The sequence below is a fragment of the Myotis daubentonii genome, chromosome 3, assembly GCF_963259705.1.
Source record: "Myotis daubentonii chromosome 3, mMyoDau2.1, whole genome shotgun sequence".
In the NCBI taxonomy this organism is placed as follows: domain Eukaryota; kingdom Metazoa; phylum Chordata; class Mammalia; order Chiroptera; family Vespertilionidae; genus Myotis; species Myotis daubentonii.
Window position 1 is genome coordinate 49399182 of NC_081842.1, and position 144179 is coordinate 49543360.

A 144179-nucleotide genomic window follows, 5' to 3' on the forward strand; every position below is an offset into this window, starting at 1 on the left:
GGAAGAAAGGAAAAGAAAATGTGATGTCAACACTTCATATTTTATGCCATTAAGTGTCTTAGCTCAAATGAAAAATAAGAAAATTATGCAATTTTCCTTAGACAATACCAAAGTAGTTTTTCCATGATTACATCTTTATTAAAGTAGGAAATTATAATAGAATAGAGTTTTGCTCATCTTTTAGAAGAGTCTGTCTTCATGGTTGAAAGGAAAATCAGTGCTATTGCTAAAATAACTTCATGACATTAAAGAACCGAATTCTGAGTGGAAAATCATTCATATTCTTTTTTATGTAAGTGACTACTTTTATGAAACTTGAGTTACTTTTCATTTTGGTTTGATTGATCATTTCAGCTAGTTCTCAGAAATCTCTCTCTCTCTCTCTCTCTCTCTCTCTCTCTCTCTCTCTCTCTCTCGTCTCTATATATTTGCCAGATGTTGTAAAATAAAGAGTTTGCATTTTTGTACAGTATTTAAAATATTCTATATACTTATATAAACATAGAAATTATATGAAAAACCTACCTTCTTAGAGAAGGTTAATAGAGAACCTTAAATTAGCTCCTCTCATTAGGCAATAAGAAATTGTGTTTGGCTACCTCCTTTGGACCACCCTCCTGTCTCAAGGTCTTGAATGGTCCTGTCAAGGCCAAACTGCTATGTCTCTAAGGTTCTCCCTAGACTATGCCCAGGCATATCTTTTTCTGGACAAAATATACATGTAAAGTGACATAGAGATTAAATTTCAGTGACTCCTCAAAATAAAAAAAGTAAAACAGAAATTGTCTATTAGGAAAAAAAGTTGACAATTCTAACAAGTATATTGAAAGATTACAATACTTGCTGAATATATCTAAGATTTTTATTTTCCATTTAAGGAAAACAGTATCTATACTAGATTATTAATTTGTGTTTTATAAAGATAAAATGCATATTCTGAATATTTTTTCTAAAACAAGGGACTTCAGGCAGGAATATTGTATTTGAGTCCTTAAATATATAAAGGATATTTATTGAATAATATCTTCAGCCTTGTTTTAATTTGTTTATTCACACTCCCTTTAATGTTGTCTTACTACCATTTTGCATCTGACCTCCAAATTATTAGCAATGTAAAAATGTTGAAGCCAATAGAATGAGGAAATAGTCGTCATTCAAAGCTTTCAACTCTGCCTTTACAAAGACTATATATCTGAAAAGAAAGACCTATCACCAAGGAAATATAAAGGCACCGAGATTTCTATTTCCCAGAACATACCTGCAAGCAGGTACCCACCTTTCAGGTTTGGTTACAAAATAAACTATTGACATTTAGTCATGCAGGCTTTTCTTTCAGACATTGAGTTGGGTCAATATTCACTATTTCTATTTCTATTTCATTTTTTAAAATTTCCCTCAAGAAATAAATAAGAAGTACATGGATTGAATGAATGATGATTTTTCTTATCTTTCTATTTGTAGCAATCCAAGTATTCATTCATCCACAGCATGAGGTTTCTATTATATCAAGAACACTTGCTGCAATCATATTAATTACCCAGGGCCGACAACATAATTTTGATGTTGAGTGCAAAATGAAAATGTGTTTTACAGAAACAGGGTAAAGTGATATTAAACTTATTAGCATTTTTCTTTCTGCCACAGTTTTTCTCTTGTCTCATTGTGGTGTTTTTTATTTGATATTATGTCATTCTAAGTAAAGAAAATTATTTTTTTAATTTGTATGCCTTTTATTGTACATCTTTACATTGTGCATTGCCAACTCTAATGCAAAATAATAGTATTTAAATTGTATGCAGAATTACTGAATGTACACAATTTGTAGTTAATAGTTTGTGCGTGCATAAGTATCTTATTCTTTCCAGAATAGTGAAATGCTATACAAAGCTAACTCAACTGTTTTTACTTTACTTCTTGCTACTTGCTGAATCCCATCTTCTCCAATGCATTGGACAATCAGACTTCCTGAGGTAGAAGATATTGGCGAAAACTTGTCTATGATGGACATTTAATCAAAAACTGTAGTTGGTTTTGCCAGTCTTGAGCAGCACAAATTTAGAAACTATTGACAGCTATAAGAAATTTGAGGCTAAATTTAATAATGAATAACTAAAAGTTTATGAATATGCCCAATATACTTGGATATTAATTAATTTTTTGGTCATTTGATGGCATGAAGAATTTAAGGCAGTGTTTAGATTTATGAATTAAGCTTTTTTTTAAAATTTTGTTTTATTGCTTAATGTATTACAAAGAGTATTACATATGTCTCCTTTTTTTTTCCCCTTGACCTTCCCCTGGCCTGATGTCCAACATTTTGAGACATTTATTACTTTGCTAGATGAATATCCTCCTAAAGAAATTAGAATAAGCACGTGTACTAGCAGCCCATGGCATGGAGTTAGAATTATTCAAATTGGAATAGCTGAAATTGAACTCATTTGAAGTAATTCTAAAATGTGGTTAGCTCTTTAAGTCAGTAAACATAATATTTACTGAAAATATATTACTTGACTATTTAAAACAGTAAATGTAATGTTTAGGTAAACTTAAATGTATGGAGAATACAATGAATATAATGAGGTTGGTGAAAATGAAAATAAAGGATTCTTGAGGTTCTAGTTATAGGTAGAAAGAAGTTAAAAGCATTTATTAATCATAAACTTTAATAATATATGCTGTAACCTCAAGGAAAATCCCAAAACAAGAAGAGTGCAGATGTAACATCCAATCAGAAAGAGAGAAAACATTTTAAAGTATGTAATCATTTTAGAGAGGGCAAAAATTAAAGAAAACTGAATTCAGAGAAAGTAGAAACTTATAAAATAGTATATGTAAATAAAAATAGAATAATTTTATTACATGCAAAGGACTAATTGCCCCCTTCTCCACAAAAAGAGTGTTAAAACTGGATAGAAAACTAAGCCTACTGTAAATCTGTGCTGCTTTGAAGAGAGTAATCATTAAGCAGCATGGCATAAAAAAGGCCAGTTATAATGCTTAGCACATATAGACAATGCCTGTTGTTGAATAATAGAATGGAAGCTTCGAAAGTGACAACTCCATTTCCCCATTTGATTGAAACCTTCAGAGCTTTGGCTGCCAGGGAATGTCAGGTTATCTTCCGAACCATGGGTCAGAGTTGGGCATTTTAGAACATTGGTTATGTGACTTGGAGACACACATCAATGTAGCGCTCTATCTCATTTTAATCATCGGCTTTCAAGAGATATTCTTTCTTCCTTCCATACCATAGAACTAATCATGTTACATATACTTTTCACAAGAGTGTTCACAAGGTTGACATCCTTTTTTGAAAACTTTGACATCTTATTTATCAATAAGCCTAATTTAAGTCAACTATTCACAGCATCAGTCTGCACATAGAAGCAACATATCCGGAGTCTTAGATAAGAGTCCTTTCTATTAGGCACAACTCAGAAAGTACATCTTCAGTTCTGAGCATCACTGTCCTACATTGTCTGCACAGGTGTCTTGAGCAAAGAAAATTAGATTTTTAAAATATTGTTAAACATCCTTCCCTAGCATCACTGGGTTGATATAAGGACACAATCTGATAATTTTCTAGTGATAAGATGCCAGATAAGACCATAGGCTGTGTTAGTATCCAATGACTCTGCTCAAGTATAGTGGGGGGCACCCGTAGGAGCAGATTGTAGGACATATCAACCAGTTTTAAGGCCCCTGGTTTTTAGTCCTGGGATTGTCAGAAAACCCTTCTTTCTCCTTGTCTTTGCAGATAGTATGACTATTTTTTGGTATTTTAAAGAGAAAAATAATTTAATATTAATTAGATTTCAATTAAATTGGCATTATATCAGTGATTACTAGTTGTCAGGTGTCATTGTAGGGGGTTTTGCATCTGTTTATTAAATGCTTATAACATCCCATAAAGATATTATTTTCAAAATTTTGCAATTACTCAGTGACTGAAAACATTATATTGTTGAATGGAAAAAATACAAAATAATATGAGTAGTATGTTACCAAGCATGGAAAATAGAGATTCTCCACTACTACATACTTGCGCATATAAGCTACACATACCTACATCACACACACAGAAAAATAGAATGATACATACTAAAATGATCATTGTGGCTACAACTGGGCTATTAATTATGATAGCTCCTTAATTTCTTTTATGAACTCTTATGATTTTCTAAATTATCCTCAATGATAAGCATTACTTTCCTATTCAGAAAACAATTACTATAATAATATTTACATAGCTATTAAGAAAAATATGTAACTCAGATGACATAGAGACTAAGTTGCAGAATTTGGCAATGTTTCCTGATGTAGATACAGTTGAGAAAAGGTGAAATTTTGAGATTTTGTTTGTCCCACTTTTTTTCCAAGCCAGTTTCACTGCCATTGATTAGATGATAGGAGAAAGAAGAATGGCCATTCGCTCACTGATGACAAATAGCAGCTTTGGTCCTTACCTGAGAGGCTGTGGTAACCTGGGTCTGCCTTTTGTGTATGCCCACGGGTGGCAAGCAGGAATTCAGCCTGGTAGCTGGAACCTGGCTGGGCTCCAATTTGGCGTGTGTCTAACATTGTCTGGGGAACACTTTGTGCCCGCGGGGGCACACTCCTCTCCCAGGGACTGAAGCTAAGAAAACAAAAGCTCCTGGTGCCAAGACTATGAGCTTTATCTGTAAATCACTTATTCTTTTTTTCTTGTCTTCTCAAGGGTGCTCTGACCTTAGCTCAGAGCTTGAGCAGGCACAACTCATCAATTCTTTACTGACAAGTTAGGAGACCAAATGAATTTAGCTTCCCTGATTGCTGAAACTGTGTCAGGTCTCAAATGAAGGTTTATTTTTAATTTATTGCTGACTAATACTACCAAGAATATGCACATGTGTATGTGTATGTACATGTGCATATGTATTTAAAACTAGATATGAATAATCATTAAAATTATAAATGTCTATGAAAATTAATTTTACTTCTTGTTTGTTCAGAAATTATAGATGATTTAATCCTTTCTATGAGACTGCATATAAGGGTGCAGATTTTAAAATGTGAGAAAAGAGGACAATAGACTTTTGTTTCTAATTTTAGTTTTTAGTAGAGAGGGCCATTTGTGATTGTCTAGTTCCACTTGCATGTTTATCGAAGTAAAATGCAAACTAGAGAGTCTTGAGAACATCTCTTGAGGTCAAAAAGCTAGTTCACTGCAGAATTAGACTAAAGACTGAACCTTCCCACTTTACGTCAGTACTTTTTTTTACACCAAACCTCTCAAGGATAACTATCTTGTGTCCACAAAGCAGTTGGAAAATAAAATGTCTGTATCTATCATTATTATAACAATAATTATCATAGGAAAAATGACTGGAAATGTTAACAGGGTGGCATGAGCTTCTTGGTGATTTTATTATCTTTGATGTTATTTAAAATTTTTAAAACTTCCACTGAAATTATTATTAGCCACTGTGTTCTGAAAGTTCTGGGCACTTCACAAATCAATTTTGTCATTTCATTCTCTCTCTCCTCTCTCTCTTGTTTTGGTTTGTTAATCCTCACCTGAGGATATTTTTCTATTGATTTTTTTAAGAGAATGGAAATGAGGGATAGAGACAGAGAGAAACATCGATGTGAGAGAGACACATTGATTGGTTGCTTCCTGCACCTGTCCTGATCAGGGCCAGGGATCAAGCCGGCAACCCAGGTACATGTCCTTGACCAGAATCAAACCTGGGACCCATCAGTCCAAGGGCCAACACTCTCACCACTGAGCCAAACTGGCTAGGGCAATTTTGTCATTTCATTCTCATAGTCCATCTTGATAATAGTTTCTTATAAATGTGTGTTGAATGCAATATAATCCAAAAATAGCAGTGTCAACAGGTTATTCTAAAAAGGCAGTCTTTTCCCTCCTACCACACTTCTTAAGATGCCTGCCTGACTTCACGGCCAGTATTATCCTAGGAATAGTGAGTGATTCCAGAGAGTCTCCAACTGTAATGTTTTCCTAAGGAGCCATGGAACAATCTGAAGAGGAAGGTTTCTATTGTGAATGAGTCTAGACTGCTGCCAGGTCACTGACCAGGAACATTTATCCCACAGGGTCAACAGACAAACAGCGGAGTTGGTTGCTTTTAAAATCTTTGCAAATAAACAAGGTCTTAAAATTATCAATTATATCTGCGCTCATTAAATATTAAACATTAAAGACTCCAAAATAAATAGCTGAAACAGGAGTTTTGTAGTATGCTTCAGGCCTCCTTTTATTCATGAAGACACCCCCATCCTCCTTGGCTTGCTGTCTGACACAGGGCCCAAGGTTGAAGTTTAAACAACAGAAGAAATTAACTGTGCTTTGAGGGGCCCAGAGCGTGCTGCCTGTGTTAATAACTAACTATGCAGACAGAACATCATTCATCAATATCTTTAGAAGTAAGTGTCTCAGTTTCATCTAGGATAGGAAAGGTCAGGACCCCCTGTGGTTGGTCCTACTCAGCTCCCTGCTTAGCAGTGGGGACTTAGGTGTTCAGCAACAGATGTGTCTTACTTGTTTCCTTTTAGTAAGATCCAGATATCATTGTTGAATTCCAATTTGGTAGTGGATAAGATTTAAGGCATTGGTGGGGAACGTCCAGCCCACAAGCCATATAAGGCTCCCAAAATCATTTTGTCTGGCCCTGCCAAGGCATTAAGGGTGAGTTAATTAAATGTTTGACCAAATGTAGCAGGCTAATTTTTAAGTTGATAATTTTTATGGCCTGAAAATTACGTCATAAATATCCAAATGGCCCTTGGCAGAAAGAAGGTTCTCCATCCCTGATTTCCTTTCTGCCTCACTACCTGTTATCACATGCGGCTAGGCTTATCCTCCTTGGCTGCCCTCTCCGGTGGACGTCCAAGTAGGCACCCTTTCCGTTCCACCGCTGATGGAACTTCTGATCCACATTTGTGAGCTGTGTTTGCAAGCCACGGAGTAGTGATTAGGCCATCAGACGCTATCTTAGTAAGAGGTCGACATTCAATAATCAGAATCATTTTTGGAGTAGAGATCAAGAAAATCTTCAAAGCTAGGACAACACCCGGTACTCTCAAACGAAACAACTACACACTTGTTGGGGATTCAATATATTTGGGTCTCTGTCCAGTCCCGTTGTGATGTCAAAAGGAAATGTTCGTTTTCTCTATTCTGGTCATCAGTTTTCTCATCTATAAAAGAAAGCAGTTGGACTTACTGTGCTCTAGAGTTCTAAGTACAACTGGCCCCAAACCCTTCTTTTTAAAAAGGCAAAATGTGCATTAGCAGGTGATCTCAAGTGAGAAAATGGGCCTCAAAGCAAAGTGTACAAATGTGTCCCAGGAGATTGGGTCAGGAATCACCATCAACCTGTCCTGTGGGTCCTTTCTTTATGGACATCAGGTGAAGGCAGAGGATGAAACTATACTGATCGTGTGCGTGGATTCACACCGGAAGTGTCTGACCACTCTGTGGTGAAACCACCTCTTTCCAGGTAGGATAGGCTGCTTCTCTGACTCACCAATTAGCCCATGATGATGTGATAGTCAGAGGAATAGGAATATTTTCCCTGGAGGGATGAACCACAAGGAAACGTATAGATAATTTTATAACCCATATTTAGCAACTCAGCAAGACATCCACGTCATAATCCTGCTTGGAACAGAATCAGAGCTTAGATTTCATTGTCATGAAAGGTATAATCCAATTTCACTAGCGAAGCAGGACTCCCACCTGTCCCCAGTTTCACTTTTCACTGATATTTTCACATCTATTATCTCATTTTATTTCCAGAGTAGCACTTCAGAGCAGGTGGGAGAGGTTATCATTTAATTGATGAGAAACCAGACTCGAAAAAGTGACAGTACTTGCTCAAGTTCACACAGCTAAAATCTAGATTTTCGGACTCCAGAGGAGTGCTTTTTCTTCATTCTCAAATATGGAGATATTTTATGTTATCCCTGATGTCAGAGTGCTATCAGTACCCAGTGTATATTGACCATCTATTGTAAATCCATGCATTATAGCCCATTACATATTTCTACTGCCACACACAAAAGCAAGGATATCTCCCGGCTTCCCACTCTTACAGTCCAAGTCACTCAGGTGTATCTCCAATAAACGGGACGGCTCCTCACGGTGGCTTTGGCCACAGTTGCCTAGTACCACTGTGTGGGAAACATGGGTACATAGCGAGGGTGAAACAAGTCTTTCCCCAGGAAACAAGCCTCAACCTTTGTGCGAGTCTGCTGTTGGTTCCCAATTATAGCCAGCAGATGGCGCTGTGCATCAGCAAACAACCTGTTTGGGAAAGTATCGCTTAAGAGAAAGGTGAATGAGACATCTGAGAAAAAGGTGTGAAAAGTTGATGCAGGGAAAAAAAGCACATTTGTGTGAATTAGGTAAAGGGATACAAAATTGTGAGTTAACCCTTTAATCAGGCACTTGAAAGAACTCCTATTTAGCTTTTAACTATTGGAATTCTGCTGGTGAGTCAAATCAAATAGATACTCTCTTCACCCCAACGGATAGAGACACTGACTAATACAGGGAAATATTTGTACCCTGTTGAAATCATCCTGACTCTAAAAATGTTAAATAGTTTTCCAGGTATTTATCAACATGAGAACTTCTCTGCCCCTCATTCTTCCCTATTCCTCAAGTTCAGAGAACTCTCTTCTACAACCTGTATTTCTTTTATTCAAGGACCGCTTCCCTCTCTATAGACCAAGTCACTCAGGTATATCATATTTTTCTTGAAATACCTTTGACAGGAGTGGGAGTTGAGAAGATTCTGTGTGTTTTATCTCAACATTCCTAACACTTGGCTTTTGCTCAATAAATGTTTGGTGCATGTTGAATAATTAATTAGTGAATAACCCAGTGGTCCAGTGATAGTTTTCAGTATAAATATTCTGTCATTTGTTTTCAAATTATATTTATTGGAGGCTCTTGGTCACAGAGCTTATCATCTAGGGGAGGAAATAAAGGGAATAAAACAAATAAAATGTAATGTGATAGGTATATGCTAGTGACAGAGTCAGTGGGTATGAAAGGATGGAGGAGAGTTACTGACTTCAAGTTGGTATTAAAGGTTAGGAGAGAATTCCTAAGAGAAATTAAGTCTAATTTTGTATCTGAGTGAGGGATTTCTATTTATTTAGAATATTCCAGGAAAAGAGGATAACCTTTGAAAAAAACAGAGGTCAGAAAATATACCACTGGATGTATGAGTAACTTTAAGAAGTTCATTTTACCTGAAAAATATGATGTGATGGGGAATATCAAAAGATAAGATTGCAAGTATATGTTCTGACAGGTCTTGAAATCATGTCTAAGAGGGAAAAAATAATATGATAATTTATGCCAAAGAGTGATATGATCAGATTTGCATCTTTCAAAGATTGTGTAGCTGAAGTTAAGCTTGGTGTGGTGCGAGGGAAAGAAGCATGGTGCAATACTGGGAGCAGAGACCAGTTGGGGAATGGTGGCAAAACTCCAAGTGTGAAATGTTGTGGCTATGATAAAGATAGTGGACAGAACTGGATAAAGGGGTGAGACAGCAAGAACGTTTACTGGGGAATGCAAACCTTAAAAGGTAAATAAAACATCACCAGCATAATTAAACATTGTTGGAAATGTAAGAAACTGAAGAAATTTATAATTATCAAAGTTTCTCCCTGGGAGAAAGCAATATGTCTTTGGAAGGAACATTTTGATAGGCAGATTAGGGTGATGAGAGAACATTAAGCAGCAAACTCAACTGACCACAGGTAAAAATAAACCTGCCATTTTAGGATAAGTCTTGTCATTTGCTAAGGTTTTGTTTCAGATCTTACATTTAAGTATTTTTATCCATTTTGAGTTTATTCTTGTGTATGGTGTAAGTTGGTGGTATAGTTTCATTTTTTTTTTTTGCATGTACCTGTTCAATTTTCGCAACACCATTTATTGAAGAACTGTCTTTATTCCATGGTATGCTCTTGAATCTTTTGTCAAATATTAATTGACTATAAAGAAGTGGGTTGATTTCTGGGTTCTTTATTCTGTTCCATTGATCTATATGCCTGTTCTTATGCCAGAACCTAGCTATTTTGATTACAGTGGCTTTGTAGTATAACTTGATATATGGTTACTGAGATCCCTCCAACCTTGTTCTTCTTTCTCAAGATTGCTGTGGCTATTTGGAGTCTTTTTGATTCCATACAAATTTTTGGAGTGTTTGTGCTAGATCTGTGAAATATGCCATTGGTGTTTTAATAGGGATTGCATTGAATCTATAGATTGCTTTGGGTGGTATGGACATTTTAATGATGTTGATCCTACCAATCCATGAACATAGTATATTCTTCAACTTGTTTATATCTTCTTCTATCTCTTTTGTCAATGTCCTGTAGTTTTCTGAGTATAGGTCTTTTACTCCCTTGGTTAAGTTTATCCCTATGTATCTTAATTGTTGATTTTTTGTTTTGTTTTGTTTTGTTTCTCAGTCTGAGAGTACATTATTGGTGTATAACACTGATTTTCTGGGTGTTAATTTTGTTTCCTGCTACATTGCCAAATTCATTTATTAAAGCAAGTACTTTTTTGGTGGAGTCTTTAGGGTTCCACTCATATGTGGAATCTAATGAATAAAATAAACTGATGAACAAAATAGATCCAGAGACATAGAAGCATGGAAAAGACTGACAAATCTCAGAGGGATGGCAGGGGTGTGGGTGGGAGGGTGGGGAGAGGTTAACCAGGGAATTTATATGCATACATGGATAGCCCATGGGCACAGATAATAGTGTAGGGAAGGCCTGCAGGGGACAAGCGCAGGGTGGGGGTCAATGAGGAAAAAGTGGGGGGCACTCTAATACTTTCAACAATAAAGATAAATTTTAAAAAATAAACAAAAAATAAGTAATAATATTTTTAAAATGATTGTAATGAATGTGGATTTGCTTTAGTGGATATTATATTTATGGCTATAAAAATTACTATAAAGAAATTTAACATTGGTAAGTAATGAGAAATCTAGTAGAACAGTGTGGATAATTTTGAATAGGCAATAATAGAAGTATAAATGTAATATCTAAAAAATAAGTAGAACAAATTATTGAATAAATGCTGAATTATTCAATAAAGACTTCAGCAAAATTGTTATAACAATGCTTAGCTTTTACACATTTTATTTTCATACAAACATTTATTCAAATGCCCTATTATTTTACAATACCCCAAACTGCTTTTCATAGACAGAATATGGTTTCTCATATTTTAAGTAATATAAGTTTTAGAGCTACTGCTTAATGGTATGATTTTGAGAATAATGATCTTGTTTATATGGAAAAAAAGATGAAAATATTATTTTAAACTTTTGAGTGAGGTCTTCTCATCCCCAAAATTTGAAACTAATATTATATTTTATATATCATCCATATTAAACTCATAGAGAACTCTGTATCTATTACTTTATATATATAAGCCTAAGTGACCATTATGATGGACCGACCAGAACAACTGGTTGCTATGACATGCACTGACCACCAGGGGGCAGATGCTCAGCGCAGGAGCTGCCCCAGACTCCAGGCCCCGATTGCCAGATGGGGGCTGTTGGCCAACTTCCCGGTCTCTCTCCCCCCTGGCTAGCAGGCCCCCATCACCTGATCGGGGTCAGGCTCCAGGCTGGGACAGGGAACTGGGGGTGAGTGGTGGTGACCAACCTCCCCCAGTACCTGGGCAGGGGGCTGCGACCTCTCACCAGCTACCTGGGGGTAGGGGTGATGGGGACAGAGGTGCAGTGAGAATGCGGGTGTCTGCGGAGCTTGCTCTCACTCCCCCTGAGATGCCAGGGCTCACAAGCTGGGGAAGCCTCCTCACTCAGGTGCCAGGCACTTGCAAGGAGCCTGTCCCGCACCCATGCGGCCTCTTCCAGTGAGCCGGGCCACAGCCGCCGGAACCGCAGGGGCCAGTTGGGCTCCCCATGGGTTCGCGCTGGAGCCAGTCTGTGAAGCTGGCCCGGAGAGAGCATGCTGTCCACCTGGCTTCTGTGTGGCACCACTGGGTGGCCCAGAGGCCCATGCTGCTCCCTGGCCCGCGGCGTCCAGCCGTGCTCACCACATCTCCACATGGGGACTCGGGTGCCATGACTCAGGTAGAGGGGGGTATGTGGAGACCCAGCAGCCCAGGTGCTGCCCATGGTCCAGAGGTCAGCTGGGACCTTCCTTTCCATGCCAGATGCTCACACTTTGATCGCCAGGCAGGCCTAGGGAGCTCATCTGTGCACAAATTTTGTGCACCGGGCCTCTAGTCTACACTAATAAAAGAGAAAGATGCAAATTGATTGTACCTTTGTGACTCCCACCAGCCAATCAGGAGTGAGTATGCAAATTAACCCAACAAAGATGGTGGGTTAATTTGCGTATGCAGGTGCCAAGCATTCCACCCCGCCCAGCTACTCCGGGCCTCTGGGCAGCATGGGAAGGCAGATAGGTGGCTCCAGCCAGAGTGAAGGCAATGCCGGTAGCCAGGGAAGGAAGGCCCATTCTTGCACAAATATTAGTGCATCGGGCCTCTAGTCTAACTACATAAGGATATTTCAACATCACATTTTTTTATGATTTTTTATATATACACATTAGCAGCATTTAAGCCAGCAGTTCTCAACCTGTGGGTTGCAACCCCTTTGGGGGTCAAACGACCCTTTCACAGGGGTCACCTAAGTCCATCAGAAAACACATATATAATTACATATTGTTTTTGTGATTAATCACTATGCTTTCATTATGTTCAATTTGTAACAATGAAAATACATCCTGCATATCAGATATTTACATTACAATTCATAACAGTATCAAAATTACAGTTATGAAGTAGCAACAAAAATAATTTTATGGTTGGGAGTCACCAAAACATGAGGAACTGTATTAAAGGGTCACGGCATTAGGAAGGTTGAGAACCACTGATTTAAGCATAGAAAAAAATAAAATTATGAGCTTTTGGAAGAAGAAATTGAAACGTTATTAATGGCATTTAAATAGTCTGTGTCGGGATCCTGCTGTCCCTCATCAAAGGTCAAGGACTTTAGCATATTAATATGTGTGTTCAAGGGTTTGTCTTTATCCATTTTCTCTTTTAAATGATCTTATTCGGAGCTAAATTCCAAGTGTAAAGATTAGTAATACAGCCTTCAAGTGGGCACTCAGTTTCATTCTGAGACTCCTGGGAGACAAGCGAAGTAGCCATAGAGAAGTTTCACATGTAAACTTAAGTGATTCAGGGATAGATACTTGCACATGTAGACATTACCTGCACTATCCTGAACTTCTGGAAAATAAATCAAAATAAAGAGTTTTACAACTGTTATTTATGGCCGCCTGAATGGGAAAGCGTTTCTGTCCCTCTTCCTTGGAGCCTCTTTTCATGCTGCTCTCTCCCTTTCTTCGTGGTTTTGTGATAACTTCTTTAGTCTTAAATTCCTCTGTATGAAAGAGAAGGAAAACTCACCTAGGATTGAGGAGACCTAGATTCTCCAATCCCCACTGCTTTTCTATATAACATTGTCTTTCCCCTCTCAGACACTGCCTACCCCTATATTCAGGAACTTAAGTAAATTCTATCTAAAAGCATTATAATTTCCAGATTCTGTAAGTAAAGGGAAAAACTTTAAAAAAACATAGTTTACATTGAGCAGGAGTATGGCATAAAGCTGCGCCTCCTTGGCATGACACATCAAAGTTAGAAAGAATAATTTGCACATATCAAAGCATGGGATGTGCACAGTCCTTCTCTCCAGTATCCCTAGAAGCACTTGCTTTCTGAGGTCTATTACCACCCTGTCATTCCATATTTCTCAGATTCGTTTCCATGTATCCACTCACCCTGCCCACCAAGCCATGTTTGCCTGTTCCCATTACGGTCTGCTCTGGATGACAGCCTATGCAGAGAAGCTGTTATACCCAGCATTTAAAAAGACAGAATCTGCAGTTTGATTTCCTAGTTCAAATCCTGGGACAGTCCTTTCCCAGCTGTGAAGTTTTGGGCAGTTTATTTAGTCTCTCTGTGTCCCACTTTCTCATCTGTAATGGGGTATAGAAGTAGTGCCTGCTTTATAGTGTGGGTGTGTGATTACATTCGTTAATATGTGTAAAACTTTGGGACCGGCGACTCATCTATAGTAATGCAATTAATAAAGTGTTGCTGCTCTTCATGTTTATTTTAAATCAATTTGGAATTGATATAGATAGATACTTTATGCAATTTTGTGTGGGTTCTCCCCTTCTTTCTTTTCTGACTCCCTTTCTTTCTTTTCCCCTCCCTCCTCCTCCTCTCTCTTTTTTCTTTCTCCCCCCCCCCTTTTTTTTTCACCTGTGTCTGCTCCTACTTTTCTAGATGGATATTTTAGGAAGCATTTACTTGCCAAGTACCTTGGGTCAATTTGGCTTGATCAAGCAGGCATGGTCCAAGGGCTTGCTAAGCCTCACTGGTGTCCAGCCATGCTCATTGTTAGCATCATCGAGCTGTGAAGGGTGCCAGAAACAGACTTCATTAATCCTACCATCAGTAGATCTACATTCGTTGCAACTAGTACAATACCTGTTTCTCTAACTATGCCAACATTTTCTTGACACCGTGTATGACCTCCTGTTATTTCTCAACAAAAGCTGGCAAGCACGACCCAGTGGTGAAGTGAAACAGCACTGCAGGCCACAAACTGCTGAGTGCATCCATGCTGAAATGAACAGCACATTCCAAAGAGATCCACAGAAGTTCAGAAGAAAAAAAAGAAAGAGAAGAAGAATGCAGAATCGCTTAGAGGAGCGAGTCATCCCCTCGGCCACCAGACTTCCATGGCTATCTCCCCTACACTGAAAACAGGGTGACTGCTACCCTGAAATCCTTGACAATTCCGATTCTAGTACCATGTTTTGAGATGCCACCCCTAACTGTCCCATCAGATGTGATCCTCACAAAAAGAATCACTTATGTCCTCAGGATGGGTCAACTCTTTCAAATCTTTGAGGCTTCTGCTAGCGACACCAAAAGAGAAAGGAGCATGCCCTGTGTATGAGTGGGTTTTGTTATAGCTCAGCTGTGGGATGAAATCAGACTCCACAGATCTCCACATGCACAAGACAATATGCGAGGAAAGGTGGAGATTGTTTAGTTTCAAAGGCTTTGGCTTTTCCTTCATGATTTTGGGGGAAAACAGGTATATGAAACTAATTCTCCTGTTCTGTATTTAACTCTGATGAGCACAAGGTAGAGTTTTTATTTTCTGGCTAAAATGCTTGATAATAAAAGGGAGAGTGCTGGGACAAATACTTTGGATAGTCTAAACAGTTATTCAACACAGTAATTGAACAACAGTATATCCAGTTATTGTCATAGGATCTGGGCCAAAAAAAAAAAAAAAAAAGGAAAGGAATATTGCGGAGTTAATATATTCCCTTAAAGACTCACACTGTAGTGAGGGTGACAGACATTAAGTAAATTAATAATTACAAAATATAGAAATTGTCATAAAAAATGTTCAGAGTTCTGGGGGGTGGAGGGAATCAGATAATGGTTTCATTTGATCAGCATAGAAACAGGCTTGTCAGAAGCAATCTGTAGAAAAATATAAGCGAGCCTAAAAACTAAAACTGCCATGTAGAATTATTAATAAACTTATCAATGATAACATTCTTATTTTTTTTCAAATAAACTAGCTGAAAAGGAGAAGTAGTTTAATGGTGTTTAGCATCTCATCCTCTCAAGGATCAGAAGCATTTCTTTCTGTTTATTGAACTAACAAAGAATAACTACTATATTCTTCAAATCTCCAGAGACCAGGGTTTTATTCTAAAATTTAATTCCTCCTGTATTTAACATAGAATGCTATATAGAGTAGGTACTAACAAATATCTCAAAGAGAACTAGTTAGAAAGGCTTATGCAAAGCTAGGAAATTAAATTAAATGTAGTAACAGACATATGTTGGCTCAGAAGGAAAAGGAATAGCATATATATATGCCTAATATGCTAAGTGTCTGACCATTTGGTCAGCTGCTTGACCAGTTGCTATGATGTGCACTGACCACAAGGGGGCAGATGCTCCAACCAGTAGGTTAGCTTTCTTTTGGGATCTGATCTGGACTGGGCGAGATGGCCCCGATTGGCCCCAATCACCGGCCAGGCTGAGGGATCCCACCCATGCATGAATTTGTGCACTGGGCCTCTAGTAAATTGGTAATAGGGTTTGGAGAGGAAGTTTTCTTTGGAACTAATTGTTCAATCTGACCATTCACATTCACCTGTACTTATGATACACTCTTAATCAGTGCAGGAAAATCTAGATATATAGTCCTTATTACTTTCATAAGTACAAATGTCTGTAATGATCATTAAAAGATGAGAATTTGAGACCTTGAATGAAATGTTATAATATGATGTTCATAACAAATATCTTCACTGAGGGATAATGGTCTTATCAGTTTAGGAATACTATATGTCATAAGGAGTTTATAAGAATAATAAAGATTATAAATAATGGTATTTATGTAACCTACATCTGGGAAGCTGGATTTATAGCTGTGGACTTTGATCAAGTTGAAGATTGTTGATCTCTAATTAGAACTTATAGCACTTGATGGTTTTTATATACATCACTTTTTTTACATGCAATCTCTCACTTAATTCTTGCAGAAACACTTATGATAGAGGTCTTATCAATCTTATTTACAGGTGTGTAAATTAAGACTCAAATTGTTGTTCAAAGTTATATTAAACAGAAAAAATTACAGAAATAAAACTCACACTCAAACCTTTTTTCTTCTCATTTTATGCATATCCTCTGAGTATCAAATTATAGTAATTATATTAATCATATTGTGGGTTACAACAGTACCATTTATTTATAATTACATTGTATGTATATTTGAAAGTGTTTAATAAATGGTATGGTGTTTCATACATATGAGATACTATGTGATCACTAAAGAACACATCAATTAATTAATGTTTTTACTCTCTCATTTTTAACAAACCCTTTATAAATTCCTATTAAATGTTTTCATCACTGTTCTAGACACTGGAGGAATATGAGGAACTATTTAATGATCTAGATTTACTGACATTATTTGGCTGATATTTCTTTGTTATATATTGGCACTCTGATCTAGAAAATAATAATTTGCCAGACAATCACTCTAGAATGATTACTTATATTATCTGCTGCAGCACAGAAGGACATTAGTAATCCCAGATACTGGGCTCTAGCCACTGAAGTCATTTAGTTATTGGCCTTAGAAGTGTTTCATTTCACTGTTATTTTCGATTTTACCCACTGGAATAAAAGCAGATCACTGTACACTGGTATGCGCTGACCTAGTTAAATATACAAATAAATGACAGATTTTTTTTTTAATGGAGAGGTTTTAAGATAAGCAGTAAATACTTATATTCCTTTAAGTATTGTTCTAAAAATGGCAGCAATGATTCACAAAAATAAGGAGGCTACCTGAGTTAGAGATTTGCTTCATTACTAGGGACTATAAGTTACTATCACTTCACCATCTAATACATTTTGGAATGCTACAGAGTCTATTGAAAGTCTCAAATGGAAGCTTTTAACTTTTATATGCAGAGGAAAGCTTTCTCATTTAATAAAATCTGACACAGAGTTTTTAAGTAGCAAGCACATTGTTGGCTAGGTTGGCATTTCCTTAGACTAACCTCCAAAGTTTATTTAATGGTTACAAATTGTATGAATTGGCTGTCATTTTTTAAATTAAACAGCATTATTTTATGACAAAGGCAAGCATTCTCAGAAAATAAATACTAATTTCAATTATATGGTACCAGTGCTTGCTCTTTGCTTAGTTTGTTTACCAGCTTAATTCACTAAGCACTTTTACATGTTTTTTCCCATTAAAGTACATTACAGATGCCTATTTAGGTAGATTAAATTATATGAGATTTCCGTATTAGACTATATTCGTCCTATAGAAATGAAAGTTTGAATGGTTGAACTTAATATATGGTTTTGCTGAGGAATAGTCTTAGTTATGCCAGCCTCCCTATATCTTTCTCATACACTTTTTCCTCTAATGGAGCTATTTAAGATGAAATTAAAGAGACTTAAAAATCACTCTTTCCTTTTCTCCATGTAATAAAATCAGTATTCCTTTATTTTCAAGTGTCTTATCAAACCTCTATAAAGACTAATTCTTCTAACCAAACCATGCAATTTTATTTTTTTGTGGGAGATTTATGCTGAGGAGACATTTTTATTTCCTCACAATGTAGAGATGGGGAAAGGCATAGCCAGAAGAATATAACCTATATTATTAATATGGTAGATAAAATGCCAAATTATAAAAAACAAAGTAATGTAACCAAACTCTGATAATTACAAAAAAAATACATTTAGAATTTCTCAGCAGAGATTATCAATTAGCATTATTTGGTTTTGTATTTGAGGTTTAAATACCTAGTCACAATAAATTTTACTTATTTCATATTTGAAAGCTGTTTTAAAACTGGCAACATTTCTCATTTCTGTAATAATAATTACTTTTCTCTTATGACTGTATGACTATATGATGCTCTAACTTGGCCTCAGTAAATTAAGTTCCAAAGAGTTCCAATCCTGAATTGGCAATTTCTCTGTCTTCCTCCATCCACCTATTTCTGGCAGCATAGACTGTTTCATGTTAGGTAAGCCAGGCCTTATATAATGGGGAATGTTTATGAACTGAAATGGAAGGTAATGGACCAGTGCTGGAAATGGTGATCCATGACCAGATTGTTCTGATCTTTCATCACACTGTCTGCTGACCTACTTGGCAAGTTGAATTCACTCTTCTTATTCATGCATAACTGGGGCCACTTAAACATTAAAGGGTTGGACCTTCTCTCCCTCTCATCACTTGACCTAGGTTAAGCCTGCTGTTCCTCTTTGGTCCAGCATGAGGGTATATACACATGTGTGAGTGAGTGTGTGTGTGTGTGTGTGTGTGTGTGTGTGTGTGTGTGTATGCCTAAAGTTAGAAGTGTGGACCTATTGAAAAAAATGGGGTCAAGGTCCATGCTTCCTGTGTCCACATTCTAAAAGGACATATGTAACTGGGAAATATCAAGTTAACTTAGAATGCCAATAGGCTTACATTAAGTCTTAATAGATAATTATCAATTATAAACAATCTTTCTATGCTTGGAATGTCTCCCTTCCTTTTTAAAAATATACATAAGGACATTTTGTGTATTTGTAGTGAAATGGATCTTTAAAGTGTTGGATAAAATAGGAGCAGAAAATTCATAAGGACAAGTCATACAAAATTTATACATTAGGAAGAACCTTGAAATATGTCACTGGAAAAAGGAAGCTTGAAAAAAATGATGGCTCACACCTAAGTGGAGTAGAAATCCAGAAATACTAAGGCAGATGGTTAAGAAATGTTTAGAAAACTGGTCATTCTAGATTGTATTTAGTAAGTGAGACCAGAAAACACAACAGTTGATTATGTTACAAAGAAGACCCCCATGACTGCTGACTAAGTAATTAACAACGCACTGAAGAGAGAGGTTCTCTATGATTGATTTTTTTAAAAGGATGCTTATCAAGGTAAAGCTGCCTGAAGACTTTAGTGCATACTTATAGAATTATTACAGCTGGTTACTTTATCCCTTTGCCAACCACTTTTGCATATATATTTATTGGTATGGAGAAAAAGTGATTGTCCCGCGGAATCCAAGGTGTACAAATGTACAAAAATGTTCTTCATCCCGTTGCTCTGACCAAGGTGCTGAAACTGGCCCCTGATATTGCATCCCAATTGTTAAGAAGCATAAGAAAATGGTAATTGTTTTTCATTATGTTGCTAATCACATTCAAATGAAATATATAGCAAGGCACTAAAAAATTATCCCACCCCCCAAAAAAGCTGGTTACTATAACCATCATTATTTTTAAGAATTAAGATTAAAGCCATGCTATAACCCATTAAATAATATTGAATGTCTGGAAAACAAGCAAACTTATATGACACATCAATTGGTTGTCTCCCCCACAAGCCCTGACCCCAGCTGGGGATCAAACCTGCAACCAGGTACATGCCCTTGACTTGGAATCAAACCTGGAACCCTTCGGTTCACAGACGGAAACTCTAACCACTGAGCACACCAGCCAGAGTGACAAAAGTCCTTGCTTTATCCATAATATCACTGCACTGTAGGGAATGGAGGTATTTTGTATTTTGATTTACTGACATGAATAAATCCTAATAATTATGATAGATAATAAACAATCTTCTAGAAGTCCATGCCAATGTCATTCAAAGAATGTTTTGTTTTTACATTCATCAAAGGGCTATTCTAGGTCTCCAGACCTTTTGTTTTTCTAACAGAATGGCTCACAAGAAAATTAATGCATCCTCTGTAATTTCAAAAGAAAGCAGATTATTAATTAAAACTATTGAAGACATTTGGAGTAAGGAAAATAGAATGGGCTAGATGGATTACTTATGAACCTTAAGATCAGAAGGAAAGACTACTAGTACACCTCTGATAATATGGTGCTCTCCTCTCAAAGGAGGCTGAGATTCCTGGGATACACACACAGGATGGATGGATGGGCCTACGGGCTGCCCTGTGCAGCAGCCAGTTCCAGGTTATGCCCACAGTGACTCCCCTGTGGGCCAGGAAGGAAGAAGAATGATGCTAGCTCCTGTGAGGTGGCAAGTCTCAGGAGTCCAAAATGAAGGGAGGGTGTGTTTTGACCTTTTGTCTGATTATAAGGAGAGGTTCTGATTTCTTACTGCACACTCATTAAAGGGCATATTCTGCCCTCAGCTACTGGAGGGCCCTGAGGGAGCATTATCTTTAGAAGATTCTGCTTATGAACCAGAGATCTTTGGCCTCATCCCAAAGGAATCAGCCATTGGACATTAAGGACTCTTGAAATGAGAAATTACCTGCAACACCTTTCTATGCCTTATTTTTTCAGACTAAGAAACCTGGAAAAGATATGAGAAAGCAAATCTGCTGTATCACTTCAAAGATATCATATTTAACCCCCGATTTCCAAAATAAAAGGATAGAATGCTCCCCATGTGTTAGAAGGAGTGGGCCAAGAATTATTAATATCCTTCAAATATTTTAATTTCCCTTCAAGTTATGCTTACAAAGATTGATAGAAAAGGAAAGGAAATAATGCCATTACTTGAACAGGTATAAAATCTATGTCCTGTATGAAAGGAAGAAGAGATTTCATGAGCATTGTTTATCAATTGCTACTTCAGGCCTTTCTTTACATTACTAGCAGAAATTGGGAGAGGGATTTATTTCTCTTTTAACTTACCTAACCTTTTCTTTTTATTTAAGAAGCATATCAATACTTTTGCCCATGTGTGGTCTACCTTTTCCATACTACATTTTTGTCCCTAATTTCTGCAATGTTTTTCAATGTAAGTACTTCTCTTTTAAAAAAAAATGATAGAAAATGAATTAGGTCTATTGTGAACAATCCCTTTTAGCAATGATGGGGTTAAAAGAGGCTTACACTCCAGAATAGTCCACTGATGAATTAAAGAAAAAATTTAAGTTCCCTCCATACTTTCAGGCTCCAAGGTCTGAGGCCTAAAATAATATGTGACGAACTGCCATCCCAAACATCACCAACGTGTGATATAGTAGAAAGAGAACTGGATCGAAAGTCAGTGCCAAGCTTACCTTGGGCCTCAATGTCTTATTATAATATGGTCCATATAACACTTAGATTCACTTTTCTCATCGCACAATGGGAATCAAGATACCTATCTCATTCTGATGTTTCCAATAACCTGTTCTGATGACATCCAGGCTTAAGGACCATTTAGCGTGAGTGAGTTTTAGATGTAGTTTTCTCCGGGGCCGGGGGGGGGGGGGGGAAGAAGTCAAATATCTCTGTAAGGAAGCTAAATAAAATTCAGGTGATCCATAAATGGTAATAAGAGAATCTCCAGATGGCAAGGGTTTACTGGCCTGATCCCAAGTCTCAAACTATTTTTCTCTTGATATTAACCATTCCCTTAAGCAGTGGTTCTCAACCTTCTGGCTCTTTAAATAAAGTTCCTCATGTTGTGACCCAACCATAAAATTATTTTCATTGTTACTTCATAACTGTAATGTTGCTACTGTTATAAATCATAATGTAAATATCTGATACGCAAGATGGTCTTAGGCGACCCCTGTTGAAGGGTCGTTCGATCGCCAAAGGGGTCATGACCCACAGGTTGAGAACCGCTGCCCTTAAGGCTATTTGCCCTATATAGTGGCCTCAGGGAAAATCTACTCACAATTTTCATTTGCAGACATCCCAATATTTTCATAATTCATCATGGTATATCTGAGACCAGTCTGAAAAATATAATTGAGGCTTTATTTATTTAGGGGAATATTATAAAATATGAAGGGCAAGGAGAATGTCACAAAACTAGATAATGTCTTATAGGCTGTAGTTTGCTGCTCTTCAAGCTCACATTGCTTATCCCATCCTGATTTCTGTCATGCTTTTGTGCAGTGAGTACTATCTTAATACCATTCTGGAATTCATTCCTGATCATCGTCTTTTTTAGATCACAAATCAGATTCCTGACTACATTGCTTGAGCAGCTAGATGCAGCCATATATAAAGCACAAATTTTTCAATTATGGGAGCTAATTATTTCCTTGTTTTAATTAAGCATGTTTGAAATTATGTTTCTCTCTTTTATAACCAAGTTAGTCTGAGCATATATTTCATCTTTATATCTTCTGCAGAATCTGGCAGAAGTTCTATTATCTGTTGAATAAGTGCCTCAATGATTAACCATACCACTATTAGGAAATTAAAATACATAATCTATGCCAAAACTTATGGCAGAAATAAGTACAGAAAACATTTTAGTCTGTTGTTCCATTCACTGAAAATCATTTCTAAAATAAGGTCCAAAGATAAGATTTAAAAGTTTTGTCATTTATTTATTAGACATAAATTTATTACAAACCAACTTGCAAATATTTAAAAGATACTTTAATCACAAACAAATCATAATCCTTTAAAATATTAAGTGTTAAATTATATTTTACATTTATAGAATATCTAATGTAAGAATTAGATAGAACTGGAAGTCTGGTTATGTTCATGCAACAAAATGTACCTCAAATTGTGACAAATATGTTAAGTAACATACATAGAACATATAACTTGTAAACCAATTTTATTTGGTTTCATGAAAAGTAGAGAAAATGGTGAATTTAATATTTAGTATGAATATTTTGGTAAACTGAAGCAAATGTAAAATTTGTATCATGATTTTATAGGCAAGAGGTTACCTCACTCAGTTGGTTGGGGAATCATCTTGTACACCAAAAGGTTGTGGTTTTCATTCCTGATCAGGGTACATACCTAGATTTCACATGTTTGATCTCTGGTCAACCAATCTATGTTTCTTTCTCACATGGATGTTTCTCTCTCTCTCTCTCTCTCTCTCTCTCTCTCTCTCTCTCTCTCTCTCTCTCTCTCCCTCTTTCATCAATAAAGCACCCTTAAATGAGGATTTAAAAAAGTTATCAATGGATGTATTAATTTTATACATTCCTCTGTATTTGTGATGCAGGTAATTTGTTGAAATTTATTTGTCATAATTTAAAATTTCTGTTTTCTTGAAATACAGAGGTGGGCAAAAGTGGGTTTACAGTCATTCCTATGGAAAAAGACATGCAGGTTTTGATTATTACAATAGCATTATTAACTCAAAAGAATGTCACAATGCAACTGTAAACCTCCTTTTCCAACCCTTGTATATCAATAGAGCACTTTTTGATTTCAGAGAGAGGAGAGGGAAAGAGAGGAATATCAATGATGAGAAACATCAGTTGGCTGCCTCCTACATGCCCCCTACTGAGGAATAAACCTGCAACCAGGGCATGTGCCCGAACCTGGAATTGAACCCTGACCTCCTAGTTCATGGGTCAATGCTCAACCACTGAGCCACACTGTCTGAGCAATAGAGCAATTATTTCTATTGATTCACATAGTTTCTTTTCTTCTAATTTTTCAAAATTATAGCTTAGCATCACTGCAGTTTTAAATAATCTCATTCATGAAATGATACCTTAAGTGAGACTTTCCAATTGCCCTTATTTTCCAGATACTTGTGAGATACAAGTATAATTTATTTACAGATAATCAGAGAACTCTGGAAATACTATCAAATGTTAAAAATTGATCCTGAATTATAATTTTTATAAGAGGTTAGTTAAGAGTGTGCTATACTCACAAGCACTTAATTCTTTAAGCCACTTAACATCTGAAAGCCTCATTAATGAATCATGAATAAAGGTAAAAACCTTTAACCCTGAATGTTGAGGACATTGGTCTGGCCATATACATCATAAAAAGAGATGCAAACCAACAAGATTACAGTTAAAATAATAAGAAGAAAATCCATTATTAGAAAATCTTATCCTATATAATAAAAGGATAATATGCAAATAGACTGAATGGCAGAACAACCAATCAAAGCATAATATGCTAATGATATGCTAAGGCTGCTCAACTGCTTGCTATGACATGCATTGACCACCAGAGGGCAGATAGTCAGCTGGTTAACCAGTTGCTATGACATGCACTGACCACCAGGGGGAAGATGCTCCAACTTGTAAGTTAGCTTGCTGCTGGGGTCCTGCCAATTGGGACTGAGCAAGATGGACCGGACATGCCTTGGAGCCCTCTCACGGTCCCTCCCTGGACCAATCGTGCACTGGTGAGGTCCCTCAGCCTGGCCTGTGCCCTCTTGCAACCCAGGACCCCTCAGGGGATGTCGGAGAGCCGGTTTCAGCCCATTCTGCAGGCCACTCCCCTTGGAAGGGCGTCAGACACAAGGCTCATAGCTGGCGAGTGCTGCTGGGGCAGTGTGAGCCTCTCCTGATCAGGAGTGATTAGGTGCGAGCAGAATGAGCAGAAGCGGCAGATAGGAGCTGCAGGCAACATTGGACTGCGGGTTTTGGCCCTAAACCTGCAGGCCACCCAGAGGGACCCCGCCCACACACAAATTCATGCACCAGGCCTCTAATATACAATATAAAAATATTCATCATGATCATAAACATATTTAGGTTTTATTTCTCACTTTATATTAGTAAAATATTAACTGTGGCTTACTGGAGGACCATAGTAAAAATCATAAAAATTAGATACTCAGTTGAAAGAAATTTCCAATTTTTCAAACATCAACAAAATAATTTCTATCCATAATTCAAACAAATATAAGATGTGTAGATATGATTTTAATTAGATGTCATTTTCTTCCCTGCTACTACCCATGATATAAGCAGAGCAAGTTATCATAATTTACTATAAGTTCACTGTAATATCTTTAAACCAGTCTTAAACCAAGTTTCATTAAGAGCTATTTCATTTCATGTGCCTTATATTTATATCACAAATGCATTGTGCTAAGACTGGATGTTTCCTCATGGTACATAACACATGATAAGACATATAAAATGCAAAATAAATATTTGTTGACTGACCAATTTTGTTTTACAACTTGATCATTTAGAATTCTGAAATAGTGTGTTGTTTTCTTGATTCCTAGTGCATTAGAGTGCAATCAATCAATTCTAATTCTTAAGTTTATTATTTTAAAAAGATACAGATTTCAGCCACAAGTGGCACAGATACTAGAGTTTGAAAGGCAGTTTTTTGTTTTGTTTTTTAAATAGAATGTGTTATGTCTCTTTGTAAGTCATTAAAATATGATGGAGAATAATATTAGTTGAAATCTTGAATTCCACTTCGTTAAATTTAAAGAAAACTAGGTGGTAACAATACTTTATAAAATAGGCTATTTGCTAAGCAAATAGGTCAGCAAAACAAAGCCAAAAACAAACAGCAACAAGAACAAAAGACATGTCTTAGTTACAAATAATTCCAAATAGCTGACTTATGCTTCCAGGCCCTGATTATACAAGGTAACTTATTGAGAAGTGGAAAACAGAAAAATGCGGGAAAGGCTCAACATGGTGGATTTTATCATTAATTGAAATTTGATCCAAAAAAGCAGAAGCGCACATCGATACTGTGTAAATGATTCCGAGAAGCACGGTAGCTTGGGGGATTGGAAAGAAGAACTAACATGAGCACTAAGAATTCATTCTTTTATGTAGAGAAAGAGACATCTTTGATGTCAACATTTGTATTAAATCTATGCACACATTTAAAAATCAATGCCTCTATTTGTTAGATGCAAGTAATTCTCACTAAAGACTGAGAATTAACCTGCAAAATGGGCTCACACCAGAAAAAAAAATACTACAATCAGAGCAATGATTCCAGACTTAACTACAAATGGCTCACGTTTCTTTTTAATTAAATGTAAAGTTCACCCAACATGTCTGCAGTGCCTATTAAACCTACAGAGAGCAGTGACCTGGGATGGCAGTGTTGGAGTGAAGCTCCTGCAACCCGGCCTCAATTCACAGAATGCGGGTGGCTATTTATTCAACTCCTGTACACTCTGCAGCGGGGAAGACTGAATCCTCACACCCGGGAAGCAGCTTTCTCGAGGCCACAGCAGATGTGTGGCTCTAAGTCTCATGAGGGTGGCCATGGTGTCTAACTTGCTCATATTTTATTATCACCTCATACACAGTACAGTGCTTGCTATATGGTGGGTGTTCTAGAAATATTTTGGGTGGAGCAGTGAATGAAAAAAATGAATACATGAATGAATGAATACATGAATAAATGAATGAATGATACATAGGCAGAACCAGGGTAGCCTATGTTTTCAGGAATAAATGTTGGTCAGCATCTGGGTAATTAGGATGATAATTTGATTTGTGATCACAAGTCCCTCAAAAATATTCTTGTTTGGGCCATTATTCATTTAAGAGGCAATGCCAGGTGCCTATAGAGACGGATACCCCTTGGGCCATTTTGAGGTAATTTTAATTCTCTTTAATTTTTTAACGTATCTGTGGTAGTGCTTATCAGCAGAGATACAGCTGTTTAAAGAGACCTTGTCAGCTCCACCCTGGGACACACAACTTACTGAACTGCACTACACATAACATTATTCACATCTGCATATGTCTTCAGGCCATGGTGATGCGCAAAGACACTTGTTTCTACCCTACCCCCCCCCCCCCCCGCTACTTGAACACTCAGTAACAGGTACTTAGAGTAACAATAGTACTCCTTCTAAAGGCAGTTTTCAGAAATGAAGAGGAGCAGGAGAGTGATACAAGTGAGAGTGTGGAAGCTGTGAACATTTAAACTGCTGATGCAAGAAGAAAATCTGTTAAATTTGTTATAATTGGAACAGCAAATGTAGGTCTCAATGGAATATACAGGCAATTGAAAAATACCTTCTTCAAGTGCTGAGAGGAAGTCAACAGCAGGTGTTGGTGTGTAAGTAAGTCAAATTTAGGTGAAAGAAGAGCAGACATGTTTCATGATAGAATCTTGCAAGCCATTCCCTGAAGATTTAAGTGGGCAATTGAGAGTGACATTTAAAGTGGCAGGAGGCACTCTGAGAAGTAGCTTCTGCATTCCACATAGTCAGGTTCAAGTGCAAGAGAGGTCTTTGTAAACAGAGTTCAGGGCAGTCCTTTGTGATAGGAGAGGAGTCACTAAGACTGTTTAGGAACCCAGGTAAACTTCCAGCCCCCCTCTTCATCTCGACGAACAAAGGCTTGTCCCTGGTGGAAGGAATGAGTTTTCACATTACAGTGAGGGCTCAGGGATGTGGAAAAGGCCATCTCAGTCTTATTGGGTGACACATCAGAAGCATAGTAAGGATGAGTTTGCAGCCCTCCTGGGGGATTTGAAAGTTGAGAAAGGAAGTGAAAATCCTCCCCAGGGCTGGCAGTGCCACAGGAAGGAGTGGTGCTTTCACCTCCATAGTCAATTCGCAGATCCTCCGTGGGGGCCTTTTCATAATCAACTGCATCCTCCAGAAACTGGGGAAATGTGCTGGTGATTCTCCTGGGAGGAGAGGCGAGGGCACTGTAGTTAGCTGATACGGTATCATCAATGGTGTTGAGATCTTTTAACCCAAGCGTTTGAAGGACCCAGGGGTCCACAGGGGGCCCAGGTTGCTCTTCACAGTTAGCGAATTCACTAGAGAGGTCCCTCTTGACATTTTTGCGATGGGGGATCTCAGGAGGAGAGTATCTTTGCTCCTTGGGTTTCCTCTTCCCCTTTCTGAGTTTTCCATATGCTTTGGAGACATCATCTGATGATAGCAATTTCTGGGGAAATAACATTTGATTACACAGTCAGGAAATCAAGCAACATCATTTTCTTTACTGTTGTGTAATCACACCTACTTCAAACAGTAACTAGCCTCCTTACGTCCTTAGAAAACTTGATTAAACTTCTATTTTCACACACGCGCACACACACACACACACACATACACACACACGCACAAGTAAAACTGGTTGCATTAGCTTCTGTTTCTAAGTTTAAATCTATGATGAGAATTTACCACCTAGAAATTCCAATTTATACTTTTTACTAATCATTTAAAAGTTGAAAGGAGTAAATTATGTCTTTAAATTTTTTTATCCAGGGAAGTAATTATTATTATAATGGAAAATAATAGCAACTATCATGTAATTGACATTGGTTACATGCGTGATCTCATTTTATTTAAGCACTGTTAAAATTTCCTTTAATAAAGAGACTAAGGCACAGGCATAGTAATGGCTTGTTGAAATCACTGAGCCTTGATTTCCATCTAAAGCATCTGAATCCAGACAGAACTAGGGGAGGGGGGTTGGAGGACTTGGTGAACAAGGTGAAGAGGTTGAGCAAAAATAAATAAACAATGCATAGACACACACACAAAATAATAAAACATTTTTTTTGGTTTTAAGTTAGTATGATATACCAATGATGTATCTTTTCACAATCAAATAATTGTGAAGTAATACATAATTTTAAATGTTTGTATTTTTACCTAAAAAATAATTAAAATTAGTTTATTCAACATAGCACTGGAAGTCCTACCCACAGCAGACTAGAAAAAGGCATAGGAATCCAAATTGGGAAGGAGGAAGTAAAATTGTCATTATTTGGAGATGACATGATATTGTACATAGAAAACCCTAAAAAATCCTCACCAAACAAACAAACAAATAAACAAACAAAACCTACTAGATTAATAAATAAATTTGGCAAAGTAGCAGGATACAAAATTAACAACAAAAAATTGATGGCGTTTTTATATACCAACTAGAGGCCTGGTGCATGGATTCATGCACTGGTGGGGTCCCTCAGACTGACCTGCCAGGATTGGGCCAAAACAGGCTCTCCAACATCCCCCAAGGGGTCCCAGATTGCAAGAGGGCATAGGTCAGGCCAAGGGACCCCACCAGATGTGCAATTGGGGCCCGGGAGGGACCATGGGAGGTCTCCAGAGCATGTCAACCTGTCTTGCCCAGTCCTGATTGGCAGGAACCCAGCAGCAAGCTAACCTACTGGTCATAGTGTCTGCCCTCTGGTGGTCAGTATATGTCACAGTGGGCATCATAGTGACTAGTCGAACAGTTGAATGGTCTGACACTTAGCATATTAGGCTTTTATTATAAAGGGTAATGAACTCTCAGAAAGAGAAATTAGAAACACAATCCCATTTATCATTGCAACAATAAAAAATAAGATAACTAGGAATAAAATTAACCAAGGAGGTAGTAGACCTGTACACAGAAAACTTTAGGACATTGAAAAAAGAAATAGAGGAAGATATAGTAAGTGAAAGCATATACTATGTTCATGGGTTGGAAGAACTAACATCATCAGAATGTCCATACTACCCAAAGCAATCTATAGATTCACTGTAATTCCTATCAAAACACCAATGGCATATTTCACAGATCTAGAACAAATATTCCAAAAGAATTTATGGAGCCCAAAAGGACCCCAAGTAAACACAGCAATCTTGAGAAAGAAGAACAAAGTTGGAGGGATCACAATACCATATATCAAGTCATACTACAAAGCCACTGTAATCAAAACAGCCTGGTACTGGCACAAGAAGAGGCATATAGATCAATGTTACAGAACAGAGAACCCAGAAATAGACCCAAGCCATTATGCTCAATTAATATTTAACAAAGGAGGCAAGAGCATACAATGAAGTAAAGATGGTCACATCAATAAATGGTGTTGGGAAAATTAGACAGGTATATGCAAAAATATTGGATCACCAACTTACACCATACATAAGAATAAACTCAAAGTGGATAAAATATATATGTAAGTCACAAAACCATAAAGATCCTAGAAGAAAATATGCCAGTAAAATCTCAGACATTTCTCATAATAATATTTTTGCTAATATATCTCCAAAGGCAAGGGAAACAAAGGAAAAAAAATAAACAAATGGACTACATCAAACTAAAAAGCTCTGCACAGCAAAAGAAACCATTAACAAAATTAAAAGGGAGCCTACTGTATGGGAGAACTTATTTACCAATGATATATCTGATAAAGGGTTAATATATAAAATATATAAGGAACTCATGCAACTTAACAAAAGGAAGATGAATAATCCAGTTAAAAATGGGCAAAGGACCTCAAGAGACATAAAGATCGCCAAAAAACATATGAAAAAATGCTCAAAGTGACTAATCATCAGGGAGACGTAAACTAAAACTACAATGAGTATCACCTCATGCTTGTCAGATTGGTTATTATTAATAAATCAACAAACAGCTAGTGCAGGTAAGGATGCGGACTGTTGCACTGTTGGTTGGAATACATACTGGTGCAGCCACTGTGGAAAACAGTATGGAGTTTCCTCAAAAAATTAAAAATGGAACTGCCTTTGTACCTAGTGATTCTAGTTTGGGGAATATATCCTAAGAATCCTGAATCATTAATTCAAAAGTATATACTAGTATGTAGCCCTATGATCATTGCAGGAGATGAGTGGATTAAAAAGTTGTGGGCCCTGGCTGGGTTGCTCAGGTGATTGGAGCATCATCCGGTACACCAAAAAGATTGTTGATTAGACTTCTGGGCAGGCACATACCTACGTTGTGGGTTAGATCGCTAGTCAGGGTGCATATGGGAGGAAGCCAATTGATGTTTATCTCCTCTCTCTCTCTCTCTCTCTCTCTCTCTCTCTCACACACACACACACACACACACACACACACACACACACACACATCAATAAACATATATCCTCAGGTGAGGATAAAAAAAAAAGAGAAAGTAGCAAGTGGTATTCTATTTAAGTTTATATTAATAATTAGAGTCCCTAATGGGGGGATGAGAACACATTTTTAATACCTTAACCAATAAAGAAATTTAAAAAATAAATAAATAATTGAGGAGAAAATGGTGGAGGTATATCGGACGTGTCCTGTGCCTTGTCCTGGAGCAGATAAGGGTGAGCAGCTGAAATGGGTAACATGCAGCCCGAATAGGCAGAGGATTTTCAGCTGAGAGACTGTCTGCAGCTGGGAAAGACCGAGAACCCCCAGGAAAAAAAGGACTGTTGGAGACTGCGGCTGAAACCTCTCTCGGTGCGCCAGCTCAGCAGTGGAGGCTGAGCCATCTTGGGTGGCTGTTGCCGGCATCCAGAGACCAGCTACTAACCTGGAAACAAGGGATCTCAAGCAGCGTGACTGCATGAACTCAGACGAGCATGGAAAGGTTAGACTTCCCCTAAAGGTACAGTTTGCAATTCGGGTTGGAGAGAGGACCTAGCTCGCGCGGGGCGAAATCTGCGCCCCACAGAGTCCGCAGCCATTGGGACCAGTGTGACCCGTGAGTGGGGAAGGGGCCCAACAGGGCTGCTGGCAGAAGGGAACGCGAAAAATAAGCCCATAGCTGGACTGGATGTAAAAAAGCAGCCTTGGACTTTGCCAGTGTGCCGGCTGCTTGGTGCCAGGGGCGAGTGGGCGCGCGGAGACTGCGCGCAGACCTGGAAGGTGGAGGCTTGCGAATTCGCACAACGTATCAGGCTCTTGTTACAGTTCCCCTTAGATCCGTGCATTTGATTATTAAACCCAGTGCATGGGATTCCCCAGTTGGGGTCATTCGCAGAGCCTGTAGGGGAAAGTTCTTTTTGGGGAGCCTGGGAAACAGAGCGGGCAGTAAGGATTAAAGAACCAGCTCTGGGCAGTGGACTTTCCCAAATCAGTTTCAAGTACCATAGAGAAAAAAAAAAACCCTACTGATAGAGAGGACTTATAACCTCGGAGGTCAATCCAGACACACTGCCACCCAGAGGCAGAGCCATGAACTGTCTCTTCTGTGATCACAAATAAAGGCAGTCTGGTAAACAAATACAACCTGCCTTAAAATCAGGACTGTGGTTTACGGCAGGGAGGGACAGTGTATCACAGGGAAATTCAACACTCTCCTGAATGCCTGGCAGGACTAAGGCGTGCCAAAAAGAAGAGTAGAAGATCTGAAGCACCTTCACTACTGCATATTTTTATATTTTTCTTTATTCTTTTTTCACCATTTCATTAAGAACCTATTTTATTATTTTTTATTATTTTTTTTCATCACTTGATTTTACCTTTTTAATTACTACATTTTTTAACCAGTATTATTGCTATCATTTTACCATTTTTTCAAGTGTCATTTTATGTTTTTATTTTTCTTTATTTTATTTTGGGATTAGTGTTCTACACTCTATTTTCATCGTTTCTTTAGCATCATTTCTCTCTATCTCACATTTACCCTTAAGCCAAAACTCTCTTGCTCACTTTTCCCCTTTTGTTGTCCTGTTTCTCTTACCCTATTCCTGCTTTAGAATTTCCCTATTCCTTCTTTTTACCCACTTTCTAAATTTCACCCTACTTATATATCTAATTTCCAATCCCTTGCTCTAAATCCATATACACCTCTCTCTTATCTTTCTTCACTATCCAATTTTTTTTTCTCTCTCTCTGTCGTTTTGCTAGTGTTTGCTTGATTTTGAGTATATTGGTTTTTTTTATGCTTGTTTGGGAGGTTGTTTTGTTTTTCATTTTCATTTTTCTGTTTTGCTTATTTTTTCTTTCTCTAGTTATTTTTGTGCTTCTGTTTTCCCTTGCCTTGCTTGATATTAGTGGTTGTTTGTAGTTTGCATTAATCTCCATGGATCTGCTGCTGGAATTCATTGAGATTAGTTGTGGTTCTATTAGAGTTTTTTCCCCGTACAAATAGCCTCTTCCCCACCTCTATTTCATTCTCTCTCTTACATTTTTTTTTGTCTGTTTGTTTTTTTCTTCTCTCCCTTTTCCCAATCTCATTTTGGCACTCCTTTTTGTTTTTTCTTTTTCTCTTTAATCTTTTTCTCTTTTTTTCTTCTTTATCCCCTAATTCTCTTCGCTTGGGTGGTCACCTTTATTTGGGGTTATTAATATCATGAATACATTTTGTTCAGTGCCTTGTACGTTGTGCCTTGTTGTGTTGTATTTTGTGCCTTTAAATCAATGCAGCAGAGAGAGAACTACATAACCAAACACCTGGAGAAGAGAGATCATGGTGAAACAAAGAACCAACCCACATATGAAAGAAAAACAGGCATCATCAGAAAAGGAAGTAAACGAAATGGAGGCAATGGAGGCAAGCAACCTGTCAGAGAAAGAATTCAGAGAAATGGCCATAAGGTGGATGAAAAGAATGGAAGACAAATTCAACAATATATGTAGGAACCAAGAGGAAATGAAGAAGAACCAAGAGGAAATGAAGAGAAACCAAGAAGAAATGAAAAATGACATCACTACTATAAAGAACTCAATAGAAAGCATCAACAGTAGACTAGAAGAAGCAGAGGACCACATCAGCGAGCTAGAAGACAAGAGCCCACTGAAACAAAAATAAATAAATAAATAAATAAATAAATAAATAAATAATAATTTTTTTAAAAAAAGCTCTGGTACCTTTACACAATGGAATACTACATGGCTGTAAAAAGGAAGGAAATCTTACATTTTGTGACAGCTTAGATGGACCTGGAGATTATTAGGCTAAGTGAAATAAGACAAATACCATATGATCTCACTTATATGTGGAGTCTAATGAACAAAATAAGCTGACAAACAAAATAGAACCAGAGACATGGATACATGGAACAGACTGACAGTTGTCAGAGGGGATGGGAGAAGGGGAGACTGGATGAAAGAAGGTGAAGGGATTACCAAAAAAATATATGCATAACCCATAGACACAAATGACAGTGTGGTGATGGCCAGAGGGAAGAGGAGGCAGGGCTGGGTGGAGGTGGGCAAAGGGGGGGAAAGGGGAATATCTGTAGTAGTGTCAACAATAAACATAAATTAAAAAAAATAAAATAGGGACACCTGTAATACTTTCAACAATAAAAATAAATTTAAAAAAATAAAAATAATAAATTAGTTGAAATTACTGTCCAAAAAGAAAAAAGAAACACTATGTAACACTGCTTCCTCTTATTTCATTAACTTTCATAGCACTCCCATGTGATATGTATTATAGTATTCTAAATCTTGCAAAATTGAGAATAAGAGAAAAAACTGCCTAATTAATATCATGCACTAATTTGATAACTGTTCTTTTTCTGGAGTTAAGGCTAATAATGAGAAGAGCTGAATTGTAAAGGAATCAAAAATAGTGTGCCCTTTTTTCTCTGAACTGTTATGTCCAGTAAGAGTAGTAAAAAAAATCATCAATTTAGATTAAATCATTTCAAATAATGTGGCTTGTCTAGAAGAAAGTAAAGATTGATAAAATCAATAATAATAACAGAATGGCAAAAAGATAACAAAAAATACAAAACCCAAAGCAATGAAGAAGAACAAAAAGGGGCTATGGGCAAGCTATTTACCCTTGAGTTAGAATAATTCATTTTAAAAGTGTAAGAAAAATGCTTATTAAAAGATAATGTAGCCCTGGCCAATGTGGCTCTGTTGGTTGGGCATCATCCTGTGCACTGAAAGGTTGATGGTTTGATTTCTGGTCAGGGCACTTGCTTGGGTTTTGGGCTGGATCCTTGGTAGGGCCTGTGCAGGAAACAGCCAATCAATGTTGCTCTCACATTGATGTTTCTGTCTCTCTCCCTCTCCCTCTCTCTAAAACTCAATTACAAAATAAAGATAATGTAATTAGCAATCTCTAATGGGCAGTCAAGAGATCTGGGCTTCAGTCACATTCATGACAATTCAGAGCTGGGAAGATTCTTAAAAGATCTTTTAGCCCATTCATTTGCAGATGAAGGTAACTGAGGCCCTAAGTGACAGCGATTCACGGAAAGTCAAACAGATAATGAAAAAAACCCAGCATTCCTCAGATCTGATTCCCTCTCCAATGTTCCATCTAACTAAGTCTGTCTTTTGATTAAGTTCTGTGGTCTCAGCAACTCCCTTGGCTGGCTTGTGATCCTTAAGCAACTTCTTTTGTAATATATGACTAAAATATATAATCTGGTTGCTTCCAAGAAATGATAAATAAAAAATTCTTCTGAAAGTGCTTTATTTTGATTAGAAAAATCTATCCATCCTATAAATGCATTTGAAAGCATGTTTGGTACACTTCCTCCATTTAATCAAGGAGTTTTATCCAAATGCTCTCCTTTCTCAAATAGACTTATATCCACTCTGTCCGTATAGAGGGGAGAGGTACATACCTTGGCTTTTTCCTCAAGACATTTAACCAAAGCAGAATTCAGGTATTGTCTGAGGTGATTATTCTCTTCATGTAACCTAGCAAGTTCTTCTTCCTTCTGCACCAGAGTATCTTGGAGCTGCAAAAAGTAGACAATGGTGAAGGCTGCTCTACTATATTGACTTTGTAACCATGTAATAGTGCCACTGATCCTTAACCTGCTTAAGCCTGATTGTTATTTTGTTTGTTTTAAGAACTCTACCTCAGGGAGCCCTCCTCCTCAGAGGCCTAAATTCAGTCTACACCCACCTACCACCTGATTGTTCAGTTTTGTGCCCTGATTTTTTTTTCATTGCCAAGTGTTTGAAGAGATTATATGACTTTTAAAATTGTAACCACAAGGGAAGGTATGTAGGAAAATGAACTGCATGCAACTGTTTAAATATAGAAAAAGGTGTTTGGAAAAGTTTTGCTGGACTCCTACCTTGTACTTTACAAAAAAAAAAAAAGAAGAAGAAGAAAAAAAAGTGGGTTGGCTTCCCTCAGCCTCAGATTGATTGGCTTATGTGTCCACTTGATTAAATTACTCTCTCTGGAACAGCTATAAGCAAATTATGGAATGTGAAGCAATCTTTGTAAAAAACTTACAACCATTATTCCTTCTCCAAGTGATGAACTATGATTTTAAAATATTATCACATTCATTATATCATTTGATCTTTCCAACAGCTCACAGAGGAAGGTAGCCAAAATATTTCAATTTCACAGATAAGGAAATAAGGATTCAAGAGGGCATACAGCTAATATATGTGCAGAGCCAGGGCTTGGCTTTGATCTTCCTAGTGGGTTTTGGTTGCTATTGGTGGTTGTGGTGGTGTTTTTTGTTTGTTTTCTGGGGATTGTTTATTTGTTTTTTCTTTGGTGTTATCACCTAAATTTTATCACTCTATAGACTTATAGTCACTTTGGTCATAAACTGAACGTTAACATATGAATTTAAAAGGGAAAGGAAGCAGTGTGACATTGAGGAACAACCTTAAGAATGGACTGCATGGAGCATGGCCGGTCCGGTATTCTGATCTTCTGCACATACCTGCTTGTTTCTGTAGAGCTGAGAGGAAAGCTGAGCCTCTTCCCATGAACAAGAGTTAGGAAAAGGGAAATTCGAGTCACTGGATGATTCTATGTGGAAACACCAAATAGGTAACTGAGAAAACACACTTGCAGTTTTGGATTAATAAAGAATTTACAAAAAGATTTGAGAATGTTTAATAGGTTCAATTTCCATTCCAAAAATAACATTGCCTCCACACAGGAAAACAAAATATTTAATGCTTTAGGAAGGGGCCAGGATGCCATAGAAGACAAATATTTATAGACTATATGCCCGAATAGCTACAGAGGTGCATTTTTAAGAGCTAGCAAGTCACATCCCTCCCTACTATATGTGTTCCTGCTGGCTAAATTTATAAAGACTGTCCCATCTGCATTATTAATTCATTCAACTATTTACTGCTCCACCCCCCACTAGGCATAACATTGTAATTCCACTATGTTTTTATCCTATTTTCTAAGCTTTATTGCTTGAAAATGTAGGCCCTAGAATCAAATTCTATTTTTGATGCTACCATTTTCCCCAGATGAAAATTTCTGCCTGTCTGCCTATCAGTTAACTCTGATGGAGAATATTTATGCAGAATTCTATGTGGTAGCAATTTCTACTTTAAAATAATTTGTACCTTACTTTTCTGAAGACATTGGTGAAATCTCAAAATGATAACTCATGTCTTTCAAATACCATTCTCTGTACGTTTTACAGGCTTTTACAAATGGGTGTTTTGTTTTGTTTTCATATTTGACAATAAGCTGTACCTACCAAGAAAAAGATGGTTGGGCATACTAAATTGGTTTACTTTTACCTTCTTTTCCTCACCTAGAACAGTTCTGACTCTTGCCTTTCTGTATTTAAACAGAAATACGACTGGAATATTTTTAGTTAAAGTAGAATAATGGATAAGGAGACAAGAATAACATTTTATAAACTGTTTTGTTTCATAGTCTTGGACATTCTGTTGCTTGTGGTAGAAGATAAAAACTGAAAAAATTTCTTCCTGATATGTGTGTGTTTTGATAGTTTGGAGCTTTTTGTGCCTTTTCTCAAATTAAAAAAAATTATGTGGCAGAATCAATAGTGCAGATATTTAATTCTAAAGTGTCTCAGAGTTCTTTCAGAAACTTGAATGTTAACACAAACATTTATTTAATATTTATAAATACTGTTGACTAAGCTCTAAGTTAAAATCAATATGCAATTTTCCATCAATGATATACTTCCCTCCAAAATTGAAGTCTTCTTGGGGCAAAAAAAGAATCATTTTTTTCTACTTACAAGACATTGTTCATAGAATTTTCTCTATGAAATAAAATATTAAGTTAGTATTTCCCCTTGTTTTTCTATCATACCCAGGGAACTCCCAAAGAAATGTTCTAACTGGTATCTTGATTCCAAAAGCATCCCACTAGTATTGTTTATAAAACTTTGTCCCAGACCCAAACTCTCTCAGTGATTAGAAATCTCCAAGTACTGAAAGGTATAGGGAGAAATACCAACTGTCCAGCAGGCAAGGGGAAGAATCTTGTTTTCACTATTTGGCAAGCACAAAAGAATGGATTATTTAGCTTGTATAGTGCAGGAGTCTTTGGGCTTTCTTAAACTTTTCATACCATCCCTTCTTCTACAGAGTTCTAGCCCATGATGCTTTGCAACTATGGGTGCTGGAGAAAGGGCTTCAGATCTACCAGGAAAGTGGAAGAGCAGAACTTACCCTGTGCCTGTGGTGCTTGTTGGGGCTCTCTGTTGTCCAGGAGACCAGCAGCCCAGAAAGAGACCCAAGTCTCCGTGGAAACGTCAACACTAGATTCTGACGTTGTAGTGGAATACGGGCAATTATAGCTCTGGCCTCCTACAAAGTGCTGGTCTTGGCAAGGCAGAACGGTGTTCTGTGAAAATCAGTATGAAGGGTAGAGGGGTTCCCAGCAGATGGGGTGTGATGGGGATTTGGAGAGAGGAAAGGAAGGGTGGGAGAAAGATGCCGAAATTACACCCAATGAATCAAAAACAGTAAAGGTGCTAAGTATAGATCCCAGGTTAATTTTGAGTGGTCAAAATATAAATAGTAGAAGGGTCAGGTCCTTGACTTACCCAGTACTTTCCTAAGACCCTCTCAGCAAAGAACAAGCTAGTATTGGATGCTCCAAATTGGTACATATCCAGGAGTATTCTTTATTGCCATGTCTGAGTCATCTAACAGGCTACCCATGATCTAAGTAAAAGGAATTTTACTTAATGATTCAAAGCCATAAGAACTATTTGACTCTTTCTAGCAAATATCTTAGTTATATTTCCAATAGCCTTGAAAGACAAATCATACTAAGGCTGAAATAAACAGAACAACAAAATATAATCTAACCTCCTTATTTTAGTTTTGTACTTTCTGAATTCTACAGGTGCCCCATTCCTCTGGCTTCCAATGCTACTGGGTCCTGTGGTATCTGAGTGGTTTAAAACAGATACATAGATATATTCCAGAGATAATGAAATACATATTGCCCCTCACTCCTCACTCTAAGCTCAAGAGCATAAAATCACTCCAAGTAAATATAGAAGCAGAGCTGAACTAAATTAATCAGTAGAGACAGCAAGCTCTAGTCTCTCCATCACCAGGTCTCAGTGCCCTTGCAAAGTTATCTTGCCACTCCTAACTTCCTGGCAGGTATTCTCCACTGTGTTCTGAGCCAGTGAGCACCCTCCTCCCAGGAATCCTCAAACACAGTCTTTCCAGATGTCCAGGCAGGGGCAGGTATGCAGCAGCCTTCCTGGGTTAATTTGTACAACCACCCATTTCTAATTATTTGTCAATGTTTAATCAGGTAAAAGCCATTCATTTCAGCGGAGTGCAGATTTGGACAAACTCTTTTGACCACTATAACTCCTTGTTGACTTGAGGACTTTCTTGGGCATAACATAAACAAAGGAAACAAATAAGAGAGGAAAAAAAATCACATGTTCCTGGTAAATTAAGTTTTGAAAAAGCCCATTTTGAAGCAAGTCCAGCTTGGGCAGTGCAGACTAAAGAAATTCAGCCAAAGTTTAGCAAGTGCTATTTTCTTTTATTCTAAAAGCATGTTTGTAGGCTCTCTCCCTGACGTTATTACTGGAATTAGAGCTGAGCTATTATGCAATTGACACCTGAGAAGAAAACAAACCCCAAATAGCCCTAGACTAGGTTAAGTCCAAGTGTTTGCTGATATGTGCATAATCTACAGAAAGATGTGGAATGAAAAGTGAGTGCAGGTGTACGGGGAAAGTTGGGAGACAGAAATAACAGAGAAGGTAAAGGATGAGAGAGATGGGGAATGAGAAAGCGAGATGGGCAGCAAAGAACCCGTCTTAATTGACAGGTAGCAAAGAAATCTTCCTTCCAAGGTGGGAGAGATTCTACATGCAAAGATTACTAGCTCTCAGCACCCCCAGGCTTCACCAGGGAGCTAGCAAAAGCCCGCTCCTCACTCACCATCTTGCAGTGGAAGAAGGCGCTGCAGAAACTGAGTCCACTCTTAATTTTTCGGAGTTTTAAATGGGACTGAGGGGAGGAGCTAGGAGAGGCGAGTTCTAATCTGCAGGAGCCGCGGGGGACGCCCGGGGCTCCCGGTGCGCGCCGCCTCTGATTTGGTGCGAGGCTGTCAAACTGGTGACGTGGCTCAGGAGTCATTCAGCCAAAGCCAAAAGCACTAGCACTCGGGGCGACCGCCTGCTGGGACCTGAAACCTTCGAAACCCGCGCCTGTGCAGGCTCGTTGCCCGCGTCGGGGGTGGAGGAGACCGCGCACCCGGGGCAGACTTGGCGAACTCCTGCTCCCGCCCTCGTGGTGCGCAGGACCGGGCTGGGCGGGGCGGACTGGTTGGCAGGTGCCAGGGCACAGGGTCAGCCCAAACCCGCATCTCGGGGATCAGGCCAGCACTAGGGGAAGCCCATGCAACAGGATCCAGTCAGTACTGCTCCTGTGTATTTTCCCGGTCACGTGATAAATAGCAACTTGCTGTATGCCATTGTGAATTGATTGGCTTTTTCCCCCCTATCAGCGGTTCTCAACCTGTGGGTCGCGATCCTCGAAAATACATCCTGCATATCAGATATTTACATTACGATTCATAACAGTAGCAAACTTACAGTTATGAAGTAGCAACGAAAATAATTTTATGGTTGGGGGTCACCACAATATGAGGAACTGTATTAAAGGGTCGCGGCATTAGGAAGGTTGAGAACCACTGTGGCTCATTTTCCCCCACTCCTAAAGTGGGTGTTAGATGTGGTGGTGATCTATCTCCATCTGGAATGTAAGCTTCCGGAGAATAGAGGGTTCTATCTGTTTTGTTCACTGCTTTCTCCAAAGGGCCTGGGACAATTTGTAGCATGTGATGGGGTGCTCAATAAAGAATGAATTAGGATACAAATTTAAGAATCTAAAGTGTGTGTCTCTGTGTTGGTCCTATCCTCACAACTACTATTATAGAAGTAAATGATTACAATTAAGAAAAATCAGTGTGTCAATACTTCTCAATTAAAAAGTTTAATTTCCACCATCTTCTCTCTTGCATTTTATTCTCATGATTCCTGTGATTTCATATCCAGAGGGGAAAGAGGCATAATAGCATCTTTAAAACTTTTCATATACATAAGTTGAAATAGCCAACTTATTTCAAATGGCAATAACCTAGGAGGTAGGTGTTCTTCTTGTCCCTGTTTTAAAGGATGGCAACTGATGCACCAAAGTTAAGAAACTTGACCAGTGTTTTCACAGTTAGGTCCTGGCAGACTCAGGATGTGACCCTCTGGCTCCAGCATCCATGCTTCTAACCACTATAATTTTTTTTTTTCTTGAATCTCTTGACTTCTTTCTACTGCAAGTTATAGCCATCTATGCAATGGCCATTTTCATGCACTGAATTGTGTTCCATCAAAATGTATATCTTTTATCCCTAACCCTCAATATGACTATATTTGGAGATAGGGACTCTAAAGAGGTAATCAAGGTTAAGACGGTATAAGGATGGTACTGGAAGCAAAGAAACTGGTGTCCTTATAAGAAGAGAAAGAGACACAGGGATGGCAAGTGAGGAGAAAAGGAAACAGCCAGGAGGCGGACATTTGCAATTCAAGGAGAGGGGCCTGGGAGAAACTGATAACACAGTAGACTCCTTGATTTTGGACTTCCAGCCTCCAGAACAGTGAGAAAATAAATTTTTGTTGTTTAAGCCACCCAGTCTGTGGTTCTTGTTATTGAAGCCCCAGACAACTAATACAGGCATGGCGTAGGAATTGAGAAAACTTCTGATTCTGGCTTTTATAGTCTTTTCTTTAAACCAGTTTTGACCTTTATTTATTCTGCCTTGCCTTGTGCATATCAACCATAACACTTAGCAGTGACTAGCAGACAGCGGATGCTCATTAAGGGTTCTGTACCAAAATTAAAAAAAAAGAAAAGAATGCAAGAGGAAGAGGAGGAAGGCTCCGGACTTCATAGACTCCTCTTCTCCTGTTCTAATTCTGTTTATTCACAAGCATTTTTAAGTGGACAATACCAGGTTTGGAGATTACTGCCTGGAAATTACTGCCTGGATTACTCCACATGAGTGGTCCCCTCTCTACTCTCACTGCTTAAAGGAAAGAATGCCCTGGCAATATGACCCTGAAGTAATGGAGGAAAACAGATCAAAATCCATTCAGGTAGTAAGAATCAATGATCTTGTTCAGGGTGAAGAACACCAATAGTAGATAAAGGAGGACTGAGTTTTGTTTTTTGTGGGTTTTTGTTTTTTTGTTTTTTGTTTTTCTGAAAACTGTCAGAAATGAGACCTGTGAGCCTGTGGAAGGTATTACTTCTTGACCCCAAAAGTGACTCAAAATGGGCAATTGTGTAAACATGGCATAAAAATAAAGGGCATAGGCGTTGGATACAAACATATACCTGGGTTGAAATTCCAGCTCTACTCTGAGACTGAATCACCTGGGGCTATATTATGTTCTCTAAGTCTTCAGTAGGCTTCTCTGGTAAATTAAGAAAGAAATACCTATTTGAGAGGTTAAAAAACTGACCACTAATGCTTGAATATTCCTAATTCACTATCCACAATATGGATAGTAGCTATTATTATTGTTTGATGTAGAAGACTTTGCTTATTGAACCCATGTGCTGCTGTGTCTTGCTTGTTAAAAATAAGTGAAAATGAAAGTTACATTTAAAAAACATGGTGTTTTTTTTTAGGGCTAGAAATATATTTTTTTAAATTGTCAATGGGTTTTAGGTACACAAATGTGTCATAAATCATTAACAACTTTAGTGTAGTGGAAGTGGGAGTATTTAGGGTGGTAGAGAATCCCTCAAGTTAAACAGTAAAGGGCTATTGACAATGGAACATAAATCTAAAGATAAAGCTCTCCTGAAATCATAAACTGATGGAAAATTTTCAAAATTCTTAAGGTCTGATTTAAGCATATCTTTTTATTTTAAATCTATTGCTTAGGTATAAGTCTTATGTTTTTTGGTTGGTTGTTTGATGGTGTTTGTTTGTTTGTTTGAAAAATGAGTAAAGTAAGCAATAATGTAAAGTCTTTTGGTCATTTTTAATTTATATATTTGAAAGAAAGAGGGGCAATTTTCTTAGTGATTGTAACACATGTAGATTTTTTTTCCATCTATGAATAAGATTTGTTAAAAACTGCCTTTTGTACTGTAGCTGAAGTGATGGTGTTAAGGGGGCGGGGGTGGCTAATAACAGCCCAATTGTTGAATCAGGGCTCTGCCTCCTGCCAGGGCAAAGATATAACAAAATAGGAGGTAATTTGACCTACACACAAACCAAACCTACAGACAGAAATGAGTAGAGTATGATCAGAGGTGGGCCAAGGAGATAAATAGTTTGGCATATGGAATGTTCTTTTATTTCACCCCTGGAGGACACTTTATTCAATTGCCTTATTAGTGAATTCAGTAGCATATATAACAAAAGAACAATTTTAAATTCTCTTTACAAGCATAGCTTTTTTCCATAGCTTCAACAGCTGAATCTCCAGGCAATAAAAAGATAGTATTTCTGCTTTCATATGAAGGTAAAGAAAAGCGTAATCCTTAGAGAAAATTCAGTACAGTAGTAATTTGCCTTGGGCGATTTAACATCTGAATATTTTATTTCAGCCTATCTGGAGAATGATTACACATTTAGTTTGATAAGACATAGCTCTGACTTCATCTCTCCAGAATGATGTGTAGAAATCATGTTTATACAGATGGGATATTGCCTATTCCCTACCACCTATAAATCAGCATGGCTTCTAGCAACCCTCATATATGCAATAATGTATGAATATATGAAAAAAAGAACAGTTTGGTAACTCTTAATTCTGGCAACAAAATAAATTTAATATTTGAGAAAATGATATCAGGTTATTAGCCAGAAAAGAGAAAGGCCTTGGATAAATTAAAGAATAATGTTCGATTCAATCCTGACTCAGATTAGCACTCGATAGAAGAGTTTGGTGTGGCCAACGTGCTCAGTGGTTGAGCATTGACTATTAACCAGTAGGTCATGATTCAATTCTGTGGTCAGGGCCCATGCCTGGGTTGCATGCTGGATCCCTGATCAATGATTCTCTCATCATTGATGTTTTTATCTCTCTCTCCCTCTCCCTTCCTCTCTGAAATCAATAAACATATTTTTTTAAACCTCTGTGTGAGAGGGAGGAGAACAGATATTTATGACACTATTTTATTGGGTGTTTGAGCCAGAACTTATTTAAAAAGCATCATAATACACTTTTGCCCTTTATTGGCTTATTAAATGATTGCCTGATTTTTCAGTTATATTTTATTGCATTATATTAAAGGAAATCATATATTATTGCTTCATTAGCAAATTTGAAGATTATCAAGTATAAGGGTATATTTTTCAAATATAAGTGGTTTACTTCATATTGAGGGGTAGCTAGCAAATAGATATAGGTCTATATTTGAGGTAAACTTGTTCTGTAGTCTGTAGCATGGCTTTCTGGCTTTTCTCATAAGATAACACTTAAAAATAAGGGGGTAGGTGTGGAATGAAGGGGGTAAGTGGGGGGAAAGGGGACATCTGTAATACTTTCAACAATAAAGATAAATTTAAAAAAATGTTTGTGGGTAAGCTGGAATAAATAGTTGAGGCTTATCCTAACTGCTGAGAGGCATGGGGGCTCCCATTTCTCCCAGGCCCTATCAAAGCTGTAACTCTGTGACTTGGTGCACTTGTTGGGAAACTCTGTTTGTGATAACCTATCTGGCCAATTCGGAATGCAGTCGTCTCAATACTACTACAAAATCACATACAAAACAGTGAAATTAACAGCATTGCCACAAGGTTAGAGATGTGAAATCCCAAACCAAACAAAATAAATACAACTCTGCTCCCTACTGTTTTACTCCTACCACATTAGAAAATAATTAAAATAGTGAGTTATTATGATAACCATATGTCAGAGATATGCTAATTCAATCATAATTTGAAATGAAGTGAATTTATGCTTCAGGAGCCTCAGTATTTTCATAAAGTAGGCTCCAGTGCATTCATTGCTCCTGAAATCACCCGCAGAAATTATTGATAGATTCATGGGTGGATTGCTGACTAGACATTAAAGACCTGAAAAGTGAATTGTCACTGACCAAGGCATCCAATTTTACCCTGAAGATAGTGGAAATAAAGACAACCCTATGGTTTCTTCAAAAAATGTAGCCCATGGTGTAATAGCAAAATAGGCCAACTGAGACCTGATTCCATTTAGCCCGGGAATTATCAGAGAACCTGAAATAATGTGGCCTTTTCATGAAAAGAAGACAAATAAATATATTTAGATATAAGATGTTAAGCTACAATTAAGTTATAATTCCATATTTTATAATCTATACATGTGCTGCTGAAGCAAGTACATATTTTGTAATCTATAACATGTTAACTGAATTCTTATTAACCCAATGATTTGTGGCAAAATTATCTTATTTATCATCAAATAAAAGAAATTTACTTGAAATTTGTAACAATGAAATTTGGGTATTTCTACTCAATCTCTGTTTTCCACTTTTGTTTTTCATAAAATGAAAGCATAATGACAACCTCTAGGCCAGTAGAAGCTTTTATACATTCAAAACCAACCTGAGAAAAATACAGAGAATTATAATTTCTATGATATTAGTAATGCTGAATGACATTAGAATGAATGAACAGAAGCATTAAAATTTTGAATAAAACACCAATTCAGTAATAAAGGAAAACTTCAAAAGTGTCTATAAATGTTAGAAAAAGAGGGCTATGGTGAGAACAGTGCAGACATTTTTTTTTTTCTTTATCCAACCAGAGGTGTTCCTTCCTCTGAAATAGCTGTATTAGCACTGGATGACCAAATCATTGCCAATAATCTTAAACACACAAATAAATTTCAAAGGCTTCATTTATAGGTAGGAGGGCACCAAAGCCAAGCAAGCAAATTAAAAATGGTTTATTACCCTAGAACACAATAGGTAAAAATTCAAGTAGCATATTGCAGAACTTGCATATTTTTAAAAAATTTTAAGAGCAATTATTTGTGTATTCTTTAGTATCTATCAACCTGGATGTGCATAACTGTAATGTTTATATATTTGCATATATACATATGTATGTACAGGGAGGAATTCAGGAAACACTGCCTTGAAATACTTGCAGTGGAAGTGCAAAGATGTTGGGAAACAAAGACTTACTCTCCACTTCTCATTTTTCTATACAGGGGCAACTGTTAGCCAAGGGAACAGATTTTTTTGATTGATGAAATTGGAAGAAGGGAAAATAACGTTTTCCCAGCCTCTGTCCCGTTTAGAGTTGTGTGTGGCTGTCCCTGTCACCTGTGATAGGGCAAGTCAGTCTATATTATTCAGCAGTGCATTTTAGGAAGCCTATTAAAACTAAACATATAAAACATGTTGGACAGTCAAGCTTCTTTTTATAAAGTGATAAAGGTAACTATTTTCATTCACCCATCTATGTGTCTATTACTTATTTCTTAGCTCAGGAGAGAAAGGAATATTATTTATTGTCGTGTGTGTGTGTGTGTGTGTTTGTGTGTGAAAAAGTAATTGTATGCTATGTATTAAAACAAGCAATCAAGGAATATCTATATATAAAATTCAGCTATATGCAAATATATTTCTAGAACTTTAAAATTTCCATATATTCTAACTCAGCAAAAACAAAAATCGATTTATGAAGATAATACATTTGATTAAAAATAAGGTACAACTTTGTTCATTATATCAGTTTAACAAATATTTGTAAAAACTTTCTAAATATCTAATAATAAGAGACTTTTTCAATAAGTTATACTATGTCCATAGCATGATTATGTATCCATAGAAAATATTTTTAGAAAACGTTAAAAACATGGGCAAACTACATTATGTTAATTATTTCAAAGTGCATAAAAGTATATTCACATGAGTGAAAAAAACAGGGGAAAATATACTAGCATGTTAGTGGTATTTATCATTTCTTAAGATAAGTGTTGTGATTATGATTCTACTTTTCATCCTCCTGTATGGCCCCAAAATTTTACAAGGAACATGTTTTGCTTTCATAATCAGAAAAATTGTATCAAAATATATATGAAATCATAATGTAAAAGTGATACATTTTATAGAATAGCTTCATACTTAAAATTAAAGCAACATGAACAGTAGTGATAGATATCTGTGGATATATTGATTAAAACAAATATTCCATATGTTTCTATTTTTATACAAATTTTGAGGTGAAGTGGAAATAAACGGTGATAGAAGGAGAATTGACTTGTGGTGGTGAACACATAATATAATATATAGATGATTTATTGTAATTCAGAATTGAACACCTGAAACCTATATAATTTTATTAACTAACTAGAGGCCCGAATCACAAAATCCATGCCAGAGTAGGCCTTCTCAGCTGCGGTGGCTGCAGCCCTCCCCTCTGACAGCTGTCAGTCTGTTCTCTGTATCTATGAATCTGTTTCTATTTTGTTTGTTAGTTTATTTTGTTCATTAAATTCCACATATAAGTGAAATCATATGGTACTTGTCTTTTTCTGACTGGGTTATTTTACTTAGCATAATTCTCTCCAGATTCATGCATGCTGCCACAAAAGGTAAGATTGTCTTCCTTTTCATAGGCACGTAGTATTCCACTGTGTAAATGTACCACAGCTTTTTTATTCACTTTTCTACTGATGGGCACTTGGCTGCTTCCAAAGCTTGGCTATTGTAAATAATGCTGCAAAGAACATACAGGGTGCATATATTCTTTTGAATTAGTATTTCGGGTTTCTTCCAATATATCCCCAGAAATGGAATCTCTGGGTCAAAAGGCAGATACGTTTTTAACTTTTTGAGTAAAATTTTCTTTTATCTATTAGCCATCTGTGTACATGTCCTCTTCAGAAAAATAACCAATGTCACCCCAATAATGCCAATACAAATTTTTAAAAATTAAAATTAAAAATAAAGGTCATGAAGTTGAACTTTCCTCTCACATGATGCTTTGATTATGCTTGTGGGAAATTCAGATTGTTAGCAGACCAGAATTTTCAAAAAATTAAAAATACACAGGTAAATGGATGACAGAGCTTGAATGAAATGTCAAATTTAATTAACAAATCAAAAGAACATGAGAAAATGGGCCAAAAAGTGGACAATCAGAAGAGAATAATGTGAAAATTGGTTCTCTGAACCTTTTGGTTTTTTGAGGCTAATAAGCCACAAGTTAAGTATTTTCCTTTTGCTCTTTGTGAACAAAGTTGGGCCTCTCATCTTTTACTCTTCTTCAGTTAGCAATGCACCTGCAGGCATGAGCTTGCACTATTCCTTTTAAACTGGGAATGTGCCTCTGTTCTAGTTGAAAATGTATGTATGAAGCAGAGAAATTCCTATATATTTGATGACTCTCAAGATGACATATTTCATATAAAGTCAGAGGGCGAAACAAAAAACGAGATAAAAATTAAAGGAACACAGATTTATGTTCAATAGTTGAAGGTACTTTTAATAGAGTTGTCAAAAAAAGAAATGATTTTCCTTAAGCAGTAGAGGATTCTTCATCCTTAGAGGTACTCAGAGGTATTCCATCAAAAGCCAGAAAGCTTTTTTTGCTTTTTGATTAATTAGTGAATGCAAGCAGGTGTTCATTCAGAATAAGTGAGCTCCTTTTCCATTGTATGCTGCATTATATAATTACTGGGGCTAACTCATTGAATAAAACAGATACCCTTTCTGTCTTAATGGTGTTTATACTCTAGGAGGATATATTGCACACATACTTATGGAAATTCAAATTGTGACAAGTGCAATAAAGAAGGAATTGCAGTGTGCTGTGAGAGTGTTGAACCCATTGTCCCTAACTCATTGAACTGGGTGAAGAAAGCTTGGAGTAGACTGAGGTCAAGTATATTTTCCTGAGGAAATGACCTCTTAGCAAAGACTCAAAGAAAGAGTCTGAGTTCAACAGATGGAGAAGAAAAGGAAAATATGTAACAGGAAACACAAAGGAGCACATGCAAAGACCTCCAAAACACACACCAGAAACAGAAAAGAGTGGTGAGTAATGAGGCTGGAGAGATAGGTTGTGAACAGGTCATGCTGGCAAAATGCTCTATCCTAAAAGCAGTGGGCAGTTATTGAAGGGCTTTACTTACCTGAGTGTAGTCAGTAATGTTTCCAAAGCATTAAATACTGGATAGAATTTGGCCTTCCCAATTTGACAGTTTACCTAGTAATTGAGGCACTATCTCCAACCAGTGTGCCTTGGGCAATGCAGTCCCCCATACCCTTGTGCAGAACTAGCTCCTATTTAAAGATAAAACAAAATAATGTATATATCTTTTTCATTGATCCTCTGTAATGTCTGAGGTTTTAGATCTGTGGATTCATAATTTGTAGAATAGAAGGGGGCTTTAAACATCAGCCCTGTGATTTCCTCACATCCTATCTAATAATAGACAAGCATGGTAATTAACCATAACTTCGCTACCCTTCCCATTGGCTAATCAGGGAAATATGCAAATTAACTGCCAACTAAGATGGCAGTTAACCACCAACAACGATGGCGATTAATTTGCATACTCGCAATGATGGGAGGCGAAAGGGGAAGGATGGAAGACAGTGATCAGAAACACAGGCACAGGCAAGAGCCAGGGAGCAGGGCAAAGGTTGGCCCTGGGGGCCACCTTTGCCCTGCCACCAGCGGGTGATCGGAGAAGCCTGGGGGTGGGGCAGGGAAGTGGACACAGACAGCGAAGGAGACTGCAAAAGCCGAGTGTGGGGGTGATCGCAGAAGCCGGGTTCGGGTCAGGGAAGTGTCCGCCGCCAGCGTCCCCGGCCGAGGCTTCCCTGCCCCGCACCCGGCTTCTGCGATTGGTGATACCTATTTTTGCATGACACTTAACTGACTACCCTCCCTGGAAGCACAGAAGAAGAGGAAGCCCCCAGAAGAAGAAGTCGCCAACCTTTGGTCCAGGTGCCAGCGCCTGCAGCTGGCTGCAGCCCAGGAGATGGACAAGCTACCGGCCAGAGGTCTCAGGCTACAGCCACCCAGAGAAGCTACCAGCCCTGTGGTCCAGGGCGCCAGCGCCTGTGGCCAGGGAAACAGGTTCCCTCTTCTCCTACTGCAGTCATTACTTCAATATTCCCCTTCTGAATTTCTCTCCTGTGCTGCAACACAACTCCACTTTTCATCGGAAGGATAGGGAACAGAGAGAGCGGTGTTAAAAGCTGACATTTTTAAGCCGGTAAGGTTGGTACTTAAACATATAAATGGAAAACTGGAGTCCTTAAGGTAACAAAGGCTACAGAGGACAGGGACAGCGCATGACTTATTATATCCAGCAATCCATATGGGGACTGAAAACTTTGCAATGATGACAATTACTGAAGATATGAATCAACTAAAATAGTTGACAGGGACAATTCTTCCATCTTTGAAAATATCTACATCAAATCTGTTTAAATAGATTTTCATCTGCATAATATAACACATTCTGACAAGACCACCACCACCACCAATGTGGTCAGTGTTGTGCCGTAAAATGTTTAATAACTGAGGGACCCTCCCTCGAGTGCACAAATTTTGTGCACCGGGCTACTAGTTTTCTATAATATACCAGGTTTATTGAGTTGCCCAAGGTCACCTGTTGTAAAGTGCGAAGCTAGTACCAGAAACTGGATCTCCAAAGTCCCACCCAATCAACGTTGTTGTCTTTTATGAATGACTAGTGACTGTTTTACTTTTGCAGTGTTTACTAGGCAGTTGCATTTTAAATATGAGATATTGGGCAATTGTGTTTTTATTTTACAGTAATGTAAGACTGTTAAAAAGTTATTCTAATGTCCTCTTTGGTAATTCTATATATCTTTAGAATTACTTATATAAAATCCTGAAATTAAATTATGGTTATATTAACCATATCATGCCACTAGCTTAAGCATCATTAGTGAGGTTAAGATATTTATAATATAAAAAGAACCATATTATTAATACTAGTATAAATGCTGGCTACACGGGGACTTTCTAAACATATTTTTAAAGGGAAAGTTCAAGATATTTGTAGCACAACTGCATTTGCAAAGTCTTATGAACAAAGGGAAAGGCATGCTATCTATGCAAAGGTTTAGTTTTTATTGTATATTATGAACACATGTGAATCTTGTCATGTCATTGAAATTGTTGTATTGTATTGAACATTGTAATCTTTTCTCATGGTTATCCAACTGTCTCCTTTATATGTACATTGAGAATTTGGTCCAGGTTGCCCTCTTTCTGTTGGCTGTGTAAGTGTAGAGCCTAATCTGTGGCCTATCTACAGGAAGTACAGGATTTTATGGAACTAAATTTTACTCTCCTTCTGGTCTTGCTTAATATTTTTTCATTTCTTTAATTTCTTCTGTATTTCCTATTTTTTTTAAAAAAAAATATGGAATGCTTCACGAATTTGCGTGTCATCCTTGAGCAGGGGCCATGCTAATCTTCTCTGTGTTGTTCCGATTTTAGTATATGTGCTGCCGAAGCAAGCACTGTACTTCCTATTTTTTAATGCCAGCTTCAAGTACTTTTCTATTCCTTTAAGAAGCCTTAAATATTTTCTGGAAAGAGGTGGAGGATAGTAAATAATAAAAGGATAAATTAGAAAACAAACATAATAAAAACGTGCAATGAACATAAATATTTACAGAATAAAATAGCAGAGTTACTAATGTGTAAAATTCTTAACCGTATGAGTGATTCTAAAATACCCATACACACTTACAGATAATTTTACAGAAGTAATTTTTAAAATGTGTATCTTTCATTGCTGCTTACGTGGCAGATTATATTTTTAAAAAATGGACAGAGCCAATTTTCTATTTCCACATTTGCTTTTAAAACCTTGCCACTCCCATCAGGAGGTGTAGTCTATTTCCTTTCCTCTTGAAAGTACGTGTGACTTTGTGGCTGCCTCCACCAAATGAACATCACAAGGTGATATGGTCTCTCTCACTCTCGTTTTCATCCCAACCTTGGAACTCAGTCACAGCTATGAGAAAGACCAGGCCACAAGGAGAGACTATATACTATTATTGATTAACATCTATGTAATATAATATATATCTTAATGAATATTCAGATTATTTCCATATTTTTGCTTCTATAAGCATGACATAAGCCCCCCTATTTTCCATGCATATATTCTTATGTAACAATATTTATTTCTTAGGGATATATTTCTAGTGGAATATTTGCTGAATCAAGGGTTTTATAATTTAATAGATGTTGTTAGATTGTTTCTTTCTAAATTGGCTACAATACTTCACATTTAAACTAGAGGCACACAACTTCTTTTTTTTTCCCCAGAATATTTTATATATCAAATAAGATTATGTATACATATATATATACATATTTTTATTTATTTTATATATAGATTAATTAGATATTGATAAAGCTATAGCTATAATAGAGATTGCGATAGATAGATAGATAGATAGATAGATAGACAGATAGATAGAGATAAAGATATTCAACCTGCTAATTTCCAAATATTTTCATTTGTGTGTGTTTGTGCATCTCTGTGTGCTTGCAATTATAAATTATTTTTCTCTTTCCACCTCTAAATGTGTCATAAATTTGAAAACACTACAGCTTTTTTATGAGTCTTATATCCAGACTCCTTAAAAATCTCATATTAATTTTTATAGATTTGTCTAGGATCTCCTGGGATGGATACAATCATATCAATTGCAAAAAGCAGTGAAACATTCTTTCCCCCCGATATCCTTACTAGGTTGTTTTCTTATGCTATTGCTTTCAGTACACCTCCAGCCAATATGGAAACTACTGTCAAAAGCAAGCTTCCCTATCCAGTCTGTGACCTTAAATAGAAAGACCTTAAAGCTGTGCTTTTATAACAATGTTTGTTATTTAACTTGTATAGTCACGTAATGAATTTAAGTAGTATCTTTTCATTCTGCTTTCATTTGGTAAATAAAATATCAAATTATTTTCATTATCTCTATCTGTTGATCTTCTGAGATTTTCTGTATTACTTTAATACACCTGAAGTACCTGTAATTTAAATACCCCATATAATAAAGAGCTAATATACAAATGGTTGTCATGCCCTCATACCATCATGCTTTAAAGTCTCAGACACTCAACAATGGGGAGAGAGGAATGGGGACCAGCCAGGCTGCACCCCGGGAGAGGGACAAACCGCCCGCCCCACGGTCCTGAGTGCCAGCATCTGTGGCTGCAGCCTGGGCATAGCTGCCTGTTCATGGTCCCCTGCAGCTGTGGCTGGCCAGGTGCCTGTGGCCGGCCAGAGGGAGGGAAGCCCAGATCCTGGGTGTGGAGTGAGGCAGAGGTGGTTAGGGGCAATCAGGCCAGCAGGGGAGCATTTAGGGGTCATCAGGCCAGTAGGGGAGCAATTAGGGGCGATCAGGCAGACAGGCAGAAATGGTTAGGCGTGATCAGGCAGGCAGAGGTAGTTACGGGCAATCAGGCAGGTAGGCAGAGGGGTTAGGAGCCAGCAGTCCCAGATTGAGAGAGGCAGTCGGACATCCCCAGAGAGGTCCTGGATTGGGGAGGGTGCAGGCTGGGCTGAGGGACTCTCCCCATACATGAATTTCATGCACTGGGCCTCTAGTTTAATATAAATCACCTGTGAACCTATCTTTTCCTTCATTTCAAAAACCTACTAATTTTTTATTCAATGTGGTAATTATATATGTTGCAAAAAATTATCCATTTCCTTAGCTTTCAATGTGTTGCTATAGTATTATATATTATAAACTTCTTTATTATTCTTTTAATACCCTATGTAGTTAAATCTTATCACCTCTAATCATGTATATTTAGCCTACTCCTTTGTCCTTAATCAGGCTTATGAGGGATTTATCATTTTCATTGGACTTCTATAAAAAACATCTTTGCTTTATCTTTTGTACTTTTTGTGAACTGAAAATAGGGATTATAAGAGTGTCCACTTCACAAGGTTATTATGGTGAGGATTAAATAATGTTAACAAAGTGCTTAAATTTACTCGAATTTCAAAAGAAATATATCAAAGATTTTTACTGTAGTTATGTTTTCATCAAATTTCCAGTATTCTAATATGTTGTTCTTTATATATTCAGCTTCTGTATTGTTTTCATACAAAGGTCTATGGTCACATGTCTTCTCCACATAGTGTGACTTTTATTTATTTTTTATCCTACTTTATACCCGGTTTAATGATTAGTGATGTCAATCCTAAAGTCCTCCTAATATTATTCTGCCCCCTCTCTTTCTTAATTACACTTACCTTTATATGGCTTTTGACAAGTTTATAATGACTAGAGGCCTGATGCACGAAATTTGTCCACTCAGTGGGGGGATCCCTCAGCCTGGCCTGCACCCTTTTGCAGTCTGGGAGCCCTCGGGGGATGTCCAACTGATGGCTTAGTCCAGCGGGCCTAAGCCAGCAGTCGGACATCCTTAGCACTGCCGCAGAGGCGCAAGAGGCTCCTGCCACTGCTGCTGCGCTTGCCAGCCATGAGCCCAGCTTCTGGCTCAGCGGCACTCCCCCTGTGGGAGTGTACTAACCACCAGGGGGCAGCTCCTGCGTTGGGCTTCAGCCCCCTGGTGGTCAGTGCACGTCATAGCGACTGGTCATTCCACTGTTTGGTCGATTTGCATATTAGCCTTTTATGCCTGTGGATGGGGCCAAAACTGGCTCTCAGACATCCCCCGAGGGGTCCTGGATTGTGAGAGGGCGTAGGCCAGGCCGAGGGACTCCACTGGTGCACGAATGGGGCCAGGGAGGGATGTGGGAGGTTGGCCAGCCAGGGAGGGACTATTGGAGGGCTCCAGGGCATGTCTGGCTCATCTCACTCAATCCCGATCGGCCAGACCCCAGCAGCAAGTTAACCTACCAGTTGGAGTGTCTGCCCCCTAGTGGTCAGTGTTTGTCATAGTGACTGGTCAACTGTCTGCCACCTGGTGGTCAGTGCACATCATAGAGAGAAGTTGAGTGGCCTTAGCATATCATTAGCATATGATTGGTTGAACGGAAGACCTGACACTTAGCATATTAACACATTGCATACCGCTCAGGAGTGGTCTCATGTTTCGCGCGCCATCTGTTAAGGACGGCTCACGAGTATTCTCGTTTTTCACGCGCCATCTGTTATGGACCTTAGATGTCAACACACTGTCTTGTCCACTGTGGGACTCGGTTACAGTGTTTTGGCCAGATTCAAGCCTCGGACTAATGAAAGGACAGGGTCCTCTCACTGCCACGTGCAAGTCCCAGCTGGAGGGCAGGGCCAGCACAATTATAGCCAACGGCTATGGTTGTAAGCTTGAACCTATGGTCCAAACACGTAGCCCCACGTGCCTTGTGATAGAGTTTAGGTGCATGTAGTTGAGTAGCATTGAGACTCACGAGAATGCTGTAAACAATGTGATCATGCCCCTACTTTGCCTCGTGGCATCTGCCATAAAATAAAGACACAGCTTGTGGATGCTGGTGTTGTCTCCTCTTCAGGGAGCAGCGTCCCACTGAGACCCAGCTATTATTCTCTTGTCTGTCTTTCCTTAATCCTTTCACCCCCTCACTCAGAGACACCCTTGGCCGTGCTGGTGCGGCACAGTCCACATCGAATGAAGCGGTCTCATTGGTGGAAACCGTGCAGGTCAATCTATGAAAAACCATATAATTGCACGAACCCATAAAGCATTGCAGTTACATGGTATTTTGGTCATTCCAATAGTCTTCGTCTTCAAGTTCCTGGAGCTTTTAGAAATGCCCTCTCTCAGAAAAAGGAAGGAAACCAACGAAACTGATACACTTCCTGAAGTATTTAACGATAATTTATCAGATATTCCTAGTGAGATCGAAGATGCGGATGACTGTTTTGACGATTCCGGAGACGATTCTACTGATTCTACTGACAGTGAAATTATTAGACCTGTAAGGAAGCGCAAGGTGGCGGTGCTTTCAAGTGATTCCGACACTGACAAAGCTACTGGTAATTGTTGGTCTTAAATTGACACACCACCAGGCTTACAAATGTTTGAAGGTCATGCTGGGGTCACTACATTTCCGTCTCAGTGTGACTCTGTACCCTCTGTGACCAATCTCTTTTTTGGTGATGAATTGTTTGAGATGTTGTGCAAAGAGCTGTCCAACTATCACGATCAAACCACAATGAAACGCAAAACACCATCTAGAACACTAAAGTGGTCTCCGCTTACACAGAAGGACATCAAGAAATTCCTTGGCCTAATTATTCTGATGGGTCAAACAAGAAAAGATAGCTTGAAAGACTATTGGTCAACAGATCCTTTGCTATGTACCCCTATATTTCCACAGGCAGTGAGTTGCCATAGATTTGAGAAAATATGGACATTCTGGCATTTCAATGATAACGCCAAAATGGACAGTCGCTCGGGGAGACTTCAAGATCCAACCTGTCCTGGATTATTTCCTGCATAAATTTCGAGCAATATACAAACCAAAGCAACAGTTTTCTTTGGACGAGGGAATGATTCCATGGAGAGGACGTTTCAAATTTCGCACGTACAACCCAGTGAAAATAACAAAATATGGTTTACTTGTTCAGATGGTGTGCGAGAGTGACACCGGCTATATCTGCAATATGGAGATATACACTGCTGAAGGAAGGAAATTGCAAGAAACTGTTCTTTCAGTCCTTGGACCCTATCTTGGCATATGGCACCATATTTACCAGGATAATTATTACAGTGCTACATGTACTGCTGAATTGCTGCTACAGAACAAAACTAGAGTCTGTGGGACTATTAGGGAGAGTAGAGGTTTACCGCCAAATTTGAAAATGAAAACATCAAGAATGAAGAAAGGTGACATAATATTTTCCAGAAAAGGTGATATTCTTCTCCTAGCATGGAAAGACAAACAGGTTGTCCAAATGATATCAACGATCCATGACACTTCTGTCTCAACAACAGGAAAAAAAAATAGAAAAACGGGATAGAATATTTTAAAACCTACCTGCATCAAGGAATACAATGCCCACATGAAAGGCGTTGACCGTGAGGATCAATTCCTTTCGTGTTGTTCCATTCTAAGGAAAACGATGAAATGGACAAAAAAGTAGTGCTGTACCTTATAAACTGTGGACTTTTCAATTCATTTACAGTGTACAGTGTCCTCAATCCACAAGCAAAAATGAAGTATAAACAGTTTCTGCTATCAGTGGTGAGAGACTGGATAACGGATGACAATAATGAAGACTCTCCAGAACCAGAGACATATCTGTCCAGCCCTTCCCCTGGGGGTGCAAGGAGAGCACCTCATAAAGATCCACCCAAAAGGTTGTCAGGTGATATGAAGCAGCATGAACCTACGTGTATTCCAGCGAGTGGAAAGAAAAAATTTCCTATGAGAGCCTGCAGAGTTTGTGCCACCCATGGAAAAAGGAGCGAATCTAGATACTTATGTAAATTTTGTTTGGTCCCTCTTCATAGAGGAAAATGTTTTACGCAGTACCATACGTTAAAAAAGTACTAGGAACTTTAATTATTTATTGTTTAATTGTTTTTGTAAATAAAAATGTTATAATTATTGAAAAACAACACCTAAAGTACATTATGATCTGTAGTTATGATGATTTAAATAACGTGCAGTTTGCCCAAAAACATGCAGTCCCTGGTGTATGTCTTAGAGATTTCTATGTGGTACACAATGTGTTAAGCTTTTATTATATAGGATGTATATCCACCAATCCAGTGTCATCCTAGATAATAAAAGCCTAATATACTAAGTGGTTGTCTGGTCGGCTGTTCAACCAATCAAAGCATAATATGCTAATGATATGCTAAGGCCACTCAACCACTTGCTATGACATGCACTGACCACCAGGGAGCAGACAGTCAACCGGTCAACCAGTTGCTATGACGTGCACTGACCACCAGAGGGCGGATGCTCTGACCAGTAGGTTAGTTTGCTGCTGGGGTCTGGCCGATCAGGACTGAGTGAGATGGGCCAGACATGCCCTGGAGCCCTCCCGCGGTCCCTCCCAGGCTGGCCAACCTCCCGTGTCCCTCCCTGGCCTCAACCGTGCACTGGTGGGGTCCCTCGGCCTGGCCTGCACCCTCTCAAAATCTGGGAACCCTTGGGGGATGCCGGAGAGATAGCGAATGACCAGTCACTATGACATGCACTGACCACCCGGGTACAGATGCTCAACACAGGAGCTGCCCCTGGTGGTCAGTGTGCTCCCACAGGGGAAGTGCCACTCAGCCAGAAGCTGGGCTCAGGGCTGGTGAGCACAGTGGCGTTGGCGGGAGCCTCTCCCACCTCTGCGGCAGCGCTAAGGATGTCCAAATGCAGGGAGCGGGCCTAAACCAGCAGTTGGACATCCCCTGAGGGCTCCCAGACTGTGAGAGGGCACAGGCCAGGCTGAGTGACCCTCCCAAGTGCACGAATTTTATGCACCAGCCCTCTAGTATAGGATAGTTTCACTGCTCTAAAAATCTCTTGCACCACGTTATATTTTGCATTTTAAGTTTTTATGTATTTGGTTTACTATTTTAAACTTTGCTCTTTTTTGTTTGTTTGATGGAGTTGGTATTCTTGTTAATTTGGAAATTGTACCAAGTATTTTTTACTTATTTATTGGGTGCCTTTCCTTTCTCGGTGCTCATGTTGCAACACATTTCTTTACTAAAATCCAACTAAAAGAAAATGATATTAATAACATTTATTGAGTGTTACTATGTGTTTTTGAAGTGTTATTAATTTATATTAGCTTTAGGTTATAATTAACAATATACAGGGTGTCCCAAAAAATATATTGTTAATTCCAATGGGTTAAATCTGAAAAGAAAAAAATATCAATTGAGCTATCAGCTATTAAAGTGAGTATACAGCCCTGGCTGGTTTGGCTCAGTGGATAGAGCACCGGCCTGTGGATTGAAGGGTCCTGGGTTCAATGCCCCGGTTGCTGGCTTGATCCCCAGTAGGAGGCGGGTAGGAGGCAACCAATTAATGATTCTCTCTCATCATTGATGTTTCTATCTCTCTCTGCCTCTCTGAAATCAATAAAAATATATATTTTTTAAAAACTATAAAAAAAGTGTGTATACATTTTTGGGACACCTATAAAATAATCTGTCTGATCTTACTGAGTCCTCATGAAAACCCTGTAAGGTAGACATAATTATCAAATCTAACTACTGGGGCATCCGGAGACTTTGTCGATATTACACAAGTAAGAGGTGGAACCAGGCTTTTGAAACCAGGTAGACTGGGTCTAGTCCAAACTTTGAAACTAAATTATATAATAACTTTCATCGATTCAACTTTTTACCTCAATAAGTCATTCTATTTACTTATTCTTTTTTCTATTACAATAAGATGATATTTTAAAAATGTTTTCCCTTTCCTTTCCTCTGCTATTCTTAGGAGACTTTTATGATGCTTTACACTCCATTTTGCCCACCATCTACTCCTAGATTTTTTTGAAATAATTTGGAATTTTCTGTTCTGAACTATTATTCTTATCAAGACATTTTTACATGACAAATTAAAACTAGATTATTTTTCCTAGTAAAAAATATTAATTGTATAATTCAATGTTGTCAAAGCTAGTCACATAAGTGTAAATTGGTACACTTCAGTAAAACAGTTTGATAGATATAAAGAATATTTAAAGATAATACCTATTTACCTTAATTCCACTTTGAGAACATATTGTAAAGAAACATTCAGAAATAAAGACATAAATTCAAATAAAAATGTATAACACAGCATTAATTGTGATACCTAAAATTCAATCAAGAGCTGAATAGTTTAAATTAACATGTAACCTTACAAAGGAATTCTGCTCACCCATTAAAAATAATAAATAATTTAGTCACACTAGAAAAATCTCAAAATAGGACATATATATTATGTGTGTATGAATATATAATGTATAATATGTAATATATAATATATAATATACAATATATAATATATAATGTATAATATATATTATTAAAATAGTTCTGTTTGAACTATTTTAAAATTATTTTTACTTTGGTATATGCCAAAGGTTTTACAATGATTACATAATACTTCATAATCAGAGTTCTTCTGCTTCTCCCCTTTTTATTCTTTTAAAGGGTTATTAAATTCTTTACAATGAAATTGGATTTAATACTGAGTCAGCTAAAACCACACTGCCCTCTATAGGATTCTGGCAGATCCACAAATTTATTTAATTTCTTTTTTAAAGAGTGGCCCAGAATTTTGCACAGTTGTATTCACTTTCCTAAAAGAACCCTATGTATAAAGTGGATATGCAAAAAGATAATATGTGGAAATGGCTAACATAGTCACATGAGGCACTTAATCAGTGTCACTGGCCTAATAATGATATTGAACTCTGTACAACTTAATATAGAACACATTCCTGGTAGAAGTGAAACCTGAAGTTTACAGGAAATAAAGTCAACTCTTTGAAATATTGATTGAAATGTGACCAGTCAATAACTTTGAAAAATACATGGAAAACAATGTATTAGTTGTAGACAGATTTGTTATTCACTTTGCAAAGACTGCCTGTGTTTTTTGCCCTATGTGTACCCTATGTGTAGCCCTTGGTAGATACACGAAGATTCATTTAATGCCAGAGATGAAGGAAACCTTTGAGACCCTTTGGTTCAAGTCTCTCATTTTATAGACAGAGAAACTAAGTAGGAGAAAGATCATGAAACTTTTCAGGCTTACACTTAAGACTCTAGCAAAGCTCTTTCTTGGATACATTTTAGGCCAGTACAATCTTCCCATTACACAGGAAAACCCCTATTTTGTTTCTGGGCTGTATAATGTCTGCTGGTGTGTTTCCATATCTCCCTACATGAGACTTTTTATGGCGTCTCCCCCACCCCTTTTTTTTCTCTCTAAACGTTTCCTTTTTCTGCTTCCCATTCAGTACTGCCTCAAGCTCACTTAGCTGTTAGATTATTCAAATTCAAGAACTCACTGAGAGATTTATGGTATAAAAATGACACTCAAATATTTTCCTATTTATAATTTAATATGTACTATATCTGTGGAGTAGATCACATAAAATATTTATACATCTAGATATTGAATTAAGTCAACCAAGACAGATTATAGACAGAATTTGGACTTTGAATTCAGACTGGCTTAAATCACAGCTCTGGTTCCTATTAGAAGTGAGCTTGTGAACAAATTACTAAATTCCCCTGAACCTCAATTTCTTTATAAACATACTAGAGGCCCAGTGCACGAATTCATGCACTGGTGGGGTCCAGCTGGCCCAGCCCCAATCGGCGGATCAGGGCCAGGCCTGTCGGGAGGAGGAGACATCAGGAGGTTGGCCAGCTGGCCTGCCCCAATCAGGGCCCTATCAGGGCCGGGCCAGCTAGGGGGAGGGGCCACAGGCAGTTGGCTGGCCAGCCCTGCCCCTGATTGGAGTGGTGGGGGATCATTGGGGGTGGGGCTGGCTGGTGGGAAGGGCTGTAGGAGATTGACTGCCAGCCCCACCCCCTGATCGGTGTGGGAGAGGCTGATCAGGAGCGGGGATGATGGGGGGGAGGGGCCACAGGAGGTTGGCCGGCCAGCCCCACCCCCCATCAGGCCGGGTCGCTGCCCACAGTGGGCATCATAGCGACCGGTTGTTCTGGCATTCTGGTTGCTCGCTTATATATATATATATACTAGAAGCCCGATGCATGAAAATTCATACACTGGAGAGGGGTCCCTCAGCCCGGCCTGCCCGTCTCACAGTCCAGGAGCCCTCAGGGGTGGGAGGCGACCCGGAGATCAGGGGAAGGTGACCCCCCATCACACCTCTGCTGCTGCCACTGCCGGCAGCGCAAGCCTTGGCCGGCCCTGGTTACCTGAGTCTCAGGTGGCCCTGGGCAGCTGGGGCACTGAGGGGACTGGGGATCTTCAGAGGCAGGTGCGCGGAGCAGCTGGTCCTGCCTATTGCCCCAGCGGGCCTGAGAGGACTGGGCGCCACCATCTTTTGGCTGTGGGTGCCACCATCTTTGAGGGCGGGGCAGTCAATTAGCATATTCCGTCTTTATTAGATAGGATAAATTATCACATACTTTGCATGGTCATGGTGAAGAATAAATGAAATAATGAATTTAAAATTCCCAGTGCACAGTCCCTGGCATTTAATAGGCACATAGTTTGCAAAATAATGTAATATTTAATGAGAACCCAAAATTTATCTATTATTTTTAATCCTATCAAGAGTTTATTGCATGTTTACATCATACTAAACAACAATATATCCACCTACTCTGTGAGTTGCCTTTACATTTTTATTGGTATTTTTTGATCCTTTTCCTGAAGTTCTGAATTTTAAAATAGTTTGAGCAATCAGTATTTTCTTTAAGGTACTTCTTTTGTTTCCCAGTTTTAAAATCTTTGGTTACCACAAGTTCATTCATAAAGGTAGTCTCTATCTTCTCTTCTGAAGGTTTTATTCTTTTACCTTGTACATTTTAATCTTCAGCTATCTGAAGTAACGTTTGTATCATGTGAGACAGAAGTTAAGATTCATCTCCATGTAGCTATCCAGTTGACCCAGCATATTTATCAAAACATTTGTTCTTCTCTACTGCCCTGCAGTGTCACCATTGTCATACATAATAAATCAAGTGATCATATAATTGTTTTTGGTGTGTTGTTTTTTTCTTCAGTACCACACTGTCTTAAGTACTAGAAATTAAATCTTGAAATCTTACACAGATTTGATCTTTTTAAAAGACTATCTGGGCCAGTGGTCAGGAAACTGCGGCTCGCAAGCCACATGCAGTTCTTTGGCCCCTTGAGTGTGGCTCTTCCACAAAATACCACGTGCAGGCGCGCACACACAGTGCAATTGAAACTTCATGGCCCATGCGCAGAAGTCGGTTTTCTGCCTGGCCAAGTCTATTTTGAAGAAGTGGCCTTAGAAGAAGTGGGGGGTGTCAGTAGTCGGGTGATGGGAGACGCAGTGCAGGCGGGCTGCAGGATGTGCAGCGCAGGGGAGGCGAGCACAGGATTCATGCACTAGTTGAGTGAGACTGGCTACAAGACCAGTGTGGATGGGAGAGTTGGAAGGGGTTGACCTCAATGAAAGTACCTCAATCAGATTGAGGACATTTTTAGCAAAGGCCAGCTTAGGAGTACCCTAATTAAGTTAATAACAATGTACCTACCTATATAGTTTAAGTTTAAAAAATTTGGCTCTCAAGAGAAATTTCAATCATTGTATTGTTGATATTTGGCTCTGTTGACTAATGAATGTGCCAACCACTGATCTGGGCTATTGACCATTTGCATTTTCAATGTCAGTTTATCAATTTTCACCATATCTATTGGAATTTATTTTTGTTTGTTTTATTTTGAGAGAAGAAGGGAGAGAGTGAGAAAAAAACAATGACACATTGATGTGAGAGAGAAGCATCATTTGGCTGCCTCCCACATGCACCTGGATTGGGGATCAAGCCTACAACCTGGGCATGTGCCCTACCTGGGAATCAGACTGGCAACCTTTTGGTGCATGGGATGATATTCAACCAACTGAGCCATACTGGCCAGGGCAAGTCTACTAGGTGTTTTGGTTAGCATTATCTTAAGTCTATGTACCATTTGGGGGAGAATTAGTGTACTAATAACACCGAGTCTTTAATTATGAACATAGTATATCCAACTGCAAAATTATTAATAAAATAAGTACCCTTGAAGACAAAAAGGATATAGGATTCAGTATCCAGAGAAAGACTAGGAATCAGAATTTCAATATGAAAAGAGAGTAATTGGTGATAAAAGGTTTAGAAGATCAGTGAGACACACCTTTTGATAGAAAATTGAGGAGGTAACTACTAGATAATTTCTATTTTCTCTGTAAAGAAGGAGAAAATAAAGCCATTGAGAGACAGATACAGGATTGTGGAAAACTATGGAGGTTGCAAAGTGCCACAGAAGGGAGGGAAAGAGAGAACAGTTCACCAGCATTAATGGTTCAGATAGAGAAAGGCTATGAATATGTAGTAACTGAATTATGTAAAGAGCAGCACAGGAGTAGAAAAGAAAGAAAAAGTATGTTTGAATTGATCTGCATTTAAGAATTTGTTGATGTTTTATAGGAAATTCAATGTAGTGACAGATTAAAAGGTTTTGGTAAAGGAGTGACAGAAATGTTGCACCATGAAAGAAAAATGTCTTAAGAGTGTTGAAAAATTTAGAGAGAATGAATTCATCGAGAAACTAGATACCTTCCCGAAGTCAGAGAGCACAAATGCTGGAAAGATAGTGGAATTGCAGATAATGGAACAAGGTGAAATTACAAAAGTACACATGTGTATTTTAATCTCTTCTCTTCCTATTGAATACACTGTAGGAGTTATTTTAGCCACTCTTTTGGAGTGCTCATTTGTAGAATTATTTGGTGAACTTGGGTCCTTCTCATGAATAACTGAATGCTCTCAGGTAGAAGAGAGAATAGGGGGAAGAAAGAAAAAATAGTGACAAGGGATAAAAACTACCAATCATATTTGATGTAATTAGAGCTGTTATAATGTGCCTTAGAAGGTAGGAAATGTAATCTTAAAGGAGTATAATTGCCATCCTATCTAATAAAAGAGAAACATGGTAATTGGCGTACGACGCTACCCTTTTCATTGGCTAATCAGGGCTATATGCAAATTAACTGCGAACAATATGGCGGTTAATTTGCATATGTAGGCACAATGCAGGGAGGCGAAAGGGAAAGCAGGAAGAAGCCCCCTGCCACTGACAGTGATCAGAAACCCAGGGGGGAGCTAAGAGCTGGGGGGCAGGGCAAAGGCGGTCCTGGGGCCGCCTTTGCCCTGGCCCCCAGCCATGATCAGAGAATCAGGTGCCTTTTCTGCCCTGGCCAGTGATAGCAGGAAGTAGGGGTGGAGCCAGTGATGGGAGCTGGGCACTGTCAAAGCTGGCAGTCCCGGGAGCTAGGGGTCCCTTGCCTGGGCCTAAAGCGAATCCTACCATCATGGGGCCGCTGCAGCTGCAGGTCCCCGCTGCCCGGGCCGGACGCCTCAGCCAGAGGCGTTAGGCCTGGGCAGGGGCAGAGCCTGCAACCGCGGGGAGCTGGGGGTCCCTTGCCCAGGCCTGACACCTCTGCCAGAGGCCTCAGGCCTGGTCAAGGGGCCGATCCGGTGATTGGTGATCAGAGGGTGATGAGGGTCAACTCCTCTGGCCGAGGCATCAGGCCTGGGTGGGGGGCGGAGCCGGGGATTGGGGGGATATGATGGTCCCCTTGCCCAGGCCTGAAGCCTGGGTCAGAGGCGTCAGGCTTGGGCAGGGGGTGGAGCAAGCGATCAGAGGGAGATGGGGGTCCCCTGCCCAGGCATGATTCCTGGGCCAGAGGCCTCAGGCCTGGGTGGGGGACAGAGCCAGTGATCAGGGGGAGATGGGGGTCCCCTGTCCAACCCTGACACCTCTGGCGGAGGCATCAGGCCTGGGCAAGGGGCCGATCCTGCGATTGGAGGGTGATGGGGGTCAACGCCTGAGGGCTCCCAGTATGTGAGAGGAGGCAGGCTGGGCTGAGGGACACTCCCCCCCCCCCACACACACAGTGCACGAATTTCGTGCACCAGGCCCCTAGTAGAAGTATAACTGCTGTTGGAAGTCAGATGTCCTCCTGTGTCTCCTCTTCTACCAGGGTACACCCATCATCATTATCATGTACCAGGCTGGTATGTATTATATTTCTTGAAACAGGTAGAGTTGTTGACCAGTAGGAAAACGTTTGCAACATTTTAGTTTTAATGGCATTTCTTTTAGATCTATAAAACTTTCCTATGTGCAACTCTTCAAGACCCACTTAAATGTTTTAATAAGAAAAAGGATTCATGCAATACTGTATCTATCCTCTTAAATATAGAAACTTGCTGAAAGCTATGGTGGAGAAGCTTTGCTGGAAATGCTCTGATGCTTTGACTGTTTCTCTTAAACTGGTGGTCCAGTAGGACTGCCCATTGATGAAAGATTCATGGAAAAGTAAAATTAGACAATGCTTGTAAAAGCACTAAGAACAGTGCATGGCACAAGTATGGTTCTTAATATATGTTAGCTTTTTAGACATTTACCTTCATTTGTGATAATGCTTGATGAAAATTGAAGTTGAGGAAGAGAATGATATTCCTATGAAGTCTTTTTATTTTTAAAAGGGACTTCACAGCAATTAGATGCAAATAATGAGTGGCTATAAATATTCAACAGAAGCAACCACATTTTATTTATCTCCAAGTGCCTACCATTGTTTCCTGGCACAGAACGGCTGAATTAATGAGTAAACAAGTCAGTGTTGAGGAGTTTTGTTAGTTCATCCTATGAAAGATGGGAAAGATGTCAGAGAGACTCAAGAATCCTCATCCACTTACATGCTATTCCCCAAGCATATCTGACATTTGCTTAATCAATACTCAAACTGTTCCGTGTAGAATAAATGTTTCTTCTCTGAAACATTTTTATCTGTCTGTCAGGTTCCCACTCAGTCTTCTTTGTCCACTGACCTTCTACACTGGTCTTATGGCTGAGGAGAAACTCATATATCAGGTATCATTAGCACCTCGTGATACGTAGTATGTTGGAAATACACGTACAGAATGCCCTAGCACAATGGTTCTCAACCTTCCTAATGCCACGACCCTTTAATACAGTTCCTCATGTTGTGGTGACCCCCAATCATAAAATTATTTTCATTGCTACTTCATAACTGTAATTTTGCTACTGTTATGAATTGTAATGTAATATCTGATATACAGGATGTATTTTCATTGTTACAAATTGAACATAATTAAAGCATAGTGATCAATCACAAAAACAATATGTAATTATATATGTGTTTTCCGATGGTCTTAGGCGACCCTTGTGAAAGGGTCATTCGACCTCCAAAGGGGTCGCGACCCACAGGTTGAGAACCGCTGCTCTAGCATCACATTCCACAATTAGTAAGACATAGAAAAGACTGAGAATTGAAAGGTACTAGACACAATGTGTTTCCAGCTTCCCTATGTACTTTTGTGTTTTTCCCACCGGACTATGAGCTCCTGATACACATCTCTACCTCTAGAGCATGCTCTCACATTCAATACTCATTACAAAGAAAATGATTGAATATTTTTTACAAACAATAGTATACAGTTAAAAGTCATACACTTGAGGATAAAGTAAGTAGGCTGTTTCAGATACTCTTGGAGTATTTCTTCAGAGAGACCTTGTCTTTTATGTATTCTGGGGGAAGAATGGGGAGACCAAATGTTGGACATTCTATTTTAAAGGTAATATATCACGACTGTTTTGAACTAACAAACCCACTGCAATTCCATTATCATGAACTGAAGTGGGCAGTAAACTTTATTGGGACAGATAATAAGGAGAGAATAATTGATAAGTGACAAATTTTAATAAGTGGAAAATTACTAGCCAAAATCCATTAGTGATCAGAACAGGGAACAAAATCCATATTTTTGCATATGTTCATTTTAAGAAAGAGTATTTCCAATCATCTATCAATATACTCTCAAATATGATACATACTAACCCCTCATCCTGATCTCTCATCTTTGGAGTCCTGTTCTTTACATAGAGAACTATGGTCCCCCAGCCCTTTTGGCTAAACTTCTCGTCTTCTCCTTTATAATAATGGCCTTTCCACCAACTCTATACCCCTTCAATTTAAAAAATCCAACATCCTCCAAATTCCTTGCTTTTTTTCTACTCTGGGCCTTCTTGACCCGAATCCAAGACCACAGGGTAGAATAGATCATACCGTGGATTTGGGGTCAGGAGACCTGAGTTCTACAAGTTGACATACTGTTGACTTTCAGAATGACCTTACAAAAGCCATTTTCTATCTGGCTTTCTATTTAGTTTTCATATTTTTAAACAGAATAGGGGCTAGAGTTGATGGTCTCCAGGGTCCTTATGAGCCACTTTAGAGGAGATAATCTAAATACTTAACTGTCTCTCAAATCCTTTTGCCAGGGAGCTGTTGCATCCTTCAGACACTAGAGGGGGCTTCCTGAAGACTTTTCTAACATGCCCAGATTTAAGTAAGGAATGTGTGTCTCTCAATGGCAATCCAGGCTCCCATGAGAATTGTGATTCTTTTTACTTTAAAGTAAATGGAAAGAAATATATGTTGCAGCAGTTATAATATTTTGTCTGAATATGACTTTGTACAATGAGACTAATTTAATTTGCTTTAAATACCAACGTGGTCTAGAATTTGCTATCTTCTATCTTAAATTTATGAAAATATGGGTTTGCAGTTCTAGAAACCAATGGCAGAAAAGTACAATCATGAGATTAGGTTTCTGAATGTCATTATTCTCAGATACTTTTTTGATTGATGATATTGTAAAAAGAAAGTTGTGAAGGCCCTATGTACTTTTTAAAGAGCAGCCTGTAGAAAATAAAGTCAACTTGATAAAGAACCATCTAAAAATAAAAGTATCGTGAGCTATTTCTTCAATTCCAAAGAAAGCAAGTTTGAAAAGTTTGTAGAACACAAACAAAAAATCTATCATCCAAAATACAATATAGGTTGATGCGAAGTAATTAGCATTTATATCATTATTAATATTTTTAAATTAAGGAACATTACAACATACTTGTGATTGCACTGATTAACCTGCTTCTTCGCTTCTTTTTTACACTATTTTCTTATTCTCTTGAAGTCTATTAGGTTTCATCTTTGATATTATATTTTAGTATATCTTTAGGTGTTAAGATTTTCTTCTCTTTAAGGCTTACATAAAACTACAAAGCTTTGCAATCTGAGATCTTATGGCTTCATTATAAGGAAGCCTCAGTTATTCTTATGGCTCCTTTCCATTCTTTTCCTTTATTTCTGGTAATCCTCCTCTGGGAGTATTAATGAGCTGATGCTCTAACCACTGCGACTACCGGCGAGGGCCAGAAATTATATTTTGACAACCAATATCTCAAACTGACTTTTGAAACTTATTTTCCAACATCCTCCCTTATATTTCTAGAAATATTTATATTCATGTTTTAAATATTTGTTTTCTCTGTTCCATTAGCTCTATATTCTCTAGCATCAGGTATTCCATTTGTTGTCTACAAGAATGTTTATAATCTTCAAAAGGCTCAAGAAATTTTACTGTGAACTCATTATCATTCACAAGAGACTCTTAGCTAAATTTTTTTTTACTATGATATTTCAAGGTTGGAATACCTATAGTTTTGTTTTATTTATTGAAGTATGACTCTGCATTGTTCTCTTTATCTGTCTTTTCTGATTTATCAATGTTCTGAACATAGATAAAACCCCACATTTGAATAATGCTTATGTAAAGATGACAAGTCAACTCAATTGATAATATATTATTTCCTACTTAGGTATGGAAATTAATTTAACATTTAATGTTTTCTCTTTTCCTCTTTCTCTCTCACTCTTACTCTCACTCCCAAAATGGTGCTCCTGTAGTTTGGAGCACTAATTTTTTCTAAAATAAATAGAGCCCATATATTGCTGGGTGTTAGTAAAATAGATAAGATATATATATAATTGAGTTATTGATGAATACAAATATGACAAAGATTTATAGAAGGAAAAATGTTATGTGTATTTTGATTAATCAAACTTAACTAATTACTTTACATAATGTCTATATGAGAAAATATAGATTGTGTAAAAAAATACCAAAGGTAAACTGAAAAAATATGGATTTAAATACAGGGTCTACTTTTTAGTAATAATCTGACCTTTGTTAAGTTCCAAGACCTCTGGATTTCAGTTTTTAAATGTATAATATATAAACACTAATTCATTTCTTCTTCTCTGAGTTTACCTGTTAAGGAAATATGCACAGAATGAAAAGAATATGCTAGTGAGGAGAGAGAGAAAGAGAGAGAGAGAGAGAGAGAGAGAGAGAGAGAGAGAGAGAGAGAGAGAGAGAGAAGAGAGAGAGAGAGAGAGAGAGAGAGAGAGAGAGAGAGAGAGAGAGAGAGAATGCATTAATTTGGGAGTTCATCTAATAATCCCCAATGCAGGGTTTCCCTGATAAAATATGATGTAGGAATGTACTTAGCCTTGGATCTCTGAGCTTCCTTTGAATTTAGAATGGCTAGTTTTGTAGCACAAACTCCATTTACTCAACTAGTTAAAAAAATATTTTTAGCTGCCATACCTCATTTTGTAGCACAGAAAGAACAAATGTAGGGCCTGCATTGCAAGAGTAGACCCAAACAGCTATGTGACTAGTGTGCCTTATACATGGGAGCACAAAACATAAAGACTGGGGCACCTGAGTAAAAGGATTAAAAGAGAAAGCAGAGCATTTGCCTACTTCTTACAGAAAAGAAATTTGTCTAACAGCAAGTAAGACCAACTCGTGTTCAGAACAATGACCAACTTCTCTCCCTATAAGAATAAATCAGAAAGGGAGTAAAGAAAGGAGTTGGAACTGTAGACAGAAGTGTTCACTATGGATTAAGGCATATATGAAGAGGACAGGTAATTTTTTCCTTCCACAACAGTGACAACTAAGTGAAGCAGCATGAAAAGTGTTTGGCAACCAAAACAAAATTGAGAGATTTATTGATATCTTTATTAAAAGAAGCATTTCTTTGTGCAAACCATTTTGTGCTCCAGGTGGAAACTATAATTTTTTTTTTCAGTTGCTTTGTATAAGATGCTTACCATTTTTGTTAGAACATGGACACTCACTACATGGTAATTTGATGTTAGAATTTTTACTAGACTTAGTGATCTGATAGCCCCATTCAGTCCTATCAATAAAGTATCTTTATTTTATAGCACTTCCTGAACTATTAAAATCTCTGTTATTAGCAGTAGTATTGGTAGCAGTAATACTAATGGGGACTTCAGTTTGGAAATCTTAGGTGTATAATTCTATTTCCTATAATAAATATAAGTATCAATATAGTTTTTTAAGATATTTTTGTTCATTTATTTCTACGTATTTTTAACTTATATTTATTTCAGGTAGATAGCATAGTGGTTAGACAAATAATTCCCAAAGTGATCCCCCTGATACATCTAGTACCCACCCAGCACCATATGTAGTTATTACAGATGAGTTATCACAGTCCCTGTGCTGTACTTTACATCCCATTACTATTTTGTAACTTCTCACTCCACCCTTTTCACCCATACCCTCCACCCAATCCCATCTGGCAACTCTCAGTTTGTTCACTGTACCTATGAATCTGTTTCTATTTTGTTTGTTTGTCTATTTTGTTCTTTAGATTCCACATATTAGTGAAATCATATGATATTTGTCTTCCTCTGTCTGACTTACGTCTCTTAACATAATACCCTCTAGATCCATCCATACAAATGGCAAACAGACATATGAAAAGATGTTCAGCATCAGTAATCATCAGAGAAATGCAATGAGATATCGCCTCACACCTATCAGAATGGCTATTGTCAGTAAATTAACAAGTGTTGTCGAGGATGTAGAGAAAAGAGAACCTTCATATACTGTTAGTGGGAATGTAGATTTGTGCAGTCACTATGGAAAACAGTGTGGAGGTTCCTCAAAAAAACTAAAAAAATAGAACTACCTTATAACCCAGCATTTTCACTTCTGTGAATATATCTGAAGAAATCCAAAACACTAATTCAAAAAGATATATTCATTACTATGTTCATTGCAGTGTCGGTCATTTACAATAGCCAAGATATGGAAGCAACCCAAGTAGCCATCAACAGATGAGTGGGTAAAGAAGGTGTGGTACATATATACAATGGAATATTATTGGGCTACAAACATGAATGAAATCTTACCATTTGCAACACCATAGTATCGGTATAGTTTTTAAGCATTCTTCTTAACTTCACTGTTAATGACATCTCTTTGTTTATGATTTCTTTTTTCTCAAAATACTCCTTTCTCTTGTCTACCATGATACCACAGCCCTTTTCATTCTTTATCTGTGGCTTCAGAGTCTCTATTGCCAATTCTTCCTCCTCTAGTATAGCATTAGAATTGTCCAGGCTTGCAGTCTTGCCCCTTTCCTTATTCTATAAAATTTTCTTAAGCAAACTAATTCATGCCATGGTTTCAATGATTTTCTATACCTTATGACCTCAAAATTTACATATTTAATATGAACTTTTCTCTTGACCTCATGTCTATGAATTTATTACATTTTGTTATCTTCTACTGGATTGTCCACAGGCAAGACAGACACAACCTGACCAAAACTGAATGCAATCTTTGCTATCACTCTCAATCTTCTCCATCTCAGTAAATGATGACATCATCCATCCTGTCACTCAAGTCAGAATCACTTAGGGAAATTAAACCTGACTCCTCTTTCATCCTCACCTTCTATAGTAAGTTAGTCATAGCATTTCAATGCTAAATCCTTTTTCTAAAACTTCAGTTATTTTCATTCCTACTTTCCACCATGGTGTAAACTTATATTATTTTTTTGTCTTGAACTATTATAGGAGTAATAGGTTAGCTTTGCTGAACTCAGAGATTAGTGAGCAATCTCTGATAATTTACTGGCTCTTTAATAAAATTAGAAATCAGTAATATAAACCAAAGCCAATACAACTGAAGAAAGTAAATGTCTACATGTCTAAATAATTAATAAGCTAAAGAAAAAAATCACAATGAATATTATAAAATGTTTAGAACTACATATAATAAAATAATTTTGTATAAAAATGTATAAGAAATAAAGACTTAGAAGAGGATATATGAGCTTACATAAAATACTAGGATAGAAGAAAAGTTCAGTATAAACTTTTTAATCTAAGAAACTAGAAAAAACAGAATCAACAAGTAGAAGAAAGGAAACAATAAAGATAGAATAAGAGTAATTACAACAAAGAACTAGAAAAAATGTAAGTTAATCAACAACCTCATTAGCAAGTTTTCAAAAGAAACTAATTTAATATACATACATAGGTCCTGCTTATAAAAAGAGAAACTTAAATATTAAAAATGGGAAGGGCAGTCTGGCTTGTATGGCTCAGTGGTTGAGTGTCGACCTATGAACCAGAGGTTTCGATTTCGATTTCTGCTCAGGGCACATCCCCAGGTTGTGGGTTCAATCCCCAATAGGGGCGTGAAGTAAGCAACAGATCAATGATCCTGTCTCATCATTGATGTTTCTATCTCTCTCTTTCCCTCTCTCTTCCTCTCTGGGAAGGGCTAATGCAAGTAATGTTAGAAACTTAAAAGAAATGCTCAATCTTTTAGAAATAGGAATGTACAAAATGATTCAAGTAAAATAGTAACTCAAATTATTGTGATAACTTATAAATAGACAAAAATCTCCCTGCAGCCCAGAAGGTTTAGCTCAGTTGGTGAACTTCAACCCATGAACCAAGAGGTTACCAGTTGGATTCCCGGTCTGGGCATATGCCTGAGTTGCAGGCTGGATCCTCAGAAGAGGGTCTGCAGGAGGCAGCCAATCAATGTATTTCTCTCTCATTGATGTTTCTATCTCTCTGACATGGCTCAGTGGTTGAGCATCAAACTGTGAACCAGGAGGATTCAGTTCCTGGTCAGGGCACATGCCCGAGTTGTGGGCTTGATCCCCAGTGTGGAGCATGCAGGAAGCAGTTATTCGATGATTATCTCTCATCATTGATGTTTCTTTCTCTCTCTCTTTTCTTCTCTGAAATAAATAAAATATATATTTTTTAAAAATCTCCCTGCAAATATACATTAGGCTCAGATGATTTTATAAGTGAGTTTTTAATCAAACTTTCAAAGAACTGATCATCTCCATTTATTAGCAGAGAAGAAAAAACAAACACCAATTCATTTTATATCCATATCAAAATTTAGACAACAATAGCATAAGGAAAATGGTTGACCAATCCCCCTTATAAGCATACTTTTAAACTACTAAATAATACATTACAAAATGTTGCTTTTATTTATCACTGCCTCCATGTTGATTTGAGGAGTGATATGCACTAATAGAACAGCTTATAATATACCTCATATTGTTTTACCATTCTGGCTCCTATGCTTTAGAAATGGAATTTGAAAGATGCCAATGATGGTTAATTGGGTTTTAACTGAATTTGTAGCCATTTTCTTTATATTTGACCTCTGTGTTCCACAAAATGTTTTTGCCTTTTCTTAGTTTTTAGAATTTCATTAAGTCTGGTAGATTCTAATACCTGACTCTTTCTTTATACTCCTCCTATGTTCTCATTCCTGATTTCTTTCACTTCACCCACCCCCTTTTCTCTGGGAGTTAACATTTAGGACCTATCATATTACTCCTCTTAATTCATATCCACTCCCCTGCAGAGTACACCCATTCATATGCATCTAGTAATGCTCATCATATTGATAACTCCCCAACTGAAATGTTCCCCATCTGCTCATCAGAACCCTAGACTTGTCAGATACTAAGTCCTATTGTACATATCACTCCTCAAATTTAATTTGACTAAAACTAAACTCAGCATTTTCTCTGTCAAAAAAAAATTACTTTCGGTCTCCTGTTTTCACATTCCTTTGGCCTCTGTCATATTTTGGCTACCTAAGTTTGCCAGTTTGTCATTATTATCTTGAATTTCTCCTTTTATTAGTTGTAGGCATCTGATTCAGTATTTAATATATCTTGGTTTTTATTTTCCATTCTATCCAGCCCCATTTCCGCTGTCCTTGGCCAAGTGCTTATCACTAATATGGAACACAGCATCTTTAATAAGCCTCTTGTTGTTGTCCAATCTGTACTGCCCACTACTGCTCAGTTTTTGTTAAGCATCCTGTTCATCAGATTTGATCACCATTTTCTGTTCTTCAGTGGCTCACTATTTCTGTTGCAACAGAGATATAAGATTTTAAGATTTCTCAAAATCTGTTCTTAAAAATCTAATCAACATGATTTCCCATTCCTAGTCTACCTGTCTTCATGTTCCATGATATAATACTCATTATAAATTAAATCTCATTACATTGAAGCTAAAAGAAAGACCTCTTACTATAGAAATGTAAATCACCTCCCTGGTTATGGAATCAATGTTATATTTTTTATTTTAATTATGTTTTTTTAAAGTACATCCAACTTGAAAATTTAGAGAGACTAACCAAAATAAAAAAGTTTATTACTCTATGGGCATTTTTTTTTAGCAGGTCCTTTTATTGTCCTTTTTTTTAAAAAGTGTTACTTGCTTAATAACAATAAGTTTTAAAAAGTGATTTTTTAGGATTACAACTTGTCTTTGAAAGCAAACATTTGGCTCTGATTGTTAAGTGGTTTGTTCCATGAAGGGTATGGAGGAAGCTTGACATGTCTTGTCTGACATTAGTGTAAAGGGGTTTATTAAGAAAATTGGCTGTAACTTGTACCAATCTGTGGTTTCTGCATTTTCTCTTTGGCTTATGTTTTCTCATTACCTGGTTCCAAACCACATCATTTGTTCCTTAATTCACTTTAAGCCACATATTATCATGACAATGTCTGTTACTCAAGACCCCTGAGTCCCTTGCCAATCTCAATGGTTATTTAATATAATATCAGAGATTATGTGATTGACAATGAAATTAGATCTCAAGCTGATACATAAAAGTGACCTATCCTTCTTAAATATCTAAATCTTGTGTTGTTGCTCTGCCCCTATACTTTATATTGTCAAAAATTCTCAGATTACTTTACTAGAAAATATCCTGATAACATCAACTACAATATTTTAAGGTTAGCATTGTTTAGATAATAACCTGTTTTCTAATTTATAACTATTTTAACAAATTTTTAAATTTTATTATTTTTAATTTAAATTTTCAGTCTTTTTGCATGTTTATATCTTCAGTTTTGGTTTCATGAGTATCATTTGTAAGTTGTGTTGTTTTCTTTTTAGACAATTGCACTTTGTCATTCACAATGATAGCAATTTTTATTTTAAAGTGTATATTAAAATACATATTTCTGCTTAACTATTTTCCATTCAAATTTAAATAATTACATTAATTTATATAAATTTTAAATAGTTTATTATATTTAAATTATAGAAAAAGTACCCTTAAATTTTTCAACTTTAGAAATTTATTCCCCATAGTTTTCAAAGTTTTAAAACTTTGAAATATTAATGTTCCTGTAATATTAACTTCTCATCCCTTAAGCAAAGTTAATATTAAGAAATTTTTTGGAGCATCTGGATAAATAATTTTGTTAAAAGTAGAGTAATTCATCAGTAATTATCCTTTAAGTAAATTTAATAAAAATGTGCATTTTTTTCAAAATATTAGATATTTCTTTCTTAGTCAGTGGGAACAAAAAATATTTCAGAATCCTCATTGCCCTAGAACTTTATGAAAAACATTGTTTGCCGATTCTTTCTCATAAAGAAAACCACACACTCAAACATGTACAGACCCCAAAAAGGAAAATGCAAATTTAATTTTATATGTAGCATTCTTACCTTGAGGTGAGATTTCTTAGCCAGCATCGTACATACACTGCTATCTCTAACGTTAATTTCTCACTGCCTGGTAACCTCACTACTACCTAAAAATGTGTTCCACTGGCTCATAAACAATTATATCATCAATCCCCTCTCTGTGTAACAAGAGACCTTAACCACAGAGCTGAGAAATAAAAGGAAGAATTATGCCAGAAGTAACAACGGTGCCAGAAACCTGCTTTGCAGTGATTGGCTAAATGGGGCCAACCAGTTGAGTTTCATTCATCAGACTTGTTGAGTTAACCTACAAGCATTTTTTTTTTTCATTTTCTCTGTTTTTCTTTTCTGGGGTCTCCTTTGATTTCATGCTGGCTTTTTAAATTGAGGATAAAGTTAATTCACTTAACAATGCCACAGCTGGAATTAAGTATGCCTCTTCTCCTACCGCTGAGGGGAGGGGCAGGTGCTGGTTGGTGGTGTCTGATTGGATACCCAACACCCTTGAGGGCTGTTGCTGAATCAGTGGTGCCTCTAGCGACAGGCAAGAAGTTAACTAATTATGAACATATGGTTTGGCAGACACCTTGTCAGCTTGCTGCTGCTAGGTGTTTGGAAAGAGGTGAAGGGGAAAGTTTGAGGTAGAAGGTGTGGTTAAAAGTCCCACTGACAAGCCTAGGGGAGAGTTGATTGATCCTAATCTATTCTTTTTGTCAGGAATCAGCATGCTTCTGGCAGCAACAGCTTGGTAATAACAGAGATTTGTGGCCCTTAAGCTCTTGTGGTGATAACCGGCACAAGACCAGTCAACTAGCTCCTTACAAGGCCCCCATTTAATTGGCCACAATAGTGGGAGCAGAAATAGATGTTAGGTCAAGGTACAACACATGGTCTACCTGAAATGGCTCAATAATCTGAGGCACAGATGTCATCTTTTATTGGTGTGATTGCCATCAGAGGAATAAGAGAATCTTTGAGTTAAAGGCTGCAGGAAAGCCTTTAACAAGAGCTATGCAAGTACTCTATTTATAGTTAATACACCTAGAGAAAAAAAGCAAATGTAAAAAGGTTTGGAAGGAACTATAGTAGAATGCGTTGTAACTGGGTCTGGTGAAGATAAAGTAGAAAGATATTCTGTTTTATAGAAAGAAAGGATTCTTAAGAAATTTATCTAGATTGTTCAGTGGTCGGCAAACTCATTAGTCAACAGAGCCAAATATCAACAGTATGATGATTGAAATCTCTTTTGAGAGCCAAATTTTTTAAACTTAAACTATATAGGTAGGTACATTGTTATTAACTTAATTAGGGTACTCCTAAGGCTTAGGAAGAGCCACACTCAAGGGGCCAAAGAGCCGCATGTGGCTCGCAAGCCACAGTTTGCTGACCACGGAATAGTTTAAAGTAATATTTGGAGTGATTATGTAGACTCCCTTACTAGATGGTCATTAGAAACTTCAAAATATTTACTAGTGAGCTTATAGTTAGAAGTGTTACAGATGTGACCGAATAGAATCACCTGTGTTCTTCCAATACAAAGAATACACATGATCAGTGTTAGGTGTGAGTGAATGTGTGTGTGTGTGTGTGTATTTAAGATTTTACCAGGATTTACTTTAAACCGGAAGTGGAAATTTGGGGACCAAAGGCTGTTTGCACCAGAGGGCATTTAAATCATCTAATCCAACAACATATTTTATTTATTTTATGTTTACAGAAGGAAATCAAGCTGATAATAGTGGTGTGACTTGCTCAAGTTAACACAATTAAAACCATAACTAAGAATGTAGAAATATGAAGTATTCTTGTGAAAAAATCAAGTTGTCATTACTGCAATTTTATCTACAAATAAGAGAGCCTAATCTTGCTTAGGGAATGTTTTGTTGTTTTAATGCTTAGCACAAGGACCCATTCTTAAATCAAACTTCCTACATTTATCATTATCTCATAATTATAAGAACTCATGGTTACTAAATTTTTAATTAAATTGAAGACTAGCCCTGACCGGTTTGGCTCAGTGGATAGAGCATTGGCCCTCGAACTAAAGGGTCCCAGGTTCAATTCCCATCAAGGGCATGTACCTTGGTTGTGAGTTTGATCCCCAGTAGGGGGCATGCAGGAGGCAGCTGATTGGTGTTTCTCTCTCATCGATGTTTCTGGCTCTCTGTCCTCTTCCTTCCTCTCTCAAAACAAAACAAAACAAAACAAACAAAAAAAACCCCCACACATAATAAAAATATATTTTAAAAAATAAATTGAAAACTAAAGAGAACTTGTACCCTTACATTATATTTCATAACGTATTTAAATGAATAGTCTCTCAGTAAAATTTTTCAGAATTCACAAAAATTATTATCTATGTTAAAGTAGATGATAATCATCATATTTACTTGCAACTGCAACATTTTCTACATTAAGAATTATCTAGATTAACAACAGTTCAAAACCCATTTTTGTGGAAGGCTGGGATTTCCATAGTGAAATTTTAAAGATGCAGCGAAGAACAGGAAATGACTGAGCAGGCAGAGTTCTGAGCTTCTCTGCCACACTTAAAAGGGCAGTGTAGTTATTTTAAAATATGTCCACAACTTCTCTGACATTTCTCTCTGCAAGAGCTGGCGCCTAATACCTCTTTCTTTAAGCGGGGGGGGGGGGGGGCGGGGCGGTCTTGCTTAGAACAAATAGACTGACAAAAGTGGCCAGGTGGTCACTTTAGACTCCATCATGAAAAACATGGTGGTTTCTGCCTTATTTTTTTCTCTAAAATTCATTGTGGAGGAAGCTGATTACAATGTTGTGAGGACACTCAGGCAACAAACCCTGTGAAGAGGCCCTTGTGATGAGGAACTGAGGTCTTTGGCCAGCAGCCCTGCGGAAGGAGGTCTTCCAGCCCAAATAAGTTTTAAATTGACTATAGACCAGCCGTGGGCCGGACCCGGCCCATTTGAAATGAATACAACTAAAAAAAAAAAAAAAAAAAAAAAGACCGTACCCTTTTATGTAATGATGTTTACTTTGAATTTATATTAGTTCACACAAGCACTCCATCCATGCTTTTGTTCCGGCCCTCCGGTCCAGTTTAAGAACCCATTGTGGCCCTCGAGTCAAAAAGTCTGCCCACCCCTGCTATAGACCTATCCTATGGCTTTAACCAAAGTAGAGCACTAGGTGCCACGGTTCCATTGAATTTGATCCTGGCATAACCAACTTTATCTGGATTTCTCAACTTCTCTATTCACTCCAGTTACTCATAGCCTTGAACATACTTGTCTCTACCTTATTTCCTCCTCTTCAATGACTATTGACAATTACCCATCTTTTAAGAATAGTTTTCTAATCAATATCTATTGATAATTTATTAAATTTTAAGCACAATACTCATTATAATTGTCATTTTACTTATGAAAAAATTAAGAGATAAGTAATTTCTTCAAGGTCTCACAAATTTTGATGTTACTGTGGTTAGAACTTAGGTCTGATGTCTAATTCTAGTGCCCATAGTCTTCACCACTATGTACTAGTATATCTCATGGCCTATTTCATTCAAAGTGCTTGTTCCTGCATCTGAAGTAATGTAGCTGGTATATTTTCTTTTGAATTGGGCGGAGGAGGAAGAGAGAGGGAGGGATGGAGAGAAGAGAGAGAGAGAGAGAGAGAGAGAGAGAGAGAGAGAGAGAGAGAAGAAGAAGAAGAAGAAGAAGAAGAAGAAGAAGAAGAAGAAGAAGAAGATCACACATGAGCAAGAGTCTAAAAGGGCTAGAGAGGTAGATAAAACACAGGCCACACAGAGCCTAATAAATTTTCTCAAGGATTTTGATCTCCATCATCAGAACAATGTTGAAAACACTATGTGGTTTTAAAGGATGGTGGACAATAAAAATAAAAATGCCATATATATTTTCCCCCAAATATGTATTTCCAATATTTGATATGTATTTCCAAAATACTGAATATGCTGTCTCATGTTTTGGTAGCTCAATATTATTTTCTCCTAGCCAATGATGAACAATCAAGTGCAGGTTTTTAATTTTATACTTTTGAGTTCTTTCGCTGTTCCTTCTTTGTATTCAGGCTTTGTTGACTCAGGATGAACACTCTAACTGGGAATTTGAGCACTGAATCAGCATTCATTGGGAGACTGTTGAATAAATGGGAACCTTTGACTCAGTGGATATCAGAACTTTTTAAAAGAAATGGATTGCTTTGTCTTTACTTTGATTGTAGTAATATCATTTTGACCTTTAACTCCTCTTTAGGCTTTTGCTTTTTAGCCAATGGAAACACCATGCCTAATTGTTTCTCTTCCTGTATTACATATTTATATCTCCAGAGAAATATCTTTAGGACCCAGGCCCTAATATTCTTATTCAATATAAAGTTATTCTTATCTGAGTTATGGATCCCTGAGGGAAAGGCTTCTATCTTGTCCACCTTGTGATTACTTGAGATTAGTGTAGTACTTGGTGTCATGTGGCTCATTTCATACATGTTAAATAACTTGCTGACACCTATGTTTGAAGATATATCTAACATGTAAGAGCGCCTAAGTGCTGGAATATCTATTGTCAACTCAGTATTTTCTCTATTCTGTTAAATCATTGTGCTACTGTCTACAGCAACTTTATCAAGTCATCTCCACTTTCTTCAAACCTCCAGTAGCCCTCAGCCCCTTCACTGTTGACTGATGATATTTACCTTGACATTTTTAAAAATAATATAAATAACCACAAAAAATCCCCAATTTCCTTGAGGTCACATATTCATTTATATCTGTAGCTTCGCTATCTTCCTTTTCATTCCATAACAAAACTATTCATTTTCCTACTTAAGACTGTTACTTCCACTGCTAGATCTCATTGTATCACTTCTTGGAGAGCTTCACTATTAATTGTCTCAGATAGCTTCTTCTCATGAACTTTAAAAAATGCTTGTTCCTCTCATTTAAAAACAAGAAGGAGAGGGCACTCAAAGCCACGTGCTTCTCTATTTCTTCTCTGTTTCCTCCCATTAAGACAAATTGCTGGGAGAAGGGGGCAGCGGGGAGTCAGTTTTCAATGGGTACTGTGTTTTAATTTGGAAAAAGAAAAGAAGTTCTGGAGATGGATGTTGGTGATGGTTGCATAAGAATGTGAAGTTAATTAATGCCATTGAAATGTACATTTAAATGGTTAAAATGGTAAATTTGATGTTATGTATATTTTACAGCAATAAAAATATAAATTGCTCATCTATACAGTAGGTTCTAGGGTTACGTCGGAGATCTGTTCCTACTGTGCGACGTAATGCAATTTTCGCTGAAAGTCTGAACCCACCTACATAAACACCTACGTCACTCACATGGAGCACATGCACAGCAGTAATGAAGTGAAACAGTAAAAAAAAAAATTAAAAGAAAGATAACAATTCCTGACCTTTACTTGTGGTAAATAAATAATAAAAAACATAAAGCACATATGTACATATGTTGAAATGACGGAACTTTTCTTTTTTTATAAATAAATGGGAGATGGCAACATAACCACGAAACAACGTACGTCCAGTTCGACATAACCCAAGGACTGCCTGTATATATAAAAGGCTAATATGCAAAGTGTCCCCTCGGGAGTTTGACCGGGAGAGTCACTCACTATGACATGCGCTGACTACCAGGGACCAGCACAGAATGAAGGAAGGCCCAGGTTAGCAGCTGGCAACTGGGGAAGGGAATCCCCAGACAGCAGCCCGAAGGCCCCAATCAGCCCTGATCACCGGCCAGGCCTAGGGACCCTACCCGTGCACAAATTTCGTGCACCAGGCCTCTAGTGTTCTATTTTATTATTTCTTCAACTTTCACTAACTCTCCAACACATGCCAATCTGGCTTCTGCTTTCTATCACTCTACTGAAATAGTTCCTGCTATGGAAAGGATAAGTTTCAAGTTGCTAAATTCAATGGACAATTTTAAATCCTTATTTTATCTAACCTCTCAGAAGCATTTGTTAACTCTTTAATTCTTGATGAAATTTCCTCATCCCTCGATTTCTGGACTCCACACTGCTGGAGTTGTTTTTCTCTAACTCAGCCACTCCTTCTCTTCATTACCAACCTTTTTATCCTGCACCTGACCATTACGTGAAGTTTCTCAAAACTCAGTTCTAGATCTTATTTTTATTTTTTACCCTTAGCCTTGGGTTTCTCACCAATGTCTATGGCTTCAACTACCAACTATATATCTCTGTACAGACTTTTTTCTTAGTTCTAGAAACAAAAATCTTCTCCCTCCTTGTATATTTAATTGGATGGCTTCAAATTACTTCAAACCCAACATATACAAAGTGAACTCAAGAGTTCACAGGGCTCCTATCCACCCCTGAGCCTGAATCCCACCTCACTCCGACATAGACTTTTTCCAGTGTGTTCTCATTCAATGACAGAACTATCTAGTAAGTTTGACTTTAGAAACCTACTACCTCTCTCTTCTTTATTTTGTTTCTCATGTAACATCTGCTACCACATTCTTGTACTTTTACATCCTAAATATATCTCAAATCTATCCCGTCTCTTCACCTCTATTACAACCATCACATTCAGAACCAGCACCAATCTTACCCAAACTACCATATAACCTATCTGTTGATAAATTCCAAACTAGTCTTCCTATATCCTTTTAGACTTTCCTCTAACTCAAAAATTCAAATTCCATAATGCAGCCCAAATAATATTTTAGGAATGTAAATTTTATCTTATTGCCCACCCTGGTTTAAAACCACCTAATGTTTTCATGTTGTTCTGATGATAAAAATCAAAATTTTGAAAATAATATATTAGTCTCAACATGCCCTGTGCTTTTTCTCCTGCTCCTCTTTGCTTTGACTCTTGTTCCTCTTCTCTCCCTCTCTCCCTTCTCTCCCTCTCTTTTTCTTCCTCTCTCAATTCCAGTTGCACTAACCTCAGAGATTGAGATGACTATAGTGACATACCTAGCTAGAGATCATTTCCAATTATTGTTCATAGTCTAGACTTATTAAAGCATATTCTATTATTTATAAAATGCTTAGTTGGAAGTAGAAGGTTCATGGTTGGCACTAGACCTATCTACTTGTTTTACATAGACGCTGCTATGGCTAATCTGGATAAACTAACTAGCTAGCTAAGAGAGATATGGAATCCAAAGAGTACCGAAAGAGATATACTTAGTAAGCACTGAGTTCCTTACATGTAAGATGTAGAAACAGTGAGTACAAATAGCTACCAAGAACAACTGTAGGAAGCCTATATTCAGAGAACTAAAATCCTAAGCAAGCGCTTACTATGTGTAATGCACTATGCTATATATTTGTCATTTCTTTAGTGAAGAAGATGAATTGAAAGAGAGCAATATGATAAATGCTACTATAGAAAAAATAGAAAAAAGAAAAACTCCTACAAGAAACTGTCTGGAGACTCACCCTTTCCTGAGGAAGTCAAGAAAGAGTTCACAAAAGAAATGGTATTTTAGCTGGAGCCGGGAGTTACATAGGAGTGTATCAAATGGAGAAGGCAGATTGAATTTTAGGTGGAAGGAGGAAATCTCAGATGGAGTCTAGATTAAACCATACCTTTAGTTGGAAATTAAAGTCTGAAAAACTAAAATTTTATCTTAGGAAAAGAATAATTATTTACCATTAGATAGTATTGACAATAACTTTGTAATAAAATATTGCCATTTATACCATTTATAATTCAAAAACTTGGCACATTGGTCCCTTTCCCGCCAAAAAGGATGTTGCCATTAGGGTGACTTGCATCCTGCTGAAAGCAGTATGTCTGACATTGAAAGTACAAAGACATTGTTTAAAGAAGCCTTATGATTTTGAACAAACTGGCCCAGCAGGGAGATTTTAACCTGCCTCCCCTTAACAGGCACAACAGCCTGTGTTTGTAAACAGAGCCTTATTGCACTAGTGTGAGCAGACACAGAACAGTGTCAGCTCATTAATTGGGTGTCAGCTCCCTGCAGGGAAGAAAGCTTAATGAGTCATCTCATCATAAAGAACTGGAGCTCAAGGGAGGGGTGAAGAGCTTAGAGAAAGGGAGAAAGATTTTTCCAGCAATAACCACGTGTATAGAAAAGCTTGAAGCCCACCTGTTGGGATAAAGAGAGAGCAGCATTTGGGATCAGGTGGTTTCTCTATACTCCGCCATTCAAAGGGAAACCTGAGTTTATTAACTTACAAATGCAGCAATGACCTGTGTGTATATTGATGTTTATTGTGAATATAGTGAATTGAAATTATTCAAAACATATTTTACATAAAATTTATGGAGCTTTTCTTTTTTTCTGTTCAACATGTAAATATTCTACTTTTCCACACAAAATCTTCTATAGCAAATCATGTACTAATCAATGCTTGTATTGGAACTAAAATATGTTCCTGAGGCCTACAACAAACATTATGAAAATATGTTAAATTCATGGTGTGTTTTGTATTTATCAGAGATTTTAAAACTATATAAGAAAAATACATTCTGAAACCTGAAAAAATTATCTCCTTTCTTATTTTTTACTAGAGGCCCAATGCACGAAATTCGTGCAAGGGGCTCAGCCCTCGCAGCCCCAGCTTCTTCCAGAAGGTTGTCTGGAGTGTCATCTGGAAGGTCATTCAGACGTCTGGTCTAATTAGCATATTATGCTTTTATTATTATAGATTTTCTAATCTGTCCCAATATTAATGAAATATGGGTATGCCAGTTTTTTACATAATGCTGTAGGCTTATCCCTGATTTTAGAACACTGTGTTCTATCTTGGGCCATTGGTCTTACTAATTTGTGAGATATTTTAGCATTGGAAACATTTATTTGCAAAGATATATTCACTCCTATGTTCACTACAGCATTATTCATGGTGGCCAAGACATGGAAACAAAGTGTCCTTCAATAGATGATTAGATAAAGAAGATGTGATACATATGTGTACTGAGATACTACTCAGCCATAAGAAAAGGTGAAATTATATTTAAGCTATATAATTTTATTAACCAACTAGAGACCCTGTGCACAAAATTCATGCATGGGTAGAGTTTCTAGGCCTGGCTGGCAAACAGGGCCGACTGGGGCCTTCCTTCATTCCATGCCATCCCCTGGTGGTCAGCACACAATATAGCAAGCAATCGAACTCCCAGTCTCCTGGTCGAACTCCCATGGGGACAATTTGCATATTAGCTTTTTATATAGAGAGATTTTATATATATAGAATATGTCACTCCAATAAATTTAATTTAAAAAAGAAAAAGTGACTTTAGAAAGCAATCCAAAAACCTAATAAAAATACTCTAGTTTAATTTGAAAATAAAAATATATAAAGTTAGTCCAATATTATATATTTTTCCTATTTTGTAGTTTATGTTTTTACATTACTCATGGTAGTTTTACCCTGATTTTGATTAATAAATTTTGGTGTGTTAGAGAAACATCAATTGGTTGCCTCCTGTACATGCCCCTACTGGGTATGCAACCAGCAACCTAGATATGTGACCTGACTGAAAATCGAACCCACAAACTTTTGGTTTAAAAGGACAGTGCTCCAACCAACTGAGCCACCCGGCCAGGGCTGGTGTTGAATTTTATAAGTTCTTTATAAATTTTGGATTAATCCCTTATCAGATGTATCATTGGAAAATATATTCTCACATTCAATGGGGGTTATCTTTTCATTTTGTTGATAGTTTTATTTGCTATACAAAAACTTTTGTTTGATGTAGTCTCATTTGTTTATTTTTTTTCCCTTTGTCCTAGGAGACACATCAGAAAAAATATTGCTATGAGAAATGTCCCAGATTTTACTACCTATGTTCTCTTCAAAGAGTTTTATGGTTTTGAGCCTAACTTTTAAGTCTTTAATCCATCTTGAGCTTATTTTTGTGTATGGTATAAAAGAGTGGTCTAATTTCATTTTTATGAACATATCTGTTCAATTTCCCCAACACCATTTATCAAATAGGTTATCTTTACCTCACTGCATGTTCTTGCCTCCTTTGTCAAATATTAATTGACCATAAAGGTATGGATTTATTTCTGGGCTCTCTATTTTCTTTCATTGATCTGTCTGTTTTTATGCCAGTACCATGTTGTTTTGATTACTACAGTATAGTTTGATATCAGATAGTGTAATTCCCCTAACTTTGTTTTTCTTTCTTAAGATAGCTGTGGCTCTACTGGTTCTCTTGTGCTTCCATATAATTTTATGAAATATTTGTTCTAGTTCTGTGAAATATGCCAGTGCTATCTTGATAGGAATTGCATTGAATCTATAGATTGCTTTGGGTAGTAGGACATTTTAACAATGTTAATTTTTCTTCTTATCGACGAACACACGTATATGCTTCTACTTATTTGTATTTTCTTCTATTTCTTTATTCAATGTCTTATAATTTTCTGAGTGTAGCTCTTTTACACCCTTGGTTAAATTTATTCCTAGGTATTTTTAAAGCAATTGTAAATGGGATTATTTTCTTAGTTTCCCTTTCTGATAGTTTATTATTGGTGAATAAAAATACAACTGATTTGTGGATATTTATTTTGTATCCTGCTACTTTACTGAATTAATCTATCAGTTCTAGTTGGTTTTTTTGTTGTTGTTGTTTGTTTTGTTTTGTTTTTGGTAGAATCTTAAGGGTTCTCTATATACAGTATTATGTCATCTGCAAATAATGATAGTTTTACTTCTCAAGTTTGTACTTTTAGAACCTAGATATGCCTAGCAAATAAGGAAACATTCAATTTATATTTGAAAAAAGAAATTCCACCTATTTTTATACTGTCCATCTTTTGTAATAGCTTTATTGAAGTATAATTGAAAAACAATAAACTGTTTATAAAGCATATTACAATTCGATTTATTTTGACATATGTATAAACCTATGAAGCCATCATCCCAATCAAGATGGTGAACACATGATACATTACCTTCACAAGTTTGTTCATTCCCCTTTGAGATCTCTCCTGTTGCTCCTGCCCAGGCATGTCCAAAGCAACTACTCATCTGTCACTATAGATTAATTTGAATTTTCTAAGCTTTTTATATTAATGCATTAAGAAAGTATGTATTCTTTTTTCATCTGGCTTCTTTCATGTTATTACACGTCATTTTTTTAAATCTATATACAGTTGATCCTTAAACCATTTGAAGTTAGGGGTGCCAACCCACATTCAGTAAAAAATCCTATATAATGAGAGAAAAATATACAAATTAGACCGGGACATCACTACCAGCTCAGGAGGCTGCATCACGACCAGCTCAGAGCATGCCCCCAGCCCCAGGGGTTACACACCACACACCAGGCCTGGGGTCAGACTCCAAGATGCCGCGGTATTGCTCAGAGCCCACCCCTATACCCAGCGCCACCCAGCTCTGAGGCCACTCCCGCCAGGGGTTCGCGGGCAGGCACACCTGCCACCTGCCCTGGGAGCAAGGCCCCCAGCGGACCCACAGACCCACCCAACAGGGTGTGCTCCGAGCCATGCCGTGGCCAGGACCAAAGGCCCCAGCAGACCCATGGATCTACCCAGGGGGGCATGCTCTGAGCTGCCACAGCCAGACTGTGGCTTAGGCCCACTCCCCATGGGACATCAGTAGGACATCCCCTGAGGGCTCCCAGACTGTGAGAGGGGGCAGGCTGGGCTGAGGGACACCCACCCAGTGCATGAATTTCGTGCACTGGGCCTCTAGTATACCTATAATTGGACACATACAGTTCAAACCCATGTGGTTTAAGGACCAACTGTATGAAAACTTGCTTATAAATTTATCTGTTTATGGACATTTGGGTAGTATTGTGCACTAGATTTTGAATGAAAATATGGTATAAGTGGAAAAGCTAGGTCATATGTTAGGTGTATGATTAATGTTTCAAGAAACTGCCACACTGTTTGACAGAGGTTATACTGTTTTATCTTTCCAATGGGAATGTATTAGAGTTCCAGTTACCTTTGCTATCAAACAGCATGCTAGCCTTTTTAATAGATGAGTGATGGTATCTCATTATGGTACTAAATTATATTTTCTAAATGACTAACGATGATGAATATATTTTCCTGTGCCCATTTACCAGTCTTATATTTTATGATGACCTATTCAACTTTATTGCCCATAATTGGGTGTTGTTTCCTCATTTTGATTATAGAAAATTATATATTGAGCATACAATTATGGCAAATATGTGACTTATAAACATTTTTTTCATTGTCTTGTCATTTATTTAACATGATAATGTGATTTTAATCTGACTTTTTGTGAATTTTCATGTGATAGCATAAAACAATGTACTTCCTTTCCTCCTGTTGAGGCTTTTATTTTATTTTTAAATTATTTTGGCCCATTATCTTTTAAAGAGATTTTAATTAAAATATTTATTTAGCCAAGTAATTACTATTTTGGGTGATTGCCATTCTTCTTACAGATCCAGATTCCCATCTGGTATAGTTTTCCTTTTGGCCTGAAGCACTCCCCTTACATGTTGTAGTGCATGTCTAATGTTTATATATTATTTTAGCTTTTGTATGGCCAAAATAAGTCTTAGTTTCACTTTCTTTTTTAAAAAAAATATATTTACTGGGTAGAGAATTCTAGATGAATAGTATTTTTCTCCCAGTTTTTTACAGATGTTGCTTCACTCCTTTTGATTTGAATTGTTTCCAACATTATATTTGCTGTCATTCTTATTTTTCTTCCTCCATATTGAATGTGCTTTTCTCCCATTTGGGTGCAAAAGTGCTTATTACTGGCTTTTAGTTTATTCTGAAGTGACTTAGTGTAGTTTTTTTCATGTTTCTTATGATTAGGCTTCTTTGAATATCTTGCATTTGTGGGTTTATAGTTTTCATCAAATCTGGCAAGTTATCTACCATTAAATTTTCAAAAATTTTTCTTCCGCACCCTTAGCGACTCCAATTTAATGTATATTCTACCATTTGAAATTATCCCACAGGTCATCAATTCTCTGTTTATTATTTTTTTAAAATTATTTTTATAGTTTTAAAATTGTGGAATAGTTCCATTGCTATGTCTTCAAATTCACTACTATATTCTTCAGCAATATCTATCATTTATGCAATCTAGTATTTTTTCAGACATTGTACTTTCAATCTTTAGAAGTTAAATTTATTTTTTATATCTTCCATATTTCTGCTTAATGCTCATTATTTTTCTCTAGATTATTATGTATGCATCTAGACTTATAATTGTTTTTATACCCATGCCTGCTAATTATATCATCTACGTCATGTTTGGGTTTCATTTTTCACTTGACTGATTTTTCTCTGGAAGATAAAGTTGGAGACAACTTAACTTCTGTTAATTGTCACTAAGAAAATTTCCTTGCAGAACTATTCTGGGCTAAGATTTTTAAAGATTTTTTATTTATGAAAGGCATTTCTTTTTAGAATTTAACTATTTTACTTACACTTTTGACACAACAGTTACATGAAATTATTCACATAGTTTAAAATAAGGTCCAGCTGAAAAGGAAAAGAAAATGCCTATCTTAGGAACTTAGAATAATTTGTAGAATAATACTGTTTGATTTTGGTGAAGGGATCTAAAAACTTTACCCTCTGATTCTAATAGAAATATATAGTTCTCAGAAGTTCAGGTAAAGGTCACCATCAAGACACCAACTGTATTGTGCACTGCCTTCCAATGATTTCATGAATATAAACCACTTTCTGAAAGAATGAGTCCTCATCCTGAGAAGAAAAAAATATATCTATTTTTTTCTCACAATACTAAATACAGCACTAAAAGATATTACAATAAAGCTTTCCTCAGTATTCTTTCATTGGCACAGCCTTTCTTTACTCGCCCTCATTTTCTTATTTGGCTTAGATAGTAACCCCTTGAAAGAACCTTCCTTTGCTCTGTCTGCATGTGATGTGTGCCTCCTCAGAATACTGTGGCATGTTCTCTGCTCCCCTCTAATGCTGTTTGCACTTTCCCCTGCATTTGTGTGCAGGTCTTATCTACTAGGCAGCATGTTTAGTCTTCTTTAAGTAGGATAATAATAATAGTGCTGTTTAAACTTCCCAAATTACAAAGCTTGTACAAAAACATCATTTTATTTGATTCTTATTATCTATGGCATAACCATTTTATCATCTTTCTCTGAAAATCCTATTCAAATTTCTTTATAAGTTAAAAAGCCTGCCTTCAAATCCAGATACACCATTATCTAATAAAATATACATTGAGGAATTACTTAGTCTCTTTAAACCATACTTTCCTTATGTGTTCTTCAAGAACATTATAATTAAATGATGTTATTTTTTGTTAATGCATGGTATATAGCTGTATTCTATAAATTATAGTTATTATTATTATCAAGGGCACAATAGCAGATAACTATATCAAGCTTGAATTGTCAATACATTTTAATTCAGTGGTAAGCATTTGCTTCTCATCCCCACTCCAAAATTCTAAAGAATGAGAATATATAAAACAATATTCCCAATTCTATACAAATTTGCTATCTGTCTTCAAATGTATAGTCCTGAATGTGACTATGGTATCTTCTACATCTATTTACCACTTAACACACTGGAAAATTAAATAAATATTGTTTAGAATAATCAGATTAATTAAATTTACTGTCCTTCTTTGATATAGACAGTATTTCTAATCTACCATCAGAAATTTTTGCACTTCGAATTATTGTGATGGTTCTTTGCTGCCGGGAGCCGGTCCATGCTTGCTGTTTCAAGGGACCTGGCATATATGGCATACTGTTCTTAATATGTTTGCTCACCTTCTTGGCACTATGTGTTTTAACCAAGGTCTCTGAGAAAGGTTGTTTCCCCAGATAGGGATTTTCCCCTGAAGTTAGGGAGGGAATAAAACCCCTTAACTAAGTGCCAGGCGGGTAATTAACCACTTTAACTACAAATAATCATGCTTAAACTCCATAATCTCTACTCCCTGGAATGGAGATAAGAAACGCCCTAACCTTTGTAATAGAGATTGATAGGATTGAATCAACTGGTATAAATACAGATGTAACAAGACAGAGAGAGACAGAACTTAGAAGAGAGCCAAGAAGACAGAACCTACACAGAACCTACAGACAGAAGAACTTCGCTGGAGAGAACATGGCAAAAGATCCTGGACTGAACCTGACTACAGAAATTGGCAACAGAACCTGACTAGAACCTGGTGACTGAACCTGGCTGGAGAACCTGGACAGAACCTGGCTGGAGAACCTAGCGAGGGAACATGGCCACAGAACCTGGCTGGAGATCCGAAGCAGAACCTCTCTGGAGATCGAGACCAGAACTTGGCTGGAGATCCTGGCTAGGCTGCTGATCAACTGAACGCTGTCTCCATGTCCTTCCTTCTTCGCCGACTCCGTCCACACCTTTGGGGACCCCTGGACCCGCTGGGGTTGGACCTCGGCACTTTGCCACAAAAGTATCACTCTCTTAACTAGCATTATCTTCTGAATTGCAAGATTTGGGTGAATCCAACAGCCAGGGCCTCTGACCTTTCAGAGAATCCTCTTTACAGGCTCTCCAATCAAGTCCCATGCTCGCCCACACTTTACAAGGGTCAAATATGTACTACTGAATTGTTAGTATCAAGACATATCTGAGGCCATTCTCTCAGTGATAATGTTATTTTCTAGGAAGAGTTTGTGCTATTGACATCAACTTTTTGACAAGCTGACGGTAAAGCATAAGTCTTAGCTTGAGTCAAAAGATTTGAGTCTGTCTTTGCCAGTATTTTCTTTATCTGAAAGCTTTAACACCGAAGATCGTGTGAAGAATTATAACAAAAGCAAAAGGACCTCTCTTCTAGTTGATTTTATTTTTTAAACATATTTTAGGTTCTTCCATACTTTCAGTTACTGAATTCATAAGGCTTTTCTTGAAGGAGTAGAAGGAGGAGGAGAAAGAGGAGGAAGAGGAGAAGAGGGAGAAGGAGGAGGATGAGAGGGAGGAGGAGGAAGAAGAGAAAATAAATATTTATCCACCAGACAGTATCACAAGAATATAAATATCCATACTTTTAGAGATGATGCTGTGCATAAAGTGACAAAATTCCTCAAGTATGTATGGTTCAGGCCCCCTCATGCCTCTTTTTAAAAAGTTTTGATTTGGGATTCAACTTTCAGAGTTACAAGAGGCAACATACTTTGTAAATTTCAGCTAAGTAAATTATAATTACAGTCCAGATTCTAATTAGGAAATTTCAGCATTGCTAAGCTAAGGAATGAAGCTTAAAGATACAATTAATATGAGCTTATATTAAGGGCTTTAGTGGAACTCATAAAGTGTATAACAATAGATTATTACTCAATCTTGAACACCAACAACCTGCTCTTGCTGTCAATGACTAGCAAAGCCGTCTGCCTTCTATTGGTTACTTTTTAAATACTGGTATTTTATCAAATAAAACCCTGTAACCAATGTAATTATGAAAGACTTGGGTAATTTTAATGGAAAATAAAGGGGAAAAAACAACTTGGAATCCCACAGATTAAAGTTTTCATTTAACCTTCAAATATGAATAATGCAAGTACTTATGAAGTATGCAATGTGAAAGAAAGGTTAGGGGAAAAGAAAAAAGTAAGAAATTAAGGAAAAAATATGATTTTCTTCAGAAATGCTAAGAAGACATAGAGATACAGAGATACTAAGAGGGCAAGAAATAAAGACCAGATTTTCGATAGAAAGGGAATCTTGATGTGTTGGTTACTTTGTATACCTGCGTCACTTCCTATAAACATAGTGAGAAATTGCTTGATACATTGAGAGGATATTAGTGCTTCCACTAAGTGACTTTTTTTTTTTTTTTACAGAATTTATCCAAGCAATTCATTGACATTCTTCCAAAGAGCTATCTTTATAAATGTCCCAGCATTCCCAGTATTTCTCACGGTAATAAAATTGTATTTTTCTTTACCTCCAAAACTGCCTTTCTCTGTGAATATTAAATGTAGCAGGCAAATCATTCAATTAGACAATATAGTTTCTGTTTATAGATGGTTATTCCTTATTCTTCCTGTCAAATAACCATTTATGCTGACCTTCCTGTTGAACTCCTCTTTCCAAGTCCATAGGTATAGGTGAAACACTTATTTACCCCTTAGGAATTTGAAAAAAAAATTACTCCTTAAGAATTTCACTTTGAGGAGTGATTAGGGAAGTATGTGAAAAAAAATGTTATTTACTTATGAATTCTTGGAAATAAGGCAAAGAGATAAAGGAAGCTAAAACTAAAGTCCTCCTTCCTGAGACCTCTGTCCATGCCCAACTCCCAATTCCTCACTCCTGCACAGCAAATATTAAGAAATCCCAAAGACCTGGGCCAGGGTATGCTTTTTGTCCTCCTTTGTGTTCCTCCAAAAGCCTGACCTCAGATCAAGATTAGAGTGAAAGGAAGGGAAAGGAAACAGGTATGGGGCTGAGACAGGAAGAGACAGCAGCCAACAAAGAAAGTATCTTCAAGCCCAATGTAGGCAACCGAAGCTTAATCCCAGTGGGGAAACAGAATCAGCGTGGAAGAAACACATAGAGTTATCCCACCCAAGAGACTGGCTTGTCTTGGCACAACAAAATACCAAGACTGGGTAGCTTAAAAAACAAAAATTTGTTTCTCGTAGTTATCGAGGCTGCAAAGTGCAAGTTCAAGGTTCAGACAGTGTTCAGTGCCTGGTGAGAGCTCTCTTCCTGGCTTGCAGATGGCCTCTGTGTTCTCATATGGCCTTTTCTCTGAGCACAAGCTGAGATAGATCTCTAATGTTTCTTCCTTTTTATATACAGGCACCAACCCCACCTTTATGACCCCATTTAACCTTCATCATCTCCTCATAGGACCTAACTTCAAATACAGTCACATTTGGAAATTAGGACTTTAACATATGAATTTGGAAAGACACAAACGCACAGTCCACAATAGGAGCTGCGATATTTATATACCGATTCCCATCACTCTGGCACTTCTGAACTACCAAATGGGTGAAAACAGGCCTTTAGCAATCAGAGGAAAACCTCAGATAAAGGTGTGCAAGTTGGTAATGGGAAGTGGGGAAGGTATGCACTGAATGGTAAAGATGGGGAATATGAGTGGGATGTCAGCAGCCACTGCATTGCTTCTTTAATATTTTTGTATAGCCGTCTATAATTTACCCTCTTCAATGAACTTAGTCATGTAGTTGGGAACTCAGAAATTCTAGCTTCACTTCAAATCACCAATGGAAGTGTATAGCAAAGATAAGTTATTACTGAATTAGATTATTTAATTATTTTACTTTTTCTTAATCATTTGAGATTTCTTTCTATTGTGTCCAAACAAGATAACCATGGGCCCTAGACTCTAGAATCAATTTCAAGTTTTGAGTCTTGAGAAAAAAGAAAATTGTTTTCAATTACCATATTTTCAAAGTGCATCTTAATTTTGTTATACGTTTATAGCTTTCTGTAATTAAATAGAACAATTATAACAATGAAAGTTATGTGAATGTGGTCTCTATCTCAAAATACCTTACTATACTGTACTTACCCTTCTTCTGTGATTATGTGAGATGATAAATGCCTGTGGGATGAGATGAAGTGCAGTGAGTGATATACTGGCATTGTGACGTAGATTGAATACAAGCACCAAGATACTGCTGACCTGATGAACATGATGGCTACTAAGTGGGCAGCAGGCAAGGAGCATATACAGCACCATACACTGGACAAAGGGATTATTCACGGCCAAAGTGAGAGAGCGGGGCAGTGTGAGATTTTACCAAGCTACTCAGAACAGCATGCAATTTAAAATTACAAATTGCTTATTTATGGAATTTTCCATTGAATATTTTTGGACCACAGTTGACTACGGGTAACTAAAATTATGGAAAGATACTATCTTTTGGGGCTGGTGGTCATTTTAATTCACTGTTCTCTTTCTTTGAACTTTTTATCTCTTTGACCTTTCTCTTCAATATTTAAAGAATGACAACAATGTTCTAACTTTTTAATATAAGTAAGTTTGAGTAAATTAGTTCCTTATTTTCATGGTTAAGAAACAAAAAGACTATACATAAGCAGAATCCTTGGTCTAGTTTATTTTTATAAATGTTTTAGTTTTAATCCTGTACTACAATATGCCAAATCTTAACATTAGTTTTCACATTACTATACATAGATAAATGATAGATTAAACAGATGGACAAATGGATGGATGGATGGGAAGACAGATCAGGATAGATAGGTACAGACTTAGATGAAGGAAGGAAGGAAGGAAGGAAGGAAGGAAGGAAGGAAGGAAGGAAGGAAGGAAGGGAGGGAGGGAGGGGGAGAGGGAGGAAGGAAAGAACTAGTAAATTTCATTCAGTCATCCTATCATTTTCATGGCTCGTTATTTTTTTATTACCTAATTTTTCCTATGCCTGCCTTCTCTTAGTGTTTTTAGGAAATTCTTAAATTATTTATCTTTTTTTCCCCACTACTTCATCCCTGCTACTATTATCTAACCCCAATTTTCTTCTGGTTATATATCAGAACTCTCACCTTTGCAGTCCTACCTTTAGAATAGATCCCTGTCCTTTTCTAACATAGCTAATCTAGAGCAATTTCTTTTTTCCCCATAGTTTTAAATCTCAATGTCTACATAGTTTTTTAAGGAACACTTGAAACAATTTGTATAAAGGAAAATCTCGTAATGACTATATGACTATATGTCAAATTGCTCCTACATGCACAGCTCTGCATAATTACCAAAGTGAACTAAGTGCAGATCGATTATGCTGTAGCATCTGATGGCTGCCCTTATGCTGCAAAGTGAGTTTTCAGAAATAATTTCCTGCCACATTCCTGACTGCATTTGCAGTCTGAGTTGATCCCCTTCCCTGCTGTTCTCTGATCTGCCCCTGGGTTACTAACAGCCCCAACAGACAGACTGGCTCATGCTGCCTGCTGCTCAGACACAGATTAACTCACTACCAGCCATATGGGCTAGCGACTTCATAAATTCCTCTTCTTTTGCTTTTGGCTCTTAGAAAAATTAATGGACAGTTTTCTGGTGGAGAAAAAAAACAACAACCTGGTGGTGTGCAGACTGGGCAGTAATCGCTTGCACCCCACACAACTGGCACCTCCATCTGCCTTTCAGCAGCTATTTGTGTGAAGGAAATGGATTACTGCCTTAGGTGCTACTCCTGCCCTCCTTGTTAGCCACTGCCATTTGCCTCAATCAGAAAGTCAAGTGATTAAACACCTATTTCATATTTTATTTACAATAATTACTGAGTGCATCCATTGTTAAAGAGGGTCTCAAAACATTTCTAGAGTTAAAAGAAATGCAAATTAATTTTATCTATTTGTGCAAATGTATTCAAACACCTATGCTTAGTTTTAAGTGTGGTAAATAATGTAACAAACAAACTAGTGAGTGTGAAAGATCATGGTCTCTTTAAGTTTTCTGATTTGGGTGTATTGTGACATAGTTCCCTTGTGTGCCTTAATTCCCTCTGAGCTATATGACTGTGAAAGTGGAGTGTAAACCAGAGCATGATTATAGAATACCATTGTGTAATCCTAAAATATCAGTGTTAAATATTGGCTTTTTGGAACTTAAAAGCAGAGATTATCAAGAAATCATTATCCTAAATTTCAAAATATTAGATATTTTTCATTAGCAAGAGATCAATAATATGATCATAACGTTAACAAGTCCAGCTGTTTAAAATTGTTCAATCTTCAACACATCATGACCCTTGTTCCCCCAAAATAAACTTTTATTAATTTTACAATTAGAATAATAGAAAACAAATAAATAACTTAGAATTAATAACCAGTTTAAAAGGTTTTATCTCATTTTTTTTCAGCTAAAGGTATACCTTATTCAACCTTTGATAACATAATATGCTATAAGGCAATACATTTAATTAATACTTAGTCATATTTTGATGGGGATAATTTGGAAGTGATATAAATAGATTATTTATAATAGTTACTATTTTTTCATTACATTTATTGTATCCTTTAGATTTAGAATCCTCTGAAGGGATTTTTGAAAACTGAATAAATAGTATGTTCTATTGCTAAAATAACCTATCAATCTGAATACTTTTTACATGGAAATATAATATATAAAACTGTCTTTATTTTTTTCTCAGTTTTATTTTTCATCTGTATTTGCTGATTATTAAGGCTTTATGGCAGTATTTAATGTTAATTTGATATTGATTTCCATAGGAAAAGACTATTATCTCAAAACATTACTATTATTTTATATATCATATTATATATGTACTAGAGGCCTGATGTATGAATTTGTGCATGGGTGGGGTTCCTTGGCCTGGCTGGTGATGGTGGCCAATTCGGGGGAGGGCCCACAGGAGGTTGGCTGACCGTGGGAGACTGGCTGTGGGAGCGCACTGGCCACAAGGGGGCAGTTCTTGCATTGAGCATCTGCCCCCTGGTGGTCAGTGCGCATCATAGTGACTGGTTGACTGGTTGTTCCAGTCATTCAGTTGTAATGGTTGCTTAAGCTTTTATATATATATTAGGGGCCCAGTGCACGATTTCATGCACCCAGAAAGGAACTGTGGGCTGCAAGGCTGCAGTGGGCACAGGGGCAGGTCTCAATCCATTCTCCACAGCCCCATCTGGCCCCTCCCACTGTGGCCCCCAGTCCCATATGCTGGCAGTCCTGCTCCCACCACTGCTGCTCATGAGGGTAGAGCTCTCAAAATGGAATTATTACCCTTATTCTAAGAGGGATACCAGAGAGCTCTCTTACCCTCCTTTTCACCATGTGAAGATATAACAAGAAGACTATAGCCTACAACCCTGAAAAAGGTTCTCATCAGAACTCACCATGTTATCACTGACCTCATACTTCCAGGCTCTAGGACTGTGAGAAATAAATTTATATTGTTTATAAGCAATCCAGCTTATGGTACTTTGTTATAGCACCAATTGACTAAAATAACAACTTAAATGAAATAGACAAATTTCTTGAAGACAAATTTAAATTTCAAAGGGTTAAAAAAACTATATAGTTCAAATCAATTTTTAAAAATTGAGTTCATAATACAAACATTTCAGGCCCAAATAAAATCATTGGTGAATCCTATTAACCTTTTAAGGTAGAAATAATAAAATATTTCACAAATTCTTTCAGAAAGTGGAAGAGTACAAACTTCCCAAGTCATTTTATGCTACCAAAACAAGACAAAAGCATTATTAGAAACAGAAATGTATAAACTAACATCCTAGAATAAATAAACAGGATAGTGAGGTTTAACACAAAATGCAATATTAGTTTAATATTCAAAACTAAATTAATGTCATTTACCATATTGACAGATTAAAGGTGAAAAAAACATAATTATCTAATTATACACAAGTGAAATCTCACACATTTCTAGTGGAAATGTAAAATTATGCAACCACTTTGGAAAACAGTTTGGCAATTAGTTATAATGTTGGAAATACACATACCATGTGACCTAGCAATTCCATGTCCAGATTTCATTTCTAAAATGAAAAAATATATATATCATCTCAAAGACTATACATAAAACTGAATAGCAACTATATTCATAATAGCCCAAAATGGAAAACAACCAAATGTCCAAAGCCAAGTGAATGGCTAAATAGATTATAAAATATACATCAGAAATAGTATTCAGCAGTAAAAATAAATGAAATACTAAAATGTTGAACCACATGGATGAGTCTCAAAACATGCTGAGAAAAAAAGCCAAACACAAAGTATATACATTGTATGATTCCATTCATATGTAATTCTAGAAAAGGCAAAACTAATCCATTAGGATCAAAAGCAGATCAGTGGTCGGCTGAAGTGGCTTAGTTGGTTGAGTGCCACCTTGTGCACCCAAAGATTGCCAGTTATATTACTAGTCAGGGCATATACTGAAGGCAACTGATCAATGTTTCTAGCTCACACTGATGTTTCTCTCTCTCTCTCTTTCTCTTTCTCTCTCTCCTACTCTCTAAGTATGTCCTCAGGTGAGAATTTAAAAAACAACAACAACAAATAGATCAGTGGTTGTTTTGGGGTTTGGAGTAGGGTTGGATTGACTGCAAAGCAGTATGAAGTAATTGTGTAGGATGTTGGCAATATTACATATCTTGATTGTAATGGTGTTTATAGCAAAGATGTATATACTTGCCAAAATTCATTAAACTGTACTCTTGAAATGGTGCTATTCTATTGCATGCAAATTTTATCCAAATAAAGGTGTTTTTAAAGTAGAGCAACAACCACAAAGTTTTTGGAGGATTCTCAGTGTCCAAAGCTACAGGGTCAAGGTTGTTCATGAACCCTCCCTTTCCACAGTGTAATATAGCTCTAATCATTCAGGTGCCAACCAGCTCAGCCAGTTCTCTTCCTGGGGTGCTGAGCTCTTAATGAAACCAGGAGCTAAAAGGTGAGCCCAAACTGCCCCACAACTGCTTACTCTGAAAAAAAGGCATCAACACCCCTCCAGAGGTAATCCTCTTAAAGTTGTAAATTCACAGGAAACATTTTTTGTGGAGTCCCTTCCCTATTAGAGACATTCTTGTAATGTCTGCTTTTCTTTCTTTCTTTTTTCTCATTGTGGGGTTTTGTTTTGTTTTTAATCCTCCATATGATGACAACTTATAGACTAGTAGGGCGGGAAAGAACATAGATTAATGAATTAGTTTATTCAATGCCTAATGAACTTTATTAAGCCTGAACACTGTGTGGCCAAAAAGTAGTAAATGGACAAATAGGGCTCCTAAAACATGAAATAAAAACATCTAAATTGGAGCGAGACCTGGTGCCCTATGTTAATATCACTCTTTCCCAACTCTTTTTAAATCAATTTGCAAAGAATAGTGTCCAGAGAAAGGGAAGGGATTTTTTTGTAAAGCATCAGAATTCAAGTGAGAATATTTGTACATAATCTGGCCATATTAGAATTGGTGTAGTAGGAAGACAAAGGTTTTTGGTAAGACAAATCTGAATATATGCACTCCTATGTTCATAGCAGCACAATTTACAATAGCTAAGATCTGTAAACAGCCCAAGTGCCCATAAGTAGATGAGTGGATAAAAAAAAGCTGTGGTACATTTATACCATGGAATACTATTCAGCAGTAAAAAAGAAGGGCCTGTTATTCTTTGAGACAGAATGGAGGGACCTAGAGAGTATTATGCTAAGCAAAATTAGCCAGTCAGAGAAAGACAAGTATCATATGATCTTACTCATATGTGGAATCTAAAGAACAAAATAAACTGATGAAACATTAAATCCAGAGACATAGAAGCATGGAACAGACTGGTGAATCTCAGAGGGAAGGTGGGGGTGGGTGGGTGGGAGGAGATTAACCAAAGAACTTGTATGCATGTATGCATAACCCATGGACACAGACAATAGTGTGGTGAAGGCCTGGGCAGGGGTAGGTGTGGGCTAGAAGGGGACAATAGGTAACAAATGGAGACATCTGTAATCTATAATAATAATCTATAATAATAAAAGGCTAATATGCTAATTAGACTGGATGTCCTTCCCGACGACCTTCCAGACAATGCCGGTGCTGTGAGGGAAGCTGATGCTGGCAGCGGGGGAAAGAAGGCCTACTCTTGTATAAATTTCGTGCATCGGGACTCTAGTACTTTCAATAATAAAGATAAATTTAAAAGTACATTATGGAAATAGTCATATGTATCTCTTCATTTTGATTAAAATTTAGAAGTGGTTGATCCACAAAAATCCAGAGAAAGAGATGGTCAGGAGACCTCACAACAAATGGTATGTATTGAGTAATGGTTCAATGTTCAATATTTTGTAACTGTGAAACACAATTATCTTTGTTAAACTTGACTAATCTGGTCTATTTTCTTGGCCAAATTTTTAACCTCTTTAGGTGTCAATTTCTTCATCTGTGAAAAGGCAAAGAGCACCTACTTTAAGGTGCTGAGGATCTTTACATGTGTTCATATCATGCTTTTTAACTGAACTAAATGGTGATAAAGTCATAACAGTTTATTCTATTTCTCTAGAATGTCATCTGAATAGCTCCCATAAGCTTTCATGGTCAACCTCTTCCTTAATACTCTCTTGCGGTCATTGTTAACACTAAAAAGAGTCAGTCCTGCTGCTTAGGTGACTTAGTAGCTCCTTGACAATCTTTCCTTTTTCTTTTTGATTATTTTTTTTAACTTGTAGCACATAATGGCTATGTATCTAAAGAAAAGCACTGGCTGATAACCGGAAATCTATGAAATGCTCAACAAGATATCCCTTAACATGAATATTATCATCTAAAGAGAAATAAGTCCATGGATTAAAATTTATCTTTGGCACATTTAATTAAGCAAATGGTATAGTATGAATTTTTAATTACTATCCATTTCAAATGAGAGATTTTCCTATTCCAGCCTGATTTTGAAGTGCCACAAATTAAATGAAAATGTTGAAATCTTTGACTTTCCTTAGAGTTTATGACCAATATCCAAAAAAATGTACCCAATTAAAAATAATTTAAAAATAAGATGAAAAGTTGTGAAAAAGAAGTGATGATATAAAAAAAGTAAGAACATTTTGTGCGAAGTTACTAAGCACTTGAAATGGACTTTATGTGAAAAGTTTTTAATTACTGAGAACCAAAGGAAAAAATGGAAGCATAAATATTCTTCTTGTTAAATATCAGAGAAAAGGTAAGACATTTATCTTCAGATATATGTTTGTCATGGAACCAAACACAGAGAAGAATGTATCTAAGGATTTCTTGCATATGTGACAGAGTGAGTATGGCTTCTTTGTTCTAGGTAACATGTGGGTTAAAAGAATAATTCTTGTACAGACTATCTGTATAGGCTCAAGGAGTAATGTTGAGTGTTTAACCACTGGAGGCATGTTTTCTGGGGATTGAGATCCAGGGACCTAGGAAGTTAAATTCCAATTCTAATTATTTTAAAGTACTAGAATGGAACTTAAATTCTACTGGAATATTAGCATAGCCATTTGTTCATCTGCCTAAAATATCAAGCATCTTATGCAAACTTTTGCAAGTGCTATATTGGCAATTCACAGCAGAATTACCTATTATGTGGCTGTTTTGCTGATATTCCATGTGGTTGGCTTAAGTGAGAGTTTGAGTCTGTGAATTTGAAGAAAGCAAAATTATCATTCTTATTTTAAGAGCCAGCTTTTCTTTTTTTACACAGATGTCAAATGTTCTTTTATTTTACACTAGAGTTCCTCAGCCTGACCTGCGGGAAACCGGCTCCTCGACATCCCCTGAGAAGTCCCTGATTGTGAGAGGACACAAGCCAGGCCAAGGCACCCCACTGCCGGGGAGGGATGGGGGAGGTTGGCCAGCCAGGGAAGGACTGCAGGAGGGCTCCAGAACATGTCCAGCCCATCTTGCTCAGTCCCAATCAGCCAGACCACAGCAGCAAGCTAACCTACTGGTTGGAGTGTTTGCCCCCTGGTGGTCAGTGCATGTCATAGCGACTGGTTGAGCAGCCTTAGCATATCACTAGCATATTATGCTTTGGTTGAACAGATGACTGGAAGACTGGATACTTAGTATATTGGGCTTTTATTATATAGGATTACTCAGTGATGCCACAATGGTCTTTTTTGATAGTTTAGCCATAGGGATTGCATTTAAACACCCATTGGCATAAATTGATGTGTGTGTGTGTGTGTGTGTGTGTGTGTATACATGTGCACATATTAATGGGTATGTACTAGTATCTTGTATTCCATCTTTTAAAGCTAAATCCCAAAGTATAATTTCCCCCTTGTAATTATTCAATTCAGAATATAGATTTGGGCGGGGGGATCTGAGGAATGCCTAAGAAACTATTAGCAAATCAAGATACCCAGAAAGAAAGCACACATTCCCTTCCTGGCCCCATGGCTTACAGACCTAGGGAATAAGAAAGTACGTCTTCCAATGACAGTTTAGAAGAAACTACTCCCATTTATCGTTCTCTCTACCACTTATTGTTTCATATTTTTTCTCCTCTTTATCCCTTGGTTTCTCTGTATATCTCTTTACATCACTCTCTTTTCTGCTATCTTTCTTTCATCCTCTCCTCCTGGTCTTCCCCTAATTCTCAGCTTCTCTCCTAAACTCCATTCATACAGACATAAATGTACAGGCATAGTATCTAAGAGTTACCAGTTATTAAATGGTTTTATAGGCCGGGCACAGTCCCAATAGTTTTATATGTATTTATTTTATTCTTAACACATTCCCATGAGGAAGGTATTATCATTGTCTGCATTTTGATCAATGGAAACAGGAACACGTGATGGTTAAGTAACTATTCTAGGTCATACAGCTAGGGAGTGACAGAGCCAGCCTTTCTGCATTGTTAGCCCACACATTTATTCACTACATCATACATACTTTTTGTAGCATGTGTTGTACTTTTTACCATAATAACATTGTATGTTATTTCTTCATACTTTCAAAAGCAGGTGAATCTTGAGTAGTGTTCACAATAGGCTACCAAAAGATTATGTCCAGCTTGACATATATCCATACACACATAGAATTCTCATGTCTATATAACTGTTTTTATCCAGCTTTGCCTATGATTATATTATATTTTAAATATTTTCTGACCCTGAGAGATTTCTTAAGTTTATCCACAAACATACAATTTACACCTTTTTTAAAAAGACCAGGTGTTAATGGTAGCTAAATTTTCACATGAAGTTGCTTGGAAAACAAAACATACTGAATCAGAGACTTAGTTTCAGCTGTGTGCCACGGACCCTCTGACTGAATAAGTACACAGCTGGGGATTAGGGATGGAGAGAACCTGTTTCCCACCATCTGTAACACTCATCTCGTACTAGTGCATCTAATTTTCTAAGCATTTGTAATAAATTCAGTAAATTAGACTGGGAAAGAGAGTATAGTTTTCTGCCTAAGAGCATTCTTCTTGATATTACCACTATAGCTAAAGTAGCATAGTGTAATGATTAAAGCCTGGATCTTCAAACCACTACATGTGGATTTCAATAGTGCCCATCCCTCTTACAAATCATGTAAACTAGACTAAGTATTATCAATAACTTCATCTTGGTTTCCAAATCTATGTCAGAATCAAAACTTCTTATAATATTTATGTAAAATACAAATTTTAATTTTATCCCCAAACACAAAATAGCAATCTAGTTACAGATTTCTTTTTTAGAGTTTGAGGACAATAAATTTAATTCTTGAGTTAAAATTTCAGTGGCCATATTATTAGACAATTATCTTGGGTGAAACAGTTATTCCCAATTCAAATAACAGGAAAAAAAATATTTGTTGTCCAAATGCTTTGATGCTTAGGTTATTTTCTTCTTTTTTTAAATTTCTTTATTGATTAAGTTATTACATATGTGTCCTTATCCCCACATTACCCCCCGTCTCCCCCACTCATGCCCTCACCCCCTGTTGTCTGTGTCCATTGGTTAGGCCTATATACCTGCATATAAGTCCTTTGGTTGATCTCTCCCTCTTACCCCCACCCTCCCCTACCTTCCCTCTGAGGTTTGACAGTCTGATCAATGCTTCTCTGTGTCTGGATCTGTTTTTGTTTATCAGTTTATGTTGTTCATTATATTCCATAAATAAGTGAGATAATGTGATATTTATCTTTCTCTGACTGGCTTATTTCACTTAGCATAATGCTCTCCAGTTCCATCCATGCTGTTGCAAATGGTAAGAACTCCTTCTTTTTTACAGCAGCATAGTATTCCATTGTATAGATGTACAACAGGTTCAATCCACTCATCTACTGGTGGGCACTTAGGCTGTTTCCAAATCTTAGCTATGGTAAATTGTGCTGATATGAACATAGGGGTGCATATATTCTTTCTAATTGGTGTTTCTAGTTTCTTGGGATATATTCCTAGAAGTGGGATCACTGGGTCAAATGGGAGTTCCATTTGTAGTTTTCTGAGGAAACTCCATACTGTTCTCCACAGTGGCTGCAGCAGTCTGCATTCCCAATAGCAGTGCAGGAGGGTTCCTTTTTCTCCACATCCTCCCCAACACTTTGCATTTGTTGATTTGTTGATGATAGCCATTCTGACAGGTGTGAGATTGTACCACATTGTCATTTTGATTTTCATCTCTTGGATAATTAGTGACTTTGAGCATGTTTTCATATGTCTCTTGGCCTTTCTTCTGTCTTCTTTCGAAAAGTATCTATTTAGGTCTGTTGCCCATTTTTTTCATTAGGTTGCTTATCTTCCTTTTGTTAAGTTGTATGAGTTCCCTGTAAATGTTGGAGATTAAACCCTTATCGGTGATAACGTTGGCAAATATGTTCTCCCATGCAGTGGGATTTCTTGTTGTTTTGTTGATGGTTTCCTTTGCTGTACAAAGCTTTTTATTTTGATGTAGTCCCATTTGTTTATTTTCTCTTTAGTTTCCATTGCCCTAGAAGCAGTATCAGTGAAGAAATTATTTTGGCATATGTCTGAGATTTTGCTGCCTGTGGATTCCTCTAGTATTTTTATGGTTTCCCATCTTATGTTTAAGTCCTTTGTCCATTTTGAGTTTATTTTTGTGTATGGTGTAAGTTGGTGGTCTAGTTTCATTTTTTTTGCATGTATCTGTCCAATTTTCCCAACACCATTAATTGAAGAGGCTGTCTTGTATGGTCATGCCTCTTTTGTTGAATATTAATTGGGCATATTGGTTTGGGTCAATTTCTGGGTTCTCTATTCTATTCCATTGATCTATATGTCTGTTCTTGTGCCAGTACCAAGCTGCTTTGAGAATGGTGGCTTTGTAATACAGCTTGATAACTGGTATTAGATCCCACCTACTTGGTTGTTCTTTCTCAGGATTGCTGCAGCTATTCGGGATCTTTTTTATTCCAGATGAATTTTTGGAAAGTTCATTCTAGGTCTGTGAAATATGCCATTGGTATTTTAATGGGGAATGCATTGAATCTATAGATTTCTTTGGGTAGTATGGACATCTTGATGATGTTGATTCTTTCAATCCATGAACATGGTATGTTCTTCCATCTGTTTATGTCTTCCTCTAGCTCCTTTTTCAGTGTCTTGTAGTTTTCTGCGTTCAGGTCTTTTACCTCCTTAGTTAAGTTTATTCCTAGGTATCTTAATTTTTTTGGTGCGATGGTAAATGGGTGTCGTAAATGTTTCCTCTCACGTCCTGCGTGGTTCAGGGTTCAATATCTGGAAGAGGAGCCGCACACAAATGAAATAGAAAAGACAAGAGATAATTTGGAAATATTGGGGGACCAGGCGGGTAAGTCCAACTCAAGAGGAAGGACTTCCACCCGTGCTCAGTCCGCACCGACCTTTTATAGTCTGAGGTAAACAATGCAGTGATTACCATAGTTACAGTTCTTGTGAGTTTCACCTTTTTTTTTTAATATATTTTATTGATTTTTTACAGAGAGGAAGGGAGAGAGATAGAGAGTCAGAAACGTCGATGAGAGAGAAACATCGATCAGTCGCCTCCTGCACATCTCCTACTGGGGATGTGCCCGCAATCCAGGTACATGCCCTTGACCGGAATCAAACCTGGGACCTTTCAGTCTGCAGGCCGACGCTCTATCCACTGAGCCAAACCGGTTTCGGCAAGTTTCACCTGTTTTGATCATGTTTACACTCCCTGCACTTCCCTCAGCCCATTAGCTTCCCAGGTAAGATCTGGGGAGTGTTATAAGGTCAAGCCTAATTTTGCTAAGAGGACTGAGCCCTCTAAGCTGGGACTTGTTTGTGACTTTGCCAGCAGGTCAGTCTGAGGCTCAACCCTATATCAGTTTCCCACAAATGGGATTGCTTTTTTAGTCTCTCTTCTCTTTCTGTAAATTCATTATTGGTGTATAGAAATGCCATAGATTTCTTGGTGTTAATTTTGTATCATTCTACATTGCCGAATTCATTTAAGTCTAATAATTTTATGATGAAGTCTTTAGGGTTTTCTATGTACAGTGTCATGTCATCTGTGAATAAGGACAGTTTTACTTCTTCTTTTCCAATTTGGATGCCTTTTATTCTTCTTTTTGTCTGATCGCAACGGCTAGTACTTCCAGTACTATGTGGAACAGGAGTGGTGAGAGTGAGTATCCCTGTCTTTTTTCTGTTCTTAGGGGAAATGGTTTTAGTTTTTGCCCATTGAGTATGTTGGCTGTGGGTTTGTCATATGTGACTTTTATTATGTTGATGTATGATCCTTCTATTCCCACCTTGTTGAGAGTTTTTATCAAGAAAGGGTGTTGGATTTTGTCAAATGCTTTTTCTGCATCAATTGATATGACTATGTGATTTTTAACTCTCAGTTTGTTAATGTGATGTATCACATTTATTTATTTGGGGATATTGTACCATCCTTGCATCCCTGGGGTAAATCCTACTTGGTCAATGTGTATGATCTTTCTGATGTACTGCTGGATCCAATTTGCTAGAATTTTGTTGAGGATTTTGGCATCTATGTTCATGAGGGATATTGGCCTGTAATTCTCTTCCATTGTGTTGTCTTTATCTGGTTTTGGTATTAGGGTGATGCTGGCTTCATAGAATGAGCTTGGAAGTGTTCCTTCCTCTTGAATTTTTTGTAGTAGTCTGAGGAGAATAGGTTTTAGTTCTTCCTTGAATGTTTGGTAAAACTCCCCTGTGAAGCCGTCTGGCCCTGGGCTTTTGTTTGCTGGGAGCTTTTTGATGACTGCTTTTTGGTTAATCCTCACCTGAGGATATTTTTTCTATTGGTTTTTAGACAGAGTGCATGGGAGGGGGATAAACAGAGAGAAAGAAACATCAATATGAGAGAGACATGGTGATTTGTTGCCTCCCGCATGTGCCCAACCAGGGTCAGGGAAGGAGCCTGCAACCAACATACATGCCCTTGACCGGAATCAAACCTGGGATCCTTCAGTCTGCAGGACAACACTCTATCCACTGAGCAAAACTGGCTAGGGCTTAAGTTATTTTCTTATAAGAGAAGTTCTTTACTGAAATATAAGCAGTCAGCAGATATTTGTAACATATTGTGAATCAAAACAAAATTTGGATTAAAATTTCTTAAGGCAGTTTTAATTAAACAGAGCAGGGACACCTTCAAAAACCCAAAGGCAAGGTTATGCTCCCCTTCGACTTCTTCATCTGGTAGAGGCTTGACTCTAAGGAGAGAGAATAATTCCAGAGATATAAAACAGCACCAACCAATCTAGGGAGCACTGTCCAGGAATGCAGAACCTCAAATAGGGGTTATATAGTGATCCTTTGCAAGAGCAGAAAATAACTTTCTGTTCTGTCTAGAACCCCAGAATGATGGAATGAAGAGAAATCCATCTTTTATTAGCAGGAATAGGTATGAGGTCCCCCAAGTCCCTAGGAAATGGTCTAGGAAGGTTATGTAACACACAGTCTGGTAGGTATGCTGGATCTCCACCAGGTGGGGACAATCTACTTTTCCAAGTCTCCTTTCTATAGCCTCATCTATTTTTAAATATTTAGAAGAGGGAAAAACAGTAATTCTCATCCTACTCCCTTTGGCTTCTTTACCTGTGTTTAAACACTTCCACCAACTAGAAGAATGAGGTGGAAGAGGGTATGGAGGAATAAATAGTGGTAGAAAAAAAATAAATAAATAAATTAATTAATTAAATAGCCACTCTAAAGTAAGACACCTCTTGTCCAGTCAGTATGGCTCAGTGGTTGAGTGTCGACCTATGTAGCAGGAGATCACAGTTTGATCAAAGTTTGGACATATGCCTAGGTTTTGTGCTTGATCCCAGTGTGGGGCATGCAGGAGGCAGCAGATAGATGATTCTCTCTCATCATTGATGTTTCTATCTCTCTCTCCCTCTCCCTTCCTCTCTGAAATTAATAAAAATATATTTAAAAAATAAAACAAAATAAGACCCCTCTTGTTATTTAGAGGGTGTTTCTTTATTCTGAGAATCTCTGTGTACAGGGATAAGTTCTAAATACTGGAAACCTTAAGGGCCTGGTAGAAGACATGAGACCAAGGATAAAATATTAGGTGTTTGATACACAGAGAAAGAAAGAAATTTAGACTTGGAGAAGTCATTTGCATAAATATCTAGAATAGATGAAAAACTCCAGCAAATCAATTAGAAAAAGAAATAATCTAATATAAAGTTGAGAAAGAATAAAAACTAACACATTTCTGATGAGGATGCTTCAAAAGATGTATTGATGAATATTAAATTCCCCCAAAACTTAAATGATTAAAACAACAAGCATTTATTATGTAACTCCCTTGATCTGGAATTGGAGAGTTGCTAAGCTGGATGATTCTGGTTCAGGATTTCTCATGAGGTTTTAGGCAAGATGTCAACCAGGGCTACAACCAGAAGCTTGACTGAATCTGGAAGATCCATTTCCTGATGGACTCACCTTGGAAGAAGGGTTCAGTGCTTTGCTAGTTGTTGGCAGGGAGTGTCAGTATTTGCTGCCTATTGTCAAGAGGCCTGTTTTTCCCCACACAAACTTCTTCATAGGCTGCCTGAACGTCCTCACCACATGGCAGCTTGCAAGCAGGAAACCATGGTGATTTTTTACCTGGCCACTGAAGTAGCATAACTTTCTCTTTTTGTTTGTTAAAGTGATTCACAAAGTCTTTTCACATTTTAAGAGTAAGGTAACAGGCACCATTTTTCAAAGGATGTCAAAAAATTTGTACACATATTTTAAATCACGTCTGCTGACGATGCTTCAAAGCCCATCGACTTGAGAAAACATGAATCACCTTAATAGTAATCAGGAAAAAGAAAATTTATAACATAAGGGAATATCATTTTATATCCATCTGTTTGACAGAGTTTAAATTTTTGAAAACAATTGTAAGAAGAGTGTAGAGTATCAGGAGCTCTTACTATTGTAAAGAGTTACGATTATGAAAATTTTAAACCCATATACCTTATGACCTAGCAATTTCTCTTTTAGATATATATACCTAAAACTCTAGTACAAACTCATAAAAATAACAACTATAGTATGTTTGTTATGGCATTGTTTATAATAGCAACAATGAAATCACATAAATACCCATCAATGAGAGAATCTATAATAGTAAAAGTGTAATATGCAAATTGACCAAATGGCCAAACAGTGGAACGACCATCTGGCCTACCATGCAGACGACCACACTATGACACCCACTGGCACCAGGCTAGCCAAGATGGGTGCGATGCGATTGGTTGGGGGCCCGGCCATCACTCCATGATTATCCCACAGAGGGAGGCCCAGGCCACCAACCAGCAGGCTGCAGCAGGTGGGCAGGGCCTCCCTCTGCAGGGCACAATCGATCGCATGATCGCCCTGCAGAGGGAGGCCCAGGCCACTGGCCAGTGGGGTGATTGATCAATCAGGGGGCTCCATGATCACCCCAAAGAGGGAGTCCCAGGCTACCCAGTGGAGGCGGTGCTGTGGCGGGTGGTTGGGGCCTTCCTCTTTGGGGCAATGGATCACGGGGCTTCCAGACTGTGAGAGGGCACAGGTTGGGCTGAGAGACCTCCCTTCAGTGCACAAATTTTGTGCACTGGGCCTCTAGTAGACAAATAAATAATGTACCCAGGCATGCTATTACTACACAGGTGTAAGAATTAATCAGAGCTACACTCATCAATATGGACAGAATTTTTAAAAAGATGTTCAGGTTTTTATTTTAAATCTAGATGGAGAATAAAACCCCATAGTAAAAAAAAGTTAAAACAGCCCTGACCAGTTTGGCTCAATGGATAGAGCATTGGCCTGCGGACTTGAGGGTCCTGGGTTTGATTCCGGTCAAGGGCATGTACCTTGGTTGCAGGCACATACCCAGTAGGGAGTGTGCAGGAGGCAGCTGATTGATGTTTCTCTCTCATCGATGTTTCTAACTCTCTATCCCTTTCCCATCCTCTCTGTAAGAAATCAATAAAATATATTAAAAAAAAGTTAAAACAGTCAAAACTATATATACACACATATATGAATTGACTTATATATGTATACATATATACCACACATATGTATATTAAACATGTGTGTATATAAACATTATATACTAGAGGCCTGATGCACAAAAATTTGTGCACTCGGGGGGGAGGGGGGTCCCTCAGCCCAGCCTGTGCCCTCTCGCAATCTGGGACCCCTCAGGGGATGACCACCTGCTGGCTTAGGCCCACTCCCCAGGGGATTCGGCCTAAGATGGCAATCAGACATCCCTCTGGCAGCCTGGCAGCCCTTGGGGGATGTCCACTTGCCAACGGGGAGCAGGCCTGAACTGCAGTCGGACATCCTTAGTGCTGCTGAGGAGGCAGGAGAGGCTCCTACCACCACCGCTGTACTGGCAGCCATCAGCCTGGCTTGTGGCTGAGCAGAGCTCCTCCCATGTGAGAGCGCCCTGACCACCAGAAGGCAGCTCCTGCATTGAGCAAATGCCCCCTGGTGGTCAGTGTGTGTCATAGTGACCAGTCTTTCCCAGTCCTTCTGCTGTTAGGGTCAGTTTGCATATGACCCTTTTACTATATAGGATATAGGCCTGGTGCATGGGTGGCAGCCAGCTGGTTTGTCCTGAAGGGTGTCCCGGATCAGGGTGGGGGTCCTGCTTGGGTGCCTGGCCAGTCTGGATGAGGGGATGATGGCTGTTTGCAGCTGGTCACACCCCCTTCAGGGTTGGGGTCCCCACTGGGGTGCCTGGCCAGTCTGGGTGAGGGGCTGAGGGCTGTTTTCAGGCTGGCGGGTGACTAAAGCTCCCAACCTCTCCCTTTTTTCTTTTTTTTTTTAAATTCTGGGATTTATTTACCTTCTATGGCTGTCTCTGGAACTGAAAGCCGGCTTTAGCTCTGAGGCTCGGCTGTAGCCCTGAGACCTTGGCTGCTAAAAGCAGTTATCTGGGTTTGTTTGGGTTCTAGAATTGTAACACTGTTGCGGTCCTGCTCGCTCCAGCTCTGAAGGCTGAAAGCAGGTTTCTGGGTTTTGTTTAGCTTCTATAATTGCAACATTGTTTCTTAGAGTGCAAGCTCAGAGGTCGGCAGTGGCAGGCGGGGAACCTTGGCTTCCTCCATCACTGGAGCAAGCAAGCCTGTTCGCTTCAGCTGCCTGGCTGCCGGCCGCCATCTTGGTTGGCAGTTAATTTGCAAAGCTTGCTGATTAGCCAATGGGAAGGGTAGCAAAGTTACGGTTAATTACCATGTTTCTCTATTATTAGATAGGATAAGTGTATGTATATATGATTCAATATATATATATATATATATATATATATATATATATATATATATATATATATATTATAAAATATAAAAACACCAATGGGGCTAATAGAGTTCAACTTCCAAACAGTGGTCCCTTCTGTTAAAAGAGAAATGGATTGAGTCATTGAAGTTTATAAATAGATTTCAGAACTATTTGAAGTGGTTTCTTTCTTTAAAAATTAAAACCTACAATATCCTATCTAATAAAAGAGAAACATGGTAATTAGCGTACAACCGCTACCCTTCCCATTGGCTAATCAGGGCAATATGCAAATTAATTGCCAGCCAAGATGGCAGCCGGCAGCCAGGCAGCTTAAAGTGAACATGAGGCTTGCTTGCTTCAGTGACGGAGAACTCCAACGTTCCCCGCCTGCTGCTGCAGGCCTCTGAGGTGCAACTCTAAGCAACTATGTTACAAATATAGAAGCTAAACAAAACCCCAGAAACCTGCTTTAGTCCATCAGGCTTCAGCCAGCAGGATCGCAACATTGTTTCAAATACAGAAGGTAAACAAATGCCAGAAACCTGCTTTCAGCAGCGGAGGCCTAAGAGCTGGAGCCAACCCTCAAAGCTAAAGCTGGCCCAGAATAAAAAAAGAAAAAAAAAATAGAAAAAAAAAAAAAGAATAAAAGGAGTGGTTGGGAGCTTCAGTCACTCGCCAGCCTGAAAACAGCCCTCAGACCCTCACCCGGACTGGCCAGGCACCCCAGTGGGGACCCCCACCCTGAAGGGTGTGTGACCAGCTGCAAACAGCCATCATCCCCTCACCCAGGCTGGCCAGACACCCCAGTGGGGACCCCCACCCTGATCCAGGACACCTTTCAGGGCAAACCAGCCAGCCACACCCATGCACCAGGCCTCTATTCTATATGGTAAAAGGGTAATATGCCACCCAGCACTGGGATCAGCGGAGCCGAGAGGCCTCCCGGCACTGGGATCAGTGTGACAGGGGGCAGCGTCCAAACCCCCTGATCGGCCCTGCTCTGTGTGTCGGGGTAGAGCCATAACCTCCCCATCGGCCCTGCCCTGAGTGTGACAGTGGCGGCACCCCAACCCCCTGATCGGCCCTGCTCTGTGGGTGATAGAGAGCGGTGCCCCAACCCTCTGATCCGCCCTGCTCTGTGTGTGACAGGGGGCGGTGCCCCAACTCCCCTATCGGCCCTACTCTGTGAGTGATGGGGGGGAGCTCTTCAACCCCCTGATGGGCCCTGCTCTGTGCGTGACAGGGTACGTAGCCCCAACCCCCCCTGATGGGCCCTGCTCTGCGCATGACAGGGAGCAGTGCCCCAATCCCCTGATTGGCCCGGCTCTGTGCATGACAGGTGGTGGCGACGCAACCTCCCCATCGACCCTGCCTTGAGTGTGACAGGGGACGGTGCCCTAACCCCCCAATCGGCCCTACCCTGAGCGTGACTAAGGGTGGCATCACAACCTCCTGATCCGCCCTGCTCTGTGCATGACAGGGGGCGGTGCCCCTACTCCCCAATCGGCCCTGCTCTGAGCCCGACCAGGGGCTGCACCTAGGGATTGGGCCTGCCCTCTGCCACCTGGGAATACGACTAAGCCAGCAGGTCGTTATCTCCCGAGGGGGTCCCAGACTGCAAGAGGGCACAGGCCAGGCTGAGGGACCCCTCTTCCCCCCCAAGTGCACAAATTTTTGTGCACCGGGCCTCTAGTTAAATATAAGAAATGTTGAAATTAGTACAATATAATTGGTTTGTTAAGGGTTCTGGATAATTTTTAAATATTCATAATACAAATATTTTTAAAAGAATATTGAACAAGAAAACCAGAAATTCTTGCCAGTCATACTATAGATTCAAGAAAGACAGGATTGGAATCTTGATTTTGTCACTATATAGCTGGGTAAACCAGGGAACATTATTTCAGCTCTCCAAATTGTAGGTTCTTCGTTTTAAAAATAGGATATTTTGTGATTATGGGATGACATAATATTTGCAGAGTATCCAATACAGACTAAATACTAAATAAAGGTTTACTATTGTTAATTTAACCATGTCAGTTTTCTCTCCCCTTCAAGTGTCACATTCATTCTCTGGTTAAGATTCAGTTGGAATTCGATAGTTCTGACACCCTTCCTGAATCATGCAACTGACAACTGCTTCTCAGCATTGTGGGTTCAACCAATCACTTCACTTCTGTTAACTATGTGAAACTCATGATCATAATCATTTCCCTCCACACATGCAACTTTCCTCCACAAAAACATCCCTTGATGCTGCTGCCCAGGTATCTCAAGGTTTGCTGAATGTTTGAGATAACTAATTAACAGTGAAAAAGGTTAATGATAACGTATTATATTTGACTTTCTCATAATCAAAATGAAAAGTACCAAATGGGTTAAATCTTTCACTGAGGGAATCTCACAGATGTCTCCAGTTCCTAGCTTGATCTTCTGTCTTCAAATACCATTTGGAAAGAACCCCCACACACAACTTCTAACTTCCACACTATAAATTTCTCTCATCCTTTTAAGGAAGCCCATTGGGCACCCGTAAGAACTGGTTTCTCTCTAGAATCTTTTTTTTTTCCTTGAAAATTTTATTTACCCATTAAACAGCACACTCCATGGTTGTCACCAGGACAGACACCAGGGGTGGCCTTTGGCAGTCCTAGACCCACAAAATAGTGCAGGGTTGTGAGGTTGCTTGGATACCCCAAGACTTGGAGAGCATTCCAGAGCAGACACGAACATGCCAAAACTGCTTTATTTTTGGAAGTGTGGACTGTACACAATTTTGGTTTTCCTCATGTCCAGCCGGTAACCCATTTGATCTTTACAAGCATATATACACTTACACATAAGAACCTCATTTCTCAAAAACATGTATAAGAATAACACTTAAACATGTTTTATGGAAACAGTTTTCTAAAATCTCCCCAAATATGTGAGCTATCTGCATCACAATAGGGTTGGTATTTCAAATAATTGTTTAGATGATTATTGGCATTTTCATTTCTCTCACCCCTTGCATTCACAAATTGCACACTCATGCCAGATTTAAGAAATAAGCCTTTTTCTGGGACAAATACTACCTGTTGATTTCTATTTTAACTATGAAAACACCAAGCTAAAGATTTCAAACGCCACTTGTAAGAGCTTAATTTGTTAGATAAGACTTTTTCTCTGAGATTCTGAGGTTGACTGGGAACAGAGGAAAGTTGGGGGCATGGGGGTATAGTCTTTAGTTAATTGCTATTACTGTTATTACAGTTATCACACTATGAAATCAGTATACTTTCCACGCATGTTCCATTTGGCTTTATGGAGACATTTATTATAAATTTTTATGCAGTGATTTATATTCAGATTAAAAATTTATCCTTGTGTTTTTCTTTTTTATGTATTTCACATATATGAATATGCCTAGAAATCTGCATATGGTGGTAACTGAGTGGGATTCAAGAGATTTACATTCTGACTACTGGCTTGACAAACAAAAAGGAAAAAGTATTCTTATAATCTCCGTGTACCTAGATATCAAATATGATAAAAAGGGAGAAGGAGAAAATGAGAGAAAGAGACAGAGAGAGATAAATGTGAAAATCTGATGGGAAACAAAGGCACATTCATTCTTAATTAAGCCAAGACCTGGTGTCAGTTTTAAAGTGAATTGTTATCAGCAAAGTGAGTCTGTTTAGCAAAAGGCAAACTAATGAAAATCAAATGGATTAGGTTGGATGAATGCCATCTTCACTTGGACACTTCAAGTGAGATTATTCAGGTACACGACTAAAAATATTGTGGCATGAGTACAAGAGCTCAAAAATTAGACTCTGCTTCTAGGAACTTTGGCAACTAACCATCTGTTGTTGTTGTTGTTTTTAAAGTAAAGTTTTCTTCTACATAATAATATGTGGGTGTTTTTTTTTTACAACTTGCAAAACCGTCATCCCTTTAAATTAAGTTATTATTTATCATGATAAAGTTAATTGAAAAATATGTCTTTCTAACTAAATGGAAGCCTGCATCATGCAGGCAATAAACATTCTTGCTTGAAAGGAATTCTTGTTCCTTCTTCTAAGACTGCCATGGGAATAAAATAGAAAAAGAAAGAAAAAGGAGAAAAAAAAAGTCTTACAGTGCCCTCAAGTTGTGTCTGGCTGAAGAGCCAAATGGGATTTTGTAGCCCACAAGTTTTCTATTCACTTCTAAATTTAGCACTCACAAATTTCCCTTTTGGCCAATCATATTCCCCAAACCCAAATGCAAGCCATTTTTGAGGAATGTCTGTGTCAGTTGCTTCTTGTTAGCAGCCAGAGCTAATCTGCCCCACCAGACATTGGGCAAAAGTTTATTTTATAGCGCCTGGATGTCCATACAATGTAGGATGAAAGTGAAAGGAGTAGTTGGTCTATAGCACCCATACATGAAATGTGGACTGGAAATATTTTCAAGTGCAAACTGTGGGTCAGTACTCAGAGGAAGGTAGCCTTTATAACATAGGCCTAACCTAAATAGGACACTGTTTTTGGATTTTTCTTCTCTTGGTGATAGGAGCAATTTCCTGCAGATAAATTTTTACACACCTTCCTATATGCTCTCACAGCATTTTTTTTGAACCCTTGTAACAGTAGATTATTAAATCGTGCCATATAACTGTTGCTTTTATGTCTGTCTCATCCACTTTTCAGTAAATATTGGTTTTTTTAATCCCTAAAATCCTCACAGAGCCCAATATGGGCCTCGATTTATTGCATATATTCTGAAAATATTTGAATAAAAATGTTTTCCTCCTTTTCGTATTGATCAATCACCTACAACCCCCAAGGATTTGGTGTTTAGAATGGAAGATGTGATTCACAGGTAAAATCCATTCACAAATAGATAAGCAGGTGAAATCTTCTTAGAGTGAAATGTGGCAGGGGGGGGGGAAGTAAATAGATTCACATATTTTAGTGCCAGGCCCATTATAATTCAGTGGTTCGCAACCTTGGCTGCACATTAGAATCATTTGGGAATCTTTTTAAAATCCTGATTTCTGGGCCTCATCCTCCGGAAATTCTGTTTCTTTGTTACTAATGTTGTGGCCCCACCCCATAACAAAGAAACAGAATTTCCGGAGGTTGAGGCCCAGAAATCAGGATTTTAAAAAGATTCCCAGGTGATTCTAATGTGCAGCCAAGGTTGAGAACCACTGATATAATTTAACCTTCCCTCAGATCTTATAAATATATAACATTAAATAAGGAAACTAAAATTTAAAAGAATAAAATTACTTGTCTCAAAACTTGCAACTATGTTTGCTAGATATGGGACTCCAAAGCATGTGATTTATCCACTAAAAATAATGTGGAGGGGAAAAAAAAGTTGTAAAATAATTGACAGATAAACAGAAGCAAAATATTTTAAAATATATGAAAAAAGATTATACTGAATGAGACTCTTTCTTGAATTCTTTCCATATTAAAACATTTTTAAAATCTGAATGCAGAAACTTCATTAGAAACTGCCAAATTTTATACATTAAATTGCTTAGTATTTAAATGAATAAAATCTGCCTTTTTAATAAAGGAATTCTTTCAATATTTACTTAACAAAGAAACATGACCTGATGCCACCTGATTACTTAGCATGTGTTCAGTAAAAGAGGTTTTTTTGTTTGTTTGTTTGTTTTTTAACATTCCAGAAAAATAAAATCAGAGGTTGCTAAAAGACCCAAATCGTATAAGGACACTTCTCAGAATCCTCTCACTTACTTAGGATTGAGGGAGAGGTCTTGTCTCTCCAATTCTAGAGCTTTTACCCAGAAAATCTGCTTTTCAGTGGTTGAATTAGGATTGTACAAATCATCAACAAATGTTTATATAATCCAATTAGGTGACTAGAAATCAGTCTATAGTTGAAATTTTTGTACAAATATGAGGAAAATGTACTCATCTATACACACACACATACACAGATACAGTCCTTTCATGAAAGACTAGTAGGGAAATGAAACATTTTTTAGAGAAGGTCATAGAGCAAATGTTAGAGATATAAAATAGCCGAGATGGCCCAACACTTCTGTTCATTCTCCCAAAGATTTTTTTTTTCCAAAATTCAACCTATATAATAATTCTGCTTATAGAACATGGGTTATGCATATATGCATATAATAATGCATATATTTGGTTAATCTCTCCCCACCCACCCTACCTTCCCTCTGAGATTCAGTACATGAACAGATAGATATAAAGTGTATCTATGGTATTAAAATTTTATGGAAGAATAATTAGGAAAAGTAGAAAGTCTCTATTAGGGAGGAAATAAATTTTTAAATGGGGAGGGGGAGAGAGAAAGAGAGAAAGAAATGGGTATAGGTAGAGATTGGGGCAGGATGTGACATGTACGTTCAGATGGTTTACATAGATATTTAATCATTTTGTTATTTTTCCATACTTTGGGATACAAGAATTTTTCCTCAGCCTTGATGAAGGGTTAAAAATTAAAAAGAGTTTCTAGTTGTTATGGATTCATGCTCTGATCCCAATGGACTACCAAGGTCTATTGTGAAAGATCAATAAGAGTGGGTTTGAGAAGAGAATTACCTCTGAAGGAAGTAGGCAGGCAAAATTTGGTCAGAAGACAAAATGAAGAAATAAATGAAAAGCATTAATGAAGGTGAGCCTCAGATGCTTAGGAGCTGAAATAAGAATTTGCTCAAAATGGGAGGAGATTTGCAGTCCATTATCAGTCAAATATGTGGATCTACTGGAGAGCACTATTGGAGTTGGCAAGAGTCTAGTTGGCAGATGGAGTTGCTTTTCCTATTTGTCTGATATTCTCTTCCTCTCTTCATTACCTGGTGAACTCTTACTTATTCTTCAAAAACCTCCATGAAATATTAAGAGATCCCCCACAGTGGATCTTAATTTCTGACTAATATGTGATCACCTTGCAATATTTACTTAAAGAGGATTTATCACATATCATTACCATTATTTATGCTCAAAGAGAGTGACCTAAATATATGAACTGGTTTTTATTCATCTTGCATTATTTGTTGACTACTAAATACCTTGCACATAATGAATGAATAAGATGTGCTTTACTTGGTATCTGAGAAAGTTAAATCAATTGTAGACACAGAATTATGCTTAGCCCACAGTTCCCTAATGGACCCATAATAGTCAGCTGAATTGAGAACTATTAACTCCAAGGTCTTAAAGAAGGAAAAGTGGCCTATAATTTTTGGGGGATGGTGAAGACAGCACAGAAAATAAGGGCACCAACTCCCTGCCCCTCTGGCAGGACACTTACAGTCTGAGAATTCTCATGAAGAATGAATATATCTGGTTATGTATACAAGATCAGTGTTTTCTCATGAGCGATATATGCTACTAGGTCTTCATATTCAGTTGCATATTTAAAATGCAAAACATAAGAGAGAATTCAGTTTGGTTTCAAAGCATCATTCTTATGGCAGTGTTCTATATAGTGAAACTAGACTTTACTTCTTTCTTGTCTCTGTTACTTTTAAATACCATAGGGGCATGATATTCACTGAAGTATTTCTTCAAAATTTGTAGATCACAAGGGGGGAATTATTTATCATTAGCTGTTTGCTTGTGAAAAATCATTTCTTGTGAAATGTGGTCCTAATTTTTATCGACTCATGTGCCAAACTGAGCTTGGTAAAGCAAAATTTAGGACCGCAAGGAATTAAAACCTTGCAGCCAGACATTTTTAGGAATATAATACTATTATTCTTCTCAAAAACTTAATATTTGTTATTTTCTTTAACTCTTGAAAATCACAAATGAAGTTTTAGAGTTTCTTAACAGTACATAAATATGTAGCACAAATACAAAATTAAACATGAGAAAGGAAATAAGAAATTCAGGTTACTAGTCATAGCTAGGGAAGAAAAAAGGAAATTTAATCAATGCTAGGTACAGAGGTGTTCACAGATTTATTTGTAGATTTCTTTCTTTAATGAAGAGCTGAACAAATGTTGCCAATTAATAAAGCTGAGTGAAGGGGTCACAGATGAAAGCTATATGACTATCAATTCTTACCTATGTGTATAAATACTTAACTTCAAAAATAAAGTTTTCTGGTGTGGCTCAGTTAGTTGGAGCATCATCTTGTACACCAAAAGGTGACAGGTTCGATAGGTCTGGGTGCATGAGGGAGGCAACAGATCTCTCTCTCTCTCTCTCTCTCTCTCTCTCCTTTCCTCTCTCTAAAATCAATAAAAATAAATGAATAAAGTTTTCAATAAAAGAAATTTCATTGGCAGCGCATTCTAGCCAGTACTGCAACTGTATGAAATGGCCATTGCCTCATTTCCTTTCTGCCTAACATCTCTAATTTTTTTCTCACCCTCCTCTGAACAACCTTGTTCTTCAGGTAGGCTGAGTCTCTCCCCACCTGTAGGTAATGAATCTGATCATCTTTGCTATTTAGGCAAAGGAGTGTGATTCAGTTTTGGCTAATGAGATGAAAGGGCATCCGAAGGAATTCTGGGAAAGTTTTCTGATTTTAAAGACACATGAGGAGATTTGTCTGTTTCCTCCTTCTGCGCGTTGTTATTGACATGAGCTTTTTAGAACTGCTGCAATCATCCTGATACCTGGAGTCACCGGCCTTGAAAGGTAAGTGAATGTACAGAGAAGGCAAAGCAAAAAGATGAGGAAAGGAGTAGGTTAGTAAATTATTGAATTAATTAACCATGCAACACTTGTCTCTACACTTCCTATAATGTGAAAAGACAAATATTCTTATTTTTAAAGCTATTTTTGAGACAGATAAAAACTAATTAATGTGAACTTATTTTTCTGTTGGATTGTTTACTTGGGATAAATTCCAAAGAGTAGAATTACTATGCTTGGTTGCTTTAAAAATGTACTGTAAATTTATATTTTTATCTAACTCTATAATTACCTAGGAAAATGCAGATAGTAAAAGAAAATAATGACCATAGTAATAATTTTATGGGTAACCATGTTAAAAACTGTTGAGAAAAACTATTCAGAAAAAAATCATGGATGGGCCTTGAACTCACAATATTGCCTAAAATTTCAGGGACATAAAGGTCTCCTGGAGTCGGTTCATTGTGAATTATAGGTTAGGAATCGTGATAGAGAGCTTTAAATAACATAAAATACTTCAACATCAATGATTTCATGTAGTGGTTGGATATGCTGATTTTTAAGAAAATTCCATGCCAACTCTTATTCTTTATTTATAATTATCTTTTCTATCCCAGAACAGGTTGGGTTTTCAAGTTAATGTAATTTGGCCCCACTGCTTAGCAGCCGTGGGCAAACTACCGCCCACAGGCCGGATACGGCCCGTTTGAAATGAATAAAACTAAAAAAAAAAAAAAAAAAGACCGTACCCTTTTATGTAATGATGTTTACTTTGAATTTATATTAATTCACACAAACACTCCATCCATGCTTTTGTTCCGGCCCTCCGGTCCAGTTTAAGAACCCATTGTGGCCCTCGAGTCAAAAAGTTTGCCCACCCTTGGCTTAGAGTCAAAGCCATTTTATTTCCCTGCACTGGTTTTCTTTTAAACATATTTGAACTACCCAGTCAAAAATGTCTTATATGAGTACTGTTTTTTCTCCCTACTCTTATCTGTTTATGTCAAGGAAGGTGGCTTTAGAATTGTTGGCAAACACCACGCTATTTTAATTATCATTAGCAAATTGTTGAGAACAGAATAGATAAAGGAGCCTCCGGTTGTCAGATCCATTAATGCTGATTAAAATAGGCTGTGGAGGTCCATGGTGCAAGTTTGTTTATCTTGAAGCACGCATACTGTAAGGAATCCAGGCCAGACTTTTCCATTGCCATGGCAATACGCAGGTCTTCTCGTGTATACGATGGGTAGAGTATGCTCTGACAATTAAAGCATTAACCTGGTCCAAAATTGTACTTGGGTAAACAAAGGGGTGGGGGAACGAAAAGGCGAGTGTGCTTGTGAACATTTAACCAATCCAGTCTCTGTAGCCATTAAAACCTTCCCAACCCTATCTTCACATATTTATTCCCATGCACCTATATTAATAAGACATTCAGAATGTTGAACAATCTCTTTAATCTTTTTCCCTGAATGTCTGCACTGATGGAGACCTTTTGTCTTTTTCATTGACTTCTTTTATTCTTAATATGATAGTTCTTAATTAAGAGAGACAACCAAAAGGATAGTGAACCATGCTGCATGGGGACAATAAGAAAACACAAAGTACTAAAAACCATTTGAGCATTCACCACACACGATGCAATGCTAAACCCTTTATTTAGGTGATGCAGTTTAATTTAATCATTTGAACAACTCTATGAAAGAGGAAATATTATACTAATTTTACATAGATTATAACTTTGAGACCCTAATTAGATAGTCCAAGCTCATACAAATATATACAACAAAACCAAGATTCAAATTCAGATCCAAAGTATATTGACATGTTTCTAGCTTTCAATCTATGTTATATGTGTGTGCATTCTACATCTTACCTCTATTAAATGTAGATGTATATGTTTTGTATGTATATTTCTCTTCTCTCTTTTTTAATTCATCTTTCACATCAAAACCTCTTTTTTTATTGTGTGCATTGCAAAATGATCACCATAATGATTCTTCCACCCATCATCATTCATAGTACAAGTATTTTTTCTTATAATAAAACTTTTAAGATTTACTCTTAAGAACTTTCAAATATGCAATATAGTATTATTAACTACAGTCACCATTCTGTACATCTCTTTAAATCTTTTACTCATACTAATGAATCTTCAACTTCAACATGTACATCTTTGGTTAAGTTGCTTTCTAAATTTAATAGGATGCTTTATCTCACAGGCTATAAGGATATACATTTAAATATTGCTCTTATAAAGTTTTAATAGCATAAACCAAAGTCTACTCAAAATCAGAGACTCATTTTTCCTTTTAATTTAGAACCTAATAACCATAACACATATAAGTGTTGTATTTTCAAACTAACACTGAATTTTAGCATATTCAGTTTACATATATAAATATGTTAATTTGTCTTTTTCAGGGTTCAAAATGAATCTGTTAACATTTCTCTGTCATCGCCCTGTTCCAGTTTAATGATATCCGTGTTTCTTCACAAACACAGAAATATCCCCTTTTAACATTTTGCTGTTTCTTCAAATATTCAGAGAACCCATAGACTCAGACAACAGTGTGGCAATGGCCAGAGGGAAAGGGGGGACGGGGCTGGGTGGACATGGATAAAGTGGGGGTAAATGGGCACATCGTATTAGTGTCAACAATAAGATAAAACGATTCAGATTATTGAGGGGGATTTGTATTCAGATTGTTCTGGTTCAGATTACTGAAGGAGGCCCTGGTTTGAATAAAATATCAGAACCCCGAGACTGGTCTTCAGTACCAGCAGCCTCCCCACGCTGCTCAGGTGCAGCCAGGACCACAGCTGAGCACCTGAGAGGGCTGATCCATCTCTCCGTGCTCTTCACACTTTCCATGCAATTTAGGACTGATGCTTTACAGAGCAAGTCAATATGTATTTGTTTTCATTCATTTGACATTTTAAGAACATCTTCCTCAACAAATTTACTCTTTTTTAGGGCAAGAAAAAGCAGTATTTCTCTTTCCCTTCCCTGCACGTTTCTCATCTCTCACATATTCAGGATACAGAGGAGGAATTGCCATGTCTTTTCTCTAATTCATACTACATGAAGCCAGAAATAATGGTATTTTCTGCTTGAATGCAAACCAATCATTTATCTGGACGTCCCTGAAAGGACTTAATTTGCTCAACTAGTCAGTATTCTGTCTTCGTTAAAGGATCCCAGAGGCACACTTGGACTTTTCTTTTAACTCACGTTTCTCCCCCTGTTCACCCCACACCCCACCTTCTCAAGCTTTCCAAAGTGAGAACTGGCTGCCAACCCCTCCCCTTCACCTCTTCAGGCTATTATTCTGTCCTCTGGTTACCACCAGCCCAGTGTCTCAAACCTAAGGACTCACATTTGCTTAAAATAAATAATAAGCAGAGGGAACAGGCAACCAGCTTGTTTTGCCACCTTTTCTGAGAACATGACGTAATGCTGACCTATTCAGTAAGTGCTGCAACTGGCTGACAGACATTTAGAGAATCTCAGTGGTGGGAGATGAGGAATGTCCCAGCGAGGCCTGGCAGCAGAATCCAAACTAACACACAAGAGGCTTTTTAAAGGCACAGTGGGAAGAATTTTTAAAGTTTCCATTCAGAGGGGGATTTAAGTGCACATTGACAAACCACCTAGACATTTTGTTGTGCTTGGAGCTAGAATGTGTCTTTTGTTCTTCTTGGATCCTTACACTGTTCCGCACAACTCTGAACAGGATCAATACTATTAAACCTCAGCTTGCTCTATTGGCATTTTTTATTTTCTAGCCTGGCTCAAAAGAAAGAGAACAGAGGGAATTAAAAGAATTTGAAGGAATACATTTAAATTAAATAATGTTATTTTATCCAAGAATGACTGAGAGATATTATCTGTTTATACTTTAAGGGTCTTTACAGAATTATTTTGTAAAGGTCTTCTCCAAATTAATTCAATGTATTTGTTAGATAAATAATACTGTATTACAGGACCAAGGAAGATGGTGAAGGAAACATTCAAGAAGGTGAACATTAAGATAATTATTACATCTTCTTCAACAAATTATAGGTATATAAATGTAACACAAACCTATATGTATGTGTTAAATACACATATTTTAACAACATACACAATGTGAAATTACATACCATTACCACTTGTCTTGCTTCTCTGTGTCTCAGACTCTACCTCCTGTAAAGAAGTATTGGCAAGCTAAAGGTTTCCAAGGTTCCTTTCTAACTTTATAATGAATGTGTAAACACTGAAGATTTTCAGTTACACTGATATTCAAGGGAAGAAGCTGATATGGGGTGGCATGATTTAAAAAAAAAAATCTTTATGGAGAAAGAACTCAAGGAATATGTTGAAGAATAAATTGAATGCGCCAAAAACAATAGAATGGGAGGAAGTAGACATTTGTATGATTAAGTTTTTAAAAGTTTTATATATCTGGTATTGACAACATATAACCATAAAAATGCAGTGGTTTAATGGAATTGGACAGGCAAGTGATTGCCCCTGTGAAGGAGAGAGAACCTGTTCTCTGCCCTTTGTCATGGAAGCCAGGACAGTGTTAGGATTTCCTTGAGAACTAGTCAGAATCCTAAAGTGCCCCCAAGGAATACATTGTAATCACAGATTGTTGGTGTACTTGATTTAAGACACCTGGAAAGTTTGATTTATTTTTGGCTTATGGTCTGGCTCTGGACCAGGGAACCAGAGCTTGCATGAGTTCACTGGGCTTTGTGTCCAAGAATTATTTTATAAACTTTGGGATCACCTGAACATCTTCTTCTTCTCCCTATCTTTATTAAGATATAACTAATGTAGAACGTTGTGTAACTTTAAGGTGTACAGTGTGTTGATTTGATGTACTGATATATTGCAAAAGGATTACGGCCACAGCATTAGCTAACATGTCACATAATTTCATTTCCCTTTTTTGTGGCAAGGGAAGAACTTTCAAGTATATGACGCACTATAATTAACTACAGTTGTCAGTTAGACATCAGATCACTGTAACTTATTTGCCTTGTAACTGGAAGTTTATACACTTTCATCAACATCTCCCCACTTCCCCCATTCCGTTCCCAGCTCCTGGTAACCATCATTCTACTTTCTGTTTTCAAATGGTCTTTAGGGCTAGAATAAATGTATTCCCAGATATAAATGCAAGGGTGAGGGTTAAAGCTAAAGGGAGAAAAGTGAAGATAAAGGAGTGAGGCTGGCCGAGCTCAAGGCTACTGAGAGAATCCTTCCAGAAAGCCTGGCACTGCTTCTGCTTATTTCTGAATGTTCAGTATGCAAATGCTTTAAAAGCCTTGACCACAGCCTCTAGCAAAGGAATGACATAGGCATAATATATCCAAAATTTAATACATATTTCATTCTATACTTGAGACAAGCCAAAAATGTAATGGCTACTCGAAAATTCATAGAGATGAATCCTAATTAACTGAGTGAACATATTCAGGAAATGGCTATTGAATCTTTGCATCAATGTGGAGGAATTGTTCCTTGTGGTATACGTAGAAATCTATGTTTGCTTCTGCCATGTTCAACATTTTTAGTAATGATTTAAATGGAACTATTAGAAAGGAGAAGTAAAGTACAAACGTATGCTGCAGTAATAGATAAAAGGAAATATTATGTTTAAGATAATAAGAACATATTTTAAGATTCTTCACTAGGATTTATTGTTGAAAGAAATCAGGAAGATCCAAATAACATAAATGTTATACTCATGGGCTAAAAAATTCCATACCACAAGAATATCATTTCTATCCAAATATATCTATAGACTTAATATATTTGCAATCAAAATGCCAGAAAATTTTCTTTTCTTCTGGTGTTACTTTTAGAAATTAAAAAGTGATTGTAAAATATGTATGGAAATAAAAATGATCAAAATATCCAAAAATATCTTCATATAAAACAAAACTTATAATAAACTTGATATAAACAGTATTTAAGATACTAAAAACAAGAAACACATACACATGTAATGGCACTACACAACAGAGGGGGGAAAGAAGTCTATGGCCTTTCTATAAATGGCACTGATTCAATTGAATATTCATATTTTTAAAATACATAAGTATTTATCACTACTTCACACCATGCCCAAAATTCAACTCCAGAATTATATATCTAAAAGCTAAACAGTAAAATAACAATAAGGAAAAATCTAGAAGATAACGTAGAAGAGAAGCTCATGTCCTTGGAGTAATAAAATTTTTCTTAAGCAGTTTTCCTAAACACTAAGCATAAAATATTAACAAATTAGGTTTTGTTAAAATTGAAAATTGTGATTTATCTAAAGACATTACTAAGGGTAATAAAAATCAATTGAAAGATTGAGAAAATATTTGCAACACATATGTATAACTTGCATTAAAACACAAAAAAATCTATAAGTGAATAACAAGGATATAAATCTCATTTGAGAAATGGAAAAAAATACTAAACAGCAGAGAACTATACTAAACAAAGAGTTCTCTGCTACAAAAGGTGTCTTGCTCCAGAAACCCAAGGTGTGCACTGGAATTTCTTCTTGGGACTTTCTGGAACCTCTACAATCATCATTATTTAGTCTGGTGGGATTTACTCAGTCATATGGCCCAATAGAAAGAGCAGCTTTCACAACAGCCTAGTGAACATTACTCTTTACCCTACTTAAAATAGTAAGCCTTCAAAATCACTTAATAATTGGTTAAAATAATATTTTCAAGAACAATATATGCTTTCTCCAGAATCCAAATGAATGTGTCCCAAAGGAGAGGTTCTTTTGATCCCAGGACTTTGGATACACAAATACTTTCTGATATGTTAGACCTTTGAATCTTTATAGAGATTATCTTCTATTCATATGTTTCCTACTAAGACTTCTATATTATTTACATAAAGTTAGATTAAGATATCATTAATAATGTTGTATAGCATATATATATATATATATATATATATATATATATATATATATATATATATATATATATTAATATGTAAGTGAGGTTAAGACTCTGTCACAGTCACGACCAGCTCAGGAGGAAGGACAGGGCTCTGCCTGAGAGATCAACACAGAGGGGCACCTGCTCTGAGCCTCCACGGAGGCTGGGGCAGGCCCCCAGCAGACACACACACACACACACACACACACACACACACACACACACACACACACACACACACGGGGCGCCGGCTCCAAGCCTCCATGACCTGACTGCGGCTTAGTCTCCTAAACCCTCATTAGGACATCCCCTGAGGGCTCCCAGACTGTGAGAGGGGACAGGCTGGGCTGAGGGACCCCCACCCCCCAGTGCACAAATTTTGTGCACCAGGCCTCTAGTATTCTATAAAAAACAACATGGCCAAAATATGTGCAGACTTTGGTAGAACCAGGAATAAGAATTAGAATAGACATTAAGCAAGACAGTGAATGGATATGCCTTTATATCCACATAAACAAAAACTGTTTTTGAGCTTTTTTACTGAAAGAGGTTGAGAATAATGTATTTCTCAGGCCAATAGTCACAGATCACATACTGGATATTGTGTAGATCCATTTCAGTAAACACACCACATCTACAGAAACTTCACACTTGAAACTGTCAGTTGTTTAAGTATATGATAGTTCAACATGATCTGCCACAATCCATTTGGTTTTCATAGAAGCCAAACAGGTAAATTAAAAAGAAAATAATGAGGACTATAACATTTGTGCACTTTAAGTCTTTGTAGAACTAATTTCTTTAATTATCCCAGAATATATTGTTTCTGTTTCACTATATTGGCTAGAAATCAAGGTTTGGGGGAGCCGGTTTCAGGAACTTTCACTTGACACTTCCTACGACTATCATTCTTACTAAACAGGTCAAAGAACATGAAGCAAATGAGGGAGTAAGCAATATAGCATCTGGGGATAAAAGCATTTCAAGGTCATTAAAAAAACAAATACCTTGTTTTTTATATAGTTGGAGTGTTTAAGAAATGCAAAAGGTCCAGTTTGGTTGAGTAAGGGCAAAATGATAGTGAATATTTTATCCCACATGTCACACAAATCTATAAATTATGTATATTAAACAAAGCATTGTTAATATTAAAGATTATAAAAGCAATTAATAAACTTAATCTATTATTCATGTACATTCCATTATTCTAAATAATTGGTAAATGAACATTAATTTAAGGCAAATATAGAACAATCAGAAAGCCAATGATCTAATAAATTGTAAAGCAAATTTGCTTTATTATAAAAATAATATGGAGGTCACATTCTATAAAGTTAAGTTGGAAATATAAAATACTGAAAACAAATTCTTCAATCAAAGTGTACATTTAGAATTTTAAAAATGTCTTAAGTAACTAAAGGATCAATTAATACATCATTAAGATTAAATAATGCTTAGAACTGAGTCGTAATTAAAATTCTATAAAATAAAACAAAGCAGCAATGAAGAAGGAGAAATGTAAAGTCTTAAATAACTAGATCTGGAAAAAAAGGAAGATAGATAAATAGCCAAAAAAAACAACCCAATAATTCCCAAAATAATAAATAAAGAACTACATTTAAGAAGGTCAAGTATGATTTCTTGAAAAAAACTAACATTTACAAATCTCTGAAAATATATATTAATAAAATAAAATTTGGCAAACAGCTTGTTGTGTTATCTCTGATCAAAGGGTAAATCCTCAAAAAGCAAAAATGTTTAGCTTTAAGAATAGTGTGTACAAAAGCCTACTCAATATTCTAAATGTTTATCTCTTTTGTGGATGAAAAATGGGCTCTATAATAAATCTAACAAGTCCTGTGATCAAAAGTAACCTCACAGAGTGATCTGATCATAAACTCCTAACTGGGCAGGTCATGATGGGTAGTCGTGACCTAAGCCTATAAAAAAGGTATACCTTTTTTTTAGCAAGCCCTGTCCATTGTTCTTGTACATCTAGGTTAGAACACCTTTGAAATGCCAGATTAATCCTCTTTTTCAAACCCCTTGGAGGCATAACCACCCTCAAGAGAACATATAATCTTATTAAATATCCTGAGCCTGGCTTTCTCCCACCTTCATGTAATCTTCTTTAATTCCAAATATATAAAAGAAACTGCAAAACTGTTATTCTCTGGAGCATTTGAGATCTTGCTTTCCAGCATTGTCTTCAGGTTGGGACGTTTGTCACACCAGCACTTATATAAACATTAATTGGGTCTCTTAAACTACAAATTAAATTTTTCTAATGGGCTGAGTTATTATTAATGAAGATACCAGAAGTATGCAGGAAAAGTGGGGAAAATACCTCTCAGTTACAAATTTAGATCTAAATCTTCATCTATTGAACACATGAAGTGTAAATATATAATTTATAACTAATCAAAAAAGATTCTTACACAACATTTCAATTTTTTACCCTCTTAAATTTTAGCTAATGTTGGGAGAACATCAGATTGCTTCTTTTAGACCAAGAATAAAACTTGCAGTCTTCAGGTTCAAAACTGAATATTGCAGAATAGAGTATTTAAAAAATTACCAAGACTTATTGTCTATAAAAGGAAGTATATTGCCTTCACCAGTGAAATTTCATTTACTATTTGGAACAGGAAGTAAGGTACACTAAAATTACAAATTAAACAAACAGTTAATTTATCACCTCTTATCAACCAAATCTGTGTCATGTGTGTCCAGGTTCAGCAATGACAATAATAACTCTTTATATCTCACTTGCATAGTGAGTTTATAAAAAATTTCATAAACTTTGTGTCATAAAATTAATGTAGCCCAATTTATTTAATCTTGATCAAGGGGGTAGAAATTAAGAACTCTTTCTGTTAAAAATCTTCCTGTGGTCTTCTCTAGGCCATCCTTTTGATGGGTAAGTTCCACCAAAATAAGTGAGTCAAATCTCAAACCTGCCACTACTCCCTTCAAGTCCAGAAATTCCTCATTTTTTTTCTTTTTCTAAGCGTTCTTTATTTGTGGATTCTAATCATCATTCCACTCCCCTCACCCTTTTCTTTTCCTCTCACTTGTATACTGCTCCCAGGGCTTGGAAGTACTCCAAGCACAATAAAATCATGAAGTGATCACTACCACCATAACCCCAGTTTAACTCTCATTGATCACCACTGCCATCCTGTCCCTACCTCTCCCTCTCTTCTCCTCACTATTCAAATTTAGTTCTAAGATGAAATGAGCCTTGGCATTGGTCATCAGCAACCTTTCTTTCCCTGGCCTCCCCATTTTACCACTGCTTCTCCTGCACTCCAATCTTTTCCAGTGTTTAGAGGCTTGTAAGAGGAGATTAAGCTAATCCCTCCAGGGACAAGCTCACTAAGCAGGTCCCGAGTAAAGTCCAAAATTCCTGCCAAGCAATAGAGCTAGGGGAAAAATTAATGTAACAATCAGCACATTATAGCAATAGCTTTTCTATGGAAATTCTTTCTCTTTTGATAATCCCATACAGAGTCAGGAGAAAGTATAAAGCATGGAGTGCTTGTGTAGGGAGGGGGAATATAGAGACAATTAGTTTTTCTTTTCTTTTACTTATTAAAGATAAATTAAACAACTAAATACTTTGGCACCACTGCACTTTTTTTAAAAAGTAATTTAATCTACCCTCTTTCTTAACAAGATAGGAATGAGTGTGTAAATAGTCAACATTTAAGTGCTTTGGGATTGGTTCATTTGCTAATTAATACTTAAGAAAGTGGGAGTAAGGCAATTTCATAGTGGCTTGTCTGCAGCGAATTGATGCCTCTGCCTGTAGCACCAGCTCTGACAAGGAAAACCAGATTCATCACTCCAACTTTGGGACAGTATAACACCCCTCTCAATTTCCTTCTTCTACTGCCTGGGCTTACTCACCCAGTGTACATAATATTTTCTAAAACAGACGCCCGAAAATATAATCTGATTGGCAGTATTTAAATCAGTATCTTGAATCCCTTCATCTTGACTAGAGATAGAACTCTATTTTGATATGTTTTCCAAGGAACTAATTTGAAATGAATTCAAGTCTCAAAAGCAAAGGTAGACAGAGGCAGCCTTTGCCAGGAGCTGTGCAGGGGGTAAGAAATTTCTATTCAAATAAGGGTGAATGCAAGTGGTGATGTTTTTAAAAATGTGGGAGGGGTTTAGGGGAAAGTTTAGCCTCCAGGGTAAATCTGTGGTTTTTATTCTTGGCATTTATAAGGCCAAAGAATTCTATTTTAAAACAAAATGGAAAACAGTTTTTAAAAATAAAAGACAAGCACACAGAACTTCAAAGATACAACTGAAAGGCTGAAGCTACATTGAGGCTAAAGCTAATAGAAATATTAAATGGTATCTTCTAAGACAAATAGAGGAAGGTCCTAACCAACTCCACTAGCCTTTAAGAAAAGGCACTTCTGAATGCAGCTCCCCCCCCCCAAAAAAAAAAGTTGAATATTTTCAGAATGGCATTTAAACTACAATAATGCAACATAGACTTCCAAAGCAATGGATCTTTTTCAAATATCCTCATGGTTTCCTGAGAAACTTTAGAATGAAAACAACCAAACATTTAATTTGTTATTTACTATTGTATATGCATATAAAATAATGTGAAAAGGAAGTTTCAAGTTATTTATGTGTCGCTTGAGCTGAGAATTTAAATTCTGAGCTTGATCTTTTCTTTCCCCACCTTTTACAGCACAATTAGGAATGACCAATCAATCTTATTATACTCACCAGAGGCCCAATGCATAAAGATTTATGCAAGAATGGGCCTTCCTTCCCCTGGCTGCCGGCACCACCTTCACTCCGGCCGGAGCCTCCTTTACACCTTCCCATGCTGCCCAGAGGCCCGGAGTGGCTGGGGCATTGTGGAGCACCTGCGTCCTGCCCCGAACCTGGCCACTTGGCCCCTGTATATGCAAATTAACCTGCCATCTTTTGTTGGGTTAATTTGCATACTCACTCCTGATTGCCAGGTGGGTGTTGCAAAGGTATGGTCAATTTGCATTTTTATCTTTTATTAGTGTTGAGTACCTTCACAAAAATGTTCTATGGTATCAGATACACCATTTTTCTACAGTTATGTGCACACACATACACACCTCCCCCCTTTCTGTATGTATACATATAAAACTTCAATAAAAATGTTTTCAATTATTTTATCCTTCTTAAGGATATAAGGAAATCTCGTTTGCTCCTTGACCATGTGTGAAAATAGTATTTTTGAAACTGCTGCAGGCATCATGTAACTAAAAGGGGATGTGACTTTATAGATGGAAAGAACCTGGACCCTTGATGACATGCTTGATTAATTAAATCAAACAACCATCAAATCCCTGATCACTGAACTTCATATTATATTAAATTACAAATACATTGTGTAAGCATTTTTGAGTGGAGGCCTTCTGTTACTTGCATTTGATTATTTTAACTGATACACATATTGTAGAGAGTTGACAGGAAATATTTGAGCCAATACATTTTAGTGCAAGAGAAAACCCTTTGGCATCCTACACATTCATATCATGTACTGTTAGGAAGCAAACTTGTGGCAGTGCCAAAACTAGAATTCACATAAACCTGAATGCAAGGTCATTGTTCTGTTCTTTGCATCACTCAGTGAATGTATAGCCTAAATATCCTTCATTGCTTTGATATCAAGGGTCACGTGGTTTCATTAAGTTCTGACTTATGACTTGAAGTGATTTTAAGAAAAATATTTTTTTCCAATTAATAATTTGTAGTTTCTAGATATAACATTGTCTTATTGTACCAAAAAAGTTAATTCTTTTCCTCCATATTCTGACCTTGTATAAAATAAAAATTCTCTAAGATAACTCGTTCTGTTTCCTAGCTATCCATCTCACAGATGGGTTGTCCAAAACTATCATCTGTTTCACATAGAGCACATCCATCTAGTTCTATGAAAGTTGCAAAGAATAACCCAAGATGAATTGGAATTAATTCTTTGTCACAGCTTTCCAATCTGTCAAATGTTTAGGATGAAATATGATTGGCATACAGTGTGACTTGTCAACTCCTCAATCAAGCCCAGTAAAATCTTGGAAAGGTAGATTTTGTGAACAACATTTTTATGTACTCTATTTACTTGCAGACAAAAGTTAAAATGGTCATAGGTATTCAGTATAGTTATGTCATTTTGCTCAGATTTTAAGGAAAAATTTTTCCAATTTATTAAATTTTTCTTTTTTAGAATATCACATACAAAGGGAATTATGGAAAATTGTAATGAGTTGAATGTTAGAGATTACAAAATTCAAGCCGCTATTTTAAAGTTGAAAAAAACTGATGGTGACAAGGTACATGTCATAGAACTGATCAGAGATAGAGTTGTAATTGAGAATTGACATTCTCAATTTTTTATTAATGATAGGCAGAATACCAAGGTATTATCTAATTTACTCAAAATCTTATATTTAAAACATGAGAAAGCCAGGGTTTAAATACAAGTCTCTCTGACTCCCAAGTTCACACTTTCAACCATAAAGCTAATTCAACATAAAATTGTAAAATTTTATCATTTGTGTCTTAGCAATTTGGTTTTTTTTTAATTAAAAATTACATGACTTTTAAGTTCCATTGGACTAAAAACTAGGTATATAATGAATCAACAATCATTGTCTTGAGTTACATTAGGTAAACGAAGTGTATAGATAGGAGAAGTGGATATGTTCAAAACAGGAAACAAGATCATGTTCTCTGGAAGGGCTAATTTAAAATGATATTTTGTGACATCAGAATATTAAGCAAGGATAATCTTGGTTTTGTTTTGGAGAAGGGATAAGAGGAGAAAAGCAGTGGAATGCAGTATACAGAGAGAGGGATGCTATGTATAAAATAATCTGAATTAAGATAGAGCTATATGTGTTAAATGAACTACAGCAATTGAACATTGGCATGGAATGAGGTTAGAGATATAGGAAATGAGCACAGCATGTGCAGACTCATAGTCTTTAGCTAAGAGAAAAGTATGGAAGAGAATATGAAAGATTTGAGGGAAAGTAGATATATAGCCATCATGAAGAGTCAGTAGATATAGTAAAATTGCTAGGCAGTGTTGAGAACCTACTTGAGTTTTGAGATCACAGAATTATAGGTTACAGGTTGATAAATATCCCCTTCCCCAAAAAAGGTATCAGGTTATGATTCCTGGAATCTGTGAATGTGAATTTACATGGCAATATCTTTGCAGATGTGATTAAATTAAGGCTCTTAAAATGAGGAAATTAATCTGAATTATCATAAGTGACCTTGGTGCAGCCACATTGTAAGTAATCTCAGAAATCACCAGAAACTGGAAGAGTCAAGAAATATATTCCCCACACAGCTTCTGGAGGGAAGAATGGCCTTGATACCATCTTAATGTTAGTTCAATGATAATAATTTCAGACTCTGGCTTCCAGAACTATGCGACTGTGAGGGAATAAATTTCTGTTGTTGTAAGCCAACAAATGTGTGGTAATTTGTTGCAATAGTCATAGGAAACTAATATACTCTTCTACCCAGTTGTGTGACTGTTTTTGGTAGAGTCATAGAAGTGATGGATGGTTGAGTTATATTTGCAGGGATGATGGAGGCAGAAAGGGGAATGGAATCCTGGACATTTCTACAGAAATCATTGTAATAGTGAAGCATGGATTTTAAGCTGGTCATGAAAGAAAATAACAATAAAATAGGGCAAATGAGAATAAAAATGTGAAGACTTCAAGATTGGGTCATGACTTGATTGAGAACCATTGTAAGTGTACTCTACCTGTTAACAATCATTAAGCGTTGAATGAAATAAAACTAAATATCAAATTAAGAGTTCTTATGTAGTCCTGCCAGTGTGGCTCAGTTGATTGAGCCTTCATTCCATGTAATGAAATGTCTCCAGTTCAATTCTTGGTCAGGATACATACCCAGGTTTCAGGTTCCATCCTGGTTGGGGTTCCAATGGAAGGCAAAAGCTTGATGTTTCTCTCTCTCATCCCCTTCCTCTCTAAAATCAATAAAAACATTTTTTTAAAGAGTTTTTCTGTATAGCCAACCTAAAACAGCACTGAATAGAAATCAGTGGAGATAACAAAATTAGAAGTGTTTAAAATTGGAATCTTTACCAATAAAACCATTTCCCAGCACTACATTAGAAACTTTCCCATATACAATGTAAACTGGAATAATTAGAATCATGAGCATACTGGTATTGATTTATAAGATATTGGATTCAAGTACTCACTGAGAAAGTAATGGAATTAAACACTTCAATAAATATTTGGTTTTCTTTATTTGCATGAGTAAAGCAATTTAAATTTTAATGTTTCCTGTACTTCCAGTCATAAAATAAATGTTATAGGATGTAATGTACAGCATAGAGAATAGTCAAAAATATCAGAAGAAGTTTTTAGAGTGACAGATGGTTGTTATACTTACCATGGTGATAACCTCATAAGATATATAAATGTTGAATAACTATTGTATACCTGAAACTAATATAATATTCTGTGTCAAAAACAAAAAGGCAGAAGTCAGACAGCATTAATCAAACACATCTGTAGCATGCTTGATCAAAAGATAAAATACTCAAAATACACATAAAGAAAGAGAAGTTTACATTTGGGAAGAGTTGTGTTCTTAATTTTTAGTTGGAACTTTCTAATTTTATTGTTTTCCATAAAATCAATAAAATTGTATTTTAGGTATGAAGAGATATACACCTCCAAGACTAACTTTACACACACACACACACACACACACACACACACACACACACACACACACACTAGGGGTCCAGTGCACGAATTTGTGCACCTTGAAAGGAACTGTGGGCCACGAGGCTACATTGAGCACAGGGGCAGGTCTTGGCCCATCTTCTGGGCCCTCACCCGGCTCCTCCCGCTGTGAACCCCAATCTTCTCTCTGCTGGTAGCCCACTTCCACTGCCACTGCCGCTCCCACGTACTGATGGTGCCAGCCCTGCTCGCATCTGCTGACGGTGGGGAGCCATTGGGGCCATTACCAGCAGCGAGGGTGAGTGGCAGCTACTGCCCCAATTGTCCCTCAGGAGCAGGGGGAGGTGGAAGAAGCCTTCAGGGACGATCAGGGCCGACAGCCCCCGCTCACACCGCTGATGGCGCCAAGTGATTGGGCAGGCACTGGGCACTGTCAGCGTGTGGGAGTGGCAGCACTGGCACCAGCAGCAGGTGCGAGCACCAGATGGGACTGTGGCGTGTGGAAGCAAAGAATTTTCAGTAACCACCAGAGCCTCATCCCAATGACAGCAACTGGCACCCCACCTTGGTCTGGCACCCCACTCACCTGCTCACCATCTCACCGTGGCCCACGCCCACCATGTTCAGCGTGCACCCCCTCGTGGTCAGTGCACATCATAGCAACCGGTTGTTTGGTTGGTCCGCCGTTTGGTCTATTTACATATTAGGGTGTGTATGTATGTGTGTGTGTATATATATATATATAGATAGATAGATAGATAGATAGATAGACAGACATGTATAGATAGATAGATAGATAGATATAATTTCTAGATTGTTTGCTCATAAGAACATCAGAGACCATCAAATTATTTTGTTCATAAGCATCTATTCAAAGTACATTATCTCTATGGCTTTTCAATCACTTTTAGTGTGAAGTACTGGACATAGGCTTTAGTTCACTGCCAAGTAGCTCAGCTCAATTTAATTTAATATGCCATCTACATACAATATTTACTGAGCATCTATTCTGTGCCAGGCCTGTGCTTGACCTAAAAACATTTCATTATCACAATATTACACTTCAGTAATGATAAACCTTAAAGAAATATGATGTTCTCTGGATTAATAATCTTATAAATTGCTCCCCAGCTGGGCCAGCTATCTTTATTCTTCCTGTTACTTCACAGGTTCAGTAAGAGAAAATAATTTACTGTTGAACCCAATCTAAGGATTGATATTCCTCAGATGTGGGAACTGTAATGAGGAGTAGGTATTAAGAAATTTTCATTCCAAAAGAAGATGAAATAGAAAGTTCAGGTTGAGGTATGGAGTCAAACTCCTACAACATATCAAAAGCTGAACCCCTTATGCTACCGTCTGAATATTTACCCCTATTCTGAAATGCTGAAGGCCTTTTACTGCCATCTTATTATTCAAAGTTCATACTATAAAGAAGGAGTTCTTGCTGTTCTGCTGAGGATATAGTGCCTTCATGTTAGTACCTGCAGACCCAGGGGAAGTTCTGGGACTGAAAATATTGCTCAGTAAGTCGAGGGCAGGGAAATAGCAAAGAAAGAGTCTGGACACTCTAGTCTGGTAATTAATAGAGTTTATTAATGGAAACTTACCTAGGAGGCATGTATTGGGCAGCTGCAAAATGAGATGTAACCACACACCACTTGGGGGATACCAGAGGATTATATAGAACAAGACAGCATAGTCATGGGTATTCGTTACTAGTTTATGGTAGAATGAACATGGATTGCGACCAGTCTCCAAGGCGGGTTATGGGAAGCAGAGTCTCCCCGTTCTGGCCCAAGTGTAGCTTGAAGGTCAGGCAGCTCTCATGTCTTAAAACAGTGTCTCCTCTACACTTGAAATCTAAAATGTATCTCTGCAACTAATGATTTGCTAATTATTTAACACACAGCTCTGTGATGATTAATTGAGCCCTTGCTTATAATATTTTCTAATTCCCATCATGTGAATACTCCCTACATGGATAATTCCAAACTGCCAATGTGAAGACACTAAATTTAGATTTGGAAAGAGATGTGCAGTAGTTCACTAGTATCTAGAACAGTTGACCCTTGAACTCTTTTATATCATGACTCCCTCTTTCTTTGGTTTCAGTATGTTCACACAATTATTCAACCTTAAAAAGAAAGCCCATCTTTCTCACAGTCCTCCCTATGTACCACAAATCCCTCCAGCCTTAAAGACAACCACTATTTTACTTTATGTATATATAATAATTTATACGTATATATAATAATTTATATATATGTATATGTATATACATATATATATAATTTCTAGATTGTTTGCTCATAAGAACATCAGAGACCATCAAATTACTTTGTTCATAAGATTTGCCTATTCTGAATATTTAATTTAAATGGGACCATGTAATATGTGGTCTTTTTTCACAAGCACTTTCTGTTCCCTGATTTCTTTTTCTTGTGTATGGCTCACAGTTTTCTATTTGTTTCATGTCTCATAATTTTTTGTTACAAGTTTGATGCATTAAGTAATCAAACTATAGCAGTTTTGGATGTCTATTCTCTTTACTCCTTCCTGGAATTTGTTTGTTGTTGTTAGCTTTTTAATCTGTTTAGTGAATTGGTTAGATTATTTTAGTGAAGCTTATTCCCCTATTAGTGTAAATGTTCTGATATTGTTCCTAAAAGAGTGCAGCTCTATGCATGCACAATGATGAGGATAAGAGTGATTTAACCAGTTTCTCTTTGTCTCTTACAACCAAATCTGATGTCTCTGTTAAAGTGTCTGTTCAATTTGACATCCCATTCAGATTTTAAAATCCTCTAATTGTTGGCTGATTGCTCTATTGTTTCCAATACTGCCCTGGGGCATAAATAGGATTACAGGCTGATACAAATAAATCCAAGCAGAGGTAGTTTTTGAGACTCTTCTTTGAAGTTTGTTCTGACCCCAGGAGGCCTCTTGTTAGATGTCTCTTTCTGTAGTTTATCTGGTAAACTGGCTGCCCTGCAGTTTAGTTTTTTAATCTCTCTCAAAACAACCAGCTTTCTCATAATTACTTTGCACCAAAACCTCCATTGCTTTTTTTTCTTCTTCTCTCTCTCCTTGCCAACCATATCTCTGACTTTCAGCCTGTGACTTCTGAGGAGTTTTGCAGGGTATGTCAGATTCTGCCTTTACTCTTAACTCTTAATGCCAGTGTTCTTGGCAGCAGGTCCTTACCTGTTCCAGCACTCATTCCCTGCCCCCCCCCCTACACACACACACACACACACATACACACACACACACAGCTTTCTTATCATCCTTTAGTTATCCACCCTTCTAGATGGACTTTGTTAAATTGGTAAACCCCTGAGAAAGGTAAAAGGATTTCACTGATAGGACTGATGTTCTAACAAAATACTGTGAATCTTTGAGAAAATGCCCTGTTTGTATGATTGAGTAAAGAAAAGATTTGAAATATTGAGGCATTATTTACTAGAACGATACAGCAAGATTTTGGCATGTGTATCTTAGAGCTTTGAATAAAAAGGTGATGGTATTAAGACCTTGAGAATTTGGTAAATGAAAGAATAAAAAGAGAAGGAAATGAAGTATGGCAAGGGCCTTAAGACAGATGGACTACTAAAGAGCCAAAGAAAATCTCCAAAAATGGAGCTCTATTCCCTGTCCTGACATTATCTTTATAAAAGTACTAGAGGCCCCTCCCTGGCTGGCCTGCCCAATCAACCCCAATCTAGACTGGGAGAGATGGGCCGGACATGCCCTGGAGCCCTCCAGCGGTTCCTCCGAGGTCCCTCCTTGCCCCAATCATGTCCTGGTGGGGGTCTCTCGGCCTGGCCTGCAGGAATCAGGCTGAAACTGGCCAGGTGCACGGATTCGTCCAGGGCCATCTTGCCCAGTCTGGATTGGCTGGACCCCAGCAGCAAACTAACCTACCAGTCGGAGCATCTGCCCCCTGGTGGTCAGTGTGCGTCATAGTTGCCAGTCAATTGGTCAAATGGCGAATGGTTGCTTAGGCTTTTATATATATAGATATTACTAGCTTGTCATGGATAATTATGGGAAGAATATAGCCTTGATATTTATTCCAGGTAGTTTGAAATTTAAGATATCTGTCCTAGGAAGATTCAGAACAATGGGATCTTCATCAGGTCACTTAAATAAGAAAAAGAAAAAGCTCATAAAAGTCACATACATAGAGATGCGTGTGAGAAGTGGTATCTTACTGGTTGGACACATATCAACCTGCAACATCAGGCACCATGCGGAGGATGAGGCTGGTGGCCACACTCAGAGGCTCTAAGAAGGCATTGTGTGTGTGTGTGTGTGTGTGTGTGTGTGTGTGTGTGTGTGTGTTCACTGGAGGTAGGGTAAATGTTCAGAGAGAACCTGAAAGCATTAGGAAAAAAAACCCTGAAAGTCAAGTCTGAAATGATGTTGAGTAGAGATGCTGGAGTTTTCATCTATCCCCCTTCCATTACTGAATAGGAAAACTAAACTCAATGAGAATCACCTGCTCCTTATAATTGCCTTCCTTATAGCTCTGCCACCCAACCCCATTTACAAAGCTCTATTTTCTCTCTCTCCTATCCCCAGTTCCTTGATCTACCTTAACCTGAGATAAAATGTGGAAATCTGGAGAAACTCCATTTCTTACTGTTTCTCCTGAGAACTTTGCAGCCCTCAACAGACATCAGGTAGATTTTCTATCTTGACTCAGCTGTTTTGTGAATGCTTTGTCAGTCCCAGGGATGCTTAGGGACCAAAAGAGTGCCTACCAGTGTGATGCTTTCCAGCCATCTAGTAAATGTCACTGGATTAAGGCACTTCTACACTAAACCCCAGTATAAGCAAAAACTGTTCATTTGCAACCTTCCCATCCTCTATCAGTAAGTCAAGTCTTATGACCATTTTACTTTTTATGTAGGTTTTTAAGTGAATAGATTTTTCAGATAAATTATCTAAATGTTGTATTTTATACCTTGGATTTAAATCACTACATCAAAGGAAAAATAGTGTGTTGGTTATTTGGTTTTCTCTTTAGCCTGTTTTTTCAAATAAACTGTAACATGGCTCCACCATGTGGTTGAAATATGAATTTTGTTCTCAGAAATCCAATACTTTGCACTGAGGACACTATAAATAAATTAAATGCAAGCACCGATTCCTTAAATTTTATATTCACCTTTGGATAAGTAAACTATATCAAACATTAAAGTAGATGTAAAAACATCTTTTAATTGTTTTTATTATATATATGAAACAGAGAACAAAATGGATTTTTGTTTTGGCTTTATCATTGACTAGCTGTGTAAAAAGTTTTCTCTATAGGACTTAGCTTTTCAAAGCTTGTCCTGGATAAATGACTCCTAACTCTGATAACATGACAAAACAATGAGGATGCATTTTTCAGGAGAAAAATAAGAACATATACTAACAGAATCCAAAGTTTGCCTACAAGGTTGGGGGGATTTATAGCCTCTTTAGATATTATCTATGGTCTCTATTTGTCCTACCTACATGTGAACATAAAATCTATTGTATTAGGCCCTGGCCACTTTGGCTCAGTGGATAGAGCATTGACCTGCAGACTGAAGGGTCCTGGGTTCGATTCCGGTCATGCACAGGTTGCGGGATTGATCCCCCCAAGTGTAGGAGGCAGCTGATCAATGATTCTGTCATTACTGATATTTCTCTCTCTCTGAAATCAGTAAAAAATATATTTTTAAAAAATCTATTGGATTAGATTATTTATATTGCCCCTTCTAGCTATAACAATGTTTGGTTCTTATTGTCAGGAATAACTGATAACAAAAATACTCATCCCAGAATAAAGAGAATTTATATTCAAGCCTCCTGTCTTCTCAACACTTCCACTGAATGCTGTAGTTGCTGCATTATAGCACTGTTTCACATTGTTGCAGCCTCCTACCCTCAGAAACAAAATGCTACAAGAGTGAGGTGACCATATAATGTATTGTCCTAACTAAGACCCATTTGAGAATAAAGTGTGTGTGTGTGTGGGGGGGGTCTTTCATCAATAAATATTAACCTCATAAGTTTATTGTTTAATATTTAAATTAGTTGATGCATTAAATGAGTTCAGAATAGTGGTTGGCACATAGTAAGCTCCTATAAATAGTAGTTTTAATCAGTAGCCATGGGAAACTAGCTGCACCTTTCTACTAATTTTCCTATCAGTTCCTCTCTTCAACTCACCTTCCACTCTGCTTCAAACAGTAATTTTGTAAAGTGCAAATATTTGGTTCCTTTCCTTCCTGATGAGCCTAATAATTGGTTTTCCATTTCAGACAGAAGAATGCACAAATTTTCTTTAACTTGGACTCACTGTAATTCCATTTGTTCCTGTGTATCCTTCCAACAGGCAACTCCATTCAGCTACAGTTCTCTCAAGCCCACCTCCACTCTTCTCCCTCCATGCCTTTGTATCCCTCCTTGGATATCGCTCCTCCCAAATTTTAACCTTCCAAAATCCTTGTCACATTTTAAAGCTTTTGTTCAGGCTCTTCTAGGCAACATCAGTCAGAATTTGTCTTTCTTTCTCTATTTTAATAATTATATCAATACTAGAGGTTCAGTGCACAATATCGCAGGAGACCCAGACCCACCACATCAGCGGGACCCAGACTGACTCCCACTGTGCTGGGCAGACACAGGTCCCAAACTGAGTACCGCTGCACCAGGCGGGAGGCGGGACCCAGAGTCAAGGCCCTGCCCACCCGCTCACACCTCGCTGAGCATGCAGCCTCCTGGCGACCAGTCTTTGGTTGGTCCGTGTTACGGCGTCACAGCCACAGACCTTTTATTAGTATAGATTAGCTATTGCTTATTAAATGCATTTAAGTATCAGGTACTTTTCTAAGTAAACCTTTTTAAGAATATGTTTTTATTGATTTTAGAGAGAGCGGGAAAGAGAGATAGAAACATTGATGAGAGAAACACCAACATTGATCAGCTGCCTCCTGCACACGCCCCCTACTGGCGATGGAGACTGCAATCTGGGCATGTGCCCTGACTGGGAATCAACCCAGCTGGGCCTAAGTGAGCTTTTTACATGTCATTATCTTTC

The 144179-nt window shown here is 37.5% G+C and overlaps 1 protein-coding gene and 1 non-coding gene across 2 annotated transcripts; both read right to left on the bottom strand.

Annotated features, from left to right (window-relative positions):
* Nucleotides 1-27636: 27636 nt before the first annotated feature.
* Nucleotides 27637-40371, bottom strand: GMNC (geminin coiled-coil domain containing). Its single transcript, XM_059691655.1, has 5 exons — nt 40174-40371; nt 38425-38599; nt 36693-36781; nt 35622-35738; nt 27637-28257 (listed from the first exon to the last, which is right to left on the bottom strand). Exons 1-5 carry the CDS (start codon nt 40369-40371, stop codon nt 27637-27639), a joined length of 1200 nt encoding a protein of 399 aa, XP_059547638.1.
* Nucleotides 40372-51647: 11276 nt separating this feature from the next.
* On the bottom strand, nt 51648-51754 carry LOC132232011 (U6 spliceosomal RNA). The gene has a single exon (XR_009452175.1). It is a non-coding gene; the product is annotated as a U6 spliceosomal RNA (small nuclear RNA).
* Between the last annotated feature and the right edge of the window lie 92425 nt (nt 51755-144179).

Bases quoted from the DNA above. Each gene is read 5' to 3' on its own strand.
- GMNC (XM_059691655.1), bottom strand. From the start codon at position 40,371: ATGACTCCTGAGCCACGTCACCAGTTTGACAGCCTCGCACCAAATCAG. The intron at 36,782-38,424 runs GTAAGTTCTGCT...GTTTCCACATAG, and splicing joins ACAAGCACCACAGGCACAGG to AATCATCCAGTGACTCGAAT. The intron at 35,739-36,692 runs GTATGTGCAGAA...TACTTTTTGCAG, and splicing joins AGCTCTACAGAAACAAGCAG to CTCCAAGATACTCTGGTGCA.